Source organism: Fundulus heteroclitus, chromosome 23 (assembly GCF_011125445.2).
Source record: "Fundulus heteroclitus isolate FHET01 chromosome 23, MU-UCD_Fhet_4.1, whole genome shotgun sequence".
NCBI lineage: Eukaryota > Metazoa > Chordata > Actinopteri > Cyprinodontiformes > Fundulidae > Fundulus > Fundulus heteroclitus.
The window spans coordinates 28,001,906-28,146,084 of record NC_046383.1 but is presented as its reverse complement, the minus strand read 5'-3'; the positions used below and the strand labels follow the sequence as shown (position 1 = coordinate 28,146,084).

The following is a 144,179-nucleotide window of genomic DNA, read 5'->3' as shown; positions in this document are numbered from 1 at the left end:
ATGGTCTGCAGAAGACATGAGAAGATACACCTACACAGAAAACAGACCATGGAAGTGATGCACGAGTTCTGATTGGTGGTCTCGGCAGTGATCTGGAGTAAAGAGACCTGTGATGAGTGAAGCTGAGAATGGAAACGCCGTCAATCGGCAGCGACGGACACACAGCCAGAAAGGAAAGGAGTGCATCCAAGGCAAAGTAAAATCAGCGATGAAACCTGTGACCAGTGAGTGACACTAAGGATACCTTCAGTTGTGTCTTTCACCTTCAGTGAAAGACACAACTGACTGCAGTCAGTCCACAATGTTTAGGGCATTTAAATGAGTAGGAACACATCTGGGCTGACATACTGTGCCACTGCGAACTTTTCACACCGAAGACCCAAACGTTACGAGGAAGACATTCTCTAACTGTATGTAAGCCTTTAATTAAAACAGGAAATAAATTCATGAATAATTTGATAAGCTTGTAACAGATTTAGTGCGTCGTTGTTCATTTTACCGAGAGCAAACATCTTTTCATCTGTGCTGTATTTATTGAATTTATTTCCTCAAAGAGGGGGTTCATTTTGATGCCAGTTCATTCCTCTGATCTTTTTGCAGAAAAAACATGAGCCCTCCCCTGTGTTGGAGGAGAGTAACAGAGAAGATGTAGATCGTTTGGACCCAACAGAGACTGCCATCACGCCATCACAGTTCTGCTCTCGGACTCTGGTTATTCCCCCTGACCATCCTGCCTGTCTCTGCCATCACGGTATTGATCCTGTGCCTGTCCTTTGACCAATCGATTACCTGCCGTCTCCATGAGTTACATCCTTCAAGCTGCCCTGATCGGACACTGGATCACATTGGGCTTCACCAGCAACGTCTCCCGCCAGCAGGAGCCTTGACTCACCTCCCCAGCCTGTTTCTGGATTGTGAGAAGCGGTTCCTGTCCCAGACTCTGGTGATTCATCCTCAATCTGCAGCAGCATACGTCACAATAAATTCTTTATTGCCGTGTCTTCCTATAGCAATATCTTCCAATTGAGTTATTCATTTAAGACAATGCGACAACAGTAACCAATGTGGTTATGGAGATTGTCCAACGGACAGTTTTTTTCAGCAACACGTTTGCTCGACTGTGGTGCAAAAGAAATAACTGCGGAAGATGAAAAAAAAACAGTATAATGTGTATTTAGATTATTAGAAATCCAACTGAAGGTTTGCCACGAGCCATTCAGGGGACACCACAAGCATCTGAGATTAGGTTTTCAGGTCACATGAGACCAAAATGGAAATTGTGCAAAAGAAAAACTTTGAGTGATACAATAAAATAGAATTTCTACAGTCATGGCTCCAATATATGAAATTAAGCTGTTGCTGCTTTTAGCTATTGTAGCTGCGCTTTCAAATGATCGACACAATAATATCCAAAAGGCCAACTATCTTAAAAAATAAAAATAAACTATACGATAGAATGCTTAAACATTGTCCATACAATATATTTAGATTGGTAAAGGTGCCGAAGAGGACAATCAAGACACAATTAATACAATTCCTTCCTTGAAAACTAAGAGTGCGCTTCACACTAAACACCCTATCTCCACCATGATTCTGCTGACAGGGAGCCTAGCCAGAGACACGGGGAGATGAACGCCGCTGAACACACAGCAGCACTGAAAGAAAATAAATTAGAGGCTCTGAAAGACTTGAGAAGAGTTTCAATTTGCAGCGCGACAACGACGGTAAACAGACAGCCCGGCGTTACAACAGATATACTCTGACCGAAGTGTTCTCCTGGACTGAGTCTGGAGCTGAATGGAACCGAGGCGCCACAAAAAAACAAAAATAAATCTAAAATGCATAAAAATCGAGAAAAGGTGGGCGTTCGGTAACAGGCCGCATCAAATTAAACCGCACACAAGGAAAAAAAAAATATGTAAATTGATCCGGAGACGAAACAGCCAGGCGAGGAAACAGCGGCAAACAACAATTTCCAACAAATGAAATAAATGAAATGGATTGAAGGGGGCGACCCGGCAGCAGACGGACGGAGATGGAGATTAGAATGCAGATAGGTGAGGTGACGCAGTCCTCCGAATGCCTCCTAAATCTCTCCGCTATGCTGACATCACCGCTGAGGCAATACTTATGCATGAGACCCCCTAACTCACACATGAAACATTCATTTTATTCCCCTTCAGGTGCTTCACAAATGTCTCCATCTGTTGCTATATCTTTGAGAAGCCACGTGCGCTCCGGTGAATTCAAACCGGACCTTGTTCAGCACGCCGCGCACCGGTGTGAAAACACTAAACGGTCGCTTTGTAATGCTGTTTCGTTAAAGGTATACAGCAGAACAAATACGGACAGGTAGCACGACGTCTTGTCAGTGTCCGTATATTTGCACAGCGAGAAACAGCGGGAGGTGCAAGCACCCGGAGTGAGATCCCATCATGCATGAAATTCATACAAAAGAAAAAAACATACAGTAGGGCTTTCTTTGCATATGCTGGAGCTTCTGCCAGTGACACTCCAAAGGTCAGGCTGTTATTGCAGTTGATGCTCAGCCATGGAGCCACGGGAGGGCGAGGAACTCATAAAGATTAATGACACGTTCTCAGCCGTGCTGGAGATCTGTCACCATCATCAGCATTAAGAATTTCAGGATGTGCGTGATCGTCGTCGGAAACATCGGAGGCAAAATGACACCAAATGTGCAATCGGCTGGCAAAGAGCAGACGTCCTACGACGAGGAAATCTAGCAGAAGTCTTTTCTCAGCCGCGTGGGTACTTTCTGGAAGTGCAGACGACGAGTGAAAGAAAAAGGAAGTCTAATTCAGATAATGACACTGATGCAAGGCAACATGCATCAGAGGTGAGGGTGGCGAGGGCACGGGGGAATAAGACAGAGGAGGGCTGGGGAGCCTTTGAGGAGTGGTGGTGTCAGGGTAGATAGGAGGAGGTGGGTAGTGATTCGCTGCCAGGGGGAGGAAGGATGAATGGGGAAAGGGAGTCGCTTGAGTGAATCAAACAAGGTTTTATTTGTGTGTCGAGTGTGTTTACTTGTTCGACTGCTGTTTTTAATGAGAAATAAGGACCATTGGTTGGATCAAACCACTTCCAAAGGCTTTTTTTTCTTTCTTTTTTTGCTACTTAACCCTTTAAAGTCTGAAATGAGAAAAGTTAGTCGGTAAAGCACATTTTCAAATCTTAAAATGCATAAATATCAAAGCAAAACAAAATAAACTGATATCACTGGCAAATATCCCTTTTTTATAAATCATAACTGATACATTAGGTATTAATAGCCATGTGATGTTCCAGTTTTATTGGAACATCATAATGGATGCAATAAGCAGTTATGGTCATGTGTGATTTCAAATTTTTGGTCTCTAGTAATGAACCCTTTACAATGCAAAAAATCTATATTAGCCAATGATCATAGCTTCCCAACTAAAAGCTTGCCAATTGTATGCCTTAAAAAAACATGGCAGGAGTTCACAGATACAAACTGTAAATAAATAAATACCAGCTGATGCTCTGAACCATAAAATTAACTGAATACCTAAATTGTAATGATTGATAGAATCATTTTTCCAAAGTCATTTTCTGTTGTATTCATTGATTCAAAACAATCCATAGTTTACATTTTATTTCTCATAAAAATGTATAAATAGGATCTTTAAACTCCATGAAAGCTCTGTGTTTAGCCATCTTGGACCCAGAGGTCGGATGACAAGTATAGGATTTGATATGTTGGTCCGTTCGTCCGTCTTCTTCCGCTTATCCGAGGTCGGATCGCGGGGGCAGCAGCTTCAGTATGGAGGCTCAGACGTCCCTCTCCCCAGGCAACTTGGGCCAGCTCCTCAGGAGGAATCCCAAGGCGTTCCCAGGCCAGCTGAGAAACATAGTCCCTCCAGCGTGTTCTGGGTATTCCCCTGGGCCTCCTCCCAGTGGGACGTGCCCGGAACACCTCACCAGGGAGGCGTCCAGGAGGCATCCTGACCAGATGCCCGAGCCACCTCAACTTGCTCCTCTCGACGTGGAGGAGCAGCGGCTCTACTCTGAGTCCTCCCCGGATGACTGAGCTCCTCACCCTATCTCTAAGGGAGAGCCCAGACACACTACGGAGAAAACTCATTTCAGCCGCTTGTATCCGGGATCTCGTTCTTTCGGTCATGACCCAAAACTCGTGACCATAGATGAGGGTAGGAACGTAGATCAACCGGTAAATCGAGAGCTTCGCCTTTTGGCTCAGCTCTCTCTCACCACAACGGATCGGTACAGCGCCCGCTTCACAGCAGACGCTGCACCAATCCGCCTGTCGATCTCCCGCTCCATCCTCCCCTCATTCGTGAACAAGACCCCAAGATACTTGAACTCCTCCACTAGGGGCAGCACATCCTCCCCAACCCGGAGAAGGCACTCTACCATTTTCCAGTTCAAGACCACGGTCTCAGATTTGGAGGCACTGATTTTCATCCCGGCCGCTTCGCACTCGGCTGCGAACCGCTCCAGTGAGAGCTGTAGATCACGCCCTGATGAAGCCAATAGGACCACGTCATCCGCGAATAGCAGAGACGCAATCCTAAGGCCACCAAAACTGATCCCCTCAACACCTTGGCTGCGCCTAGAAGTTCTGTCCATAAAAGTTATGAACAGAATCGGTGACAAAGGGCAACCTTGGCGGAGTCCAACTCTCACCGGAAACGAGTCCGACTTACTGCTGGCAATGCGGACCAGACTCTGACACCGGTCGTACAGAGACCTGACAGCCCTTATTAAAGGTTCCGGTACTCCATACTCCCGGAGTACCCCCCACAGGATCCCTCGGGGGACACGGTCGAACGCCTTCTCCAGATGCACAAAGCACATGTAGAGTGGTTGGGCAAACTCCCATGCCCCCTCAAGAATCCTGCTGAGGGTGTAGAGCTGGTCCAGTGTTCCACGGCCAGGACGAAAACCACACTGCTCTTCCTGAATCTGAGATTTGACTATCTGACGAACCCTCCTTTCCAGAACCCCTGAATAGACCTTACCAGGGAGGCTTAAGAGTGTGATTCCTCTGCAGTTGGAACACACCCTCCGGTCCCCCTTTTTAAATAGGGGGACCACCACCCCAGTCTGCCAATCCAGGGGAACTGCCCCCGATGTCCACGCAATGCTGCAGATGATATGTTGGACATTTGAAAAAAAAAAGTACTAACTTCATTGAAGCGGTACTACAGGTCTCGCAAGGAACTTGTAAAATGGTGAGATTTGTTTTTCCTTTATTTAACCAGATGAAAACCCCTTTGAGATCAAGATCCCATTTGCAAGGGGGACCTGGTTTCATTGTGTTAAGTGAAAATGTTTATGATGTGCCCCTTTTTCTTCAATGGAAGTAGGGTAGATTGTCGGGCTGTGGGATGCCCTCACATGGAAGTGCGATGCAAATTATCAAATGTGAAGGGAAGAGGGAGTGAAAGAAGCAGCAGCTGAGGAGAAATGAGCTGCTGAGGAGAGTAAAGTGGAAGAGGGATGAGGAATGGGAGATGGAGGGAGGGGTGTATCCACATAGGGCTCAGTAGGCAGACGCATGCGGCTGTAAAGAGAGGTGGTGGGAGTTGCACAAACGCTAAAACAACCAGCCGCGGCTCGCGCGTCAGGATACGGGAGGCAGCTGTGATTTCCTGAAGAAATGCTGGGATTAAATTGGAAATAACTGAGAGGGGAGAACGCTCTTAGCGCTGGGTAACTTGTGGGATATAGAGAGGTAGGAGACTAGAGTGGAAACAAAGGATAAAGCTGCAGAGGAGGTAGAGAGGAAGAAGAAAAGCCACAGGATAAGGTGGGCAAACATCAGAGCAGGTAAGGAAAACTTCTAAATGAGAAATAAAGCTGTATTGATATTTTTTTTTTTAAAGGATGAAACATGAAGATACCTAATAATTTGGAGGCGCATGGCCAACAAATTGTAGGATAATATAGCAATGCAGTTTGAACATTAGTCTTGATGGAAAGACCTAATCAAGATTTAAAAAAAACAACACACAAAATAAGGAAGTTTACGCTAATTCCTTCTGATTTCTATCACCCTTAAAGCTTAAATCTGGCCAACGACGACAACGATCACTTGTTTCCGTGTGTGCATGGTCAATTAGCACATTTGCACAATGCAACTTATCCATAAAATGTTTGCCTTGGGTACAGAAACACAAAGACACGCGTGACGGATTTGCACAATTTTGAAAGAAAAAAAAACAGCAGGACGTGAGAGTCCTGAATTCTATTAGTGGCAGCCAGATTAATCTGCAGGGGGGGGGGGGGGGGGGGGGGGGCTTTCCAAGCAGTGACAACAAAGGACTCCTCAGTGAGTTAGTGGTGTGATTAGTTATCGGCAAGGCTGTGAATAAGCCATGAGGATGTGACAGCATAAATCTCCAGACCACAGTGCATTCTTTCATGTAGAAACAGAAACTAAAGCACATAATTGTACACACGGACTCATATCCTGACCTTCTCTGAGATCTACGTGTTATTAAGTGTGCAAATGAGTGTGTGGCAGCAAAGGGGAGCAGCTACTGACACGTTAATGTTGGCCCGGAGGTTGGGATCGATACGAGATTCCTGCTTATTTGAAGGCGGGGGCCAGGCTCTGTTTCATAAGCTCAGAGGGATCAGGATGGCTCTTGTGCTGCAGATTTCCCCCGAGGTGCACGTCCACATCCCTGTCAGACGCTGCCATCCAATGGCGAAGCTCTGCGATCCTGCGCGGAGGAGAAAGGCCAGGGATGTTACACTCCCGTCACCAGACACGGCGGTGGCTCCATCATGCCGTGGGGATGCTTCAGAAGGGAAACGGATGAAATTGTGGCAAAAAACTGGTTCTACAAAGTACTGACTCAGGGGTGCTGAAACGAAATGAATGGCAAACCTTTCAGATTTTCGTCTGTCTTTTGTTTTTCCTCCCTCTTCCTGATTACTGACTGTTTTATGTTGATCTAGCACTGAAGCTCCAAGTCAAATACTTTGACATTTGTGGTTGGGACACGATATGAAAGCCTTTCTATGGCACATTAGAAAGAGGATTGTGTGTTTATGCTTTCTCTCTTTTTTTTAACTTTATCCGAGCAGCGCTGTCGACCTCTGCCTGCGGTGAAGCGATGACTGTCCAGCTGAGCGAGCTTCTCTTCATCTACCTCACCATCACGCAGGGGTGAGTGAAAGGAGGTCGGCGATTAAACCCAGATTTATCCTCCATTTCTCATTCCTTTTCCTTACTTTTATCAGCGGCTGTACGTTCCCCAACAACCACTGGGGTGAATGGAACGACTCTCAGCTCCAGCCCACCATCCAGAGACTCATGAAGGGATACAACCGCTACCTTAGACCCAATTTCAACGGTAACTAATTGACAGAGTATGCTTTCAAATTTTTACCGGCAGGGTAATTGCTTTTTTTTTAGTGTCTACTGAATGGAATCTGACCAAATGCCTTGTCTTTGTTGACAACAGAAGGTCCCGTGGAAATTGGTATGAGTCTAGATATCGCCAGCATTGATGCCATCTCTGAAATAAACATGGTATACCCAACTCCCTGTCCTCCGTCTTGTATAATCGGGATGAATGAGTGAAGTGGTGGAAACAAAAGCAAACTAAAGCCCCATTGATGCGACTCTTCCAGGACTACACAGCAACCATTTTCCTCCGTCAGCGGTGGCGCGATTCCAGGCTGGTGTTTCCCGGCAACGAGAGCGTGAGTGTGGACGGCCGGCTGGTGTCGCTGCTCTGGATCCCGGACACCTTTATCCCGGACTCTAAGCGCTCCTTCCTGCACGATGTGACAGTGGAGAACCGTCTCATACGAATATTCAGCAACGGCACCGTGCTTTACGCCCTACGGTACGTTGCTCCTTTTCTCATTCCCAGGGATCCGTTGTAATCAGCCATGTTGTCCTCGGGTTCTAGGAAGGAATCAGTGATGCATCATCATCATCCAGTCACGTAACTAAAGGGAGTGACACTTGATTTCCGGATGCTTTGTATCCCTCGAACCGTTTTGATTTGTCATGTCCACTGCGTCTACGAAAATGCGTCTTGACATTCAAACCTGTTTCGTCATCCTGCCACAGAAGCATATTTTGACTCTGAAGCTTAATTGAAGAAGGAAAGAGCCGCTTTGCTCTACGGTTAGATTCATCCCTCCTCTGGCCAAATTAAGGCAGACACTGATTCATGAACGTGTCCACATGGATGGTGGCAACTCAATTTGAACGTGAGTCAGGAGGCTGCCCTCATTTATGCAGGATGACAATGAACTGGGTCACTTTAAGATCTTTAATCTTTAAGATCACAGATTATCACTGGAGTTTAACAAGTGGGAGAGTTAAAGATGAATTATGCATCAGATAGCAAACCTTTGATGCTGAGGCATCAAATATGCCTCTCTGTTCCATGTGTTGTTGCTCAGATAGCTCTTTGCTTTCACCAGTCACTTGTTACCAATCATTTGTTCATGCAGGTAGACTACGTAGTAGCACTGGACGCAATTAGTTGCAATGGATATTATTTACAAGTACAGGGGCAAGAGGGTTAAATACGTCCATGCCAGCCTTTTCCGATTCAACACATTTTATGTGTGATTTTTTTTTTTTTTTTTTTAATTTTTGTTGGTCAGCGGTAATGGAGCTTAATACAGGACTATCATAGACGAAGCCCCGTTTAGATGAAGCAGCAGACCAGAAATTGGAGCTAAGGTTCATATTCAACCTGGATATCAGCCCAGATCATAGAATCAGAGCTAACGTGAAATAGTTTCGATCAAGAAAAACAAAATCCATATCTTTGGATCCAAATGAGCGTCTGTGAGAGGACTACACGATTGATATTCATAGAATGTTCCACGTTCAGTTAAACTGAGCCTGAGCTATTTTGTAAAGAAGAATGGGTAAAGTTTCAGTCTCTAGATGCGCCAAGCTGGTAGAGACATGTCCATAAAGACCTCCGGCAGTAAATATGGAGAAAAGGTTGATGTAAGAAGTGTTGATTTATGTGGGTAAAAGCCAAAGAAAAGCTGAAAACCAGGTACATGGCACGCTTTTCAGACTGTAGCCTTATTTTTAATACTTTATTTGCAACACATGGTGGCAGCAACATAAACAATGATTGAACTAGATCATGTGATGTTATTGGAGAACTTCAAATCCCATTTGTATCATTAAGGGATGGACAAAAAAAAGTGAAGACGACATGGGTAAATGGGCTGCGGTCCCGGCGCTCACATGACTATTCCAGAAACAAACTGTATTTACAACAGAGGTCCTTTTCCATGGGACATTGTGACATTATTTACATATTTATAATCAGCAAACATAACCAAAGGGGCAGAGAAATGATCATGGTCTCATCCCAACCCTTGTCTCACGCTATGATAGCTTCACCTAGCTTACCTCACCTGCCAATAGTTACAGCTCATGTTTTGTTTTTATTTTTCAGTGACAAAATGCATATTTCCATTACAAATACACAAAAGCAATAAAAAAAAGTTAACTAATAAAAGAGCAGAAGCAAAAGCTTATATGCCCAACTCTAAAATTTGCAGTACTTTGCAAGATGCCTTTGATATTAAAGAAAACAAAACACTAAGAGAAAAAAAAGTTAAAAAAAGAAAAAGTCATGTTTGACCTTCTTTCAAAATAAATATTCATTGGGTCATATAACTGGGTAATATATATTCTAACATTTTCTTTTTAAATAGACAAAAATGAATTATACATTTTCATATTTATGCTAACATAATTCCATAGCTGAGCTCCAAGAACAGACAGACATTTCTGTTTTAACACCTTTTTAGCTTTTGGCACAATGAACTCAGTCATCTTTTAGGTTGTATTGTGTTTTGCAGTACAGTAATATTTCTGAATACGCTATAGCAAGGTCTTTAATTTAGCTGTAAACGTTATTTGGATTATTTGATAATAAGTAATATCTGTACATTTTATAACTTTAGATTTTAAAAATAATGTATTTGTGTGATCCAGGTCCCCTGCCTTATAAGACACATGACTCATTTTTGTAATAAAACTATAACATTGGACATTGTTTTAAAGTGGTCCCCCACAGTTCTACATAATATGTCATATACGTAAGGATCAGGGTACAATAAGTTGTAAACAAAGCGTGGTAAGTAAAGCAAATAATCTGTTTTGTACAAAATACTGAGTATTTTTGAAATATTTACCTTTATGTAGTTGATATGCTGTCTCCATATTAGCCAGCTATGAACTATGATCCATACAAACTTTGTGTCAAAAACTCTCTCAATGTCAGTACATTGTTCATTGTGACTCAGGGGGAAAAGGGTTCTTTATTCTTACTATTCATTTGTTACATCAAAAATAGTTTCTGACACGTTCACTTTGAAAACCCGACAGCATCACGGCTACGATTGCCTGCAACATGGATCTGACCAAATACCCCATGGACAAACAGGTGTGCACCCTGCAGCTGGAGAGCTGTGAGTACTTCCCCTTCACAGACCCTCCATCAAGTGTGTGATTGGCCAGAGATCATCATCTTCCTTCCATTATCTCCGTCGTTTTTTTTTTTTTTCATATCTTTATCATCGTCATCAATGCAGTGAGTCTCAAACTGTATGGGCTTTCGGTTGCTGGGCAGATTTGAGGCTACAACTGGTAATAAAAGTATGTGTGCTTCATTGTCAGGGGGCTATAACATACAGGACGTAGTGTTCTACTGGACAAGAGGCAATGATTCCGTGAAGGGTTTGGACACCCTGCGGCTGGCTCAGTACAGCGTGGAGAGCTACTATACCTCCGTGTCGGAGGCCGTGTACGAAACAGGTAGAGCCATGCGAAGCAGCGACGTTGTGCATCATGAACGTAATCAATCATCTTCATGTGCTTAGAGAGCTTTGTTGTTTTCTGTCGCTACACAGGTCATTACCCCAAGCTGGTGCTGCATTTCTCCCTCCGCAGAAATGTCTTGTTCTTTATCTTGGAGACATATGTTCCCTCCACTCTGCTCGTGGTTCTCTCCTGGGTGTCTTTCTGGATAAGCCAGTCGTCCGTGCCGGCTCGAACGTGCATTGGTCAGTATTTTGACTTCATTATGATTCTGGGACACCATGCACCGGCCAGAGACCAGCTCGTTTCTAATTATGTACAAATTAAAATGAGAACTTTTGTTGTGTTGCATGAAAAGAACCATGCACGACTGAAAAACCTGGCGACATTTTGCTTGCATGATGAGTTTGTGCAAGTATTTACTCACCAAATTAAAAGTTAAATATGTGCTGGTCTGCAGTAATTGTGTCTTTTAAAGTCTTCTGCTTTGAAGCACTGCGACGTTGTTGTCCGGTCCCCATGCAATTTTGCTCCGGCCTTATTACAGTCAATTGGTTGTGCTGGCGAGAAGCAATATCATAGTCTTTGAAACAGCTCAAAATGAAACAACTCAAAACCAAGAAATGCTATGAATAACCACAGATTGCCCTGTGATGGACCCGCGACATGTCCAGGTCATACTCCGCCTCCCGCCACACACCACACCACCCACACGTGGCTGCATGGACAGGGTGGTATAGACAGTGAACGAATGGATGGATTAAAGATTTACACTTTTTTTAAAAGAACAATGCCAGTCTTCTATCTGCTTTCTTCACCAAACAGCATCGTTGATGCTATGCTGCTGCAGAATCAGTCTGCCTGATTCACAGGAAGCACAGGAAAGTATGTATTCAATGCCACTGCCCAAACAGCCTGAAGTTCAATCTAAAACTCTTGGTGCATTGATTGGGGACAGACGAGTTGCAGTTGATGAGGTGGATCCATACTGCGGGAAGCTTCAATCATTATAATTTTGTCGAGTAACAAACTGGCGAAGAAAACAATCCTAACAACATTTTTTCTCAAAATGTTTAATATTCGCTAACCACCTAAAGATATGGAATTCCCAAAAGGCTTTTGTTTGTCCTGAAATGTGTTTGTGATACCAGGAAAGGATGTTTCTACCCTGGTTATTCATCTATAGAACAGACAGACACTTTGGTTTTTGCTTTATTCTGTTATATTTTTATTTGTTGCTGTTCTTTTGCCTTCTGCATCTCTCATATTTTTTCCATTGTTGTAAAAACTATTTAAAAATGCAATAAATTAAAAGTTGTTTGGACGCATCGGCTGCTAACATTTCCCAATCGACTACTTTGACTACAGTTCACGGAAAGGAATAGCTTTAGAATTTAGAGTCTTATACTTGCTGAAAGTAAAAGCAGAAGTCTGAACTATATTAAGAAATCCTAGTCCATATGTGTGGATTGTTAAAATCTTCTTCAACAGTGCAAACAACAGAACAGGAAGGATAGCGTGAGCTGGCTCTGAACTAGGCAGTAATGGCTCCGTGTAAGCACAGCACTGCTGACCGGATCTTGTTAGCTGAGTCCGAGGCACCAAACATAGAAGTGCTCATCAAAAGCACACATGCAGATCTGGCTGGTTGGAGCAGCAGCAGAAATGGATTGAAGATTTGTCAGCTGGGCAGTGTAGTTCATTACTTTGAATGAAAAAAAAAAAGTGTGCTCCCGATTTAAAAACAAATTGCACATTTAATAGAACTTCTAGAGCCAAAGTCGTTGCTTTATCATCGATAGAGGCTGTTAAAAACAAAAAAGCACCTGGAAACAGAGAATGTTCTATTCTTGTTAAACCCAATGGCCTGCGGATTGACTGAACTGCTATTCTACTCAAAACCACACCTTGATTGTCTCTGCAGGGGTGACGACCGTCTTGACCATGACCACTCTCATGATGGGTGCCCGCACATCCCTGCCCAACGCGAACTGCTTCATAAAGGCCATAGATGTTTACCTGGGCATCTGTTTCACCTTCATCTTCGGTGCACTGCTGGAATATGCTTGCGCTCATTTTTACACAATGCAGCATCAAACCATAGTGGATTTACACAGGGTAAGAAACACGCACCAGAACGTGAGACTCTGTGTCATAGACATTGAAAAGCTTCCAATCATCAATGCATGAATGTTTGTGTGTCCATCAGGAGCTTTTGAGGGAGTTTGCCGAGTCTAACGGAAATGGCGTGGTCCCGATTGTCAGCTCCAGCCAACCCACCCAGTCCGTGGATGTGGGCTCCACCGCAGAGGAGCCGACCGAGGGGCCGGCGAACAGCGACGTTAAGAACCACGCCGCATCAACAGAAAAAGCGCCGAGTCAGGGCTGCGGCTTGTCATCCGTGAAAGATGCCTCGCGCAGAGCCGCCGCGGTCTTCGTCGTGGAGAACCCACACAACATCGACAGCCATGCCCGCACCGTTTTCCCTGCAGCGTTTCTCTTTGTCAACATCCTGTACTGGCTCTATTATCTCTTCCTCTGAGTGCCGATCACATTTCATTCCACCGTTCCTACCTCCTCATTGTTGGTGTCAGCACCAGTTGCCAGTGGCTGGACCTGGATATATATATATGATAAAACATATTTTGTAGCACGCAGAAATAAACTGTTTTAGGGAAACGCATAGACGAGAGGCAGTCAGTCAGGACTGTGCTCTCTGCTGAAAAATGGCGTTAATCATGTTAACTGCTCTTCCAGTGTTAGTATAGAGGGATGGGATGACAAATATAATTTCTTTTGTCTGTGCCTTCTAAAGAATTCATACTCACTGAATTTTTCCACATCTGAGGTTACAATCACAAACCTCAATGCGTTTTAGTGCGTTTCAAAATAAGTGCATATCTGAGAAGTGGGGGAAACATAGATACTTTTTAATTTTTTTTTTTGCCAAAACAGATTGGATGAAGAGCTCCATCTTTTTTTCTTTCTTGACAACCGTCTTTATCTTTGCGCTCCATAATAAATGTATGACTTTGTGTTGGTCTGTGACATACACTCCTGCATTGATGTTTGTGAATGGACTGACAAAACAGAGTAAAGTTCAAGGGGTATGAATCCTTTTACAAGGCACCGCAACGGCAGGCTGCTGTAATCCATCACAGTCTGCTGTGCTGCATTGAAATGCCTTTAATAAACAAATAATATAGATGTGCTTTTCTTCTTGCTTTGGCTGTATGAGACTATTTAACTTTGACATGTGCAATTAAACTGAAAAACGATTACTGTTGGTGGATTTTAATTGTTTTATGACAAGTAAAGAAATGAACAGCTTGTACAGTGAGAAGCAAATTTATTAGTCCCTCATCCAGGTTTATGTAAAGTGCAAAAGTTGACAGAAGGTATTTAAATGAAAAAAAAAATATCTTAATTGGGAAAAAAAATTATCACAGAGTAGCACCACTATGTTAGTTATTTAATTACTTACAAAAAGGATCAAGATAAATGTAGGATGCTGCACATTCAGCAAAGGCTTTCAGTTCGGGGTAGTGTCTGAATCTGAGCGGAGAAGCTGCTAAATATGTGAATTATCCTCCAAGTGACATGTCTGGAAAAGTAACATGCAAATGTTTCAGAAGCTATAGCTGGGTGTAAAGCTTTGACAGCACAAAAAAAGAAGAAAAAAGGAAAAATCTTTAGACGTATTCATGAATTAGGGTCAGATTCAGCCTTCAGATGGAGGCAGGAGCCTAAATCTTGACGAGGTACCTTGGAAAACTCTTCAGGCCTATGACTTTAACAGAACAATAAAAATCTAATAACCAACTTGTAGTGTCTAAAACCTTTTTTTTTTTTGTCTTTGGCACAATGTTGTATGTTGCACAATGCTGTTGGCAAATCGAAGACCGATGCAGAATAAAACAGAAGCAGTAGTCGTTATTCAATATGTAAATGAACAAATCAAATAAAAAAAACGTTTCAACTGCATAAAAAAAAGCACCTCATAGTAAAACTCTTCCCCTCTCTCCAAAACATCACATTAGTCAGGTTTGGCCTGCGCGTCGTTACACTTTCTCATCCGTGTTGCTAAAAAAAAAAAAGGCCTTTTCAACACTAGATTTTATGCACTTCCTCGGCTTTCGGTACACGTCTCTTGTGCCTTTGTCTCCCTTTCTTTTCCTCAACCCATTCAGTGCCACCAAGACAAGAAAAATGCATGATACAGAATGTGAAGTCCAGGTATAGTCCTGTGGTCCTTTCCGGGGCACCAAAGAGCAAATATTTAGTGGAAATATATCTCCACCTTGTGGTTGATTTAAGTATTGCTTTTTTTTTTACATATGTCCTCTTGACTTCAGAATAGAAAGTCAGGGCTCTTGGATAAATTAGGTAGATGATCCTGATGAAGAACGAAGGTGGAAAAGGCCACACCCTGGTATCCATTTCTACTTGAGTCCTTTCCATCAAAAACTCCTCCTAGGTTCTTTTCTTTAACTCCCATTCCTGCAGAAAAACGACATGAAGTGGAAGGAGTTATAAAAACGATTTTTGCATAAAAGGATAGAAACATCTCTTACAACGTACTGAAATACAGCTGCATTTAATAAAAGCTAATTATCAGATTTGTTAAGTAATCTCTTTAGTCTGTAATATTGCTCTGATGAGATAAAGTAGCTATTTGATTGACATTTATCAAATACAGCATTTCTAGTGACTAAAGCACTTTTTCTGGAAATTCAATATGTAGCTGTCACACTGTTACTTATCTTCTACACCACCTGGCCAAAAAAAAAGAAGTTGTTTCCTGGATTTAACTAAACAAATAGGTACGAGCCTCCCATTGGATGATTACTGCATGGGCGATGTTTCAGCTGGCAACAAGTTACTTAACCCCAACTGGTGCAATGAGTTGCGTCTCATTTCCTAAACAACCATGCGGAACGACACATCCCGTGGTCGTGGAAAAGATGTCAGTCTGTTTCAGAAGGGTCAAATCATTGGCATGCATCAAGCAGAGAAAACATCAAAGGAGATTACTACCAAAATCGTCTTAAGAACTGTCCAACGCATTGAAACCTGGAACAGATGTTGGGGACCCATTGTTTTAGAGGAAATGTGGAAATGTGGCCAAAAAACAATCCTGGATGATCGTGATTGCGATCACTTAAACGTTTGGTCAAATCAAATTGAAGAAAAAACAACTGTAGAACGTCCGGCTATGTTTAAAAGTGAAAAGTAAGAGCATGCCTAGTGCCTACTGTACAAGCCTGTGGGATCAGTGCTCTGATCTGGGGTTGCTGCAGTTTGTCAGGCCTAGGTTCAGCAACATCATGAGCCCAAAGAAAGAGGTCAGCTGACTAACTGAATATGACCAGGTTATTCCATCAATGGATTATTTTCTTTCCTGATGGCACGGGCATATTCCAAGATGACAATGGCAGGATTCATCGGACTCACATTGTGAAAGAGTGGTTCAGGGAGTTTGAGGCATGATTTTCACACATGGATCGGTCACCAAAGAGTCCAGACCTTGACCCATTGAGAATCGTTGGGATGTGCTAAAGTAGGCTTTGCACAGCAGACAGACTCTACCAGCATCCATGCATCATTGGTGAAAAATTAATGCAACACTGATGGAAATAAATTTTGGGACATTGCAGAAGCTTATCGAAAAACAATACCATACAATACAACACCTAATCAAAGCTAAAGGTGGTCTGGTGAAATATTAGAATGTATGACCTTTTTTGAGTTTTATTTGGCCAGGCAGTGTATGTTAGGGTATTTAACATCAAAATGAAAAAGAGCTAAAAAGTGACAAAGCTGAAATAGTTGTTGCATCCTCGTTTTCAAGTGCGTGTGAGTTGGGACGGAGGTGCAAATAGTACCAATAATAGGTGCATCAGGACAGGTTATGTTTTTGTTTTGTTTTTTACTGGATACATTTTTTCTCACATGTATTTATCTTCTGACCATCTAGGGCTGAAGGGTCCATGTTCTGTATGCAATCCAAGTGTCTCCAAGTGATTGAGTATTTATTAGCTGAATTATTCAGAAAGTAGGTTGAGCTGCAGTTGGAGCCACGGTTGGAGCCAGAGGTTAGGATAGTTAAGTGAATGAATGAATTTGAATGAATCTTTATTGTCATTGTAATGTAATTGCTCCCCAATCAAAAATAAATAAATAAATGGTTGCACCAACCTTGCTAGCAGCAGCAGCCATCAAGTGTTTGCAACAACTGGCACTGAGTGATTTTTTTGTAGGACTCTTCTTAAGAGAATTGTTTTTATTCAGCAACACTGGCGTGTTTTTGAGCATGAACGACCATTTCAAGGTAATGCCACAGCCACATCACGTTTCAGTCCAGACTTCAAGGCGTGGTCTCCAGATCAAAAAACGATGGGTGGAAAATGTGTCAAGCACAGATCTGACTCTGGAGCCTTAAAATGCCTTTGTAATCCTTTCTGGGCTGTTAGAGTCAACCACTTGGTCTTCTACTCTTGAATTTGGTTTAAATTGGGGAAGGATGTGTTCACTTTTGAGGTCTTTCAGCCGATTTCCTGTCATCAGACCGGTTTATTTAAGCGACATTGATTACGTCTTTGTGTAACGATGTAGTTGAGGGGGGGGGGGGACTAATGCACATGGCGTGGTAGGGGGCAAGAAATTAAGTTTTGATAAAGGGAAGGTGTGGAGAACGACGTGGGCTACAGGTTTGAGCTACCGGCTGGGAATGAGGAAGAGCTGAGACTACTGAAGACAGATAAGCTGAGGGGAGGAGTGCAATGAAAAGGAACCGAATGGAGAAGAAGCCAGGGCAGAAAGCTAGAGCAACTAGAGATTAGAAACAGAGAAGAAACAGAAACAAAGACACTCAAGAACTCAACGACCTCAGGACCTTGACGCTTTCAGTAATTAGAGCCTGGTTTGTTCAGTGAAACGTGGGAGACAATTACTTTTTTTTTTTTTACAAAGGGCCACATAGGATTAAGTTGATTGTCTTTTTTGCCTTACAATGAACAATATGAAGGCACAGCACTGTACCTAGGGCAGTACATGTCCTTACACCCCTGATATGAAAATATGCAATGAGTGGCTAAATAACGGTAGAGTATATTAGTGAACTATGAACTATTTGCCTTTCATTCATTTAAGTGTATGCGATAGCTGACCAGGATCAATTGTTTATCAAGCTTGTGCGTGACGGTGCGTCTTAGACTCGGTCGACATCGTCACCTTGGCTTTCTGCATGACCGTCCCGGCAGGCGAGGCACAAATCGACGGAGGTCTCTTCCTCATCTCCGCGGCGCAGTTCACTGGTCTAGAATCGCTGTAGGCCTGCTGAGTCTTTCTGCCCGACTCCTGCAGAGAGTTGAGACGCAGATGAAAATAAAAAAGAGAGAACGCAAGTGGAAAGAGCTCCGTCCTCCCACGCAGACTGACAAATTTACCTTGACAAGTAGCTTGGCCTCGTCAGGCGCGCCCAGCGCTCCGCCTGCCAGGCTCTTCTTCAGGTTTTCTTTGACCTGCGTCAGTCTGAGTTCGAGGTCCACCCTCTCGGCCTCTTTGCCCCTGCAAGCCTCGTCCAGCTGGGCCACGCGCTTCGTCAGGAAGGATTTCCTCCTATCTGCTCCACAAAGACAAGGTGGGGGAATTGTCGTTGTGACAAACTAGATGCACCCTTTGACTTTTATGTCCTCTTGCTCATTGTGTCGGCCTCAAAAGCCGAAGCTGCTTCCACAGAAAACGTCTAAGAGACCGAATTAGTTCTAAGACGGGATGGTACTTTTTATTGCATTTCATGCATTTTCACAGTACTCTTCCAGTGAACACATCTGAATGCTCCCTCTCTCTGCCAGGGGTAGCAGCATACCACTGGAATCACAGGAAATTAGCAAATTAAACATGGGAGCCATTTTCCGAACCAAGTTGTTGTTTTTTCATAACATTAATAGATGTATTGGTCTCGCTGGGGGAATTTTCCTTTCACATGACCCTCAGATAATAGTCAGAAACTGGGATCAGAAACACAGAGGAGCTACGAAGCTGCTATCGGCATCCTTGAAAAAAAGATGTCAAAGAAGCTTTAAGTAAACTCAAGACGGAAAAACGTTCCAGAGTTTTCAAAAACATGTTCACCAAAATCCCCGATGCCACAAATATCGCTCGCCATTTAATGCTCTATGAAATAAATGCCACTGGAGCATTTCCTTTGCCATATTAAATTACGCAACCTGACAGGATTACTTAAACTAATAATCCATGACCTCTTATTTATCTTGGCTACAAATAAGACGTGCCACAGATTTTGCCTCTCTTCAACATGGAAAAGACAAAATGTCTGTCCACACGTCCGATGTGTCTTCCTAAGTCTGAACACGTCTACAAGATGAAACCTACTCGCCTAAACTTGCTGTAACTACAATCGAAACATGACTAGAAAAAAAATTAAGACGGCTAGAACGTACAGTGAGCAGTAAAAAGGGGGTCCCCAAGTTCTCAGAACAACCATAAGATGCAAACTGATTTATTCTGGGAAGCTATATAGCAGATAAAAGCCTTTTCTGCCCTACCTTCACAACTGAGGTCGAATTTGCAGAAAGCCTCCTGGACTTTAAGACTAAGAATGAACTTCTCCACAAGAAAAGCTTAAACAGCTATGTTTACATGGATAAAGGTAATCGGAATAAAGGGCCAATCAGAATAAAAATGAGTCTTTTGAACCAGCCAATTGGAATATTGTGATCGGATTAAGCTCAATCAAAATTAAATTGTACTCCGAATGAGAGGGGTGGTTTATGGCGATCGATAATCGGATCAACATGCATGGAAACGCTTGTCAGGATCGAGTTACTCTGAATGCGGCAAATTGACCTGAGTGTTCATGTGCGCGCAATGTAAACGTGATTTATCTCCGCATTGTTCAGTGGTAGAAATACATCAGAAAGCAAAACCGTCTGTGCTCCTGATACGACCTTTCTATTTGAAACATTAAAAGAGCTCCTAGTTGTTCAGTAACATTTCAGCCATAATTATAAGTGGGTGCAAGTCCAGCCTGAGCGCTCAGAAGACAAACAAACTCGTACACTACGGCTTTGTTTACTATTTTTTTTGCTCAGCAAAGATGGAAATCCTACTTCTATGTTTTTTTGGGGGGAAATTTGACAACTACACATGTCAGCGTGGTTGTATTCTGAATAAAGCCAGGTGCATATAAACTCAAATTATGACTGGATTAATTGATCATGTGACCACATAAATGGTACAATCCCATTATTTTTTGTTTCTTAATCCGAGTACATTTCCATCCAATCGTGACATTTTGTGCATGTAATCAAAGCTAATGTGAATTTCACAACAACAAAAAAGGATGTATATGTGGCAAAGCACCTGGTGTCTATTGTTATGTATGGTGGATGATCTGTGATGTTGTGGGTTTTCTTTATAGTTACAGAAGCTCCAGAAGGTTTTTGTTCATCACATTATGAACTCTTGGAAATGGTAGAAAAATCTAAAATACAAATCTAAAGCATTTTGGCCAGAAACAAAGTAAACACACTTTTGTAGCTTACCTGACTCCGCCAGATAGATTTGCTCCGCATATCCATCTGGAAACCTTCCGTTGAAGTAATTTTGGGAAGGGGCGAAAATACTGGTTAGCTGATTGGCCTATGTTGGTGATAGACGGGCCAAATGAACCAATCAGATTCGTCGTCGCTCTGTTACGAGCGACGACGAAAACACAACCACAAGCCAAGCTACTCTTGCTGCTGCAGGTAAAGGCTCGTTAGCGCAGCAAAGAAATACTCTGTAATTCCAATAAAACTTGCTCGATAGCCACGCTAACGCTAGTTTCATCGGCTGAAGCCGCCATGTTGTTTAGACTGAACTGTCGCACTTCCCGTTGCGTCACACCTCAACCCGCCTCAAAGCCAACGCTGATTGGACGTTCGTTTGGTGAACGGCTCCAAATTTTCTTCAACGGAGGGTATCCAGACTGATCTGCGAGTGAAACCTTGAAAACTCGCGAGATCAGGATGGTCTCACGAGGCTATTTTGTAGCCGCCTCAAACCTAAATCCTATGGGGGGGGGAACTGAGGGTGTGTTGAGGAAAAGAGAGCATATGCAAAGACTCAGAACTTTGAATGATTAAAACAGATTGTGCAAAGAGGAATGGTTGAAGAGCCTCGTCTCTCTGTTTACTCCAGTTTTGTGAAATATTACAGGAAAAAAGAGGGTGCCATCTTGTTTACAAAAGAGGGTTCCACAAATTATTATTGGCGGGGGGTTTTGGAAAATCTTCTACATCATTTCTGATAACAAAAAGGGCATTTTTAATCAGATATTTTTTATCTCCACAGAATAAATGTAGCCATACTTAAGGCATTTTTTTACCCAAAAGATATTATTTATTTAGCTTTTTGCATGTCACAATCACGGGTGCCAATAGAGGTGTAGAACACTGCATGTTCTTATCTAATAAATCTAATAAATAGTTCTTATCTGACAAATCTTAGCTAATTTGTATTCCTGCTTTGTTTTTTTGTGTTTTTTTTTTTTTCATTTTCTTACCTGAGGCCACCTTAAGCTCTTCCTTCAGATCTTTTTTCTGCTGTCGGAGTGTCACCAGTGCGTTTCGGATTCCGTCCCGCTCCGCTTCCAGCTCCTCTTTTTCTCTGAGGTAACGCTTGGCATCTTCCTCCGCTCGTGTTTTCCCATACCTTCCATATGGGTTGGTATCTGGGCGGGAGCAAAAGGTGAGGGGGTCAGACGTGCAGGGGTTGTGGGAAAGACGCAAAATGACCTGACAGTGATGTACCTTCCTGCCCCCCCACCCCCACCCCCACTGGTTTTAAATGGACTAAACTTCTGAGTTTCCACTTTCAATCTTATGAAGATTTCGTGTGGGGAAGGGATAAAGTAGATGATGCGTGAAGAAAAGATAACACACACACACACCAAAAAAAAAAAAAAAAAAAAAAACTCATACAGGATGAGAGGTCAGGAGGTGAGACAGCACATCTAATGCGAGGGTCCAATAAATCTCCGGTTACATCCTAAAGCTCTCTGCCATGAAACGCGCCGGGCTCTTTTTTTGTCTCCGTAAACCAGTGACGCTAATCTGCTCCCACTTGCAAACCTAACGACACGTCGTTTGGGAGAGGGCGAGAGAAAAGGGAGATCACTGACGGAAAAGGAGTAAAAAGGGATCAACAGGGAAATAAGAGACGTTGAGGCAGATCGGGGCTGTCAGCAAGTTGGCTCGCCGCTAGAAGGAGAGCGCAGAGAGCGTCAGCTCCAACGCGTCACACAAATGGAACCTCTGACTCCAATGAGAGATGTAACTACAACATGCTAACAGGAAACATCTGCATTACTTCGTTTTAATTCGTTTTATGCTCTCTGGAGTGACACATGGAAAGGGTGGGTGGGTATGAAGCTGACAAAACACTGGGAAATCTAATTTCTGCGCTGCACAAAGAGCCGTAAAAAGTCAAGTTCATGCCTTTTTGTGTTTCCTGGTTGATCAGAATTGTTGGTTTATCCACCATTTGGATCAAAAACCAAAAGAGTTTCAACCACAACCTTGTTATTTCTCCAACAACACTCTGCACGGTTGAATAATTCACAACTGGGGGATCAAGGTGAAAGAACATGAAGAAATGCAACCAGATAGATTACTCACATCTAATCATCAAGTTTTAATTTAATGAGCCACAGCTACAATAAGGCTCACATAAAATAAATGTTGTTTTTATTATTTCAGTTTTATGAAGGAAAACTTTAAATGAGCACTGTGAAGGCTGTGGTCCTGCCCCCGTTTTCGGACCTCAGCACACATTAAACAAACCTGCAGAATCTTGGGCTGGGTGATTTGCTTCAGTTGTGAAAACTACGGCGATGTGAGGGTTTCATTATCTTATTACCTTTAGATATTAAGCCCTCAAGCTTGTTTTATCAACAATTTTGTTGCAACAATTACATTAAGTCCTTATTGGAAGATGACAGTTCCCTTGTTTTTTGGATATATTGGATTTTCAGTTGTTTGTAGCAGTAATGTAATCATATCAGAATCAGAATCAAAACCAGCTTTGTGCACACAAACAGGGGACTTATGTTCCACTTTACTCAAAACAAAGAACACAGAAGGCCTTTTCGAAAAATTACAGGTATATTATTTTGTCACCTTGAGACACAGACACCCTTTGCTTGCTTTATTGTGTTTCAACACCTTCATTCACAAGTATCATCTTGATTTATCGTCATGGGATAAAGGGACCTTAAGCTCATTCTTTGTGATTACAGTTTCAATTGCACAATATCTTTGAGATAAAGTTCATCATCGCTATATGTGAAGACAAGATAAATTAATTTATTGCTGTAATAATCACAGTGGTAATAATTGTTTAGTTGTCACATTATCTGATGACCTCAAACCATGGGTTGTTAGGATAACAGGTTCATATATACAGTCATATTTAATAAATAAAATAAAAACATTGTGTTCCGATGAGACTCACTTATCTGATTAAAAGCACCTTTTAAGAATAACAACCTTTAAGCAAGTTTTGAACACAGTTTTGATTAAGCCCACAGTTCTGTATTTAGATTGTTTTTTATGATATAACATTTTAATCTTAAATATGGTGCTTCTTTAGCTCTAGGTGGATAATAGTAATCATTTCCAGTCAGACAGTAAAACATTAGCCGCTATCTAATTAATCTATATAATGTGTTTTACCAAATGAATTGGGTGACTAAAATAACCTAACCTTTCAATACCATCCTAATTTATAGACACTAAGTGTATTTATTTTAATCCAGAAATCAGTGATACTGGCTTCTTGTTCAAACTGAAATCATGCATTGCTAGAAAAAAAGGATCCCCGAGTGTCACGAATGTGAGTGTGACACAAAGCTACTCATTTTGCTGTTATCTCAAAACTGAGGTTTGTTTCTCCAAATAATGAGACAGTTGACTAATGTGTAGTTATCCAGGCTAAGGAAATGACTAAAGCATTTTTTCTTATTTCCAAGAACGCGTATGGAGCCTTAAACTCCCTTCCACCTAATAAACAAAGCTCTCTCTCTAGGGCGCAACGGCCCAAACACACTTACTTGAGCCCGTCCTCTTCAGGGAAACTAATGACTTGGCTTGGTCAAAGTCGTTGTGGGAGAAAGTCGAGCGTCGGTTCCCTGATTTCTCTCTTGACTGGGTGGAGCAGAGACGAGAAGGGGTGGAAAGCATGTGGGGAGTGAGGATGAGTTATTTTAGAATAATAGACCTGGCAACAAAATAATAATCAAATACTGATAAACAAAATGCTGGGTATACAGCACAAAGTATTCATACCCCTCACAATTTTTCCACATTGTGTCACATTACAACAAACATCAACATGTTTTATTGGAATCCTGCGTGAAAGACCAACACAAAGTGGTATGTAATTGTGGAGTACAAAGAAAATTATATGTGATCAAAAAAGGTTTTACAAATAGAAAAATTGAAAAGTGCGGTGAGCAAAAGTTTTCTCTGGGTGCAACCAATTGCCTTCAGAAGTTGCCAATGACCCAACGGAGGCAACCTGTGGTGTGGAGAATCTGTGGCAAGATCTGAAAACTGCTGTTCACAAACTCTCTCCATCTAACCTGACTGAGCTTCTGCTGTTCTGCAAAGAAGAATGGGCATATATTTCTGTCACTTGATGTGTAAAGCACGTAGAGACATACCCTAAATGACTTGCAGCTAGAATTGCAGCAAAAGTGGTTCCACAAAGTATTGCCTCAAAAGAGGCTAAATACTTTTGCTCAATGACCTTTCCAGGGTTTTTTTTTTTGTAAAAAGATAATCATGTATGATTTTCTTTCTACTTCACACTTGTATACCACACTGTGTTGGTCTTTCGCACAAGATTCCGATAAAATATATTTATGTTTGTGATTTGGCAATGTGTGGAAATGTCCAGGGGGTACGAACATTTTTGCCAGCCACTGTATGCATGTAATCAGCCAGAGGTGGTGGTGGGTATGTATTGCATTCCATCTCAGTGAGGTTAAGAGAAGAGTTTATGGTCTGTAAAACTGCAGTGACCTCTTTCCTTCCTGTCAGTAGTCTGAGAAGTCATTTTTTTTCTAACGCTGACTTCTTAAAAGGCATGAAACGGAGCACTGTCTATTTATTTAAGTCCCTTTCATTCAGACAGAGATGGTCCACAACAGCTGCACACACACACACACACACACACACACACACACACACACACACACACACACACACACACACCCTCTACGATCTGGTCACATCAAAGGAAAACATTCACGCATAAGCTTCTGTTAAACTCGGAAAGAACGGATGTGCATTTCAGCACGTGAGCCCCACCTGCGTGTCCTCAACAGGGACCTCGTCGTATGTCCTGGAATCTGTGGAGGTGCTGCTGGAGGAGGTAGCCCACCTAGGATCAGGATCAGGGCGGAAGAGGAAAAAAAAAGACAAAAAATAAATAAATTAGCCAGAGTGAGGTCAAAACACCGGCGCTCTGCTCTGAACTTGGCCGGACAATCCCAAACCCGATCCCCGCGCCACTCACAGGAAGGAATTTCGAGCGGCGTCCCGAATGTGTGCGATGGTTTCCACGTCGACATAGTCATAATGCAGGGACTCGGGGTCCGTGGCAGAGCCCGTTTCCGCCAGGATGACGCCGAGCCACCTTCCTAATTCATCAGAGCCGCTCGCCTAGAAAAACACAGGGTTGTTTCTCAGGTTTGAGCGACTTTAATAACTTAGAGTTCACTAAGTTCTTAATTTCTTCAGGGAGGAGTGGGACGAGCTGTCAAAAAAAAAATTAATAAGTGCATTTTTTTAATAAAAAGCTGGTCTATTTATCCTTTTGGTAGCCAAATAATTAGTTTTTCTAACATCGGTTTGGACTCCACCCACTCCGCCCTAACATGCTGCTCATAAGAAGATTGTTTATTTGAGTTGATCAGGGCTGTTTAAGTGACACCATCTGTCTGGTGTCGGCCAACCTGAGATTGACAAGAGGATACGCATGAACTGAGAGATCAAATATCACGTTTCTAGGCAACAGTTTTCTGCGCAGTTGTCTGTTTTTAGTAGAACATGTTTCTACCATCTATAAAGCACTCATTCGTGCAGTATGTTTTAGAGAAAACAAACTGCGTTTCACCTCCAGAGCTACCACTTCAGCGCTGTCTCTGAGGATGCGGAAGGCAAAGGGGTGTTTGGGCCCAAGCCCAGGGACCACCTCGCAGCCGTTCAGCGGGAGGGACGGCAGGGAGGCCCGCGGGTCCCCCCTGTCGTGGTAGAAGTGCAGGGCGCCCCGGTACACACAACACCAGTGCTCTCGCCACATCTGGTTCACCAGCACCAACAGGTAGCCTGCGTTGGACAGAACGGGGCAAAGGAAAAATAAATGGTCCGGATTGTTTGAGCGATCCCAGCCGTCCGGGGGCAGATGGAGTCGTTACCTTGCCGTGGGTCGCCGTGGGCGGTCCGGGAGTCGCCCGACCGAGATGACTTCTTCTTGGAGAAGCTGATGATGCGCGTGATCTTCCGTCCTGCGGCGAAGGCTCCCCGTTTCACCTTAACTGAATCAGAGCATGAACTTGGGGATAGTTCAAAGCAGGGTTTGGTAACAATAATATGTAGGCACACCAAAATGGAGAGATGATGGCACAGCAGCAAACCTCTCAAAACATGAGCATCCACCTACAGTGACCTAAGCATTAATCAGGGAAGTCAGGAGATTCTCGGGTCACTGTGGAGGAGTTGCAGATTCATAGACAAAAAGGTGGCAGAAGATCACTGATCAGATAGGCCACACAGTAAATGCGTTACTCTATCTGTAATGGTAACGTACACTGAATTGTAGATAAAAAAAATCTAAAAGCAAAACTACGACATACATTTGGGTTCAACGCCCCTAGAATCAATTCTTTGGAGAACCACATTTAGCTGCATTTTGGCAGCTCCATGAACTCTGCACATCTGGATGCTGAAATGATTGATCTCTGTAGTGAATCTCAGTCAGGTTGACAGACATCGGTCTCATTCATCAAGTCTCTTCAGGTTTGTATAAACCATTCCACTGTGGCTTTGGCTGTGTTATGGGGACCGTTTTCCTGCAGGTTGGTGAACCTGCGCCCCAGTCAAGCATTTTGGAACCTCTAGGAGGTGCTTTTTACCAAGGATTGTCCTGAATTTAGCTCCATCCGTCTTCCCATGAACTTGGACATTCCTGTTGAGGAAAGGTCTCTCCCCAGCATGGTTGGGATGATGTGCACATTGTGTGTAGTGGTAGTTTTCCACCGAACATAACATTTTGCATGTAGCCCTGAAAGTTTCATTATGGTGCCATCTGACCCGGGTCCTTTCTCCCACGTTTGCTCTGTCCCCCGTGAGGCTTGTGCCGAATGGCAAATGTGACTTCTTCTTCCAGCGATAGGGTTCTTCTCCATAAAGGCTAGATTTGTGAAGCGCCTGACTAATAGCTCTCATTGTCAACAGATTCTCCCGTATTTCAGCAATGCAACCTTGCAACTCCTTCAGAGTTACCAATAGCCTATGAGCTTCTCTCATGAATGCCCTATTTGCTTGGCCTTGTCAATTTAGGGAGTTGGCCGTTTCATGGTAGAGTCGCAGTGTTGCCACATCCTTCCTATTTTTAGAAGTTGGACTAAACATTGCTCTGTAAAGTTTTTGTTAAGACCAGGTATCCTTTGTCTGTCACCTTTACAATTGTGAGGTATGTTGTGTTGAACCATCACATGAAGTCTCAATAAAACCCTTCGAAGTTTGCGGTTCTGACTGGACAAAGGCGTTCACGGAGTGCGAACGCCTTTGCGAGATGCTGTTGAAACGGAGCAGCAGGAGAAGAAAGTTCTCACCATTCTCTTTGCCGTTCTCTCCTGCTGAAACTCCCACGCTGTCTGAATCAGATGTGTTTCTGTCCACAGACAACCTCTGCGGAGGAACAATACAATCACAGTTTTAGACTTTCACCAACAACCTCCGAGTGTCCCGCCCCGGGTCACCTCGGTGCGGTTCATAAGACACAGAAACCAGTCGACATGTGTTTAAATAGAGACCTTAGGTTCCCTGTACTTGTAGTCAGCACATGTATTCGCCCACTGGCTTCTTTCAGAAGCAAAGTTATAGTCATAAAGGCACAGAGAAGAAGAAAAAAACGACCCATAATCTTTCCCCCCCCCTCCCTCCGACCACGTCTCTTCTCTGTTTCTGTGTCAGAAGGCTTCTGCGGTTTATGTTCAAACAATTCGCAGCGAGCTTCAGAGGATGCTCCAAGGCTGACTCACCGCCGTCTCTGTCATTGTTGCATTAACGCTTAATTATGTTACGGATCTCCCCTTCTTTCAAACACAGTCATCGCTGCGCTAAGCCAAACAACTGTTTAGGAAAATGGATGGTGACAGCGCAATTGCTACTTAGATCAAACTTTTCCTCACCTCGGCTGTATAATTACATCTCGGGGGGAATAGAAATGACAGGGGAAGCGCGAGCACCAACATCCTCACCTTGTCAAGCTCATTTTTCCTCTGAGTGACGGGAGACGCAGCTTCCTCTGCCGCTCCGCTTTGACCGCTCGCCTCTCTGACGACCTGCGGGGAGTTTTCACACCACGGTGGATTCAAACCGTGCCTTCAGCGACGAGGAGGAAGCTGAATGCTCAGTCTGCATACGCCACGAAAAGAGGTAGCACTCACCTTCAGCCACTTGTGAGCCTGCTCCCTGCTTTGAACTGCCAGCACCAGTCCATCTCCGTTAGCTAAGGTGAACCTCAGCTCATGGTGCTTCTTTTTGCTGTCTTTAGGTACGTAGACGACCGAGCACTGGGACAACGGGAAGTCCACATAGGGACACGTGTCTTTGGAGTTCTTATAGCACTGCAGGAAAGAGGACAAGTGTAGTTCTCAGCAAAGGCGTTCGGAGTCTTCATCATAGTCTCTGTCACATTGCAACCAGCTTCTGCCCCCTGTTTTACGACTAGGATTGTTGTGCATCTTGTAAAGTTAGAAGATATTGGTGTCCGTTTGACAAATAAGACAATTTTTTAACACATCAGCATCAAATTATTAGCATCAGGACTTTGAAACGATTGTGCAAACGACTCTGTGACTTTATCCTCGTGACTTTCTGACCTTGTTCTCATAATATTATGACTTTATTGTCAAAATCTTCACAAAAAAGTTAATTACGGCCATTGTAGATCAAAGAAAATAAATGACTTGCCATAGAGGTGTAAATTCCGACTCATATGCACATATTTGTCATTACAAATGTTGTAAATGTCTAAGAAAAAAAAGTTTTACATGCTTAAAAGGCATACAATTGCTATATTTAAATAGTGAATCTCTGACATTGTGAAGTAAAAAAAATTTGGATCATCACTTGGATCAGCTCGTGACCCCCAGGGGGTTCCATACCACCGCTTTTGGAGCCTTTGTGATAGACCAAGACAAAGTAGCACATACTTGAGGAGTAGAAGGAAAAATAATGCAACATTTTCTTTCAAAAGTATAAATCTGAAAATGAAGTGTGGGTTCGTGTTCAGTTCGCTTAGTCGGCACTTTGTAAAACCACGTCTCACTGCAATTACAGCTGCAAAAAATATGTAGCTCAGTCAGATCGTACGGAGAGAGTTTCTGTTGCTGTTTAAATCCATCTCTCTACCCATCTAAACAGCATTCCCACAGCAAAAAGCAACTTTTTGCATCCGAACGCATTTACTGTGTGGCCTATCTGATCAGTGATCTTCTGCCACCTTTTTGTCTATGAATCTGCAACTCCTCCACAGTGACCCGAGAATCTCCTGACTTCCCTGATTAATGCTTAGGTCACTGTAGGTGGATGCTCATGTTTTGAGAGGTTTGCTGCTGTGCCATCATCTCTCCATTTTGGTGTGCCTACATATTATTGTTACCTAACCCTGCTTTGAACTATCCCCAAACGTTTTCCCTGACCTGTCGGCTGTATTCCTTGATGATGCCGTTTGCTCACCAGTGTCCTTTGAGAAATCTCTGTATAAATCCAGCTTTCCTGTGAAGGACTCAGAGTTTAAAAAGAACAAAGGCACATTGTCTCAGGGTAAAGGGCGCTTCACACCAATGCACACAACACTTTTTCTGATCTGTATTCCCAAAAAAAAAAGATATTTAATACTTTTATCCTTCATCCTGCCACAAGTATATGTGCTGGCTTGTGCCGGTCTATTGCCTCAAGTCTTAACAAATCACGCTGAAGTTTGTGGTTTTAAGGTGACAACGTTTTTGAAAATTTCAAGGAGATTGAATACTTTTGCGAGACACTGGCTGAAACGGACGCGTTACAGGGTCTCAGTCTCGAACCTCTCACCTGTAGTCTGTTCTCCCGGATGACAGTGAACTGCTTGGCCCACTGGCCAAAGCGTTTCTTGCGCAGCAGGAAAGCGCAGATGCGACAGTCTCTGACGGGAGGTATGTTGCTCTCCTCTGACGGCCACTGGTGAGTGACGCCGGGGCTCCTCTCCTCTTCGTCCTCCTCGTACGACTCATAGGAACTGCTCAGAGCGTCGGAGTCGTTGTCTGAAAGAGCAACGGAGGCGATCAAGGACACCTCACCGGGACGAAAAAAAGAAGCGAAAGAGACCGGGATGTCTCAGGGGGGTTCAGCTCACAAGAGTTTTTGCGGCGCAGGCTGATGGATGTAGCCGGGTAGTGGTTGTCGGTGTCTTCATAGACGTCGTCTATAGAGTTGGGAGGGCTCGGCCTGTCTGAAAAACAGAAGGTACAAGATCTGGCTTACTCACTGCCTCGTTATCCTCATATCTATTTTGTGCATTTTAACTATGATAGCAACAATGTGACATAAGAGTTTCAGTTCTGAGTTGGAGGTTTTCTGTGGAAACCTGCAGAAAAAAAAAGTTCACCAAGTTCAGCTTTAAGCATGCTGACCTCGTGTGATTATGTACTCCGTAGCCATGCCAGGACTGAGGGGCACGGCCTCCTCGTAGTACTCCTCAGGAGGAGGCGTCGTGGGCAGCGGGGGAGGCAAATCTGTGCAGCTCTGCAAAAGCAGACGCATAAATACAAACAGTCATGTTTCTTTCATTGCCAAGTTTCTTCTTTTTTTTTTTTTTTTTTTTCAAAGCCACCGAGTTACAGGATATAAACCTCTGCGGTAAACGATTTCCATAAATTAGACACATGGGTGGACCTCTTAATCCTCGGTTTTCCAACATCATGCAGATTGATGAGTGTGCGAACATGGGGAAATCCCACATACATCCTGTAGAATCCCTATGATATTTCCCTCCTTTGCATTTACAAGTCATTGCAAGGAGCCGTGATATTTATTTACAGTCAGAACTAGAGGCTAAGTCTGGCAGAGACACACAAAACTCATCAAACACGCTTTGAGTGATGTAACCTTGAAGCGGACACATCTGTAACTCATGAGAAACGGCAATGAGTTTATTATTTTTTGGGGTGGGTTCGCTTGCCTGCTTTAAAGTGCCATCTTGTGTTTTCTTGTCATCTTTTAGATAATCTGTAACATCCTTCAGGTCTCCGAGCTCGCAGTCTGGAAAATAGCAAAAAAAAAAAAAAAAGGTACATTCAAACTCAAAAGCCTACCAAACATCAGCAGCATCTCAAAAGCACGGACGTGTAAATGTCGCATCTCCATGTTGGTGCTCAGACCCACCAAATTTCTCAAACAGAGACTCCACAAAACTCGTCCCGTTTTTGTACACAGAGGAGTTGACGTAGATGTAGTCTGGTCCTGATTCTAGAGGATAGGAGCAACAAACAGATCAGAAGAAGCTTCAGAAAACAATGACTGCAGAGACACCAATCCCTGATGTGTTTCAGCTATCTGACTTGACCCCCATACTGGAAAAGAGCAAATTGAAAAATAAATAAATGAAAGTCAAGTTTCATTGTAATTCAGTGCAGCAATACTAGTTCCAACTGTTTTATTTTCAGCGTTGTCGGTAGCATCACAAGGGTGCTGTTGTGAACACTCTGCGGCCTTTACGTGTCTACAGATTTCTCCAGATTATTGAGTCTTTAGAAAATTTCATATAAAATAACCGATGAAAGGGACCAATTCTTAAGACGGTACTTTAGGAAAATGTACGCTGTAAAGCTACATCTCACTTGGAAACACTAATATTTATAAATGGGGATAATTTTCTTTTTCTGTTAGATTTATATCTGCTTTTATGAAACCCTGAGCTATCTCCACTGCTAACAATGCATTTGTGTGAGTTTAGAAATTTGCCCGAATCAGACAAACCTAAAAACAGTAAAAACTGATTAATCCTTAACAAGAAAAGCTACATTTTGTGAGAGTTGGTCAACCTGTAATGGCAGCATTGCTCAACTCTGTCGTTTGCCAACTTCTCAAACTGGTGGCTGATATATCGATACTTTTATCGCTTTAACTCTTTTGCTGCTCTTGGTTTCATGAGATAATTAACAAATGCTGCATTTGCATTTGAAAATATGATTGCAGACAGTTACCCATGCACTGCTGACAGTACAGCTACACTACTGAACATACCTATAGTGGTGAAATATTATTTTATAATAACGGGTCATTTTGATGTTTAAAGCTACATTTGATTTTTGTTGGGTTCTGGTCATATGAAGCGCTAGATTTTTTTTTTTTTTTTTTTCTGAAAAGACGGTGGATGATCTTTGGGTCATTTTTACTGTATCACAAAATATTGTGATACAAATGTATTGAAGTATATATAGTTTATGTAATTCTGCTATTATTTATACTGTATATTCTAATAATTTTAGACATTTATTAACAATTTCTGAGCATATTTAATAAAAGTTGATCCCATCTCATAACGTGGATCAACAAGGTTTAAAATCTGATTTGGTTCTGGCTCATTCGTAAATTACTATATTAAAATTGACCCCGTTCCTCTGTGTCTACCCTTCTCTGACCTGTCGTCTGGATCTGCTGTAAGAGGTTCCACACTGAGGTTTTCTTCTCCTGGGTGGACTTGCTGAGGTTCTCTTGGTCCAGCATCTTCAGCAGCAGGCCCAGCTCCTTCACCAGCACCTCCACTGCTGCACAAGGAGGGAGAGAAGGGAGAGAAGGGGGGGGGGGGGGGGGGGGCATGGCATCATTTTATAAGCAGAGAGGGCAAAGATCAGATGGACAAGTCTAAACCAGCCCAAATATTCCTTTAGAGGTTTTCTCTCCTCATTAGTTTTATGTCACATTGCTTCACATATCTATCAGCAGTCTCAGCACAGAGACTTTCGCAAAGTCCGACCAGACTAAACAGACAGGAGGCCTCTGACACAGGAAACGATCTTAATTGGTGATTAGCTCAATGAGCAGATCTTAGGTTGTCTGAACCATGATATGCAAAGATATTTCCCTCCAGAGAGGAAATATGAGGATTTTCAACGTAATGTCAATAGATTCTAAGCATTTAGAACTTAGTCCACTGTGGATTAACCCCATACTATATTAATTTTGTATACAACCACAGTTGAAGCCAAAGCTAACAGCGATTAGAAAGAGCCAACACTTAAGAGGACTTTTACCGTCCAGTCTGAAAGAGGTCAGAATGATTTATTTATATACTGTTTTATAAACTGTGATCCATACTCATTTATGGATTGGATACTGGGAAAACAGGGATTATTTACACAGAAATGGAGGTAGGTGCCAGTATGCACCCATTGATACCCCAATGTGAGACACGTACTGAACGATGTGCAAAGCGTTATCAGCAAAAATATCTGTACAGTAAAAAAATGATGGCACTATAAAATTAAGAAAATTACTTCTATTTAAGCCCGTGAAGTATTTTTGCGTTACTTTTTCTCCAATGCTTTACATTTACATTGAGATCGGAAATGTCCAGGAATGTATACTCTGCCTGGAAGGGCTCTGTTCTAGTAGGTGTTTATTACAGGAAGAGCAGTGGTGGTGCAACACCTCCTACCTTTGTTTCCTGTTTCAGTAATCCGTAGCTCCTCTCTAAATAACCACCGCCATAAAAAGGGTTATAACAGTGAAAAGGTCCATGAAATACAAATCCCACGTTATGGTTTTCATGAAAATTAAGAGTTGTTTTCCAAGACAATGAAAGGCCGTTTGGTCTTGATGCCTCTCAAACTTGCTGGTGATTTGGCCGTCTTGGTCCAAATAAACTGGATTTTTACAAAGTGCGGTGACATAAAAACTGCCTGACAGCCTTTTAACAGGACCTCACTTCAAAAAATCCTGAAATATACTTTTAAAAAGCGTTTAGAAAGGACACGCTACAACCAAGAATCAAATGACAAGAGATCAAATTAACCATTTTTAAAATCAGACAATTTTGAGATCTGGACATAAACATCAGAATCTGATGTGTAGATTGATGAAAGGACAGCCAGATATCACTAACAAAAACAATTACTGTCCTCTTTTGTTCAAAAAGCTAATATTCTTTCGCGCTAACCCTGTAGGGTTCTGTAACCCTTGAAGACTCAGATTAAAGGGATGCATGATTCACGTCAGTTGTTGACCCAAAAGCTGGGGCTGGTCCCCTCTCTGTTTTTCGGACTAAAACTTAAATAAACTGCCTCCCTAACCCTGCTGGATGTTTCCGAGAAAATGTTTTGCAACCTGCTCCATGTGGCTCACATTCTTCTCATCTTAAACCACAAGGAAGCGCCACCAGGAAAAACCTTCGGATCGTCTCCTGTGTACGTTTCGCCAGAAGCTGCGTTCCCTTAGATCTGTTTTTTGCAGCTTTTTATTCCTGAAATCCAAGGCCTGAGCCGTTGCTTGTCTGCCACACCGACTCCCAGCTCCCTCCGTCTCCATCCCTCGCTCACGACTCAAAACGGGCTAATTTTCACAGTCCGGCTGAGTTAGGCCCACTGAAGCGTGCGTCTCGCCGGGGTCAGACACGGGACAGCCGCTGAGCCTTTGTTCAATGGGGCGGTCATACGCCAACAAGTGATGTTGTGCTGAGCACACACGAACGTGCGCATACACTGACGCACACACACAGATAGAAGAAGAAAAAACACACAGGCAGGCTTGAGTTGTGTATTTAGTAAGGTGTGTCAGTGTGATCTTTGGTCTGCAACTTTAGGAAAGGCATTCCTGTCCCTGTTTTGTGTGTGTGTGTGTGTGTGTGTGTGTGTGTGTGTGTGTGTGTGTGTGTGTGTGTGTGTGTGTGTGTGTGTATGTGTGTGTGTGTGTGTGTGTGTGTGTGTGTGTGTGTGTGTGTGTGTGTGTGTGTGTGTGTGTAGGCTTGATGGAGATAAATAAATATGCTCTGGCAGAATTTTGGATCCTCAGATCCTCAGAGTGATGCTGTGGGTAATCGCCGCTGACAGGCTGCCCATCTTCATGAGTCGGGAGACATATTTACTGTTTGGCAGCGATCTATGTCCTTCGTGTCAAAGTCCCACTCCCTAAAAACAGGCATAGTTTCCTGAGGCGGGTCTTCCTATGGACTTAACAATGCTCTGCCATGGCTACAGTCGACATCTAACAGCCGGCATGTGTTTGTCTGTTTCTGTTTAAAGACGCCGCTTTCCACCTTTAGACCGGTTTCCTTCCATTGTAATAAACGCTCCAAGAATCGGGCATGAGGAATTAATTCACGCAGGGACGTGGAATGTCTCCTCATTAAGATCCCATTCACCCTGGGGAAATAAGGAAGTGGAGTTTGTGGAGGGAAAAGGAAGCCGGCTTGGAGTGGGATGTCTTGGCCTGGTGAATGTTGTCCCCCTGCCAGCTGCTCCAGCTGTTTCGATCCTGGCTTCGGCTCAGCACTGGACTTCCCCTAACTGGGCGAAAGACAAAACCTCTTCCATAGCATGACTCATTCGCTGCGCGGAGAAACTGAAATATACACCGCTCAGCACTAAATCAAACATAACACATGAATCAAAGCGGTGCTTTTCAGGGAGCTGGCATGAAACTGGAGCTCGCACTCATAAATCAATTTCCCTATTTCATTTGGACCCGCGCTTTAGAAAGCTGATTATCCAATTTGAGGATTAGGGAGCCCATGCAATGTTGCCACAATGAGCAAAAGAGGAATTATTTTGGCAAGCGGGGTGCTTAAGACCACCATTAAAACGCTGGTTATGTCATAAGAATCAAGCCAATAACCTTTACACAGGTTAGAGCATATCTAAACCATTACACAATCCTTTAAACCTACACCGCAACCATTTACTGGTGTGAAATCTCCACTTTTGCTGTATTTAATTTACTTTGAAAGTCAGAACTCGGATCTGAGAGTTAATCCTGATCTAGGTGGAAGTGGGAAAACTGCTGTCACGCAAAATGCTCTGGTCAAATTGGGATGCTGTCAAGTTTCAGCAGCAAGCCTAATTCAAACGCCTTCATGCATAGCACTGCAGGGTTCCTGATAGAGTAGAAAAAGTCATTTGTTTAGGTAAAATGCTTTCAGCTCACGATCAATACATAATGGGTTTACAAGAATGAGTTTAAATTTTAGCAAAGTTCATAGGACAAAGCAAACTAGCTTTTCTGTTTTTACAAATGGATTAAAGTGCAATGCACACCGGTGGATTGAGGCACACATTCAAAAATATTCCCCTGCTAGTTCCAATTTAAAATCTGCAAAGTTACAAAGCACAGCGTCCATTAAACTGGTTTGAGCGTGTTCGAGAAATTTGGTGAAGAACAAATTCTTCAGATAAAACTAATCAGGCCCGAAGTCCAATTCAAGATTCAAGAATCCATCCATCTATCTTCTAACACGTCTATCCCTTGTGGGGTCGCGAGGGGTTGCTGGTGCCTATCTCCAGCAGTCAATGGGCGAGAGGCCGGGTACATCCTGGACAGGTCACCAGTCTATCACAGGCAAGATTCAAGAATCAATAACCCTTTAATTCAATTATGTGTTACCATAATAACACTTTTGATGATGCACATACCAGCTCAGAATGCACATAATTACACATAAACACCATTTGATTGCATTGGCCAGCAACACTCCCTGAATGGCTTAAGCAGACAAATAGTCTTTAGCATCTAATGAACTGAAATGTTCATGCGATCATAAACCTGTGTAACCAGCAGTGTGTTTGTAACATTTAGCAGATTATGAACTGGGCTGACGGTTTGTTGATTTTCTGCAGGGGGGTGATAGCCCTTACAGCTTTGGAAAAGAAGCTGTTTTTAGGTCTGTTAGTTTTTGATTTATTGTTCCTGAATCGTTTCCCTGATGGAAGTGCGACAAACAGTGCATTGCCTGGGAGGGTGACGTCCGTGGCACTACCTCCGGCACTTTTCAGGACCACCGCAGCATAAGTCGTGTTTCCATCCAATTTCTCATGTAAATTTTGAGCGAACTTTCTAAATGTCACAAAAAAGAAAATGCGAATCAGACGTCTACCATCTACTGGTTTGTAGCGAATTAACGAGGCGATGCAAAGCGTAATGTCCTCATACATTGATGTTACACTATAATAAACAGGAAGTAGCAAACCAGCATGGTAGCCTCGTGAGACCATCCTGATCTCGCGAGCTTTCAAGGTTTCACTCGCAGATCAGTCTGGCTACTCTCCGTTAAAGAAAATTTGGAGCCGTTCACCAAACGAACGTCCAATCAGCGTTGGCTTTGAGGCGGGTTGAGGTGTGACGCAACGGGAAGCGCGACAGTTCAGTCTAAAGAACATGGCGGCTTCAGCCGATGAAACTAGCGTTAGCGTGGCTATCGAGCAAGTTTTATTGGAATTACAGAGTATTTCTCTGCTGAGCTAACGAGCCTTTACCTGCAGCAGCAAGAGTAGCTTGGCTTGTGGTTGTGTTTTCGTCGTCGCTCGTAACAGAGCGACGACGAATCTGATTGGTTTATTTGGCCCTAGGCCACATAGGCCAATCAGCTAACCAGTATTTTCGCCCCTTCCCAAAATTACTTCAACGGAAGGTTTCCAGATGGATATGCGGAGCAAATCTATCTGGCGGAGTCAGGTAACCAGCATGGACCACGGAGCAGTAATGGAGCGAGGTTTCAGTGAATGTGCTGTTATTCTTTCCGGCAGACACAGCTGACCAGTCATCTAAGGTAAATGTTCGACAAATGTGTACCCTCTCCTCTTTAGCACACTTATTATTTCAAAATGTCAAACACAACCTCAAGCGAGCGTTAAAAAGACAAATTTAGTAAGTTGATTCGGATTTTACCGTTTCCATTAACTCTTTCAAATGACATTGACGGAAACATGACTAGACTGTGTCTAGATCCTATAATTATCGGACGTGTTAAGGGCCGTCACAGCTGGATACATTTAATGTGTGTTAAAGGCGACAAGGACACGATTATCTGAGGAGCTCCTGTTGTGTATTACATTTTAAAGTTTCACAAATCCCAACCTGTGTTTTGGAGAACCTGTCTCTGGTGTGGAATATTCTCACCTTGGTTGGAGTAGTCAAGTCTATGTTTTCCTTGCTTGTATATTTCTGAAGGGCACTAATGCCAAAAGAAAGCACCGTAAATACCCCCGTTTGATGCTGCCACGAATCGATTACTAGATTAGAGTCATAAATCTAAAATTAGGTTTTATACCACATTGGTTTAGCGTAGAACAAAACCGTTTCAGATCTGGCCAGTCAAAGTCCTTTAGATTTTGTGATCATCAAATACAATCCAAAACAACAAATAAACTGTGAAACAGCCCTTTTGTGCCAGCAGGAAGCTAACGCTTACAATTACTTCACTTCCAGCAACTCTCTTTGTCACCGTTTCTTTGTTCCACTGAGTACCCAAAACCTCTAAGCAATGGCAAAAAGGTGGTGGGGCGTCCTCAATACCTTTGTAACTGAGTGTGGTCACCCAGCTTGAGAGGAAGTCATTGTTTGTTAAACTCTGTCAATAATAAATAATAGTGTCGGGCAAAGATTCAGGGTCTGAAGACCATACCAAATAATTACTTACTTCAATATAACACACAAAGGTCATCAACTGGACACCGCTTTGCAAAACAGAATTCACTTTAACAGAGAATACTGTTCCGTTTTAATATAGAAGATTTTCTACAACCCAACAAAAAATACTGTCAAAAAAATTGGAAACCAACATATTTTGTATATGTTACGCAATTAAAGACATAAAGGATAATGGACTGAATGTACATTGTGCTTTCTACTGGTCAGAGAAAGGCAGTACAGTGCTATGTACTCTATTGAATAAGTAAACAAAGCAGTTTATTTCTACAACTTTACAGGTCTTTTATATGTACAGCATGCGTATGAAAATTAAAATCTGGGTTAGTTGAGGATCTCCGACTCTATATTAAAATTCCAACTTTGAAGGGCTTTTCATTTGAATTTATCAACTTGGAACTCCAACATCCTAACTTGCGAGTACAAATGAAAAGCAGCGTTATAAAGTCAGACAAAACTAAAACTGACCTCAACACCTGAGTCACAGACTCACAGAAGCTTTTAGGGTATTATAAAAATTAGACATTTAGCTTTTACAGTTCCACAAAGACACTTTGGTGGTTTAAGCTTTAAAACGGTAATGCATGAGTTTACAAAGCTCCGCGCACGTTCAGATTTACAGCTGTTTGCGCTTACCCTACAGCGGCTGTAAAGCACCAGTAACATTCCTCACCTTGTTAACAGAGTAAGAGTCTACATTGTGCATTTGTGTTGGTGAGTGTGTGCATGCATTTGCAAGTCAGAGAGAATGGTTTGTTATAACACTGCAGACCCAGGCCGTTAAAAGGATCTACCAGTTGAAGCTTTTACCTTCTTCTTTTTTTTTTTTTTAACTCTGCAGGGGACAGAGGGTGGGGTGGGGTGCAATGCAAGTTCAGCACCTGTGCTAACATGTCCCACAAACTCTGAATAGAACAATAAAGTGACCTCAACTGGGTGCGCGCAGATATGTATATATTTTCCTCCCATGTTATGCCAAAAGACTTTCCCTCCTGCGGAGACGACCTTCCGTGCCATGCGATGCAAAGACAAACATCGTCACAGCGAGTCAAAAGTCACACATTTCTGTGATTTAGCGTCGGCTCTGTTTCCCAACATCACCGCCTGCATCCCATCCAGCGGATCAGTTCACACCCACACAGAGACTTCGGGAGATTAAAACAGCAACGTTTCACCACCTGGCTGTGGTGCCATATGGCTCATTCACCTTATGGGTATTCAAGCTAGGTGATTTTTTTTTTTTAAGACATTAAGTTCACACAGCAGGATTCCGGAGGTGAAACATCGTCTTAACTTCTATCTGAGATTCTGGTACTTCACTGTAGATACCTGCCGTGGTAATCACCAGCCAGATGGACCGTGTAAGCAAAACTTACCCTCAACAGCAATGGATGAGAGTCCCACCATTCTGCAAGGTTAGGAAGGAAGCAAACTAGCTCCTTCACACCCAAAATAGCTTTAAGAAAAAATATATATATTCCACCGTCAAAGCTTCCCAGCCTCCCTCAGTCCTGCGAAGCCTTTGTACAGGAGGTTAGCTGCAGTCGGCTGAATTCACACTCCTTTTACCTCTCCCTTCCTCCATCTGATCTGTTATCTCCCTCCACCTCCCTCTGTCTACCCTCCTCTTTTTCCTTTTGGGGGGTAGGGAGATGGTGGAGCGGTGTGTGTGTGTGTGTGTGTGTGTGTGTGTGTGTGTGTGTGTGTTGCATTGCCCTCCACTGTAATCCCGGGGATTGTATGGCACCTGGGAAAGGCTTGCTGTGTAAACACACATGCCGACTAATAGCTAACCCACATTCTTTATTCGTTCACATTCTTTCACCTGAGACTAAAGTATCACCGTCCAACCATCCAGACAAGCTGCCCACCACCCAGTAAAGTAAAAAAAAAAGAAAGCCCTCCAATACCCTGGTTACTGCCGTTGTATAATTAAAAAACTGTAAATGTTCTCTTTCAAGCTGTTGTACTTATCACAATTGAAGAGATATATATATATATATATATATATATATATATATATATATATATATATATATATATATATATATATATATATATATATATATATAGAGAGAGAGAGAGAGAGAGAGAGAGAGAGAGAGAGAGAGAGAGAGAGAGAGAGAGAGAGAGAGAAAAAAAATAAGCTTAAACATGACAGGGTTTAGTGTTTTCTGTAGAGTGGAGGTTGAGGTGAACGGAGACCTTTAAGAGTTCCACGTGAATGACTTGCTACCCTCAGGCAGATTCAAGTGCCCCGAACATGACGAAGCATGCTGCCCTCAATCCCTCACTGCACAAACAACCCTCAAGCCCGCACAGTCCAACACACAGCACACCACAAAAAAAAAGTAACATAGTTAAATCACTCTCCTGCAGGACCGCCTTTACTGTCCAAAGCCTGGTGTACATGAGGTCTCAAAACTAACATAGCGGCATTGAACATGCAGGATGTTCTGTTAGCTTCAATCCAAGTTTAGCCTTTTATAACTTGCTTTGATCCTTTTTTAAATAAAGTTTTATTAAAGTAATACAACAAGGGAAATTGGGTAATTAACTCTGTAAGGGTTGCAAGGGCAGAGAAACGGCACAAAGATTGATATAAATCAAAGCTGAACCATGGCTAGACAGGGTATGCCACAGTAACCTCTGACAAAACTGGGCTGATCTCCAGTGAAAACTTCTTCAGATGGAGTAGAGAGAAATTAGCTTAAACTGCCAGTAATTGTGAAACCTTAAAAGTAAATCCAATTGTCTTTAATTTTTATTTTATTTTATTTTTTTACAGGCGTGGTTGTACAAACTACACCTAAAACATGCACAGAAAAATCTACCTCTGACCGGAATCAGATGATGGTCAGATTGATCTGGCCTGTACGGTCAGTCATAAACTCAAAGTTCCCAAGTTACCAAACACATCATACCTGAGCACTACCAGGTTGTGCTGAGAATGACTCTCTTCTGTGTGGAAGCAGTTACTGTGGCAAGAAGACTATATTTAGTAGAATAGAAAAAGAAAATAAAGCTGCAGATTTGATAAATGATATCCAAGACTTCATTGAGCTAGACCTTTGTGGGCATTGTTGTTTTGGCTCCTTCAACCATTTTGTACTTTTGGCACCTCTTTGTAGCCTACTTTTAACGTACCAGGAGGTGCTGTCTTCCACAAGAAGTCAGTTAGCTTACAACCAGGATTTGGAAATGTTAGCGGCCATTTAGCTATAATAAAATATGGGCCTACGTTTGGAATTGCGCACAGATGTTTACATTTACAAATAAAATCCGTGCTGACTGTGCAAATCACTAATGTAAGATGCCAAAGTTCAACGTTAAATAGCAAATCACTGCTGCTTTAAATCTAAATAGTTAGTAGAAAACCCTGATCGTAAACTGACCACAGATTTTGATCAGTACATCTCTAGAACTGACTGAATGACCAGAGGTACTGACACTCACAACAAATATATAAAACAAGCTTGAGTGGTTACCTGAATAAAAAGTCAATATTTTAGGTGACAAACCTATAAGGAACCTTGACCAGAAACTATGGTCTCTCCTAAGTCCAACAGATGTGTCAAAGATATTGGTGACAAACCTACTTAGTTTGCAGTTTTCTTCAACTTCTCTCAATAGTCTAAATGCCTAAATTTCCCCCTAAATATAAATATATTTTTCTTAAAAACAGAATGTTTCCATTCACCCCCCTGGGTCTTTTTGTAGGTCTGCTGTTAAAAGACCTCCTCGCTGCAAAGCATTTATAGATAACTTAAATAAAAAAAAGACAAATTTGATAAAAGTATTTGTCCTTTATCTTTCTTTTTGGATCAATGTGGGAGTTGCACATTTTGAGCGATGCTGGCCCGTTTCCAAAAGTCAAACTGCACAAAAGCCAGAACTTCCCAGAGGCATATAGTGTTTCCCAACTTCTTTAAAAATCTGCCCTGGCTGTGACAAATCCAGCAGGCACACCCTGCAAACGCTTGGTCATGGCCCGCCAAGCCACTGCTCACTGTGACTAAACGTGAACTCTGACCTCCCATGTTGGAACCGTGACCCCACGTTAGCCAACGGGACAGCGGGAGGACTGCAGTTTACACTCGTCTGGGAGATTCGCACCTCTTTATCACAAGAGGCTTGAGGCGACCTCAAAGGTTTTTCTTGACTACATTCAGGATTAAAGATCGATAGTGAATGAATTTGAAGCACCGCAAGTACATCAAAAACATAAAAAGGTAGAACTATAGGCTCTCAGAAGAAAGCTGCTGTGGGAACCTTAAAAGATCTGCGATTTGACAAGAATGTAAGGAAAACTACAAAGTCTCTGGTGACGACACCGCCTCCTTTCCTATTGTCTTTGGACGTGCTGTATAGACAAGCACTTCCAAGCCTGATACGGCGTGAAAGAACCCAGCAGGTTGACGATCTTGAGGTGTCCAGAAACAATGCGTGGGAGCCTCTTTGTCAGCTGAAAGACATTATCCTGCTACTTCTTCTCTTTTTTTTTTTTTCCCCCGTGAGCAAGCACAATATTATCACAACTTAAGTGAGTCATGGGAGAGATTTTTCAGTAAAAGAGACAGCGCAGCTTGAAAACTGTGTGAGAGGTTTTACCAAATACCCCCCGTCCAGCTGGGCTATGTACAGTGCCTTGCAAAAATTTTAAACACTCCTCCAGGTTTTTGCGCATGTTGTCAAGTGACGACCACGGACTTCTATTTTATGGAGGTGTGTTTGTTTTTGTGAAACTGCAAAACTGAGAAGTTGAAAAGAAACATAAGAATGTATTTAACACAAACTAGCATACATAGTACAAAATAATTTGAAACTGACAAAATTAATAAACAATTAAAATTTACTGAAAATTGAGCAACGGAAACGAGGCATTGCTCTTGAATTTGAATACAACCGAATCCTTTAAAGAAATAAGCTATCGATGTACCCGGAACTGTCAATGACATCTCTGCACCCGTCGGCGGGTATTTCAGCCCAGTCTTTGTGAGCGAACTACTCCAGTTGTCTGTATGAGCTTTTGAAGGCTGCCTTCTCCAGACGGCATGTTTCAGCTCTTTCTACAGACGTTCAATAGAATTTAGATCAGGGATCATAGTTCGTTCAGGTCTTTTCATTTGTTTTTTTTTTTTTGTTTTTTATGTTAAACCAGAATTCAAAAGCAAGTTCTGATTTTTATTGGTTCATTTTCCTTTGATCAACAGAGGGGTGCCGACCGTTTTGTTGTCATGACTGCATCAAACCAAATAACAGTGTGGTCTGAATCGATATTCAGCTCCCATGTTTAAGGTGGTAGAACCGATATTTGCAAGTGTTTTGAGCTATATCACCACCCGGTTTGGCATTTTTTTCCCCTCATTCCTTTCTTTAAAATCTTTAAGCTCAGTCAGATTGGATGGGGAACATCTGTCAACATCAACTTTCATGTTTTGTCATGAACACTCAATTAGGTTTATATGTGGGTCATTCTAACACACAAACATGCTTTAGTATGAAGCATCGTAGCTCTGTTTGTATGTTTCGGGCCGTTTTCCTGCTGGGGTCTTTTGCTGCCGCTAACAGGTTTTCTTCCAGGACTGTCCCAGATTTAGTTCCATCCATCATGCACCCAACTTTGATTAGATTCCCAGTCCCTGCTAAAGAAAGCCAACCCCACAACACCATGCTGTCATCACCATTTTTCACTCATAGCGTATATTTTCTGTCGCACACGCTGACTTGAAAAAAGTATTCACCCACTTGTCCTTCAACCCATTTTGTTACACTTCAACCTGGAATTTAAATGTATTTTCTATCTAATTCTATAGGTGATGGATTTGCACAAAATAGTGCAAGTTGGTGAAGAGAGAAGAGATACGCACATATAGAAAAAGAATGAAAAAAAAAACCTGAAAATGTGCATCTTCAATGGGGGGGATGGATAGATATCCACAACCCCCTGTGCTATGAAGCCCTTAAAATGTCCTGGTGCATTCAGGTACCTTCAAAAGTCACATGATTAGTGAAACTGGAAATCACTTCTGGACATCTGGCCTAAAGACGGTTCATCTATTGTTTATGGTCGCTAGTGCCCATCTCCAGTGGTCGCTGGGCACATGCACAGGTAGAACATGCAAACTCCTCTTTGCTGCAAGGCAACAGTGATAACAACTGTGCCACTATGCCGCCATCATCGTAAACAGATTAGGGAAATTAATGTAGACACTATCCAAAGAAAAGTGAGGTAAACCAGATGCACTTGAAGTTTTTAATTGCATTAAAGACATGTGCCAATCATGTCTCTCCTAAATAACTTTTCTTCTAACATGAAGAAATGCCCTCCTAGTGTACTCCTTAGATTCCAGGCATTTCCCAAGGGTGACGTTTCTCCTCTCATCCGCCTGCTGTCAGCATGTCTGGGCATTCACAGAACTGATAACTCCAGGGCCCACAACAAGTAAACAGTGCTGCTTCATTGGAAAGATAATGCATATCAATCTAACGACTGCAACTATGACTAGACGGACATTTTCTGGCAATATACGTCATCAGCAGAGGAGAAGCAGATCTGCAGATATGGAGGTTGTATTTATTATGACTTTATTCTGCACATTTTAAAAAAAATGTATCATGCAGTCAGATGAGAAACTGCATGCATAGCTTGTGTGTGATCTGAGCTTTACAGCTCTGAAAAGAAAATTATTCTTGCATGTAATATCTCTGATAGTTTCTAGTCCCAACCCCGCTTTTCTTCTAAAACATTTAAAGTGTCTCTGTAGACTACAGGCAAATGAATGTGAAGGAAAACATTGACTCTTATTTTTGTAGGAAAAACAAAAAAAATGAAACAATCTAATAAGACAAGAAAATAACCCCACATTGCGAGAATGAACTCAAATTCCAATCCTCCGCTTATGCCATAATTCAACCCTTTCATTTCCAGCATTGTGCAAGTTCAGTTGCAGATTTCTGTTCACACAGCCAAAAGCTGAGATATTTCATGTTAATATTTCAACACTGAGAAATTTTCAACCACAGTCATACTCCGAGAGTGAACTATTTCCCACTCGTATATTTTTTTTCCGCCTTCGTGACATAATGGCTTCCAAAACTGGCTGACAATTACTGGTGCGTAACATCTTGGGGTAATCAGCATATTCATTGCTGCATTGCATAACACTTGCCTTCTGTTTTTCATCCTTCACGTTTTTCTTTTTTTTTTGCATCCGTTTGTCTCTTCTTGTTTCCTATATTTTTTTATGTACCTTATAACAGCCAAATTCAAAATGGAAAAAAAAAAGTTGAAATTGTGATAGAAATACATTCTTACCTTGGTCACTTTGAAAGTCTTGTGATAACATCTGAATCAGACTGTAAGGTTGGACTGTGTCAGACTGACCTGGGTTGGTTGGAGCTGAATTCACACTAGAGCTGCACAACATACAGGATCCCATTCGTCCTGGCTAATTCCGCATTTGTAATTACTGCAATCAGCCAGGACTGTTTGGATGCAATATTTGATCCCATCCCATCTGCTCACATCAAATCAGTTTGGCGAAAGGAGGGACATTCAGCAGAAATGAATTTCTCCATTGTGAGATCAATAAAGACTATCTTAAATTTCCGAGCTGATTGGGCGAAGCAGCACCAAGTGCCCGGCTACCGAAGTTTTGGTTTTAGCCAATATGGTTCAAATGAAAATGTCAAGGCAGTTCTTGCTGTTCTTCTTTCAAAGAAGAAATCGTTTTCTTCTTTTCGTTTGTTTGTGAGCGCAGAAATACTGTGAGAATTCAGCTAGCAGGCAAGGTTAATATGTATACTGTATTTTTAGAACTGAATTAATTGAATTGAACACCATAGGTGTAGTGTTTTAGGCATCAGTGGATACAATACCTAAATATATTTATAGTTTCAGTTACCCTTTCAAAAAAGTTATTAAGGCCAGTCTGAATGACATTGTTAATAGTTTCTTATTGCTAAAATGCCTCCTAACTGTTTAAAGTATAATGATGGTACTTATTTTACTTGGGGGTCCATTTTGTTTTAGAAAACACCGGGTGGATGAACATCGGAAGTCCTAATATATGATAAAGAAAAATATATACGTTTATTTATTAGATGTTTGTCCTACATGTAGAAGGAAATAAATGGTTAAGGCCAGTCTGAATTACATTGTTATTGGTTTCTTACTGCTAAAATGTTATCTGTTTAAAGCATAATAATTATTTTTAGTTGGGGTCTATTCTGTTTTAGATATTACAATGTGGATGAACATTGGAAGTCATAATATGTGACAGAAACCAAAAGGAAAAGCAAAAACTTTATGTTTATTTATTAGAGGTTTGTCCAACATGTGGAAGAAAAGAAACTGTTAAGCTCTTTGTTGCTCTGACATTGACAGAAGAATTTTTGAAAAGGACTCATTCTGTTTGCTGCCAACAAAATGATTTTCTTCTCCTCCATCAGTCAACCTTAGGGGGTTGCCCCGTGTGCCCCCTATAGAGATGCACTTCCTGCTTCTGCAGATGACATCACCTATCACCTCCGGCCTTCTGTTTCCTCGTCCTGTCAGCTGACCCAATGCCACTTTTACTTTACCGTCTCTGGTGACCCCGTTCCTATTGCGCTACTAAGATCTTACCGTAAGATAGCATTGAGTGTGTTTTGGTTAGAGCCGTCTCTCAAAGAAAGGACGTTATAATGGAGCTCCGTTTTCACAGATCAAATGCAGATTGATCCCTCAAGGGTGAAAACTACTTTTTCATACTATTTCAGGTATGTTCACCATGTGGCCAGGACTCTTGGACAAACCTGTTAAGATATACGTACTACACAAAATGCAGACCAGAAATCTGGTCCAGGGACAGGACAGCATGTGGAAAAGCTTATTTAGTCTGGAGGAGTTGTAAAGGAGAACAACAAATCTCCCCCCCCCCCCCCCCCCACTGTTTTTATTGAGCTCAGGAAGATGCTTCAGGATATTATAAAATATAGCAAAGACCCCATACAAGTGTACAAACACACAAAATGCTGTCATGTTGGAAGATGACCAAGAATTTAGTCTGAGTTACTCCAGTCTGGATGTTTTGGGTTTAAAAAACATGAGCAGGCAGCTGCTTTGCACAAACATAAAAAACTGACAATTCAGCAGATTTCCTACTTCTAAATGCCTTTTTAGAATCCGCCATTTATCAAGATCATGCATGCAAAAGCCTGCATTCCCTTGCACAATTACTTGCTAGCCGTATCATGGTTTTAATCTGTTAGAGGTAAAACAAGGCTTAGACTCACATCGACTCATCATTGCAAAATAGTTACAGATTAAATTCACACAATTATTTGCAGTCACTTTCTATGGCAACGTTTTGGCTTCATACACATCATTCTCTCAATCTTGAATTGGAAAACTCTGAGGAGCGCATCCCAGAGACATAAACCTTCAAAAAGTTGTCTCCAATAGCTGATAGAGGAGCTTCTGGTGATGATGTGGGAGAATTATGGGCTTGGAGCCTCACCTGCTTAGCCATTAACTTTCTATGGAAAGACAGACATTAGACACACAAGCTTTTGATGTTGAACACACACACACACACACACACACACAGCTAATTATGGTCTCAGTGTAGCAGTCTGTGAAGCATTCAGAGAGCTTATCTGAGAGCCTTGGTTACAAGGCCGGCTAGTGAACTATTGCTGCTCATTTTCCTTCTGCACTTGTGGAGTGTTTTTTTTTTTTTTTTTTTCCAGGGGCTATTATACTTAGTTTCTAGGAAGCTTTAGTCTGAGGTTGGATTACAATTACAGCACCTTTTAATTGGCAGAGTTTCAATAATTACAATGCCAGTCTACCTAAATGTTTTTGGAGTTTTTTTATTCTCTGTGATGGTAGGAACTTCAAACACCAGCTTGCTGAAAAGCTGATGCAAACCTTTTAATCCTATTTTTGAGGTATGCTTGCCCTCATGGCAGCTTTGTCCTCATAAATGTGAACGACTAACATGCTTACTCTCTGTTTTGAGGCGCATGATATTTTGGCTTAAGACGAAATGCAGCAGTTCCAGTTAATCTTGTGCAGGAAAATAAATAAGAAAAGTTGGTCTCTTGCTTCAAAACTTTTGATTTAATCATTGTTAAATCTAATGCTTAGTGTTTTAGCTGCACTCTGAATTACAGTATATTGCTAAAAGTATTCACTTACCTCCCTTGACTTGCAAATTGACTTCAAGCAGCACTGTGAAACGTTTAGCCACAAGTGGCACTAGACCTATAACTTCCAGGTTTGGTGTCCCTGAAGGCTACTGACACTGTGTTGTCGCAAAATTAAACGGTCTCCCTCCATGTTTTGGATTCTGATAGCAGACCACTTTAGACCAGCGTGGTGAGAAGTCATGTAGTTACTCGTGAAGGCTACATTCACCCCTCTAGATAAAGTCCTACATCAGAGAACCAGAAATATGTCTGATCAGGTAAGTGTCATATCTGTTTTGTTGCCTATTAACAAGTTTTAGTTGCTAAAAAAAGAAAAATATAGACTCGCACATATTCTGTATGCAACAGGTAAAAAGATAACTTACTAGTCTAACGATAACGATGCAAAATGAGAATGGGTCTTGCATCCTGATAGCTTTTTCATTAAACACAGGCAAGCATATAAACATGATTAAAGAGTCCCGCTTCTGCTGTTGTGCTACAGAAAGCATGAACAGGCCTGCTGAAATATCCCTCCATGTAGACACATCCTCCTTAGAGGAGAGAGAGAGAGAGAGACGAAAAACGAGCTGTTTCTACCGGGAGGACAGAGTTGTTGCTCTGATTTTAACATAATGTCAAAATAAACTTCACTGTTATATTGAATTAACTTACCTTTCCAGCAGAGAGGCTGCAACCACTGTTTTTTTTAATTCCCCGCTGCCTCATGAATTATCTCCAGCCCATAATAATAGCCGATATAGACTTACGTTTTCTCCCGGTTATTACCTCTTTTTCTTATCTTGTTTACTCTCTCTTTCCTCTAACTGGGCAATATGGCTGGTCCTCCATTTCAACCGAAAACCGCAAATAAAATTATCGTCTTCGCATGTTTTCCACTCCTCCCCCACCGACAATCCCATCCTCATATATTAAAGACAGATAGGGAAAACGTATAAGGGTGACAAGTTTGTCCCCTTTCGGCTACTGAAATCAGAGGGAGCGACGCAACATGGCACATCCCAGTGGGCGCACCAACACCTATGTATTTATAAACTTCTAATTCTAAGTTATAGGAACGCTACCATTTCTGATGTTATGTTATTAGACTTTGCCAGAATATGTACTTATAAAAGCAATACTTGATTGTGGCCAATTAAATGCCAAATTAGTTACATACTGTCCCTTTAAGTGCCATCCCGCTTTGTGTTTGAACATGATGTTGGTCTACCTTTGCAGCTTTATCAGCTTGGACTCTTCTGGAAAGGCTGTCCAAAAGGTTTTGGAGTGTGTTAACAGGAAATTTTGACCAGTCTTTCAGAAGCACAATTAGCGAGGTCAGACACTGATGTTGGACGAGAAGGCCTGGCTCCCAGTCTCTGCTTCAATTTATCCCAAAGGTGTTCCATCGGGTTGAGGTCAGGACTCTGTGCAGGCCAGTCAATGTTGTCCACACCAAACTCTCACATACATGTCTTTATGAACCTTGCTTTGTAGGCTGGTGGACCGTCATGTTGGAAAAGGAAGGGGTCTTCTCTAAGCTGTTTCCCCAAAATAGGGAAGAGGAAGCTGCCAAAAATCTTTTGGTATGCTGAAGCATCCAGAGGTCTTCTCACTGGAGCTAAAGGGCTAAAGCCAGCTCCTAAGAAGACAACATTAAAAGACAAGTACCATTCTCCTGGCAACCGCTAAACCCAGATTTGTCCATCAGATTGCCAGACAGAGAAGCGTGATTTGTCACTCCAGAGAACATGCTTCCAGTACTTTAGAATCCAGTGGTGGCCTGCTTTACATCACTGCATCCAACGCTTTGCATTGCGCTTTGTGATGCATGGCTTGGATGCAGCTGCTCTGCCGTGGAAACCCAATTCCATGAAGCTCTCTAGTCACTGTTCTTGATCTAATCCGTAGACCACGTGAAGTTTAGGGGTCTGTAACAATTGACTTTTTTTTTTTCTGGCCACTCCGACATAAAACTCAACTTAATGGAGTGTGTATGGCTTAATGTGGTCCTATGGACAGAAACTCAAGTTTCTGCTGAGGAGCTCTGCAGCTCCTTCAGAGTCACCTTTGGTCTCTGTGCTGCCTCTGAATAATGCCCTCTTTGCATTGTTTGAAATGTGAGTTTTGGTGGATGGACCCCCTATGGCAGGGTTGTTGTGGTACTGCATGGTTTCCATTTGAACATGATGGATTTGATTGTGTTCCAGTGGAACATCAAAGACTTGGATCTTTTTTATGCCAGCCTGCATTTTACTTCCTAATAACATTGGGAATGACTTGTTTGGTGAGCTGTCTGGTCTTCATGGTGTGATGCCTCTTGCTTAGTGGCGCTGCAGCCTCCGGGGCCTTTCAGAAAAGTTGTGTTTATTACTGGCAGATCATGTGACACTTAAGATTGCCCATGGGTGGACTTCATTTCACTAGTTATCTGAATTTTGATGGTAAATGATTGCACCAGAAATTGTTAGGGGCCTCAAAGCTAAAGGGGTGGTTACATATGTGCAAATCAGCTTTATTTTGTGTTTGACTTCACCAGCTTAGACTATGTTGTGCAGTTTAATGACTTAAAATAAGATATGTATTGGAAAGAAACAGCCTAGAATGTAAAAAAACAGCTAAAAAGCCAAGGGAGGTGAATACTTTTGCAAGTCATTGTAAATTTACAGCTAATGTTGCATAAATGTCAGAAACTCCTTGAAAGCAGATGAGGCGAAACAGGGTAGGTGCAGACGTTTACAAAAATGGTCTTCCTTTAAAACTATTTTAATTCGTATTTTCTGAGCAGTCATGTCTGCTGTTTTAGTGAAAAACTGCTGCGAGTGTGGCACGTCTCATTGGCAATTAGAAAGTGAACTGCAGATATGTTTATACCACCACGATAAACCCTGTGGTATAATCTTGTTTTAAGATTGCATACAAACCAACGCTTGTCCAGTTTATTTTAATAGTTAAAAGACAAAATACCGACACCAACACAATACGGTCACATTGGATTGGGGATGGGGGCCCATAGCACTAGTTAAATACTAGTTAAATAAAACCTGCTTCTACTTCCTGCGCGATAATCTGCACTAACTCACTTTTTCATCAAGCTGGAAGGCACAAAACACCACAACATGGCAAAGCCGAAGCATTCTTGTCGTTTTGCTGTTTAAAACTATGTGAAAGCGCAACGTTAGCTAGAAAATACCTCACTCCTTGTCTAACATACAATATCAAATATGAAATGTCTGATGAAATGACAGAAATCCACAGCTGAATATTAAGCATGTCTGTCTTTGTGTCACTATAGTGACCTAGTAAAAAAATAAAAAACATCCAGGGAAATTCCCTCTTTGGTCTCAATGTTGAAAAGGAGACGAAAGGACAGATGGTTCAAAGTAGCCTGATCGCAGAATAGTGTCACTGAGCAGGTGGCGATAATTGCATCTTGGCATTTTCTCAATATGGCTAAAGGTCAAAGGTCAGCAGGCTGATCAATATGAGGGGATCTCTGTCTGGTACAGCCCCCATTCACTCCCTCAGCCTTGGCCTCATTTTTCATTTTTTCACTATGATTTATTCAAGTCTGGGATGGCATAGGGGGCTTGAGTCAGCCTGCCGCCAGACAAAGGCTCAACAGAGGAGTCAGTATAATTCAGATCCCGTATCTGCCCTGAGTGTGATGACATCACCACAATAGCATGTCTCCAAGACAGAAAAGTCTTCACATACTGAGAGAGATGCTATTTTGCAAGTGGAAACCCAGCTTCACTGATGTTGAACAGACAAGGGTAAAATACGCAGAACACAGCGACACACACACAGCGACGCAGCCAAAGCGGGAGAGAAAGGCGGCTTTGTCTTCATTTTGGATTTTGCAAAGTTAATGAACTATATTCAGTCTTCTAGCTTAAAAGTGGAACATATGATCCCTTCCGTCATTTAGAACTAGACTTTGTCTTGTTTGTCTTGAGTACCTGGGAACAATTTACATACTCAGGAAAACTGTCAAAAGATTAAACAACAAGGTGTTCTTGAACCATGTTATTGTGGTTTTATAGAGCTGAAGGATATGAGGTTTGCTTATGCATAGTTAACCTATAATTCAGTCTTTAGAACTAATTCTTAAATACTGTCAGATAATATCCTTTCAAAAGGGTTGTTCCCATTGTTTTGGGTTCGTAGGTGAATCCTGCTTCATTATCATATTTAAATTAAGGAAAAAGTCTGCAAATGTCATATAATGTAACACATATTTAAACCTGTGTGACTATGTGTGTCAACAATATCTACATTATTTCCTGCTTGAAATTAGCACTTAGTCAAAGAGTTGTCGTCCTGTTTGATGAGTACTGTCTCACTATTAAAATGCTGATTGTAAGAAGCTTTCAACAGTCATGTCCCAACCGTTTAAGCTGCAGGCATACCTGGAATGGTAAGAGCAGGCACTTGAGATAATTGCTGCGTTGCATCATACAGATAAATGGAAAAAGATCCTTTCACAGTCGTTTTGTTTAGTTTACATATAAGCAAGGATTCAGAAATTCATCAGAAACTAAATTACCATCAAAAAGCATGAAAAAAATAAGTAAGGGAGTGTGTTATTTAAATACAAGTCTTGTACTGAAACAAATACCCAACCTGTTGTAAACTCTGAAGTCTTAAGCTGAAGGTGGATACGACATAACCTTTTAAGCATATACACGTTCCAAATAAACATTTAACAGGAACTGAGACAACTTTTGGAGATCTTCCATCCTACTTCCTACAATATTTTATTCTGTTTTATTTTCAAATATTTTTAATTATGTAAAGCACTTTGCATTGTCTCTGTACTGAATTGTGCTATACAAATAAATGTGCCTTGCCTTACCTCACAAGGATGGAGATGATGGTGATGATGATCATCTCTGGTGACATTTCTAAACTTTCCCCAAAGATGTCACATGGTTAAAGAAAACTAGAAATACATAGACACTATCTTTAAAGTTTCTGTGTGCCAGTTCTTTTCCCCAGAACTGCCTTTGCCACAGGCATAGAGCCCTAAGGATCCGCGTCCACCTCCAACACATCAACACAAATCTTATTAAATCAAGGCTGGTGCCAAGCGACATTCATGAACCCTCCAACTGATAACAGGTTAGGCAGGTCCATTTCTGCCAAGTTCAGTAAATCCGAACGCTTTTTCTGTATCGCTTGTATGAGTGTGCACGCACGCCCCGGGCAGACCCACCTCACCCACTGCAACAGAACACTCCCGGGTTTTAAGGACCCTCTGCAGCGGCGCGGTGTGCAGCAGTATATCTCCATAGAAACCCTACGTAAACAGCCATGCAGACGGCGACCGCTGCCTTTACACAATGCACATGTGCACTCCCACATGAGCGACATCACAGAGCTGCCCTGCACACATCCCGGCCACATGAATTACAGCGAGCTCCTACTCTTCCTAAAGAGGGGAATTCCACTTTGTATACCACTGCACTACAATAATCCGCGATGTACAGCTTAAGCATGACGGGGCATGCATGTGTAGAGCTCTGAACGCGATGTGTTACTCTCCCATCTTGTTAAAGAAGAGTCAGCACAGCTTTTCATGTCAAAGAGCTGTTGATCATGTCTGATAAGGCTCGGAAATCAAAGAACTATATGGGCTCTCAGAGTCTCAAAGGAGGGAAATTCCCTCTGTTTGCATTTCAGACCGTATTGCATTTAGGCAAATTTAAACAATGCACGGTTAGAGCTGCTTTCATGCAGTCAAAAAAAAACAGTTGGTGCGTAAGGATTTATTTATTTAATCAGTCTTTATCAGTCACTGGTCTGGTTAAATTGAGGCATTTCAAACAGAAGGGTCAAGCGGAACAACAGACTGAAACAAAAATATACAAAAGAGTGTTATTTTGGGATTATGAAAGGGCCTCGGCCCATCTGAAGGAAACTGGACACCGAGCAACATCTCAACGATGAAACAACCGGGGTTCTTTATAGCCAGCTCCGAGAAGAACACCCTGCGTTTTGAAATATGCGCATCATTTATTCTGTAACAATATTTGACTCGGTTTAGATGTAAAGCACAGCTTCAACTGAGAGGCAATGCAGGTTACAGGGTAATTCGGCACAAACGGCTACACTGTGAGGGCCCTCACTCGGGCAGGGTGACGGCAGCGGACTGCATTTAAATTGTGCTCTCTTGCCCCGCTAACTGGAGTCACCAAAGTTGAAATTAGGTTAGCTGCATCCAGTCCCTTTGTCTTTTGTCTTGCAAGATAAAGACACGGCTATAAGTTGCAAAAAAAAAAAAAAAAAAAAAAAAGGAATTTCATTGCAAGCTCACAGGTTCTCTGTTCATGTATTTGTCAGTGGGTGTGAGGAGCACTCCAACCATGTGAGCAGAAAGGCATGGCTGGATGGAGAGAGCATCTCATATGCATACTGCTCACTCGTGCATGGAGGGATAATACCATTAAAAAAAAATTTACATAAAAATGGCAAATGTTTTTGCCAGAACATTCCTTTGCATACAATGAAATGTACAATGTGATGATAGTTACAGATGACCACATCAGCTGGAGGAAATCGCAGACAATCCCATTACTGCAATGCATCTCTGAGGAGACAGCCTCTCCCCTGCTACACCCACTCGACACTGGTTTATAAAGCGGAACGTGAGGCAACTAATAAAATCAGCCGGATTTGGCAGCTCATCTTTAATTAGGAAACAGAAAAAATGGAATACCGCTGCTTGGACTTTGTTCCTGATAAAATAGAAACCAGTGCAAAAAAAAAACAAATGAAAACTGCATTTTACTATAGTCCATCAACAGTATGATGGAACAACAAATAAAAGCGTCCTAGTGTGACCAGCTGGCGACACACAGACATTTAAAAAGAATCTAAATGTGATATTTAAGAATGCAGGGAGATTAAAAAGATTTTAATCAGACACAATGATGGTTAAGTGTGTCTGTGCAAGACAAACATGTGTGCATGTCTTTGTTAAAGACGGTCTTAATAGAGTGGTTTAAGCAAAAACCCTAATGCCGATGTATCTCCACAAACTCAGCGCATAAGAGTTTATTCCGCTTGCAATATAAGACCATTCCTGATAATTTGGGAAAACATAGAATCTAGATTTTCTTTATTTCCATTAACAGGGTAACTACTTCCCAAATTAATCTTAAAGGATCTAAAAAAATATCAGTAAAGATTATGCTTTTCATCCAGGTTTGACTAGTTTGACAGGGTGTTTACACTCATAAAATACTAAAGAGTGTTTTTAAAGAATATCCGTTCACTGTAGCATTATCCAGTTCAACGTCGATTTGTCTCAGCCTTTCGTATTTTAACATTGAGATGATGCATTAAGGAAACGCCTGTGAACTAAACTTTTACGTTTTTATTTTTAAACTGCTGCCCCACAAACGATTTCCATATTTTACAGGAATAAGAAAGACTTTCATAACTTACTATGGTCGTATAATCGTTAGATATGATTTTTTTTTTCAACATTTAGCAAGATACTCCCAATCAACACCCTACTACATCAGTTCTGTAACTGAGCAGAAAGCGGTACGGTGGGCAATGTTTGTTTTTATATTTCTAAGCTTATGGCGCACCACAGAAATACGCCTATGCGACAGCCCTGCTTACACAGTGAGCCAGTACCGTCCGCTTTAACTTGTAGAGCAGAACACTAGTGGCTGGCAAAACATACTGAGATGGCACTACCAACAATTTGGTGTGAACCAGAAATGCATACTTTAGTGCACACGAGCCCGGTTAATTATTTATTAGTGGACTCTAGTCATACAAAAGGGCAATTCAAAAACTTTTTCCTTTCTTACCTCAAAATTTAATTCTCAAACACAGAAACATGGTAACTGATACCTAGTGCACACATCTTCTTATCCAAGACTCACAACAATAGTTTACACTTCCTTTTGCCTATACCTACTGGTTATAGCCTTGCTTTTGATGCAGCCTAACCGTTGCTGTTGAAGAGAACTGATGGACTAAATAAAAAACAATGTCTTTAAAACTTCTCCGTTTTACATTTAGAGATGTTGGTATGACTGTCAAGAAGGGTAGGCAAGCGTTCTACTCAACACGCACGTTCAAGGAATGTTTCATGACAGGCAGACAGAAGATTAGCAGCACTGATGCCCACTAAATGTCGATATTATCTGTAATGTGCACCGTTTCACTTCAGATCAACCTGTGAGTATCGATAACTGTTTTTTTCTTTTTATTTGTATGCTCCTGATACGCGGCTCTTTTCAAAAGGTGTTTCCCTTGCTTTTCGCCTCTTTAATAAATGTTCTGTTTTAATATTGTAGTGTTGATTTTTTTTAAATTAGTTTTATCCATTCTGTAGGAAAAAAAAACATTAAAATTACTGTAGCTTTCTCTTTGCAATTGTTTTAAAAAAATTTATATATATATATATATATATATATATATATATATATATCACGCTAAAAACGTTGATACAAATCACTCACTGTTATTTGCATTCACACAATGGAAGCAATCTGAAAGCAACGCCTTGGGCAATTTAAAAAACACACTGTTCTGGTATTTGGAGCAAATCAAGTAAAAGTAATCTAGTCATCACCAGAGGCCAATCGGGGGACTTAAAGACAACATAAACAGTGGGCTGATCCACTGAGACCACAGTGTGTTGTAGGTCTTGTGGTGTTTGCTGAACCACACGTTTCAGCTAGTTGAGTTGCATTCCTGTGTGTGTGTGTGTGTGTGTGTGTGTGTGTGTGTGTGTGTGTGTGTGTGTGTGTGTGTGTGTGTGTGTGTGTAAAGACAGATAGGAATGACTGATGGGGATTGTACACACCCTGGAGAACACCTAAAGACTTCCTTCCTCAGATACTTTGTCTACACACCAAACACATTAGAAGCAATAACATCCCTGTAATCCTTATGCTCTGATGAATTTAGGGAGGATAAATTAGGGGGGACAAGTGACAAATGTCGTTGGAAATGTTTGTTTGTTTTTGCGCTTGCTGGCTACAGATAAATGATCACATGTGCCGTTTGTCCCACTTCCTTTCAGCTCCAGTCAGTTGAGGAAAAATGTTCATTAGATGGAATATAATCACCTCCACATGTCGGCTTGCAGCAAGACTCTTTACGAGTATTGAGAAAGATCAGCTGAAGCGCCAAAACAAACGTAAACAAACCCAACAGAAATCATGAAAGGACATTTATAAGGGCAGCATCAGGTCGCACCTTGCCCTATCAATACATCATCTAAACCTCAGACAGGGAGGAAGTGGATTTTTTTTTTGTATGCTCAGGAGGTATAATGATTTCCACCCTAAAAAAAATGATAAAAAAAAAAATAAAAACAGTGTTGAAATACATGGTATTTCAAGCTATTTCAACACAAAAGGGACTGAAAATCTGCAAGACATTCACTGCTGGTGAATTCAAAATGAAATAATAAATAATCTTTCCTGCATGCCCTCTTCCAGGCTCATCACTTGACGTTTTGTTTGACTGCCAACTTGAAATTGCACAATTATTTGAACAAACATTAAGAAATGATTCTATGATCATCTAGGAAAATTGCAAGTCAAAAGAACATTGAAAAGTACATATCATTAAGTTAGGCAGCAACAATAGCAGAACAGAGGAGAATTAGACATTTCACTGAATATTAAACAGGATTAAAACAGAAAAGTTTGCATTAGGCCGCAATCTTCTTATTTAAAGAACTGTCATCAAGTCAAAGTGCAAGAAGAGGGAAGCACAAATTTGCATCTTGACTCTATTCTTCAACAGAGTTTAGGAAGAGGAGCCGGCTACCCGGCACTCACATGAGGTCTCGTTTGGGTCCATGGTCCAGCTGATGCTCTCCCTGTGAGAACTGCAGAAATCAATGCGGGCCCATAGTAGTCTGAGCGTGTGAGGGCGTGCGAAGGGAAGGAGAGCTCCAGCCGCTGACAGAGGATCAGCAGGCCGGGAAAACCTCCCCGCTGGGTCCTAAAGTCTGCATGATAGCCTCCTTCCAAAAAACAGCCTTCTCTGACTTTAAAGGTGACCTACATTCAGTGGCGTAGCCAGAAACTGTTTTTCGGCTGGGCCAAATAAAAAGAAAAAAAAAAAATGGGGGGGCCAAATAATTACAGTTGAAAGTAAGTTTATTTGTAAGTAGCACGTTTGTATGTTTACTATGGAGAAGATACGAGCCGAGGAGGAGGAGAAAACACCTTCTCTGTTTATCTGTACATCCCTGAATTGACAGAATATAATCAGGACCCATCACCTGAAAGATGATTTAGAGCTACAAACACAGCAGAGTAACTACTGGATAATTTAAACTGCAACAGCCTGTCAAAAGTCATTATTTCCATTTTTGAACACAATGTCACTCAGAAACAGCTACTGTCACATCATCGATCCAGAGGCCAAGGACACACGAAACTGTTTTTGTAATGAATGGAAAACTGCTTTTTTTCTTTTCTTTTATTAAACACAATATTACAGTTAACAGTTAAAAATAGGGACAATACAGTTGGTTTGCCAGGAAACTATTAGTCAAAATATTAGAGTTGACTATAAAGGCAGGACCTGAATAATCAGTGGTCAGTCATTCTTGCCCTCTGCTGCGGCATTTGAAGCAAGCAGCGCTTGTGAAGCTGTGTCATGATGCATGATCCAGCTGCTCGGTTTGGTGCTCCTGCTCTTGTAGATTGTTACATTTCATAACCTTGGTCGTCACCCTTCACAGCGACACGTTTCTCATCTCAACCTCCACCCTGACCAGACATTATTTCCCCTGTATTTGCGAACAGTGCCTCTAAGTGCGTAATTACGTGTGCCAAAGGCTGAGTTTGAAGCTGTTCTCCAAGCAGATGTTTCGTGTTTGTGCTCCAAGCGGACCCAGTGAGGCATGGACTCCTGCGTCGCCTTTAACCCACCAGCATTAGTCTTAAGCCTGCAGGAAATAACAATATAGGAAATAGCACTTTTATGTTGTATCCCCAAATTCTATGAGTCTTTTAAGTTCTCCACTTCACTGCGTCTCACTTTTCTACACAGCCTAGATGGCTATAGAAAAAAACAATAGGCTATATGGGAACTGATTGTCTGGTCCCAACATAATTTATGTTCAATGATACCCAGTTGAGACATTGAGGGGTGATATTTTTTTTTTTTTCAGTTCTGCGCCCCCTTTTTAAAGAGAGAGGTATAGAATGAGGGTTCTGTGCTGAAGCTCCCAATGATACAAGACCCTAAAAATGTCCCTTAAAAGTACGCACTGACATTACTGTGTGACTAAATTGAGTATGTGCACCTGAATTCAAGTGCAAGGTGAAGCAACAGCCCCACAGCGAGCCGACCCCCCAAAAAAAGAATCGGGTCTTCTTTTTCTCGGATATAGTCATGTGTGCCAGACGGGACCTTCCTCTTAGGGGGCACCAACACCACCTTCACATGCTGACGGTTTCTCAACAAATGTGATGTTTCCAGCATGTCCTTGCATTTGGCTTTTTACAGTCCCGTAGCTCTCAGACCCATGACTTTCTCTCAATTTTATTCTGCTTCATTTTATTTTATGATCTCATTTTTATGATGACTGTAACACCCATAAAAAAAAAAAAAAAAAAAAAATTAAAGGAAGGGAAAGCCACTTGATTGGGTGGGCCCTGATACAAAGTGGGTGGGCCCAGGCCCATCCAGGCCCACCCATTGGTACGCACCTGCCTATAACGCTTCCTTTTAAACACTTAAGATCGGTGTATAAAAAACATGTTCATTGCATGTTTTGAACAAAATATTCTCAGATATTGAGATTTCATCTCCTCGGTACTGCCTTTTTTGAGCTCTTTTCGGAATTAGCTGTTTTTAGGGCTCAGTCACTTTTATGCAAATAAGCTATTATTGGCCCTGCCCTCAAATTTAAGGTTCAAGCTAGTACTTTAAACACATGAATACAGATGCACCGTGGTACAACAGTACACCTTTGATCTCGAGTCAGACCCAGAAGCTAATGAAGTGGAGAATAAGCAAAGAATCATCAAGTGGTTTCTGAACTGTAAGTAGTCTATTCCTACAGGGCTACCTTGGAGAGAGATCCAGAGCTACGATGAAAGCCATTTTATATCTTCTCAACCGCGTAGAAACATAAGTATGTCAGTGTTGTGTTTTTATAAAGTGTTGGTTTATGAAAGATAATTCTAGGAGGCATTTAGATTGTTTTAAGTCAGAGGAATTTGAGAGAAAATAAGATGCTAATAGTGCTAGCATCGTTATAGCATTTTCAGTGCAAATTAGCATCATGCTAAGTGTTAGTTGTCTGTGTCTTTTCAGCTGTAGTTAAGTGTAAGGGAATGCTTTTTTTCATGAATTAAGGTCAATGTTAAGTTGTGAATATCATGTATTAACTTCAGCGTAAGCTGTGGTATAAAGGTGCCGTGTTCACGTCTTGTATTACAGTTTTACTTTGCTTGGTGAGGGAATGGGCTAGGATCATCTGGAGTTGCTAGGTTAAGGGCAGTGGAGCCAGGTTTTTGAAATGGCTCTTTTTCTAGACACCAATAAGACATTTGCTTATTGCCAATATACACCTGGATATGTGTTTATTTTATTGTTATTTTTTAGCTCTGGGACTGTTTCTAGGAGCAGTAAAGACCCAATTGGTAGTACAAAAACGTGCAAAAAGTGTTTGGGTCTTTTTCACATTCCCCTTTAAGATTTTTTATTGTGAGGACTCCCCTGAGCTGACTGAAAATACAGTGTAACAGTGTGACATTTCTGTCTGCTATCTGGCAGCACTGTTACAGTTATTTCACTCTCATGAAATTATATAACAGTAACCACCTCCAATTCTTGAGGGGAAATAGGTTGTAAAACAAGATGAAACAGGTACTAATGCTGCACAAAGGCAAAGCCAACTCACTATTCTAGCTCCTAAAAAAAGCAATGACATTGTCAAACACCCTCAAAACCAACAACAACATTATACATGTTTTTGTAAAGTCGATGTTATTGGATCGATATCATTTGACAAGAAATGAGTGAGCCAATCATCATTATGCTAAACTAAATGCTGCTGTTAAAATTGAGAGATTTTAGATTTTGTTGATCCGATGTTCTCTTGTGAAGCAAACATCTTACCTACATGCACTAATCAAACTTTTAATTTGCGTAATCAATATTGATTACGCAAATGTGTGCGTGTTAGCGAGTGCGAGTGGGTGAATGTGGCCATAGTGTAAAGCGCTTTGAGTGGTCAGTATCAAGGGTGATATAAGTTTAGTGCATTTACCATTTCACTGACCAATATGTCCCCATCTTAACTTGAATCCTCTATAAGTCTGTAAGGTTCCCTCGTGTTTCAAAAGCTCCGCCATCAACCTGGTACCCGAGAAACACACCATCAGGAAGTTAAATGACCACAGGCCTGTAGCGTTGACGTCTGTGGTTATGAAATCCTTTGAGCAACTGCTGTTGTAGTATTTGAAAGAAATCACAGGACCCCAGCTGGACCCCCTCTAGTTTGCTTACCGGGCAAAAAGGTTGGCAGATAATGCAGTTACCTTGAAACCCTTAGAACATACGCCAGGATCCTCTTTGTGGACTTCAGCTAGGTCTTCAACACTATCAACTCAGATTCACTCCTCTACCTACTGTGCATAAATGACTGCGCCTCAACAGACCAGCCTATGAAACTCCTGAAGTCTGTGGACGACACCACTTTCATAGATTTAATCCGGGATGGCAGTGAGTCTGTATTCAGACAGGAGGTGGGTTGGCTGATCTACTGGTGCGGTTAAAACCACTAGGAGCCTCACCTACTCAAGACAGTGGAGATGATGGTAGATTTCTGGAGAACAGCCCCGACTCTGACTCTCCTCTGGCTTCGGAAGAAGGCCCAGCAGAGACTCCGACTCAGACTTACTTTAATCATCCCAGGGGGAAATTACTTAAGAGAGACTGTACAGAGACTGTACTTCCTGCAACAACTCAAGAAGTACAACCTTCCCCGAGGTAATGGTCATCTTCTAGACTGCTATTATTCAGTCTGTTGTGTTCATCCATCACTGTGTGGTTTGGCTCATCCTCAAAACGGGACAGGTCTAGACTGCAAACAACAATTAGGTCTGCAGAGAAGATTGTAATGGCTGAGCTTCCCTCCATCAAGGATATGCCTTTTTGTATTTTGAAAAATGTATTAATTTTTACAAGAAAAATATTCTTATATGCCTTTTTTGTATATTGTTCTTAAGATGTGTACACTGAGAGCAAAGTGGAACCAAAGTCTTAGTAGCAACTTGGCAATTAAACGCTGTTCTGGTCTGTGTTACTCTACTAAATTCAGGTTGCCTGAAGCTGCTGGCTCTTTCAATACGCCCAGTCAGCTGTATCTCATCCCTCCTCCCCTACTCCTACCTCCTCCAAATGGTGGAGGAACGGGGTTGTGGAGGTTAATTATCTAGATAAGCTAGCTAGTCTCTATTCATAATCAAATAGATTTTCTTACACAACTTTAACCATAATAATTAAGAATAGACGTGGTCTATAATAGACTCCCCTGTCCTTCTGAAAAGGTCACCTCTGTAGCAAGCTGTATTCAAATGAACATTTGATTTTGTGTCAACGCTCCAATTCACATTGTCTTCTGTCACAATATGGAAGTTGAGAAAAGTTTGTATTTTTTTGTGGACAAATGTGTTAAAAATGTCCTTTCTTGTTTTCTTGAAAATACTTAAATGGAGTCAAATAAACAATGTTCTTCATTATATGAACAGTATATTCAAGAAAACCGATAAGCATTAATGTGTGGCCACTGTCATAAAGGAATTCCCAGTAGTCCTGATGGGGTCACTGTAGTCTTTAAACATTTCTAGAAAATAATGTCTCAAAGTAAAATTTCACAATGTTTCACCAGAACAATGGGAAAAGCATCTCACTGCCTCCTGAGCTGTTTTCTTCCTCACAGTGTATCCTGTTGCCATGTCAGCCATAAGAAGTAATGTTTTGTAGAATTTCTGCAAGTCTTATATTTTTTAACCCCCAAAGAAACATGATATAATATAGAAAATAGTAAGAAATTACAGTTACAGCAACTTGAGGCAACATGGAAATCAACACTGTTCTATATATGTTGTTTTTGGATAAATTTTTGGATTAATTTTGATGATCATTTGATTAAATAATAAATTTTTCACTTTGCTGAATCTAATTAGCAAAATTTCACAGGCATCAGAAAATAGTGTGTTATTAATGAAAGAACAGAGACTTGTTTTGAGTTGCAGTTTAATTTTAGTGTCAAAATCATAAAAAAAAGGTATTCAAAAAAAGTTTTTACCAACCCTGGGTCTTTGTTTGGGAAAATACCTTGCTGAGTGCTTCCTGGTGTGGGAATATAATCTCTGGAGCTACAAAATTAGTGGATTATCCCTCTAAAACAATATAAACAGTGGTGAGTTTAAATGTAGAAACAATGCAACCTAAACTATGGTTATCATTCTATTACAATGAGTAAATAACGGGAGGACAGAGTTGTTCCTTGTGAACACAAACTTCAATTCCAGAATAGTTTATGATTTCATAAAAGACAAAAACATAGCTTTTGTTTAAATCAGTAATAAAGAGGCACAAGTACAAAGTGAACAATTTGCGGTCTAGTTTTGCTAGTTTTAGAAATTAAGAACAGTTGCACCACCAAGAAGAGCCTATAGGGGGCAACAGGTACCCTATAAATTTGCTACCTCTCCTTTTAAATTCCTGTTTTTGTTCAAATTTAACTTTAAATTTAAGTTTCAACTTTGATGAGTTGCCACATTTATTTATACCTAAGCCCCTTTGTTGTTCTTCATGTTATTTAATGCCTTTATTACAGTTTTATTCAACCAATCACATATATTGATTTTATTTTGAAGAACAATACTTTTTATCTTCATTTTGGCCCTTTAGACCATCAAAAATAAAGATGCTGAGGAATATTCCCTTTGTATTTGTGTTTTTAATTACGGTTTAAAAAAACTAACGGAAATATTTCCATTAGAAGTATGAAAACGGCAAACTTTTCTGGAAATGGGGCTTGCGCCGACTCTCAGAAATTGCACATTCGTCGGTTCCCACACATCTGCACAGTGAGCTAAAACTATTGGTGACCTTTAGTTATTCAACCAGCATCGCACAGAAGTACTCTTCTAAGCTAACGATTTCCATCCCCATGCTGGTTTTTAGTTTCACACAACTCAAAGCAGGTCACAGAAACTGGTTTGGCCCACCTGCAGGTGTATTTTTTTATTCTTTTTTCTGTAAAAAAGTCAACTGAAGAACTTCTGTTTCATGTGAAAAATCAAAAAAGGTTAACATATTAAGAAAATGCACCCTGAACCAAAATGAAGCGACATCGTGTCTGCTCACACTCACTCATCCTTTGAATCATTCCCCACAGATATAAAGTGTCATAAATGATATACTGTAACTACATTCTACTCCTTCAGATTGCTGGTGCGGCACGGTCATAACTAAAAGAACATACCAAGTAAGGCAAAGCCAAAATCTCCCCATCATGTTTTAGTACTGCAGCTCTGGTCACAGACACGGTCCTGTGTCTGCATGGGGAGCACTGTCACAGCTTGAAAAAAAAAAACACAACACTACAGCATGACAGTCTCTATTGCTTACATTTCACTCTAGCACACAGCCACAGCTGTAATGGCAAACATGTACCAGTCCATCTCTGGACGATGCCTCTGTGGCCATTCTACCAGTATCCCAAACGTCCACGCTGCTGTGAACAGAATTCAGTTTGTCACGTGAGGAGATCCAAAAGCAGGCTCTCGGACGTGGCAGTGGAACTGAGAAGAAGTCTGTCTGTCTCATGGTCCCATCTACAGTCAGTGTCCGGCTCCGCTCGTGGCAGTCATTTAGCACACGTCCAGCTTTGACTAGAACAGCCGAGCCTGTTTCTTCAGCTCGTTCCTCTTCCACAGAGCCAACCGGTCGAAATCCTCCACGGTCATGCCGAACACTTGGCCAAACTCCTCTGGGGACAGGTGACGCTGGCACAGCAGAAACAAAATCACTGTTTGGCATCTGTAATTCCTTGCATATTTAACAGGCTACATCTAAACTGCAATCTATATGCCATGCCTTGAACAAGTGATCGCACCCCCTTGAACTTTTTCAGGATTTTGTCAAGTAGTAACCACAGACTTTAATGTATATTACAGGGATTTTATAAATTAGACCAACAGAAAAGTGGTTGTGAAGCGGATGCAAAAAGGGACATGATTCTAGAAATGTTTGGCCAATACAAATCTTACATGGATGATGTGCATATGTACTCAGTTAACCTCCTAACGCCCCTAAATAAGATCCTGTGCCACCAACTGCCTTCAGAAGACCTCCTCATTAGAAATTCATTGGTGAGTGACGTAATCCCAGTAAAATACAGCTGTTCTAAGAAGCCCCAAAGGGTTTTTTAGAGATCGTTAGTTAGTAAACAGACTCATGAAGATCTAAGGAAACAGACACGTGAAGAAGGGTAGAGCAGCTTGTTCACGTTATTTAACATTTTTTAAAATGTATACGCTAGTAACTCACTCTGGTTGCATACAACGTTTTTCTGAAAGATTATGTCCTGCTGGTGTAGTATTTTTCAGTTATTTTTGTCTTTTAAGCTTTGTTTTTGCTCAGTTTATTAGTAACTATAGTATTTTCTGTGTATATTTACTATTACAACATTATGTGACCAGGGTTATGTCACTGTGCACGCGTACAATTTGCCAACAAGCCAAAGCTGTAATTTTCCTGGGTTTTGTGGAAGGAGGCTCATGGGAAGACTCACTGGAACTTGAAATAGGAGTGGGTCGGGTTGGTCGTCGAACACGCCAAGCGGTCGGTTTTCCGCGAGGCATCAGCTCGGTCGGGACCTATTTAGTAGCTGTGTTAATGGCGACCATCTGGCTTTCTGATAGTTCTGCGGTACTGCCGGTAGATGGTGCCACGTCTGTATATGTCAGCTCATCGCGCCCATTGCTGGGGTTTTATTCAGGCTTTGAAAGGACTGTCAAAACACTATCTGGATGGACTGGAGTATATAGCCTTATTGTATCATAATCTACTGGATTTTGGTCTTTTTGGTATAGGCATATAACCTGGCTATATACCTTTTTAAGTTTATGAAACATTTATCCTACAGAGATGTGGTCATGCAACTTAAATCGATAAGAAAAGGGTATTTATCAGAGAAGTGTCCCTTTGGGAGGAAGTACCGATATCCAGAGCACAGCTGGGAGAATCTGTATAACTTCACAAGTTTGTCCGTTAAGGAGGAATGGTAAGAATTAAGATTTTGTTGGAAGGAAACCTAATCGGAGCTTGCCATGCGGACATACATCAACTACGAAAAAGAAAATGTTGTGTTTTTGGCATACATGCCACTATTTCTGGAGAAAACTAACACTGCACCTTGAACACACAACCCCCCATCAGACATAGTGATGGGGGAACGATTGTCTTCAGAAACGACAAGGAAGCTGGTCAGAATTGATGGGAGGATGAATGGAGCTAAATGCTGGGCAATGGAGGATGAAAACCTGCAAGAGCCTGCAATTGACTGGAACAAAGGTTCACCGTCCAGCAGGACAACAACCCTAGACATGAAGTGAAAACACCATGAAGTGGATTGGGTCAAAGCGTGTTTTAGAAAAGCTCAGTCAAAGTTCACATGCAAATTCAATTAGGAATCTGAAACACGATTTTAGGAGGGAATGGAGGTCTTGTTACAGTAAGACACTTGCATCCTTGAAAGGGTGCACATTCCCTGATATTTTTTGTTTTTTTTAATGAGCACTTTAATTAGGTCAGCAATTTCCCAAATCTGTTTAAATCCCATATACCACTCTGGGTCCCTAGACCCAGAATGCTCCTTGGGTGGCACACAGTGGTAGCCAAATGCTCCCTAAGGGATGCCTTAAATACAAAAAACTAATTTCACTGGATGTTACAATGACAAATAAAGATTATTATTATTATTATTATTATTATTATTATTATTATTATTATTATTATTATAAAAATGTATGTTCACAGATGCTCTTCATCAAATCTGAAGATTTTTTTCTTTTACAGATCTATTCTTTCCAAAATTATGGATTATTTGTTTAGTTTAATCAAATACAATTCCAATTAAACACATACTTTTATGTGGTTGCTATGTGATAAAATGTGAAAAAGTTTAAAGGGTGTCAATCATTTTGGTTATTTAACATTCAAAAAGGGCACTATCCCTCGCCAAGTGTAAAAATAAAACACAAATCCAGGGACAAATGCATTACAGATCAGTCAGTTAATTTTCCTGCAGGCTTTAAACTGTTCATTTGGGTTCTACTGGCTCAGCTTCATCTTCCATGCGTTACTTACTTCCAGCCTCGCTCTGTCAACGTCTTTAGGCAGCTTATTCCGCCCCCTGGTGGTGACAATGAGTGATTCATATGGATAAACCTGCAGGGAAGGAGAGGCACTCCTGCTTTTACATTTTCAGGCATTTGGGCAAATAATGTTTGTATTTATGGAAGAAAATCGAAAAAAAATCAAACTTTACCTTATATTCAGCTGAAAGGAAAAAGAAATAGTTAAATAGAAGAGCTTTGTGAGATTGGGTTAATTGAGCCAATCTAACAAAAGGGTAGGCGTAAGAAAGTCCAATTAAAATTACCTCGACTTCCCCAGTTGACCTCGCTGCCGGCGTCATACTGATACTGGTAGCAATCTGCGCTCTGAGGCTGCAGGTGCAAGGAAGGAAAATTGTGATTAAGAAAAGTAATTGCTTTGGGGAATACCTATGAAAAAACGCCTCATTAATGTAAAAGGGTGACATTCGGAAAATTAAGTTTATAGTACACTGTGATCTCACCCGCTGAATACCATTGCGCCCATATCCTGGTAGCGATGCTGACTTGCAACCAAAATCTAAAAAAAATAAATAAATAAATAGTAAAAAAAAATACAGAATTAATTAACAAAAACAGACACATTTATATTGTGTCGCACATATAAAAAATACTGGATGAGGCCAGGAGATGGCAGTCAACACCAATACAAAAATAACCACATTTCAGACGGTAGATCTGAGGCTTGGATGATGCACTACGAACACATTATTTATGACCTAAGATAAGCCAAACAGCTAAAAGATAAATGCACTTTATACAGAGCAATGAAGAGAACACAAGCACCTTTTCAATATGTCACAGCAGAGTTTTGTAGTTACTGAAGAGATTTTGACAGGACGAATATAAACTCACCACTGTCAGTGCTGTACTGAGATCTTGGTGCTGTGGGATAAAGAAATCACATAATTACATTATATGCTAGCTATTCCAAAATAATAAAATAAACCCCAAACCCTAACAGAATGAGTGTAGGCATGAAAAGTGTCTCTTTAGTCAGAGGATCAGAAAATGTCTCTTTTTCCATGAAATGAAGCTTGTTAGGAATTCATTGAGTAATGGAAAGAACACACACATGCATGCACAATAAATGTATAAATCCCTGAACATTTTTTTTTCGACCTCGGCATCTTTTTGCTGCCGCTGGTTTGGTTAACCGCGCTCCGTTCAGCGAGGTTCCCTCCCGAAAGGGGAAAAGGCTTTAATGAGAGATCTTAGTGCCCATAAATAAAACAGGAAATGAGATGGCAGCTGTGAAAACAAGACGGCGCGATAAACACAAAAATAGAGTATGGAAAGAGTAGTCCACGGAGAGCAAATGTGCTTGTGTGAAACGGCGGGACAGAGTGAGGAAAGGCTTTGGTGTCAGAATGTGAGAAGCCAAAATAAGAAAGAAAGAAGAATCCCTGAAGCCTGGGTTGGAATCTAAAAAGAAACTGCTACAGATCTCCCATCAGTGAATATTTTAAGGGGGTATAGATCATCATTTTAGTGAATTTATTTTCCATTTAGCTCTTGTAGCTCACAACCGTTTTAATAAAAGTCATTTTCATGACAAAATCCAGAAAAAATTTAAAAAGCGCGAGGAAAAAATGCGACATAAGTTGCTCAAAAGGGAATATGTTACACAAGTAGCCCAAAACATGAGTACTGACGCAAAATGCAGTGAAGAATGCACAAAGATGAAAGTTGCTTGAATTTTTGTCCTTAAATGTTTTTGTTTATATGATGATTAATCATGTAAGGAGGAGGAAGTCATTTAAAATGTTGTCTAAGTGAAGTAGCTCAGAGAACCAACAAAAAAAGCGCTCTTTGGTGAGGACAGCCTAGCGGTAATTCCACGCAGCTGGAAAAAACCACCTGTGACAAAAGCTAGAGTTCGTAACAGTAAAAATCAGGTACCACTCTGACATCCTTTGCAAATCTCTTCCAGACGAGACCAGCGTTTTTACTCTAACGCCCAGGGGGGATGAGCACAGCTTTCTCGCCACGACTGTCTCTAGAATACTTCTTCATATTAGCAAACAATGCAGTCATTGTGCGATTTTACTTTGCTCCACATAAACAGCCCCGTGTTTCACTTGTGGCTCAGCCGCTCTCCAGTCACGTGGCTGTCAAAATGTTTTTTTTTTTTTTTTAAAGAAGCCATCAAGCTACTCAAACCCGTCATGTCTTACAGCCGTTGATGGTGTTGTTGTAGGCCGTTGTGCCGTAGCCTGTCGTGTTCAGTGTTTCCTTGCTCCCGCAACGAGAATTCCTTGCGCTGCCCCAGGGGTCGTTGTCATAGGAACCAGATCTCGCTTTCATCTCCTCCTTGAGGATCATCCGTCCGATGCCACTCCCAATCTTAAAAGAAAGAGAGCCGAGAAGCGGAGGGGGGGAAAGGAGCAGGAGGAAACGAGAAGGCAAGGAGGACTTTTAACTCTGTGGCCTGCAAAGGTAGAAAAAGTGACTTTTGGTGCAATAAAAATGCTCTTTTTTGTTCCTTACAGAGAAGAACTGTCACTTTAATCTGTTTCTGAAGAAAGGGAGATAGAAAATAGTGATGCTCTTACTCTTTGAAGACCCTGACTCCAACTCTCTTCATCTCCTCCCGTCGAGAAGCGTCGCCTTGGCGCCCAATAGGCTGCAAGAAAAACGGCATGAAAGAGATTTCCCTCGCATGAAAAACAGAGCTCAGAGTAAAGAAACACAGCTACAACAACGTGAGCGAGTGAAGAAGACAAAAACAAATAAGCAAGCAGATAAAAAGCACCTAACTCCCCTTTTAATCGACAACGTTCCTTACCTCTCGGGGAGCTGGTGTATGGGTAATAGTCTGACTCTGACTGCGTATATGGCTCTGGAGAGTAGGTGGACAGGCTGGAGGATCGGAGGATATCCTCACTTGTTCTGCTTTTAGTGGCTGTTTCCATATGATTGTCTGCGAAAAAGAAAAGAAAGAAAGAGGTAAAGAGAGAATTATGTGTGTAACTAAAAATCTAACACTAAATACCATCAAACGCTGTGATCATTGATAACGGTATCTGCCTTGCGGGACTGTGACGATAAACATTGTGATGAAAAGCAATGGGGCAATCTCTCATTGCAATTTTCAGTAAGATCTAACCTTTGGTTATACATAAACACTTGTATAATATACTAATATACAAAGCCCACAGGCTCACAGATCCTCTGCAGTACTTAACAACTGCCATGATGTCCTCTTCCACATATTTACACTTTGCTTTGTGTCACACCCAAAAGGATTTTTTTTTAACCTGAAAGATTGAATCTTAGTCTCAACTGACCAATGAACACGGTTGCAGTTAAAGTCCTTTTCGTGGTTGGCCTACCCTGCACCTTCCATTTGTGACCATATAGACAGAAAAGCCTTTCGGTCTAGTGAGCAGCAGCTCAACCAAATGGTGCTCTAACTGTGTTAGAGGGATACAATAAGTCACTAATTACTGAATAACAGTTAAGGACATTATGACAGTTTTAAAAAACAACTACAAATAAACTTAAAAAAAAACTGTTTTGCAACTTACAGTATATTACTTTTTTAGGCTTTCCAATTTGGGTGGTACCGGCGACTTTGTAAATAGAAAATGTAACATTGTTTCCATACTGCATACATGTATCTAAATTAAAGACCGATTATTTTTCAAACTTTTGAGAGTGAGATTATGCTTCTGCAAAATGAAGCGCTTTGCACATTTTTACCAGGGGTGCCAATAAGACTGGCTGTTTTCCCTGTACCGGCAGCATACGGAGCCGCGAGAACTGTCTGCATTAAAGACAAAGTTATATTCATCTGAGCAACTTGCTCTAAGTCTAAACAGGTTTTTCGAGCATTCTAATGTAAACCACTTTTAAACGGCTCCTTCTAGTGAACCAGGGTAAACTTGTGATAAATATGACACAGATATACGTTGTTAGACTTAGACTTAGACTTAGACAACTTTATTTGTCATTCGGTATGCACAAAGTGCGTACAGAACGAAATTTCGTTTCGTACAGCTTTTGTAAATCGCAGTAGAAGTTAAATTACAGTTTTAGGTGCGGCAGAGATTTAGAAGTAAACAGTAGATTTTAAATATACAGTATACAAACAATTGAAACGTAACAAAAAAGAGACATTATTTATGTACAGATTGGATTGTGCAAGGGCATTTGTGCATGAATGCATTTGTTTGTGCAATTTTAAGACTAGGAGTCCAATAGCATTTTTAATGCTATATGAGCTGCAATGATGCAAAAATGTGCACCTTTGCACCACATATTCCCGGTCATCATATCCACTGCTCTCTGTCAGTGAAGATCAATATTTTCAGCCAACGGCAGGAAAATAACTTGGATTAAAGTGGGTTCGGTTACATCTTAGCCTGAGGCACCTGGACCTTTTTACAAGCATTAGAACCACCATGACACCGATGCCGCTCTGCGCTCCAGCACAGTCGATGGATGTAAATGGCAGATAACACATGCACTGTAATGTCACATAGATCACTCTTCATCCCTGCCAGCCATTAGCCATACCAGCCCGGATCTATAATCCATCGAACACCTTTGCACGTGACAAACAACGCCACGCTCTTCCTCACGACACACATTCAGTACGTTCAGCTCAACTAAACGCTAACGCACACGACGACAGAGAGAGGCACACATAAAAACCATCCATCCACTGAGACCGAGTTAAACAGCGAGAGGAGGAGGGGGGGGGGGTACTTACAGTGGCAAGGTCACCGCGTAAAGTGGAGCAGCGGGTGGAGGGAAGTGCATAAAAAGTGATTGGATGCAATGAAGAAAAAGAAGGCAAAAAGAATAGGGAAACATTATTGGAGCATTCCTGAGGGAGATGTGAGAATGTGACAGCTTTGCTAGGACGATTACAAAGCCGGAGAGATCTCTCCATACTGAGCTTTTTCATGTGAAGCAAACTAGCTCAATGATTCATTCATTACTGGCCTTGACTTCAAAAAAAAAAAAAAGAAAAAAAAAGAAAGAAAATTTAGTTCAAGATTTACATCTGAAGCTAAAGTAGAAATCATGAACAGCAGTTAAGGAGGGCATATAAGATAATCGGGGCCGAGGATGTGAGTTAATTGTCAGATTTCAACGCCTAAACCTCTGTAATCTTTCTATGGGCAGCATACTACTCCTTGAAAAAGTGTTCCTTCCATCATGAACTTTTCACATTTTGTCCCACTACAACCTCAAATGTTCTTTTATTGGGATTTTATTTGATACACCAACACCGATTAGTAGCTCATTATGAAGTGGAAGGAAAAGGGTACGTAGTTCACCACTGTTTTCACAAACATTAATCCGGAAAGTGAGGCGTGCATGTGTTAAGCCAAATTTAGTTTTATACCTCTTGATAAATTGCACCGACTGACTTCAGAAGCCATCCCATTACTAAGCCGACCCTGTTTGTACTTTAATCTCAGTATAAATATAGCTTTTCTGTCAAGCCCTCAGAGATTTGTTAGAGGACATTAATATACAAACAGCCTCATGAAGAAAAGGAAGCAAGAAGGCTAAAGTTGTATATATATATATATATATATATATATATATATATATATATATATATATATATATATATATATATATATATATATATATATATATATATATATATATATATATGTATCCCAAGGTTGGCTATGGTAACTCTGGAGGAGCTGCATAGATGTGTCGCAGAAACACTACAAGTCAACTTGCACGCAACTTTTCCACCATAAATATACGGTGCTTGCAGAATTCCTCAGCAGGGACGAAAAAAAAGATCGTAATAGCCGACGGAAACATGGATGGAGCTAAACACGTGGCGCTAAACTGTTAGAGGCTGGAGGCAGAAGTTCCCCTTCCAGCAAGAAAGCAACTATGAACAGAGTCAGTCAGAGCGACAATGCAGCGGTTTAGATTGAAGCCTATTCATGTTTTAGAAAGGCTCTTACAAAGTCTAGACCAAATTCCATTAGGGAATATGTGGCAAGAAGAATGGACAAAAGACTAAGACTGCAGAAATGCAGAGCTGCACAAAACTTGCAGCAGCCACTGTAGTGATAGGGGGCTCTACAAAGCATTGGCTCAGAGGTCTGAATACAAATGCATTCCAATGTTTTAAGATTTTAATGAATATACTCAATTTTCCTTCCATTTTACAATTAAGCCCTACTCTGTGTTGATCTAACACACATTTCAAGGTGTGCTTTTTATGTGGCAAAATCTTGAAACGTCCAATCATGAACACTTTTCTAGAGCACGCTGCTTCCTGTTTCACAGTGATGCACAATCAATTAATTCAAAAGATTGGATTAGAAGCTTTTTTCTGCCATCTATGAGTCAGTGTTAGGTCAAATTATGCCTAATTGCTCCGATTTACACACACCTAAAATATACATTTATATCTACTGTATGTGTCGTATCTGAAATAACATCTGGTAAATACATCATGTGCTTGACAGCTGAACAAATAAGGTAGTTTACAATTGTAAATAAATTCAAGCAGTAAGGGATCAAACATAAAAAAAGGGTTTCTTTACATGGAAACATCTTGACCAGTGATGAAACAATCTTTTAAGCTGAGAAAATTAGAAGGCACAGATCGTCCACACACGGGTCGACACACTGGATAACCCACACGGCACAGACGAGCATGCACGACAAGGAATGAGATAAACTAGTCGACGGATCTTATGACTCTCAGCTGAAAAGCCTTTTTGGAGTGCAGTGTGACGAGAGGACTGCGAATCTTTTGATTATGCACTGAAGCATGTTATACAGATGGCTGAATAGCGTTTGAGTTTAATGATTTGTGAAAAATGGCTAAAAAGCATCTTGCGTTAACTGTGCCTCTGTGCCAGTTGGATAGACGACAACACAAATGCACAGTTAAGGACGGCCAACGTCGCTTTCAGCTGGGAGACGCAACAAATGCACTCTAAAGCATACTATCTCAGCAGCAAAAACAAGTTGCTGTTATAATGCAGTTTTCAGTTTCCTGCTTTGCTCTATCCTTTTCTCAGAGGGCTGCGCACTTAACTAGTTGTCATGCCTGAGCAAACCCTCCCTTCATTCATGGCCATTCCCCGCTTCAACTTCCTTGTCAAGAACCTGTCATGGACTGTGTGCGGCAGCGGGTTGGTAAGGCTTTTTGGCATGCACATGAATCGCCAGTCTTCCACATTTAGCTACTGACACAAATGCAAATGATCTCACTGCTCTTTTTTTCCCCTTGTTCTCAAATAAACTCAGCAAGCGCCTTTGCATGTTTTGATTTTCTCGCTGCAAAGCAGGGAAATACTGGATGATGATTATGCCGAGGAGCCGTCAGGGAAGCTGGAGAGCATGACCATGGCACGACTAAACTGATAGGACGGGGGCAGGCCGAGGCGAGGCTAACTGAACTGTACCGGTTCTCTTATAAATGGGCGGCTTCCGGTAGATGTTGGGATCCCCTGTGGCTGAGGAGAGAAACAGGAGACGAAAAGAGGTGAAACGTGGAAGAGAAAATAAAGGGAGAGGCTGTGAATTTCTGCTGGGGTTATGGGACAGATGACAGAGGGAGGGGGGGAGGGGGGGGGGGGTAAGAAAGTAGAGTTGTGCTGTAAAGAAACACAACTGAGTCATGTTTTAGCACCCGCAAAACATACACTTTCAGAATAATTCGGCATTAGAAAACTGCGGCTGATGGGTTCCGCTCGAAAACAGAACAAAAGTCGAGGCCGGTGGAAGCTACAGTGGGGGAGATGTGAAGGCCTACCTGGAACATGAAAATGTTTAGGGGGCTGGTTTGTGGTGGGTGTGCTTGATCGCCCCTCTTGGCCATAATAGGGGGAACTCCTGCCACTCTCAGAGCCTGCAGCCAGCCACAGCCAATCAGAGTAAAGGAGACATGAGCATGAGCAAAAGGTGTTGACACATGCAAATGAAATGTGCTCTGATTTTTGTTAACATTAGCAAATGAACCAGAATAACTTTTCCACTTGTGTAATGTAAAAGACCATTTGGGCTGTTTATGGAATAGTTTTCCCAATTGCACGACTGACAGTTTCACTGCACAAGTGTAAGAGTAACATGAAATGTCTGCAAAGGAGCAAATCCAGCAGATGAAGCAGCCAAACAAGTATAGCAACATTCTGCCCTAAGGAGGTGAAGCTATACTGTTCTTAGTAACCTTATTTAGGTCTTTTGTAACTACTGAATAGGCCTGTTGATGGAAAAGTTATGCAAATAAGGAGCACGTATTAACAACCACACAGTGCCTTAAAAAATATTCATAACCTTGAATTTTTCTTGTTTTATCAGTTTCCAACCACAAACATCAATGTATTTTATAGGGATCTCTTTATGATTCATGTTTTTGCCATGCCATATTTGTGTTTTATTTATGTTTTCATGTCACCATGTCTTACCCGCCTACTCTCTGTGGTCTAAACAGCTTTCCTCATCCCACCTGGGCTATACCTGATTGTCTCTCTGTCTCACCTGTACGTTGCATTACAAAGTTCTCCCCAGTCATAGAAATCCAGCATTCTTTCCCTGTTTTCGTTTGTCTCCTAGTTATGAAGGAAGTTAATGTCCTTAGATTACTCTTTCCTTGCCTTGCCCATGATGGATCTCTACTACCTATTTCATATCCGGACACTGACCTCCACTTCAGCTTCTGACAACCAATTATTGCCTTAACGTCTAAGTATGACAACATTTGCCTTTGTTATAATGATAACTGCCTGTTTGCCAACTACATCTAAGGATGTTGTCAAAGATCTCAGATTTATTGACCCCATTTTATCTGGGAGGGAGGCATCTTGGGGTGTGTTGAAGCAGGTGGAGACTCACTGAAACTATAATAGGTTACCACACTCTTTCTGCTGAGAGCAATTGGAAAGGTGAGGCATTATGTGACGCATTTCATCAGGGTCTCAACGTGGATATTAAATACAAGCTCACCGCCCATGATGCTCCCAAGAACCTGGATGTAGACAGAGTCTTCATAAACAAAGGCTGGAGAAGGAGTCCACTTTGAACCCCAACGAATATGGGACGGGATCGCATTACTGTTCCGCTACGCAATTCCCTGTGACCCCAACCCCTTTAACAGATTCTGTGGAACCTATGGAGATTGGTCAGACCCACCTAACACCACAAGAAAGAGAGTGTAGGTTTAAGAAAGGGTTTTGCTTTTATTGTGAAAGAGGGGGTTGTCAGCTACAGCAGTGCCTGTTAAAAGGCCAGGCTCAGTAGGAGGAGAGAGGCTCCTACTGATTCAGAAGATGACATATCCTCTGACAAATTCTGGCTAATGGTCTTTCTTTGTCGGTTCGGAGGCTGACCCTGAATTCATGGGCATTGAACTAACCAATGCTCTTAACATTGAGTCACAACCAACCTCCAAGAAACAAGATGTTTGAGTGATTGATGGTTACTTAGCACATCCAATAACCCAAGAGACAGTTCCTGTCAAATTAGTTGTTGGTGTAGACCACCAAGAGTTAATTTATTTAAGGATCCTCAGTTCCCTGGAAATCCTGGGTGTCTCCTGGTTGAAGAGGCACAACCCACACATTGACTGCGGTAGAGGCGAGATCCTAAGCTAGTCATGTGACTGTTATCCTTCATGCTTTCTGATAGCCAATTCTTAACATTATTTGTCTGTTGAAAGCTAAAAAAAACAAAAAAAAAACTGTCAATGACCTTTTCAAAGTCCCCTCAGAATATCATGACCAAAAAGGGGTATTAATAAGCACCAGACTACCCTGTTTATGGTTGCTCCATTGACTTTCTGCCCTGCACTTTTCTCCCCCAAGGGTTGTTTATACTTGGAACTGGAACTAAAAACCAAGCCATGAAGGAGTATATTGAAGGAGTCCCGAAGGAAGGAATTATATGCCCCTCATGATCTTACAATTGAGATAGGTTCCTATTTGTGGGTAAAAAGGACAAATCCTTCAGACACTGCATCAACTAAGAGGGTGTAATGAAACAACTATGAATAACCATTACCCTCTCCTCCTCATGAATAATGCCAGTAAGCTTATTCAAGGATCCACTGTGTTTTTCAAGATCAATCTCAGGAACGACTATCATCTTCTCCACATCAAGGAAGGGGACTAATGGAAGATGGCATTTAATACCACTGCAGGGCATTAGGAATGCTGCCTGATGCCCATCAGCTTGATCAATGCTCCATTTGTTTTTCAAGCTTCTGTTAATGATGTCCTCAGGGACATGACTGGTCACTCATTTTATTTGTATGTACTGTACTTAGATGATCAACATTTTATCTATAGACCTTCCTACTCACCAAGAACATACCCTTGCTGTGGACTTTTTAGACACAGCAGAGCTTTCTGGGCTATCTAAAATTTTAGCTTCATATAAACCATCCATTTGTATGTTAGACTTTTAATTTGATTAATGTCCCCATTTTAGACATGATTAATTTATCCATAGTAAATGGATATGTACCACAGGCTTTTAAAGTAGCTGTTATTAAACCTTTGCTTAAGAAACCCTCACTTGACTTAATAAATTGTAGACCAATATCTAATCTTCTTTTCTAGTCTAAAATTATTGGGAAGTAGTTGCTTATCAAGTATGTGAACATTTACAAAGTAATGACCTATTTGAACAGCTTCAGTCAGGCTTTAGAACTCATCATAGCATCAAACAGCTCTGGTGAAGGTCACTAATGATATTCTCAGGTAATAAACTTGTGTCTATACTTCTGTGGTTAGATCTCAGTGCTCCATTTGATACAGTTGATCACAATATTATCATAGAAAGACTTGGAACATACTGTAAGGATTAAGGGAAAAGGATGTTTAAATCGTGTCTGTCTGACAGATTCGAGTTTTTTCATGTTAATAATAAATCTTCTTCAAACTCTGTGGTTACTTGTGGAGTACCACAGGGTTCAGTCCTTGGGCCAGTTCATTTTACGATGTATATGTTTCTGATTGGTAAAATTAACAGTAAGCATGGGATTCATTTCCACTGTTATGCTGATGACACTCAGCTATATTTATCCATAAATCCTGATGGATCCAATAAATTACTTCAACTGCAGGCATGTCTTGATGACATCGAAACCTGGATGACTTTAAATTTTCTGCTTTTAAATTCTGACAGAAGACAGAAGTTGTCATCTTTGGACCAGATTCCTTAAAACATGAATTTCTTAATCTGAATTAAAGTTGCGGATTCGAAAGGCTGGAGCTGTTTACAACTATGGAGAAAACGCCAGAGGCATCTGGGTTACGCCAACTTCTACCCAAGATGTACTGGAAACTATAGTTAATTTGAGTCACCTTTAAATATTTTTATGTCTTCCAAGAATCAGTTCATCTGGAATAAGCCGGCTGATCAAGCGATTGGCTACAGTTAGCCTCCAGTGTTCATTCTTGAACAAAAGGACAGCCAAAGTCCCCTCTGCCCACTTTGCCACCCTGAGATTTCAGCAAGTATGAAGACGAGCCCACATGGCTATACCACAAAAAAAAACTAGTTGATTTCTGCTAATTGATGGAGAATTCCCCCAACCCACACACCAGGAGGGGCAGAAGGTATGGTTCTCCACTAAGAACATCCTTCTTTATGTTGAGAGCAGTAATTTCGGCCCCTGCTTCATTGGTCCTTTTCTGGTCTCCAAGGTAATGAATCCAGTGGCTGTCCGCCTCCCCAGAACCCTCAGGATCTGGCCCACCTTTCATGTGCCCCAGGTCAAGACTGTGTTCATGTCATCTTTTGTATCCTCATTCACACCCCATCCGACTCCCCGGTTCATTGTTGGGGGACCTGGTTCATTGTGAGACACCTCCTTCTGTCCAGTAAATAGGGCCGCGGTTTGCACTGTCTGGTTGACAGGGAGGGAGACATGCTGGAGGAGTACACTTGGGTTTTGGCCTGGCACAATTTGTATAAACCTTTAATCTGGGAATTTCATTGCTCTAATCAGGACCAACTTTATGGTTTATGATGAGCTGGACCATGAAGAGGGCTTACCTTTAAAATGCACCTTTTTGCCATACACATCACCATATTATTCCTGCCAAGTATCTCTGGTCTAATCAGTCTTATTCAACACACCTGTACCATGCACGGTTGTCTCCCTGTCTCACCTGTGCATTGCACTACCAAGCTCTCTGCTTCACTTTCAGATTACTGATAGCATTTTGCCAGCAGGAATCCAGGGTTCTTTTCCTGCTCTCGTCTGTCTTGTAGCATCCATTGCAGAAAATCCAAATAAATTTCATTGATGTTTCTGCTTGAAACTTGAAAAACTACTTTTGTAAGGTACTGTAAAAGAGCAATAAACAATCTGAATCGATCATTACTTTGCTTACCAGGATAACAAAAGTGCTGTGGAGAGCGAGGCATGATGGGTGACATGTCTTGACGACTGTATGTTGGGGAGTCAATATAACCTGGAATGGAGCACCGGTGCTTTTTTGCATCCGGATTGTCATAGTCCTAGAGTGACAAATTACATTATTTATACGTAGAATGCGCTTGTAGTGGTAAAAAGACCAACATTTTGACACGCACATCTAACAACAGTTTACTTCTTGGAAATAGCTCTGCCCCTTGGATTCAAACCAAAAATGCTTACCTGAGAATACGGCGAGAGAGTCCCAAGAGACTGCAGAACCAATGGAGACAGACAATGACATTTTTGACTTAAATGGAAATAAAATCAGCATCAAGATGTGTGTGTCAAGTATTCACATTGCTACAAGTCAAGGCTAAATATACTGTATATTGCAAGTGTGGAAACAAGTCAGTAAAAGAAGTGTACTACCTTTTCTAAATAAATTCACGTTTTTTTTACTCAGACAATAACATTGATGGTGGAAAAGCGACCGCATTCGCTACTGCAGCTCATATTGCATCTGTGCTGAGACATTCCCAGATATCCAGATAACAATGCAAAAGCAGAGACATTAGTCAGTAAATTTCAAGACAACCAAACTAAAGATGACAAAGAAGGAAAACACATTTTTCAGAGTTAGGTTCATACATTATTAACCAGAACTGTACTAAAATATGTTACAGGAAGAATTATCAACAAGTCATATCAAAACAAAGAGGAAAAATGCTGATGGTAGTCTAACTTCTCAGCAAACTTTTTTTCATGACACAATCAGATGGACTATGAAGAAGTCATTTATGAGGAAGTGAAGTCATATGTGCGACTCTCAGAGTGAGAGGTTATTGTGACATGAAACAATTAGACCATCATAAAGCATTTTAAGACTTTTTCCAACTTTACTGTGGTATGTATCCGGTACAAGTCAATTAAAAAAGAACAATATTCATCAGCTGAAACAAATCGAACAAAAATCATAGCCCTGATACCCGGGTTCTTAAGCTTATAATTTGTTGCGTAATTTTTACTATTATTATTATGCCACACCGTTTTAGAGACAGTTTTTACCCGACAGCAATAACAAAACTAAATGCAACCAAAAATAACCATTAATTATCATGGATGATGTGTGTGAGAATGTGCTATATTAAATTTTTTTGTTGTTTTTATCAGTTATTTGTTATTTATTTCTTATATTGTGTGTAAATTGATGGACAGAGATTTATTTATTATTTATTTATTATTGTTGTTGTTTTTTTAAACATATGCACGGATCGATGGCACTTTTTAAATTTCGTTGTTCTTGTGACAATGACAATAAAGTTTTCATTCATTCATTCATTCATTCATTCATTCACATCTTTACTTGAAAGGAAAGGATCTTTAAATATTTCTGTGAGGACATTACTGGTCCACAACCCTCTTCAGGTAACTATACATAATTTTCATCAAATCTTTTTTAAATCAGTGTTTTATTTATTTATTTATTTTAGCCAAACAGATATTGTAAGTTTTGGGATCATGGACCAAAAATATAGCTCCATTAGGCCATAACACATTTTACCAAAACCTTTTTAAAATATTTTAGTCAAGCCTGGATGTTTTCTCTGAAAGAAAAGGCCTATTCAGTTAATCCAGACATAAAATAGCCTATGACAGATTGTTGTCACATGCAGCATCAAAGCAGTACAAAAATATCTGCTACTCCATCATAGTTGCTCTTGGTTTGTTGTTTTCGTCTTATCTTTTCATCACTTTTGGAGAAATGTTCAGTCTGATGACTTTTTGTACCCTTGTTCTGACCTACTTTTCTACAGAGAGATCCTGTTCATAATTTGAACTGCTTAAGGAAGGCTACACATGAGCAAATGTCAGAAGAATCCATGTTGGGCAGCTGACATTTATTTCAGGTTAATCAGATCGGTTATAATTGTGGTCCGGTGTGTGTCCAAAAAGACAAAGTATTTGTCAAATATACAATCAATTTATTCCAGCTTTTTTAACACATTTTTTTCAGTTGTGTTTTACAGGATATACTGTATGTCCAGTGACACCATTTGTCATTGTCTTAATGCATATATCTTGAAAAATAAATGATAAATCTAAGTTTCTTTCAGAAAGCATCTGGCAATCACAATACCAAAGTAGACTATGTAATACTGATGAAATGTAGTCTTTTTTTTTTCCCACGGCATTGTAAAGCTATCCTGTTTTTAAGCATATACATACTTTTGATTTCAATGAAGTATCGGATTGGGACACAGTATTGGTACATGCTATTGGCTAAACTTAAACAACTTGGATCGGCATTGGGAACAGAATTATGGACTGGGCCATCTCTGATATCCACCACTAAATAGTTTGCCCCAATTACCTAAATAGAAAAAAATAATAATAGACCCAGTGTTTAAAAGTCATAGTAATTGCTGAAGCATTGTTTTGTTGTGGTTATTAATTAGTTATTAAGTTAATTACTAGGGTTGGGAATTGAAAAGATTTTCACGATTCCGATTTCCTTATCGATTCTGTGAAACGATTCGATTCCTTTTCAATTCTCTTTTCGATTCCAATTTAGGGAAAAAAAGGAGAACAAACAGTTTGATGATGAGCATCAACTTTTTTTTACTTAACTATCACACGACCTTACAAACTAACAAGGTCAAGATGTCCACAGCAAATGTGCAACTGGAGTAACATTTATATTTGTTTAAATAAAAAAAGGAATATAAGAACAAACTTAAATACAATAGATGAGTTGTTTAGAACAGAGGTCTGCAACATGTGGCTCTGGAGCCGCAAGTGGCTCTTTTGACCTTCCACAGTGTCTCTTGATAAGTTTGGCTACAAATTACACTTTTATTATGGTATTTAAATGTAATAATGATAAATAATGCAGGTTATAGCAGGTTTTTCTTGGAATAATTGCTTTTAATTTTCACAACAGAATGATGCTAAAAGTGCCAGTAATATTTACTGTTGAAGCAATATTTTTTCATTATGTGGGAAACTATGATTCTTTTCTTACATCATTATCCACAAATATCAACATCCTATCCATCCTCTTTTTTTAAACCTCAAAATAGACATAAAAGGGCATTTCTTTAACAATGACAACATATTTCCTACAGTAGATCTTTATCACAAATTATAACTTTTCTTTTTTCAAAAGGCCAGGCAACATTTGCGACTCTGAACGAGTTTAATTCAAGTGGACTGTAGGCAAAATGGCTCTTTATACTGTAAAGGTTGCTGGTCCCTGAGCTAGAATCCTGTAAGAATTCTAGCTACCAGTAGTTCTAATTAAACATGCTACCAATGAAGGGCTGGATTAATGAGAAAGGCACACTTCCTTAATAACCCCAAAGAGAACTGGTTTATTTCCAGAAATGGCATATGATTTACTAGGAACCAGCCAGTGATGTAAAACTAGCTACTTACCACCAGAGCTGCCTTCCATGCTGGTCGTAACTTTAGCTTCTGTCCGGTAAGAATCAAAAACACGACATTTGTTAAAATGTATGCCATGTTGTGTGCGCAGGTGTTTCTGCCTGATGGATCTATTTCCTCCCGCGGATGTATATGTCATTTTGCCAATGATTGCAAAGCGCCTCATTGCCATCTTTCTCTTCCTTAAAATGAAGCTAAACTTTCCCGTTTACCCGATGGGGCGCCACTTTTTTTTTGTTTTGCTTTAAGCCTGGTCACGTCGTGCGCAAGTTACGCACACGTGCTTACTGAACTCTGTGTGCGTAATTTGCGTATAAAACGTGATGTAACTTGCGTAAAAAAAAAAACGTTGTGCTGCTCAGAGACGCGGCACGACGGAATCGAAAAGAGAATCGTTTAGCGAGCTGACAAACGGTGCCACGGAATTGAAAAACACGGAACCGGTTCTGAACAGGAACCGGTTTTCGATTCCCATCCCTATTAATTACGGTACATAAAAGTTGTTTTGAACACATTTTTAAAGCCTTGTTCCCATCATAATTTCCAGGTCCCCCGTTTTGCCTAATCAAAACAGATCTAAACAGGTTTTAGAAAGGTTTACTGTTCCAAAACTTAAAACTGACAAATGATGGGAACAACGCGATGGTTTATCAGACAAAGAGTGTGTGGCAGCAGTACCTCCCCATAGCTGAAAGTGTCTAGCCTTTCATCAGAGCTGTATCTGGGGAACGGCTGGTATGAGGAGGATATGAGATCTGGCTGTTGGACTTCATATATGGCTTTGACCTTGGGCAGGGCTGCAAGGTCCTTATAATCAAAGATCTCATTCTCCACTCTGGCCTGGAGAGAGGACACACACCCAGCGACCAAAGACAAGAAACAACAGCAACAAGACAAGACATCAACCACATGGACAATGAATGGTGACGTGTCACAAAAGCTGACCAAGCATGCATGATAAAACAAGCCAGACACATGCACAAAGCAGAGCTGGACATGGCTGTGAGCTGTTGACCTTCAGGAGCCCAGCGTTTGTGGGACAGAAGGCAGGGGAAGCACAGACAGTCACAGGCAGAAAGCAGGGGAGGGAGACGAGACGGCACGCTTGCTTACACTGCATTCCTCCATCATCCATCACCTTAAACAGAAAGGTCATTGATTATGTGAGAGGAGCAGAGCAAGGAAGGGCAGAGAGCAGCGGGTCTGGCATGCTCGCAGACGAGCGCCGACATGCAAATGCAACCAGCATATGGAGCGACACCCAGCAGAGTGCAAAGCTGCAGACGGAGAGGACCGTTAAAATGACGGATCTGATGCAACTCGGCATTGCATGCAGGGACAACTGTTACATCCAGTGTCTTCTGCGCATAGATAAGCTAGATTTGTTCAGCCATTTATTAAAGACGCTGAACTGGATTCACACTGGTGAATATACACATTTAAAATACTGCTTTAGTGGCAGTGACAGTCCTAACTGCATTTTACTAGCTAACGCCACTTAACTTCAAACACGTGATTGTTTTCTACACTCCAGGGAGTTTGACGGTGCATTTCCAAAGTCCTTAACTTGACGGTGCATTTTAGTTCTTTACTTATGTTACAAGCAGAAATTCCAATTATTAGGGTTTAATGTGATAAACCAACAGGAAATAGTGTATAAATGGGATGTAGGAGGAAAAAGGTGTTGAGATGTTTAAAGTAATGTTTTGTTATAAAATGATATCCCAAGCTCTGCACATCTTGAGGAGCACTAGTCATACCATTCTGTGAATATGGAGGAGGTATGGAAAAACTGCAAACCCACCAAGACATGGTAGGCTTCCTAAAACTGGCTGTCAGATAACGACAGCATGAATCCAACAAGCAGCTAGGAGGTCAGATTGGTTTTGGTTTGCCACAAGCCGTGGGGAGGACACGGTAAACCTGTGCAAAATTGCGACCTGGTTCACACGAGACTCAAAATAATTTTTTGATGAGCAAAATATTACTTGTGGAGGAACACCATCCTGAACGCACCGCTGTGAACAAAAGGTGGCGGCGGCATCATGCTGTGGGGGAGGCTCCTATGCGGTCTGACAGAGTTAAGCTCAACTCAAATTTTCACAATTCTCACAAAGAAAGAGAAAGCTTTTTTGGAGAAAACGTAACCCCAGAACACTGCACTGTCTCAGCAATGCCTCCTGCGAGAACTGGGAATGTGAATATGTTCAACTCGATGATCTGGAACCAAACAGTGGCTCATCTGAAAGACTACCTGCTCACAATCTTAAATGCATTGAATAAAATAAAAGAATCGTTGAACTGCTGTTTAGACGTAAACATCCCAGAACACCTTGACAATTCCCAAGTATTTGCTTTCTGATGACAAAAGTAACAAACATGATAAAAAAGGGGTTTCATTTCCTCTTGCTGTCCCCACTGTAACAAAATGCTGCTTGACCGGACACTTAGTGCCATATATAAAGTGAGGTAGACACAGGACAGGTGAACAGGCCAAGAGAGCAAAGGACCTTGTGTTTTAGCGCTTAACTATCCAACTTTCAGTGTGTGTGTGCTTCAGGGGTAAGAAATGAGCTTAAAGTGGAAGATGTGTGCCAGAGTGCCTAGAAAAAAACGCAAAATCATCGGCTGCTTACACATATGACTCTGCTGGGAGAACCTATGGATGATCCCGGCGGTGAGATGGAGGTCTCAGACAGCCGTCTGGACTGCAAGGGAACACATCAGAGAGAGAAAGCTGAAGATGCGACTGAGAGTCAGATTTATATTCACGTGAACTCTCTTCGACTCAAACACCCAGCTCACCCTGAGTCTTCTCTCGGCCCTTGCCGCCTGCTTGCATAACGGGTGCCACACCTCACAGCCTTGACGACGAGGAAGAAAGAAACACGGGTGTGAACACGCGCCACGCGGTCGTCTGGGTGTGCTGGCGCAGCGGGAGACTCACCTGTCAGGTACATTTCTTCCCCTTCTTTGAACATGGTGTTGCAGCGCGTGCACCGGGCGCACGTCGGGTGGTAGTGCTTCCCTCCTGCCTGAGAAAACAGAGGTGCGACTGAGCATAAATCATCATAAGACAGAACCTCACGGCTGAGGGGGTCAATCTGCAGAACGTGGAGCCGTCTCGGGATGGACGCTGTCTCCGTATGTTTTCCCCGAAATGTACGGGATCCCCTGACCCCAAGTGACCTGGTTGTGTTGAGACATTGCTGGAAAAGCCCTTTGCTGTGTTATGCAGCAGTCACACCCCAGGAGCACATTGCATTCCCTCCAGGTCATTCACAACAGTGATAAAGGAATGTTTAATTAAAATACCTTGTAAAACAATGTCCTTCCCTTGAACATGTTCGCATTTTGTCACGTTACAGCCACTCATTTTAGCATATTTTATGTGATAGACCGACACAAAGTAGCGCCAAGAGTACCCAGTCGGTACTCCATAGAACAAGCTAGAACAATTTTTAAAATAACTCTCCTCCATTTAGTTCGGTCCACCTTTGACCAGCTTTACTGTCCCAGGGATGCTGTGTTCATGGTGATGTTTGGAGTCGGTTTGCTGCTGCGGATGGTCTTTAAGTTTTAGTCCCATGGGACCAGAGCATCTTCTTGTCCATGTTTTCTTTCTACCATGTAAGAAGATTAAATTACACACAAAGGAATTATGTCCACCGTGAATCTGACTTTCTGATGTCAGTTGGTTGTACTGGATTTTAATGAGAATGTTACAGTAAATAGAGAGTGAATAAAAATGTGTATGTGCTCCAGTTTCTGTATTTGGGAAAAACTTTCACACTACTTTGTTTCTGTCTGTGATAAAAAAGCAAAACAAAACAAAATAACACCAACATAAACTTAAAACTACGGAAGAGGATTAGGGCCATTAAAAAAAAAAAAAAGTCTATTCAATCTGACTTTATTCTCAGAATTCTGACTTTAATCTCAGAATTCTGACTTTATTCTCAGAATTCTGACTTTTTTTCTCAGAATTCTGAGATTAAAGTCATAATTCTGACTTTAATCTCAGAATTATTTTTTCTCAGAATTCTGACTTTATTCTCAGAATTCTGAGAAAAATGTCAAAAAGTCAGAATTCTGACTTTAATCTCAGAATTCTTTTTTCTCAGAATTCTGACTTTATTCTCAGAATTCTGAGAAAAATGTCAAAAAGTCAGAATTCTGACTTTTTTCTCAGAATTCTGAGCAAAAAGTCAGAATTCTGAGATTAAAGTCAGAATTTAATAGACTTTTATTTTTATTTTTTGAATGGCCTTAATCCTCTGCCGTAGAAGTCTGTGGTCGTAACAAGACAAAATGTGTTGAATGAATATATTTGCAGCGCAAACCTACGTTGGTTAAAAGCACCGTACTACCTCACTGCCTTTATCTGTGACTTTCCTAAACTCTAAAAAAAAAGGTAACCCTTGTTCAGTGCATGTTTGTTTTTCAGTTTCTTTGCCTTCATTAATGTGATGAAGGCAAATGTGATGTAATGTGAACTGTACTGTGAACCGGAGTAGCTCAACAGTGTGAAAAAGTACCCCCCAATGAGGCGACACAGACGTACTGTATATGCACATGTAGGAGGTGAAACCATAAAGTGGTGGGAGTTCCTGGGCCAGATGTGCCTCTGCAGTGCCGATGACGGAGGCGAGGCCCTGTCATGTCACCTCGCTCTCCCTTCACACGGCATTCGAGCTCTTCTATTTATAGGAGGATGGCTGAAATACAGACCTGATCCACGCCAAGCTAGTCGACGTGTGTGTGCCGGGACTATCGTTTTATGTAATTTTATCCCGCACTGATTCTCTCCCCATCCTCCAGCTTATAATAGAGGAGATAGTTTACGTGATCCGCAGGAACAGCGTCTCCCTGGTTTCCCAGTCGTGTCTAAGTTGTGTCTCGGATAGAAGCGGGGCTGCAGCCGTGTTGGGCGCTCAGGTTACTACGAAAGGAAGAAGCCAGGGGAGCACACATGTTTTTAGAGCAGCAGAGTGTTTACCGTCATCGGTGAAACTGTGTCAGTTCAAGCTATTTCTAATGAAGCGCCCATTCTCAGCGGCGGCATTAATAGGATGCTAAATTTATTGAGGGATGAGGGTGTATAATGATCCCTAGCTCACTCTCTTCAAGCCCGGAATTTCTTCCAAACTGCTCATTAGATTAATGGCATCTGGTTCTGGATAGTTGGACTCAGTATGAGGTCAATATTTTGTGGATGAAGCTTAATCATTAATATGCAGTAATTAGTCTGGGTCTATGGGATTGCAGGAGGAAAGAAAAGAATGCATAATTACAGGGGCTGGGCAAATTTGAAATAAATAGGAAAACATTACTAAAATTAATGATGCAACCATATTTGTTTTTTTGTATTGTTGCTCTGTTTTCCTATAGCCCAGCATATGCGCATGAACCATCTTAACTTCGAAGTGTTTTACAGCCTCTAACAGCACCGTGCACTTCCTATCAACTCTGACCAGCTTCTATACCCATTCTGAAGAAAATCATGCTCACAGTAGGATGCTGTTGCCACAATTTTATTACCGTATGGGTGGAGTGCTCAGGGTGAGCAACAGCGTTTGTTTTCCTCCACACAGAATATTTTCCATGGACCCCGAAAATTCAGTTTTGTTCTTTTCTGACTGCAAACACCTCCTTCCACATGTTTCCATGTTCTCGCCCCCAGATGCATGGACAACTGCAAAACTGGAGTTCTTATGACTGTCTTTCAACAATTGCTCTCCAACTGTCCTCTTCCTTAAGGAGCAGATTTGTGGCGTACATGACAGCACCTGCAGCTCCTCTGGAGTTTAACCCAAGTTTAATTGGGTTAAACTTGGGTTTAGCCGAGTTTAACCCAAATTTGGTGAGTTTTGAAGAAAATTGGTTGCACTTGATTTTATTCAAGGGTACCAATAAAAGAAGGCACACCCCGGTTTACAGATTTGTTTATTTGCATGAAAATGTATTGTATGTGTATGTTTATCACGTAAATTCACAGCGGACGTTTGTGGTTTCAAAGTAGGAAAATACGAAAAAAGTTCAAGGGGTGTTCATACTTTTGCAAGGGTAGATGAAAAAGGAAAAAACGGAGACTTGCGGATAAAAGCAGACATGTCCTCGTGTCTATAAATAGCCCAGGGAGGCTGGCCGTCAGGAACAAAGCACTTCACACCAGCAGTTCTGACAAGGAAAGGACCACCGGGACGAGCAGGTCCAGTGTGTGTATGTGTTTGTATGTCTGTGTCCGACAGTTTTTTTTTTTTTTTTTAACCACACGTCCTCACAAGAGACAGAAAAAAAGAACCTCCAGAGAATCCTCCAAAAAACATTTAATTAGCCTCTGTGCATAATAACTTTAATCGTTTTTTGCCTCCGCTATTGTACTAGTTTCTCCTTTACTTTTTTTTCTTCCTAAAGCCGTCTTATTCGGTTCGCTCTCAGTTCTTTTTCCTCTGCAGCCCTCCTTTCAACTGCTGACTGCTTTGGTATAAAAGCATAAATGTGGATTTTTTTTTTCCCCCTTCTTAACAGCACAACTAGCTCTCTACGTCTGTCTTGCCTTCTGCCATCCTCTCCACTGCCTTTTCCTCCTGAAATCTTTTTATAGCTTCCAATTTTCCTCTTCACTTCTTACAGAATTCAGTGTAATCTCTCCCTACCCCCCCCCCCCCCCCCCTTCCTGCTTATGCAGGTAGACCCGTTATCTGCTGAAGAGTTCAAGTGGAAACAATGACAAAGGGGAATACACTTTCGTGTCAGACCAGGCTGATGCTTTTGAACTGAATTTGATTTGATTTTAAACTATTTATCGCCTCTCGAACTAACACCCCCCCCCCCCCTTACTTCCCTGAAGCACAGCAGAGCTTAGTCCAAGCCCAGAATGAAACGCCGCTGCTCAACTCTGATAATGCTGATTGCACCAAGCTAATACCTTTCAACTCCCTGTCTGGATTCGAATTCCCTTTTTTGCATCCCATCATGCCTGAACTCTCACCTCCAGAACCCGTCCGCTGATGTATCTGCTGCACGTCTCGCATTTCACGCCGTACTGGGCGTGGTAATCTGCCTCACAGTACGGCACGCCGTCCCTACGACACAAGACAGAGAGGAGACTGCTTTACCGGGGCCCCCCCGACGCGCAGCCCGTCCTGCTCGAACCTGAGAGGGCAGCTGGATATGAGGAAAGAGGCGAGGACAGCGGAAAAGATGGTGTCTCCCCCGTCTCTACGCACTCACTTGCTGATGTACTCCCCGGTGAGAACCATGTTGCACGTCCGGCATCGGAAGCAGCTGACGTGCCACTGTTTCTCCAGCGCCAGGAGAGACTGACCCTGTTTGATCTCCGCTCCGCATCCAGCGCAGTCTGGGTAAGAGGTAGAAGAAAGAGGGGGGGGGGGGGGGGGGGGGGGGGAGGAAAAAAAAAAAGATGAGCGGAGACAAAAACAAAGGCAGATGCCTACTAACTGGATGAGGAGGCGGGTGAGATTCAGCTGTAAATGCAACTTTCCACGTCTACTGTGCGCCTACTGTCTACTTTCTCTCTACATTTGCAGAAAAAACACGTTCACAACAAAGTGTTTCTAAGCATAATTGTTCATTTAATTGCCCAGAGGATTTTGCCCATGCAGGTGTGAACATTACAGACTTGTTCAAGAGGGAGGTATAGACGGGGATGGCTCAGAGCTCGCGAGTGATGCATGGCTGCACGGTTAAAAACTGAAACAGGGTCAGTGCTTCCAATTTGTTTCTATTTGGGAGGCACTTTGCTTGGCTTAACCTTCTCTGACCCAGTCCACGGCTTCAGAAGTCCCCGTATCACCAGGGACTGCTCCACGCTGCCTTCAGCCGACGGTTTTCCAGCCACACCTTAAAGTTTACTTAGTCAGGCTTCTACCTTTAACAAAAATTTTTTTTTACTGTCATTTGGTGGAACTGTAGCTGTTAGATTTTTCATGTAGGAACTATTCATGTTCTGCATTCACAATTAAATTAAAGACTGCAGGCTGGTAATGGAGAGTTGGATCTAGAAATGTTGATGATTTTCAGCCTGACTGACCCTGACCAGAGACTAAGTGGCCGTGTGGACAGAAACATTTCCTGGTCTGGACGTCTTGAACAGAGTCAGAGGTTTGAAATGGAGTCAGATGAAGCTCAGAGATGTCAACACACGGATGAGGCTCGCTGTAGCCTTAAGAGAACAAGAGAGAGCAGGTCATAGGAAGGCTAAACGTGTGTATACTAAAAAGTTGGTGTTTTATCCTTTTAAGCATTCAACCTGCCATGTTGGTGGCCTTTTGGTGTCCACGTTTTTTTAAATGAATGTACACAAAGAATATCAGATGCTAAACCCAGTTACCCTCTGCCCAATTAAGATTCTGTCCACTCTGTTTAAAAATGTTAAAACCAAATTTTTTAAAATTGACATTTAATCTGCATCTGCTATACATTATTGACAACAAGAAAGCCAAAAAATAAAGAAAATCAATGCTATCCTCAAATACTCCTATACTGTCAATCTTCCTAGAAGACTGGCTACTAATTAGTAGTTCAAAGTTCTCATTTGTGCTCTACATCCTTTTTTGCATGAGCACATTTGATAGTTGAAGAGCTATGAGTAAAAATACTACTGTTTTACCACACGACTTCCAACCTGCAGGGGTAAGAGCAAGAACAAACCGTATTCTAACCAACAGCTGTGGCAGTACATAAATAAAGCGCCGCCTCATCCGTCAATCATTGTGACTCTTCTATTATCACACTGGGATGAATGCTGTACAGGGGTGCCCTGACATTTATTGCTGATTTACTGCATCTGCTAAGTTAAAGGCAGGGCAAACGTTCAATTTACAGGACTTAGTCAGGAAAGAATATACGGAGGGAAAAATTAGAAGGACATACAAAGGTCCCCAATAGGCCAGGGACATTGATCTACTTCAGGATAGACTATGTGGGTATAATCACCTGGCATGCCATCAAATGGACCTTCTTTTTAACCTTTATACTTAGTATGAAATAGAAAATGAAGATTCCCTAGCCACAGAAACCTTTTGGTCATGTCCCTATCCTTAAAAGTGAGATGAAACAAGCCATTGATGCCATTGATGCCATTGACTTTACAAAGTCAATCCAACCAAATGATACAGACAGATTGGTTAAGACGTTTTCTATCTACCAGCAGATTGCATCGATTCACTGACTTGCAGCGTTCCCTCTTCCTGGATGAGCTTGTATTGACAACGGACCGTCACTTGCATGTGATGCTGACTTTTAGCAATCCCTCCTACCCAGCATACACCTTCCATGGAAGATATACTTAGCCCAGGGATTCTGTGCTTAGCGTTGTCTCTTTCCTTGACTACGCCACTGAAGGAACTATTGGTGCCATTAACTTTATGTTTATTCCCCCCCAGTAGAAGCAACTGTCTGCTAAAGGTTGCAGTGTTTTCTTCCTGATAGAAAGTACTACCTGCTCAGTGTTTGTGGTTTTAGCATTTTAGCTGTGTTTCGCTCCTGGGTGAATCCATTAAAGAAGGGGGCAATAGCTGCAGGTCTCATCAGCATGATCTCCGGAGGAAGATTTGTTCCTGTCCACTGCCACCACAGTCAAGTCAACGACTGGAAACAATCAGTTTCTTCAGTTGAATCACTTTCTCTCTTTTTTTTTCGCAAACTGTCTTTAAACCATGGACTGAACTGGATCATATATCAATTGCTCCTGAGTTTGGCTACATTACTGGATTCTTATGGGACAAATTAGAATGATCCGAAATTAATTTGGACCAAACTAGTTTCAGAATGACTGGGTAAAACATCAGACCTGCTTGTCTTTCTAACGTACATTAGAAACACATTTGTTGTGATTGGTGCGGTTTTAAAAAACTAGTCAAAACCATTTATTGAATTTTATTCTCCTAAACCAGTTACATTTGAAAAACTGTGCTTTGTTCGTAATTGTGTCTTTAACCTTGTTCTGTCCTGTAAAGTATCAACTAACTACAGCAGAGGAATTGTTTATTTTATGTATTGAAAAAATTATGACCAGACAGCAATTACTTTGAGTGACGTTTTCCAGAAATAATTACTTTGCATTCGCAAATTGTAGTCAAACAACTGCGGTGCCCTATAACTTGTTTTAGGCTATCTGTTCCATAAATGTCTAATATGTAAAAAGTGTTAGTTTTTTTATCTATTGTTTGCACTCCTTGCTCAGTGATAAACTCTATACCTGGGGAGCTGTTTGGCTTCCATTCAACTTAATGGAGCAATCTGGGAGACACTGTTATTCATTGCTATTTCACCATCTGTTTAAACTGCAGAAACAGTGAGAGGCAGCGTGCCGTCCGTCTGCCACATTTAAACACTTCATTATCAGCGACTGTCACTCCGTTGCATGACGAGAAACAGTCCCCCTCCTACTTTATGCTTAACAAGGGAAGCTGCAAGCCTCTCCTAACGCGAAGGCGTGGCAGAGAACAAGTCCCGACTCTGCACAGCGCACGGGCAGCGGAAAGACGATGTAAACTCCTCTGCTTGCTAAGTGTCGACGACGCTGAATAAATGTTGAACTTGGCTCTGTCGGATGATTACAAGCCGCCGGATCAAAAGGAGAGGCCCGACAAGTGATCCGACAGCCACTCCATACGCTAAATTAGCCCGAAAAAGGAGCCCCTCGAACCTTAGCGTGTTTGGATAAGGCCTGGTGGGCCCAAACAGAACAGACAGAGCAAGGCGGACGCTCAACTCACGGCTGGGCCCGTGGATCTTGATGGGTTCATTTGACTTGACAAGTGTGTGGGAGCACTGCTGGCACACGCAGTCCTTTCCGCTGAACGTCACCCTGTCTCCGATTGGGAAGGGTTTGCTGATGGGAAAAGAAAAAAACGACACAAAATAGAGATCAGAGGCGTATATAAAAAAACAAAACACAGCAGATAACATGCTTGGAGATATTACAAAGCGACATCACAGCGGACGGCATGTATGGAAACAAACGAGCGCCACGCCGGAGCGGGGCTGCTGACAGAAAGGCCGGAAGCCGCCGCTGACGCCGGCTGAAAGCACGTCTGACGTCTTTCGCCGCGCTTGGAAAAAAAAGGCGTTTGCAAACAGTCGCGACGACGGGTTAATAGGAGGTTGATTGTGACAGGAGCACCTGGCTCCTCAGTGATTAGAGAGGCGATAATGTGCCGCTGCCACAGGCTTCTGAAAAGGGGAGAGCTGGCTCTCTCGCTGAGAATGAAACTTATTAGGGAGGGCATGCGTGGAGAGCATGCTGATATCAAACGCCCGCTTCTCGCACGGCCTACAGTAGCTGTCCGCTTTACCCCGCCCTACGCGCTCCCTGCACATCTGCTCCCACTATAGGTCTGTTTGCTCCCTGGCAATGAGCTGCCCTCCACTAAATCAGCGTAAAGAGACGCACGTGTGTGTACGGGCTAACGCCATGACAGCATGACGACGTCCATTAAATCCCCTTTTTTCTACCGCATGTTTCAACTCCCTTTCTTCTCCTGCACAAGGAGACACGTTTCTTTGATTTCTTTATGGACTGGATAGGATGAAAGAATGAATGGGGAGCTAAAAGGCTTAGAGCGGACTGTTTAAAAGAGAGACGACAGTAATCCTTTTACTTCCCTGCCGAGTCCTGGAGCCAAAGCCAAGGCCCCCGAAGGAAGGCTTGAGTCTCTAGCAGGGCATGGAGACATGTTCGCAGGGAAGTCTGGTAAAAGTAATCCATCCAGAGTACATAGTAGGTATGTTTCTCTCCCCCACCACCCCCTCCCAACTTCTTCACGTTAGTCTTGATTTGCTCCTTCGTGTGTTGTATTTATTTTAAAATGGGCAACTTTCATGCATAAAACAGAAAGGGAACAAGCGAGTGACGGGAGCAGATGAGCCAGCAGGGATGTTCCAGCACACGAATTATTCAACAAAGACCTCGGTAAACACTGAAAAACGCTCAAGCCCAAACTTTTTTTAGTTGTTCCAATCTCAAGGTTAAGCAGAAGTTATAAAAGTAGGATTTAAACAAACTGAGGCACTTTTTGCCCGTTTTTTTTTCCCTCACAGAAAGAGTTTAAGATTAGTCGGTTTGGATAAAATGCGTCTCTGAGAGCAATTGTTTAAGTCTTGTCACAGAGATTCTCATTGGGATTTACATTACATGTTGTTGCCTTATATTTAGCTCTTTTCATCTTCCCATAAAATCTAACAAGCTTCCCACTGGCTGCTGGAGAAAAGCATCCCCGCAGCATGATGCCGCCGCCACCACTGTCAATCACCATGGTGGTGGTGGTGTGTTCAGGGGCATGCAAAGTGTTTTCTGCCACACAATGTTTTGCACTTACAGTAGGTCAAGAAGTTCAGTTTAGCCTCCTTGTTCCACATTTCTGTCCATTGCATTAAACTTTCTTCAATTGTGTTTCAGAATCAAACCGACAAGTTGAAAGAAACTCCAACCATCTGATTTTTATTCCTAAGACCTCTTTTTGGGGCTTCTATTATGATCTTGGTTCAACGCAGTCTGCTAGACTGTCTGCCAGTTTAACCAAAGCCGTCACATTATCTAGTCCATAAGAAGTGAAACTGCTGTGATGCCTTAAAAAGTCGGTCTTTGACCTCGTCCTTACCTGTGTTATGTTCACTCCCTCAAGACACTCTTGCCTTGTCAGTCTTTCTCAGCACTTTAAAAATGTACTCTTTTTACATATTTAATGCACGGTACATTTTTTTTTTTCTCCTGACCACAAAAACGGGGAAGTTATTTCTGTCTTTTTTTATGATAAGCCTGGCGGCTTTGATCACTGGCTCTTTTAAAAAAAAAAAAAAAACATGAGCGCTGAAAAGTGAGCAGCTTCTGTTAAGGCTGACTTTGCCATGACAAAAAGAAAGTGGCACAGCAGTGAAGGTACACGGCGGCAATTTTTAGTGCAGCGAGGGTTGAGAGCCAGAACGTCATGATAGGAATACTTGGAATGATGAAAAAGAGTGAGAGGAAAAGGGAGGAAAGTGAGCGACAGAGAAAAACTCGAACCCGGCGGCTTCTAGTTGTCTCTTCCAGTTCCCTGTTCTAATTTACAACACAAACACACCCTGTCACCACCAGGACTGCTCCGCTGACTGTCGCTAGTCTCTTGGTGTTGGATTGTCCTTTTTTTTTTTTTTTCCTCCTCTCTCTTCTGACCACAGCTGGCGGGCTTGAGCGCCAATGTCAAACAGATCCCAGACAAGAGAAAAAAACAAAACACGCCTGGAGGGAGGAAACTGAAGATCACCTCGTCCAAGACGTATTACACTTCAAAGCAGACGGAGAAGGTTTGAGGTGCACGGGGGTTTTAGAAAGACAGGCAGCTGTGCGTCCGCGCTGACCCAACCTTTAATGGACGTTTATGTGAAATGGCACGCGGCCCCCGAGCCTGGTGATGACCGTTTGTTGGAAGGGGACGCTGCGTGTGAACGTGATTGGCAAAGAGAGGACGGAGTTGTCTTGTTTTGGGTTCATCTAACTGCACGAAACAACTGATTTGATCTGAATCGTGTAAAAAAAATAAAGAAAAATAACCTACTTTCTACATCTCCTCGTTAGATAGAATTAGATATTTATAAAACAGCCTACTTTAATGATTATATCCTCCAAAATTAGTCATCCTGTGGTTACTGCCTGATTTCCAAAAGGACTTGGTGGTCATGAGATTTAAGGAAAAAAACAGATAAAGACACTGACTCATGGCAGAAGGGAAAAAAAACAGTTCTTATTCAATGCCTCAATAATATGTTCCCTGTTCTTCAATCAGGCTATAATCACTCAGGGAGATGATGAACGTCCACAGAACAGACAGTGAACTCCAAAGAAGGCAAGTGATGAGCACATGATGCACCTTTTCACTACCCCCTTAAACAATCTTGAAAACGTATTCATATCATCTACTTTTCTCACACTGTTTCGTGTTACAATCACAAACGGCTAGGCATGTTATATGTAGGTGCTACGGGATAGACCATCAGACACACGCGTGTTTCATTCTGCAGGGTGAGAAAACAATCTTTTAAAAATAAAAAGGCTGAATTCTGTAGTGTTCATTTTTCCCCCAGTGCCCTTAAACGTGAAAACAAAGTCCCTGACTCTGAACGTCTCACGGGGCACAGGCCATCATATGAAATATAGAGTACAGCACACCTGCAAACCAACCAAACATGCTTTTCCTACTAATCTGAAAGACCAGGAAGCAGCCAAGTGGTTCTTGGTAACTCTGGAGGAGTTTCAGAGATCCACAGCTCACGTGGGAAAAGCACATAAACCTCATCTTTATGGCGGAGTGGCAGGAAGAAAGCAACTGCTCTGAGAAAGCAATAGGAGTTTGTTTAAGGTTTGCCATTAGCCATGCTGGGCCCAGAGCAGACATGTGCAGGAAGGCGCTCTGGTCAGATGAGACTAAAGTTGTATTTTTGGTCCTCTTTAATGCAAAGCACTTAGTGTGATATAAAAAAAAATAATCACAATGCACATCACCCATAACCCCTCATCCAAACTTTGAAACATGGTGGTGACAGAATCATACTGTGGCTACGCTTCTCCTTCAGGAGGGAGAGGGAAACTGGACAGAGTTGATGGGAAGACGGATGGAGCAAAACAAAGGGACAAAGTAAGTCTCCAACATTAACCATAGACTTTTGTATCTTGGACATTTTTTTAAACTTACAAATGTGTCGGGGCCAAACGATCAAACAAAGTTACAAATAAAGTTAGATTTGGATCTAAACGCTGTATTTCTAGGTTGTTCTTCCTGGGTTACTTCCCCCCCCCCCCCCCCCCCCCCCCCAATTACTTGAAATGTTTTGAGATTAATTAATAAAATTGTGTAAGGTTTTATACATTTTTATTGTCTTGACCAAGGAGCTCCAATTATAGATGTGTGGGATTATGAGTTTAATTACTTTATAGACGACACAGTGTAACAGAATGTGCGGTGCCCCCTTGCTGAATGTCAGCCCAACACATAAAAAAAAAACCTAACTCAGTGGAAAATGTGAGAGAAAAAAATCATTCAGGCTCAGAATAATAGCTCCAGCAGTTCAGAAATAAAGTTTCTCTTAATCAGCCAAGGTATTAGGCCCTTTAAACGGGAGGGCATGTCTGATTTGGGTGTGCGGTGAACGGTGACCTGCATACCTGCAGATGCTGCAGACGAAGCACTTGGGGTGGTACGTGCGTCCCAGAGCGGAGACCACCTCGCCTGTGATGAAGCTGTCGCAGCGGTCGCAGCGCGTGCCGTACAGCCGCTGGTAGTCGGCCGTGCAAATGTACTCGCCCTTCTTCTGGAAGAAGCCAGATCGTGCCAGGTCACAGTTACACACTGAGGAGGGGGAGAAGAGTCGAGAGACAGTCAGACACCCAAAGCTGCAGAAAACACAGGGAGAAATATGGAAATGAGCTGTTCTATTTTTAGCATTCCACTGTTTGTCTGATGCCTTCGGTCCTGTGTGCGTGCTTATCTTTACACCTGGCTGCTAAGGAAGTTATTCCATTCCAGGGAGCAATGAGCCAATTTGTTCTGATGGGAAAATAATGATATAATCAGTGGGAAAGTAATTTGGGTTCAGAACGACGCAAGGAACAGTAAACATCGACTGGAAACGCGTTGAACGCCGCTGAGAAAAAACAAAGAAAACACCGGGGACACGAAGGGTGAACGCTCAGTTCAATGTGTGCATATATTACATTAGATATTCAGAGCCGACAATATGAGTTAAGATTCCTTTGCTTTGAAACTGAGAGCGTCTTCAAGTGGGTGTGACTGTACAGCTCGGAGGCATTTTCACAGATTAGTGTTTGCCGGTATCATTTTCACCACAAGTGCGGTTTACCACCCCGAAGAAAAACACAGCACTGGTGTGAATGAGGCTGGATGTATCTGTTTGAAATAATAATAAAAATAAAAACCATCACTTTGTCTCAGTGATTTGAGGATTTTGTCTTGGACTTGGGAATTATAGGTGTGACCTTGCAGTGGCCCTATAATTATCTCACAGCTACAATTATCATGCAGCTTGGAACCTCATGGAACAGCTCTGCTGGTTCAGTGGTTCAGTTGGCACGCCCACAGACTACTCCTGTCAAAATAGTGGAAAGAAAGTGATAAAGAATGGTTCAATATGTTTGGGATTAAAAAAAATCAATAATATTTAACCAACAATTGGTTAGTTTAATGCAAATTAGCATTTAAATGTTCGAACAATTAACTCACAAACAGAAAGCATTAATCACTGCGGCATTGGGCATCTTGCCACAATGCTGCCCATGACAAAAATAAATAAAAACATGACTTTTGAGATTTTAGAGATGTTTTTTTCTTTTATTTGCTATCTACTGATATGGTTCTAAATCCTAGGTGTTGCCCTGCTGCCACACACCTGATTTAAAGGAATCAGTGATGGATCTGCCGCACTTAATGCCAAGCTGAGGAAATGCAATCCGGCATGTCTAAAGGACGTAGAATATTGGGTCCTGGGGGCCAAGCTTTAAAACAACCAGAAATGAAACTGATGGAGAGCAGCAGTGAAAAAATCGTACGTATAGAAAACAAAATGCTCATGAAAAGACACAAAAAGGTTAACTAATTTAAAAAGCTTCCAAACTTTCCAGATCCCAAATCGATCTTATTAGTAAAAGATGACCTGGTATGGAACCTATGCAACATTGTACTGCTACCATTGCTAGAAACACCCCCCCCCCCCCCCAAACTGGTTGGCAACTGGTCGGAAAGTCAAAAACCTAGTGTATATAAATCATATGCAAGTGCTGCTAGGTTGTGCTGACAACGTTCTTCAGTATGACTGCTATAGGCAAAGAAGACCCAAGGTTAGCTATGGTTAACCTCTGTGCAGTATTTCAAAAAGTCATGGAAAGAGTTTCAAGAAACTCCTTTTTGTGCAACATTTCAAGACAAGTCTGGACTTCATTCAAGCTGTGAGAGAGAAAGACCTAAAATGGGTTAGTCTTAGATTGCATTATATTTTCCTTTTTTCTGATTTATACACATACTTTCCTTTTGAATAGAGCAACCCATGATAGAAAAAGCACAGACTTTATGTAGTTATTGTTTCACTTCTAAATGTTATAAGGATAAGCAGCTAGTAGGCAAATGATAATAATCAGTTCAAACATTTATTAAAATAATTCATACAATTGGACATCCTTAATAAATGAAACTATAGCATACAAGTAAGGATAGCATGTTTAACAACAATTTATGTGCGACAAAAAGTCATGTAGGGAATAGTCCATCCAGAGAGAATAGAGAAGATTTGCTCTTAAAGATCAATAAACATTTGATGTTGTTGGCATGCCCACACTTTGATCCCTCTTTTACTTCGACTTTTTCATGTTTGGGAGTCCTGGGTTGGAAAAATAGAAAACAAAATATCTGTAGGTTAGAAATGTGTCACAGATTTTAGTTTTGACCCTAGATAGCCATAGCCAAATGACCTGCACTGTATTTCCATTGTATATTTTTTATCCAGATTATCTGTGGTTTTATCTATATCTTTCAATATTCTGACATCAGAGCCCACATCATGATAACCAATTTCCGCTTCTTGTGTAAATATAAACCTGATTCAACTGAATGGGCTTTTAAAGTAACAATATTAAATGGTAAAATGATTTATAAAGACTAACTTATACTCACTCCCACTTCATGGCAGCACCCAGATGTTGTGGAGAACGGAGTGGCTGTAGCATTCACTCCCTAAGAGCCAGCTGTTTTTTAGTGGCTGTTAGCAGGCAGAGATTTCTCTCTCACACACACACACACAAACACACACACACGCACGCACATAAAACCTTCAAAGGGGTTGCATTTAATCTTAAACTCTTTGAGTGGATCATATTGGCTTAATGGTGTAATAAAAGATCAGTGGGGCACTTGCTTAAAAACAAAACAGTTTCATCTCTCTCAAGAGAACAGAAACACATAAATCCGTCTGTGATTAGATGGGACCGCGCAGATGCAGGGTCGGGATGATAAAAAGGGACACAAGGTACCGAGCGAGGTACCCTTTTTTTCTAACCAGTCTTCAGATTGAGGAACGGTAGCTACAGAAATGCAGAGGACTATGATTGAGAAGAAGTGTGCGGAGGAGCAGAGCTGAATCAGTCTATAAAAATGTATGCGTGTGCATGCGGCGACCACATTTCCAAAACCACTGAACAATGGCACATAGCTTCAAAAAAGTGCCTGCGCGGCATCTGGAGCCAGACCAACTAAGGCTCTCACCAAGAACCAAAATCATAGGCTTCCCAGGAAATGGTATGAGTGCGTAAATATTTCCACATCTATAAAGCTCTTCACAATCTGTTGCGTCCTGAGAAGACATCTGGCATAGAGAGTGCTACTTTTCATTCTGTTATCTTGTCCTCTCTTTACTTACTCTCTCCTCGGTCTCTCAAAACAATTGGATTTTCAATTTACCCCCAAATTGGTTTTGAAATGGGTAGCATAAGCTCAATTAGCATAATGCATTGACGGCATTAGCATACGGAGGCCCGGCCAAATCCCATCTGGCTGTCTCAACCTGTTCAATTTGGATTGGAGGAGCTGAATGGAGGGCTCACCTGTTGGCTAATCACCCTGTCTCCTTCTAAACGGATGATTGGCTGGATGCATCGGAAGGGACATCCCCTCTGCTCGGTTGCCAGGAGGTTGTAAACCTTCCACGGTTACCCTAGAGACAGCTGTGTCCCGGTCTGACTGATGGTGGGCGGCACATTTAAAGGGGCTGGGGCTGAATCAGAGGCGGCAAAGGCCAAAGTCTTGTCTCTGATTAGAAGCTAGAACAATCTCTTAATCTCTTTATATCTATCTATCTATCTATCTATCTATCTATCTATCTGTCTGTCTGTCTGTCTGTCTGTCTGTCTGTCTATCTGTGTGTATATATAATATATAATAGATATATATATATATAGATATATATAATATATATATATAATATACTACACACTATATATATATATATATATATATAATATATATAATATATATACACTATATATATAATAACACTATATATAGATAGATTAATGATATATATATATATATATATATATATATATACACACACTATCATATATATATACACACTATATAGATATAATACTACTATAGATAGATAGATAGATATATAGATATATATATAGTATATATAGATATTATATATATATATATATATATATATATATATATATATAGAAGGTACTGACAGACTTGGAAAAACAGACTTTTCTACAAACTCTCATTGCACTTTTTTTTAACTACCATCCAAAAAAATAAATGTTTGAACTAAATTGCTAAATTTCACTACCCCTCCCTCCTTCGCCCCAGATTCTGGCCGATCACCGAATAAAAGTAATTCAGTCTCAAAGGGATCTCTTAAGTCATGCAGTTTTCTGCCATGTAGGTGTAGGTACACGTATCAGTCAGATTTTCAGTCGTATAACAGGGTTGTATCTTTCTCAGTCGGCATAAATCAGAGAAGATGCAGTGGAGAACTTTTTTTATGGTATTGCAGTTGCCTACAAGTGGCTCAGCTCAAGGGCAACAGCCAACAGCAGCGACATGCAAACAGCAGCAGGTGTCTGTTGGTTCTCATGAATGACAGAAACAGCATCTCTGGGACTGTTTAAGAACTAAATCCAGCCGTGAACTCTCTCAATTGTCCTTTTATTTTGAGCTAGATGTGAACTAGGGATCTTTGGCTCAATCAGCGTCGCTAGACCCACAAAAGCTGTGCTTGCCATGGTGTGTATGAGTAGTTCCCACTATCCACGAGGTTATTATGAGCTGTGAGACGTGAAAAGCGCTAATTCATTTTAAATGGACTGAATTTTACAGTGCTTTCCTGGACCTATTGACCACTCAAAGCACTTTCCACTAGAGCCACATTCACACTCACGAATGCATTCATGCATCCAGCATTCATTCACAGTCACTTATCTCTCATTTTTCTTTGATTCTTATTTTCCCTGTGTTGTTGTTGTTGTTTTTTGTTAATAACACATATTGCTTTTTTGGGATTTTTTTGTTGCAATGGAGGTCCTTTTATTGGAAGTAGGCTGACAGGAAAAGGCGACTGAGAGAGGGGGAAGCCATGCCCCATAGGACAGCAGGCCAGAGTCAAACCTGGGTCAGCCGCGTCGAGAGCTAAGGCCTCCATGCAGCGGCTGCACGCACATAACCTCTTTGTTTTGAGGTGATGCAACATTATTGACTCAATATAACTGATAATATGCAACAGATTTGATTATTCACAATTTTCTTACCGTTACACGTTCAGTGACATCGAGCTCCTTTTTGTTGCAATAAAAGTTTCATTAGCTTATAATAATAATATTTCCTATTTCAGTAGAATTTATTTTTTATATGATAAATCATCTAAATTTGTCAAGGCAGCATTTTCTCATGAAGTGAGAGCTTATTCATCTAATTATGTCAAGAAATTGAGACCTCCACCTTATTTTGCTGTGAAAACAGTTACATTTATACAAGCAAAAAAAAACAGTAATTGCATATTGTCATATTATTTCCAGAATAGATCTCCAACTCATTTTATCAAAGTAATGTGGTAACAATTTCCTTTCATTACCGAATCAAGATTAAATGACTCGAGCTCATTTGTTGCCATTAGACCTTCATTGGTCTCAGGCTAGTTTTTGTTGCAACATTTGCATTGCCATCTCATTATCTTGAGACAACAAGACTCCAAGAATTGAGAAACTGTGTTAGAATTACTATTTTTTTTTTTTTTTTTTTTTTTTTGCATTGCTCCAGTCTGTTAAAGCAGCAGCCAGAAACAGGAATGACCAATAAAGCAGCAGCCAGAAACAGGAATGACCAAAGTCTGAAGGGGGCATTATATCCCTCCTGGTGACCCATCTGGTGAGCCAGTCATACTGGGACAACTCCAGTGACCCATTCTCATCCCGCCTCTGCCCACACTAATACAGCGCCGGCCGAGGCCAGCATGATTCTCAGCAGGTACAGCTCTCCTGAACTGGAATGGAAAAAAAAAAAAAAACGTCACCAATGCAGAAATGCTATTCTGTGTTGTCGATGTAAATCTTTATGTTAAATATAACAGCCTTACATTAAAAAAAGTCATTACTCTGAAATTGAAAACCAAATAAAGAATACGCAGCAGACAATTTGTGGTACTATAAACCTCTCATGTATTTGGTGTTTGTTTTTTTCAGCAAATGTATGACTGCAGGGCACAGTGATTTTTAAATATAATGTATTGGACTTTTTTTCATTGCTATATCCCTTTTTATATTTATTTTTTTATATAACCCAACCATTTTATTTCTTTTGGAAGAGGAACAGCACATTTGTTTTTTTACATGACTACCTGGAAGCTTGTGTCTTTTAAATAATGTAAGAGTGGTTCAAAGCACAGAGGAGTCTGGCTGAGCGCATACAGGCTGACGACAACTCGCCCGATGCGACGGCAGTAACTTTCTGCTCTCCTCTGCTATGAAGTTGCTGTAAGTCTACAACACTCAAACAAGACACCATATAAAAGAACAAATTAGTCTGTGTTCAGTCGTGTCACTAATTCATCTATTATCTTCTCTTGTGCGTATTTATTTTGTTTCATGTGGACACGTACCATGATGTAATGTGACTTACATATAATCAAAGTAACAAATAATGATAGCTATAAAAAATAAACTCCCTGAGGTATAATTAAAGTTGAGGAGAAAGGTTTAGCTTGTCCTTCCAGATTAGAGAAATGCGTTATTCTATAGCAAACAGGCTCAAATCAGAGGCCCACCGGGCTTTCTCTCAGTTCGTTCCGGTCGCCTCCGATTTAAGCCTGTTTGCCGTTGCGATGACCCGGACAACTGAGAATCTGCACAGGCGGACTTTGTTCTATGCATTACAGCTTAGAACGGAAGAACCTCCAACACGTTCTTACATATGTAAGACCCAAAATAAACACACATTGGATGGAAAAAAAAAACAGGAAAAGAAAAATGGGTTGATAGACTCCTTCTGGTGGAGTCTGGTCAAGACAACTGATTCTAACAGGGTGGAGCTATGGATGGATGGATGGATGGATAGATGGGTGGATGGATGGATAGATGGGTGGATGGGTGGATGGATGGTTGTTGGGATGGATGGATGGATGGATTTCGGAGATTGTGCTGGAAAATTAAGCTGAAAGACAAATAATTACACCACAGTAGATAATTAGATGGTGCACAGGTTTGTGGGGCATATGCTGTGTGAGCCAGATGTGCTTTACATACAACTTTTACATCTTCTGAAAAGCATCATAGTTTTACTAAAGCTCTCTAGAAGGGCCTCCCCATTTTGAAAAGCCCTTTTCTTTTGACATTCTCTGACTTCATTCATAACCGTCAAGCGGAGGTTCTAATATGTATCCCTCCAGCATCTGCGGCTGGAACAGGCACTGGGTCTGGCGTTCCTTGCTGCTGCAGGGCTGTGGGTTTGCCTGGCTCCTTGAAGAAAGGGTTTGGTTACAACCACACAACCGGCACCACATGCCGTGGACAGCGCCCCGTAAAAACAGCAGCCCGTATTAGAGCCAGTCAGATCTTTATTATCGTCTCGTTAATATTATTTACCCTCTGGCTACTTAAGGAATGGCCATCAAAGCCGCTGTCAGAGCATCATGATTTAGGAGTCTTCCATAAATATGCGTCACTGCAATGGGAAAAGTGGGATTTTCTCTTCTTGTTTTTATACAGCTTTGCAGAACTAGACTACATCAAAGAGCTAATTTAATCTAAATTGCTCTTTTTTTTTTGTTTGTGGCAGTCCAGGAAGTTACAACCTAGAGATCATAAATCTGCTGATTAGAAGTTAGCACGTACATGGCCGTGGTCATTAGAACCACGCTGATTAGGCATCCACAGGGGGTCCGCCTGATTGGGTATTTATCTCCAGCCAACAGACGCAATTAAAATTCTCCTCTCTAAGTCGGCCCGGGCCGGAACCCCAAAATAGTCCCACACCTCCGGTCACTGCCCTCCCCTTCTCTTTCTGTCTTTTTTTTTCCGTTTCAAGACAGCTTCCAAAACCTTTGAGGCTCTGAACACAAGGTATCTCTCTATCCGCGCCAATGCAAGGCTGCAGCTCAATGCAACCTTTTAGCGGCACCCCTCTTTCCTCGAGCCTCCTCAACTCTCTGTGCGACACTTAATGGACATGCTTTTTAACGGCCCATAAAGGAAACCCTGCCCTCTATTCTCGCCGTGATGAAGCTCCGGGGAATACGCTTACTTCCCGAAGCTTTTGATCAGCGTAAGACAGACAACCTGAAACAATTCATTAAAGGGCCGTGCAGCCTACGCAGCTGGGGGGTGTCGGCAAGTTACAGAGGAGAAAGCACTCGCCTATTCACCTCCGCATTTGTGCTACAAAGGCCGACGCTCATGCAACCTCTTTCTGTGCCCCGCATCCTAGCCTCGGTGACAGGAGGAAACACTTCAAGAGTAAATAACGTGTTTGCTCAAGTTGTGCCAAGCTGTGGGGTGAAGAAGTGGTCACAGCTAGGGAGAACAGAGAAAGAAAAAAAATCCACAGCCCAACTGTAGTTGCTCGTTGAGGACAGAATGCATGCAAACTTGCTGAACTTTACAGCACAATTTGTCTTTTCTTTTTTTTTTGCAGTGTTGGCCGTTCGGTTAAAAAGGGTTGGCGAGTTAATGAGGTTGACAGGGACGGAAACTTGCCTAACTTTGGTTCCTATCGCTGTTCCAAGTTTCTAAAGTCACATATAGAGTTGCATGATATTAGGAAAGCATTACATTGTGAAATTATTATTGAACATGTTGAACATGATGCTGACTACATTTAACCCACATTTCCTTCGCTCTTTTCCACCATCACAATATCTACAGCACTCCTCTTGAGCTTTAGGATTTTGTTCATAAAGATTTAGAACACACGTTGTCTGGATTGTGGATGCAACAGGTCCAGGAGTGATGTCAGGGTTCCCCTTCTGGTTCTGTTGGGTCCGGATCCCGATCTCAAATAAGCAAAAGACGATGGATGGATGGATGGATGGATGGATGGATGGATGGATGGATGGATGGATGAATTTTTGTGATTTAGATAGAAAATTAAGTTGAAAGAACAATTAATATATTAAATTGGATTATTTCAGTTTGCTAAAGTTTGTAGGGCATATACTGTGTGAGTCAGCTGTGTTGTAAAGGCTGGATGGATGGATGGATGGATGGATGGATGGATGGATGGATGGATGGATGGATGGATGGATGGATGGATGAATTTTTGTGATTTAGATAGAAAATTAAGTTGAAAGAACAATTAATATATTAAATTGGATTATTTCAGTTTGCTAAAGTTTGTAGGGCATATACTGTGTGAGTCAGCTGTGTTGTAAAGGCTGGATGGATGGATGGATGGATGGATGGATGGATGGATGGATGGATGGATGGATGGATGGATGGATGGATGGATGGATGGATGGATGGATGGATGGATGGATGGATGGATGGATGGCAATCTACATCAGATATCCATAAAAGGCAGGGAAAGTGCAATCAATGGGCCAAACATATTGAGAGTGTGACTGCATGCCACCTAACGTTTTCCAGCCTACCAAATAGTGCAACTGAGCAGTTCTCAGCACCCACGATATTGGACAGAATTAAATTGCTCTGATGATTGTAATTCAATATTTTCTGCAGCTCCGCCACCAAAAAGCCCGTAGCACAGTGACTAGTTTGTGTAGATGACCGACATGCAACTCAGAAAACAGAGAACCCAGACCTAACCCCGGACCACGAGCAGCAGGTGCAGCAGCATGATTTTAGTGTGTGCACTTTAGCGACTGAGTTCTATTGCTACGTACAGACCTGGCATATTGAAAACAATATTTGGGGTAATTTTGTTGTATGGATGAAGACATTTGTGTAAAAGATACCTTGCTTATGAGGAACTTTTTTTTGCACGAAAACAAAGATAGTTTTGGAAAACTCTATTTTAATATGGAGAAGGCCTAAAAAAACCTTGAAGTGAACTATGAGCCAAAAAGAACCTACAAGCATGAGAGAAATGTGTGTGAGAAGGCCGCCAGAACAGAATGTGGCCCAGGATTCCACATCCATCACAACAACTCAATACTTTCTGTTGCCAGCAGAATACACTGAAATCTGGGATTGCACCAAAATGTGAAAATCTTACAGGACCATTAATATTGATGCACTTTATCTAGCAATGGAGATAAAGATAAAGGTTTAAAGGAACAAGCCTGTTACTTTTAGATATCGTTAAAGGATTTACAATGTAAAAAAAAAACTGGCATTCAAATAGGCTAGAATGGCTACAAACACAACAATTAGTGGAACAGAGAGTGGTTGTCAAACTGAAATTTTAAGTGAAATTTAGCTACAAACTTAAAAAAAAAAAATTATGGATAACAGGCAGCTTTCCCCCATTTATTTGGCAGCTATGATCGCTGGAGACAGATGGTTGCCCTGTGGAGTAACCTCCTATGAGCAAACCACGCTTGCTGTCGAGGCCTTCAGCGTTTAACCTTCATAGGGCTGATAAGATAGTCGGCTGAGGGGAAAACAGAGATAACCCCACTGCTGGAGCCGGGTGTTTTTGAAAAAAAAAAAAAAAGGCAACGATGATGCTTTCACTTGCTGCGCGCAAGCCATTTAGAGAAAAGGAATGCATTTGTTTGTCTAACACAACAGGGGATTGCCACATTATAATTGCCTCTGTTATTCAGAAATCACTTTCTCCACGAGCCAGACTCTCTCACCCAAGCTCCTCCAACTGATCTCTGCGTAATAGACGCAAACGCACACCTCCAGGCAATTTGTAGGACTTCGGCGTGCAAAAAAAAAAAAAAAAAAAAAACCTTTGTGGACGGGGGGACGCCTGGGAGACAACGAGCAGAGAAATAATCCCTGTCATCTCTACCCAATCCAAGGGAGTCGTCGGGGAAAGGAGCCGCTTCCAGTCGCGCTCCCTTTCCCCCCTCTGCCGGAATCTCTCCCTAGCAACGACGCTTCGCTGCTGCTGATTGGACCAGTGCACCAGCGGTTGCTATAGCTACAGGAAGCTCCCCTTCCCAGTAACCCCCCATGTTTTCTTCTCTCCTGTGCCTCTCTGTCTGCTTCTCCGTTATTTTATCTTTATTCTCCCATAGTTTTGTTACTCCTGTGTGTTTTTTTGTTGTTGTTGTTTTTTTTTCCAGAAGAGAGCGAAAGTAGTACATTAAAGCAGGCTAACGGCAAAAACAGGCAGGTCAAAAGGCGGGGGGGCTAATGCATCCGAGGAGAGACTTGACAGACTAAAAAAAGAAAAAGTATGTAGAGAAAGTGTTAAAAAAATAACGATTTTATGTGAGCGGTTGTGAGAAATGGAGCATTCTCCAACCTGTATGTAAATCTACAATTCCCTATTGCACGTTTTCAGAAAATAAATAATTTATCTTTCCATCCTTTATCAACAAACGGCTAAATGGAGCAGGCTTCCAGTTTATGTGCAAACAAAGTAGTGTTTCCCGTGTCTCTGCCTCTTTCTTTCCACCTTTTCTTTTTTTTTCCCCCCAGCAGGCCACAACAAAGCAAACGTACACCTATTTTATCTGTTGCGATGAGATTTATGTGCGAGCAAGCTCCGCGCTCATGGCCAAAAACCAGGACCCGCTGTGTTCGCTGGAATCCAAGAGTGCCAATTATGCTTTGAAGGCGGGCTGAAATGTGGTCACTATGTCATTGGAGCACTATGCACGAGTCAGCCAACACGCTTGTAATACAACACCACACTGTCCATACTCCAGAGCCCGCTGCTACACTCACAGTTGCGGGATCTACATCATCCACATATACACCCCCACTGCCTTCCCTTTGTTTGGTAGCGGATGCATCCTTCGATATGAGCTGGCTACCACACTTACTTTCTTGAGCTGATTGCACCGGCCGCCTCTCTGTGCTATAATCAGCTACAAAGTAATGGGTTCAATGAGGTTAAATGCACGTGATTGGCGAAATGCTCCTGCGGTGACTGATGCATAACAGAGGGATTATGATCATGTGGCTGGTGGACAATGACATGGCTTCATAGAAGGAGGATAAAACTATGGATGCCATGGGTGTTTGTCTTGTTACACTGTGAGAATGTGCGTTGGAAGCGTCTATGGAAAGTGTCTACCAGTTTAAGACACAATGAGCACGGATTTTTTTCGCTTTTTCAGGGTGGCAAAGTCCGCCTCGTCTGTAAAAAAAAAAAAAAAAGTACAGTATGAAGAACAAAAGGAAAGATCAGATTGCAAAGGGAAAATAAGACTTTGTGTCATGTTTAATTTGCTGCCCCTGGTTTCAGATAATTTGTTAAAGATGCTTTAGAATGCCTAATCTATAATAATTTTGTCTCATTATCAAATGGTAAATTCCTGCTTTTTGGCGCCTGCTCTCTCTCTCTCTCTCTCTCTCTCTCTCTCTCTCTCTCACACACAGAGTGAGGTCGCTCACTCTGCTCCTAATAGAAATATTTTATGAGCCTTAATGGCAGAAAAATAATGCTTTTATTACTGTTTTTCTTTTACCTTTTATTCTGTAGCTCTAAAAGAGAATTCATACTTGGCTAAAATTTGTATTAGGACGAGCTCAAAGCTTTGCAAAAGTACAGAATGAACCACAAAATTCGGACACATTTACATTCTACATCCCTCGCATCTGGCAGAGTTTAGCCATTAGTTTCCTGATCACACATGCCACATACTGATATCACCCGATCCCATAATACGTTCTTAAATCCAATCGTAATCCATGCAAGTATTGACAATTGGCAGAAAAGGGCAAAAAAAAAAAAAAAGAGGACAAATATTTAGTAAATTAGCTACAGAGAAATGGTGGTGGTGTGTGTGTGTGGGGGGGGGGGGGGGGGGTTGACTAGAAAAAAAGGTTCCATCATTCACATAGAAAACCTGGAAGGAACCAATCGAAATTTGACAAAACAAGGCCATACATCAGGGAATAAACAAACTTCCTGAACTTCAAAGAAACTGTGCAACATGTTTGTGTGTGACAGGCTTTCACCTGCTTAACAATGGAAGCCATAGAAAACTGCTGCCTGTGCAGGAGCCCCTGCCAGAGGGGAAATTACGGCAGAGGACGTGGCAGATTCTGGCTGCACTACAGCACGCGATCGTTGCCTCTGGAGCACGACAGGGGAGCTGTCTGATGGCTTTACTGATCTAAAATACCCAGTCAGTTGTCTGAGGCAGCACAACTACTAATAATCTGAAAAACAGAATATTAGACTATGGTATACTGGTGATGTAATGTCTGAGTCCCCCCCACCCCCCCACATCCCTCCAGTTTTGGCGCTCCCCCTTTCTTCTCCGGGGGTACAAAATAAAGCTTTCCGATTGGTTAATGGCACCTTAGAGATACTGAGAATATCCACCAACCAGGGCCCAGGTGTCGCTTCAAATGGTTACCACAGCAACCTCTCACAGCCACAGAGAGCGTGTACACACGTATGAACGCGCACACTTGGATACACGAGTTCAAATGCGTGTGTTGTCACGCGGAGCTCACATGTTTTTTTTTTTGGTGTGTGGAACAGATAGAAAAGAGGGAGAAATAAACAACAAGCCTCCGATGAATAGGCCTTTGTGACTTCATGAACCACAGAACATACGAGGGCAGGACAATGCTGTTACTGTCCAGCTCTTACTATTATGCTTTAAAAAGACTGACCAGTAAAATGCCTCAATCTGCTTGCAAAAACTTGATTGAATGCAAACATGCTAATAGACACTATAAAGGCTATAATGATCTGAAAATGCTGTATTTTTTACCCTAAAATGTTGGTACAACATAATTTGCTTGTGCCCACCATAGGAAATACTATCCAGTTATGTGCAATTAAATTCTTACTTTCTTGCTATTTTATGTATGCTGTTGTTGTTTTTTTGTTTTTTTTTTCAACAAAACCTAAAAAATGCATTTCCCTTCATTTTCTTCAAAAAAGCATGTGAATGCATTTCTTGTCACAATGGTTTACTTTTACAATATTAGAAAAGTGCTGCCTGTCTGGTGCTCTTTGTTATTTTTATTTTTTTTTGTGAAGCTACATCTTTGTATGATAGTCAGCACAGTTTCACCAAGCTGTACATCTGCATGACAAACAGCCGTCCCCCTTCTCCATTCCTAATGTACACTAATACTTTACCGTCAAATATTTTTTAAACTTTAAAGTCTTACTTTTTTTTTTTTTTTGGCCCATGCCAAAAATAAGAAAAAAAAAAAGTCAAAACAGAGCATTTTGTAAAAAAAAAAAAAAAAAAAAAAGAAACTGCTGCCCTAATACGATATCAGTTTCCTCTAGTGTGAAATGCCGTCAAAGAGAAACTTTCCCCTTAAATAAAAACAAAACATTCAACCAAGAAATCTATTAACAAAACTACAAAAAGTTCAACTTTTATGTATGGATATCTACAATAAATGGCTATTAAACAAATGGAACTCTCTTAAGGTGCGCTCACGCTGAACGCAAAATAGATCTCCTATGATAAATAATAATTATTAAAGCAATAATAATCAATAATATAACTAAACTATTTTGGCTGCAATACTATTGTTACACAATTGCTTTTGTCATGTTGTAGATTTTTAAGTACTTACTTGACTTTTTCCCCACCTTTTAAAACTATGAAACGGTGACATTTTTGCTCGAGACTAAATATGCCTCGATCATCTCATGATCATTCCTGTCAAGTAAACATTTCACAAAACGCTGGAGTTGCCTCTAAGTGATTTCCTTAAACTCTAAATGTAGCTGCACAATGACAGCTACATAGGCTTTGTCTTGCACAGGACAGGAGTAGCCGTTCTGTAATCGGATGTCCGGTTATGTCACTACTGTATCTATTCCAGATCACCTGCATCAGCTTGGAGAGCAGCGTTGCAAATCCAGTTACATATGTGCCATTAAGCCAATGTGTACAAGCAAAGGTAAAGCCTCTCCAGGTGGCCTGGACAAGAACCAGCTATCTTACCAGGAGCCGGTCTGCTCTACAAGGACTCTCTGATATATTTCAACCCCCCGCTGTGGGCTAATAGCAGCACCCAGCATGTTCCCTAGGAGTAGGAGTGCTTACTGTGCGTCTGTCAAAGTATGCGTGCGTTTGATGTGGCCAAAGAAAAACATGTTGTCTCTGAACAGAAAATAAAACCGCTGTCTAATAAAATGCTGCTTAAAGGGATATTTATTGCTTCTAAGTGAGGGCACTGTGTGAAACAATTTGAACAATCACTACAAACATTATTTTTTTTCTGCTTTAATAATCATTGTGCTGCGTTGTGGTATTTAAAGTATCCATTTCTTACCGGTGCAGGTGAAGCACTTGACGTGAAAGTGAGTGTCTTGGACCCGAACCACTTCCCCTTTGCACACTTCTCGACACCGCTGGCACCGGATTGGTTCAGAGCCCCGCTCACTGCGTGTCGAGACCTGCTGATGAGCTGGGGAACATAAAAAAACATCTTAAATGTAGCATCCCAAAGAATCAGAGCAGATTTTATTACACTGTACTAGTGCGGGTTTGGTTCGTCATCTTAGCTCGATTTCATGCCATCCTAAACTTTGAGAGTGAGATATAAGTTAAAATGTCATCTTATGTGTGTTTTGAACAAGCATTGTGAGTCCACTTGATGTAAACTAGGCCAGCTACTGGATCAACGGGAAACCGACAAATGAAAGTCATTGCAGTCAAAGGACTTCAGAAATCCCGTAATTGGTCAATAAAATTAACCGGTTTGTAATTTAGTTTCAATATATTTACAGCTGTTCTGTGAAAGCCTCAGGGTTTTATTTGAGAGAACATTAGAGAGAAAGTAGTCACAAAGACCATGGGTCAGCAGACAGGACACACAATATCTGCTTTACAGGACAACTATTAGTTATGTATTCTACAAATCTGGGCTTGTGCAGAATTAAACTAACACTCCACATCACCTTGAATACAGCGTCCTATAGTTAAAAATGGTGGTGAAAGCATCACACTATAGATACGCTTTTAGTTTGCAGGAACGTGGAAATTTCTCAGAGGAAGATGAATGGAGGACAACACAGGACAACGCTTGAAGAAAACCTCATAGAGGCTGCAGAATACTCGTGACTGACACCGAGGTTCACCTTCCAGAAAAAAAGACAACCCATGCAGACCTACAATGCGATGGTTTAGAGCAAAGGATATTGATGTGTTAGAATTTACAAGGAAGAGTGGTTCTACGGTGCATTGACTAAGGGGCAGAAAACAAATGCTCACTAACGTTTTTTTGGGATTTTCAAAAGAACTCTTACATTAATTTATCCTTTTCAATCCACTTCACAATTTGGTGCTAATATATGTTGGTTTATCACGTAAAATCCCAATAAAACCAATATTAGTCAGTGGTTATAATGGGGGGGGAAATGTGAAAAGCTTCAAGGGTCATTGCAGAAAAAAAATATATATAAAAAAATACTAAAAACTACAAAAAAGTGCAAGTTAGACAATGTGGCGAACGGCTAGAGCTCTCCATTGCACAAACCAAAGCATGTAAAGGCCCATACATCTGCATGTGTCACACACAGTACACGTGTAGCAATACTGTCACTGTTAATAGTACTAGTGTCACTCTAACCCTACCTGGCATCGCTTCACTCCACCCATGATGGTTCTAATGACATTTTCATACATTTCCTTAAGGTGGGCTGTGCTTATATGTCATGTCACACAAAAGATTGTGGGATTCCATGTGGCAACTTAGCACCAGTGAGGGATATCACAAGCTCCCTGTGCTAAAGGAACTATGATAGGAAGCATACAGGTTTCTTTTCCTACCTCCTTCCTCACTGACTTCACTATTTGGACAGCACTTATCACGGCGAACGCTCGCTGACACACTTCCGCTTTGGCTAAAGAGTCCTTACCAATTAGACCTTTTCAAACGCAGCCGTGTTTTGAAGCTGTGATTTCTGACACCTGGGTGATTTACAGGCTTTCTCTCCCACTGCTTATATTTTTCATACATTCATACTTCCCCGCCACTTGACTGAACAGATTGATCTCCTTACCTCATACCGCTTTAGCTAACATATATGACACAAACATAGATTCCCCACAAATTTCCCTCGAGAAAGTTAGACTAACATACCCCCATTGCAAAGAAACCTCAAACTATGTTTATTTGATTTTAAACACGTGTCACGCAATAGTGTAAAGCAAGGCCCAACGGTTTTACTTAAAAAAGGAAATAAAAAAAAAAACGGCACAAGAATAACACAAGAAAACAGGCTGAAGGGGAAAGGTTGGTGATCTGACCAAGAGCTGAGTAACATATGTAAGTTGGAGAGATGATTACTGAAAAAAGAAGCAGGGGGTTGATTGGAAACAGGGAGCAGCTGTAAGGGAAGGCTGATATAGAACTGGGGAAACAGGGAAAATGACTGATAGAACACACGGAGCAGAATATGAATATATATGATTGACCAAAGTCACAAAGATTATTACAAGTGTTTAAAGTTATTTTTGCCTCCTTTAGGCCAAGTCAGTCTTGTGATCTGAGATAGTAACATATTTTTTGACTTTCACAAGACTTTGAATTTTGATTTAAAACATCTGGGTTCCTCTTGATTGGTCTCCTAGAAGGGAAATGCAGTGGTTGAAATCTGATAAAGAAGAGTGACGGCAGAGTAACAGGGTGGCCTGACAGTTTAAACAACTAAGTGAAGGACTTTTGGTTTTCCGGCTAGAGCAAGATGAGCATGTGCTGACACAACAGAGCGGCCGATTCCATTTCAGTGGTTGAATCCTGAAGGGCTCGCAACACTTAAAAGGTCAAAGCTGATGCACCGCTTGCATTTATTCAGCTTCTTAGAAGTATTTGTATTTAAACCTGTTCTGTACCCAGACTGTCAAATTCTATAGTTTTGATGAAAGCTGTTTCTACGTGTTGTTTTTTGATCAGTGTATCAAATAGTAGTCATAATCAACCAGCTGCAAACTGTCTAACAGCATTTTTATTTGCCTGCCAGTGATTTAACAAACTGCAGGGCTAAAGACTAGTGTTTTTTTTATATATCTGAGTATAATGTTGCTACCTATTTTAATAATGTACAAGCTTTAGAAAACTTTTACAGTTTCTGGAAATCTGTAGCAAGTTGCAATGTCTAGTTTTCTCAAACACTTGAAAGTAAAAATATAACTTTCTCCATTTTTCTTGAAGTTTGTCCTGTCTGTCTCTCTGTTGCCCTGGTGACCTGTCCAGGGTGTACCCCGCCTCTCGCCCATTGATAGCTGGAAATAGGCACCAGCCTCGGTTTTGAACCCTTGAAGGTTTTGTCACATCTCAAAATCTAACAGAGCAACACAGAATTTCACGATTGGATTAACATATATTTGGATTACATATTCAGATTGTGCCATTTATATGGGCACACAATCAATTAATCCAATCATAATGTGCATGTCTATGCACTTGGCTTTATTCAGAATATAACCACTCTGGTATGCGCAGTTTTCAAATTCACCTAAAAAAAAAAAAAAGCAGAGCATCCATCTTTGCTAAATAACAAAGGTTTGTTGTTTAGGGGTTGTCGACCTTTATGCCGTTGTGATGACCCGGATAACTGAGAATTTACACAGGCATGAACAAAAACTAGTATCAAGGCAGTAGTAGTACAAGTTTGTTTGTCTTACAAGTACCCTGGATGGACTTACACGAGGTTCTAATTACGGTTGAATTGTTACTGAGTAAACAATTTTATTTTTTCGAACAGAAAGGTTGTATCTGGAACCCCGACAGTTTTGCTTCCCAACGTATTTCCGGCACTCACATTTATGCTGGGTGCACATGGGCACTCGGGTCAGTTTGACACATTCAGAATAACTCCAGCCTGAGAAGCGTTTATATGCACACTTATCGGATTATTAATCGGCATACAGCCCTCGTCTCATTCGGATTAAAAAAAAATTCCGAGTGAGCTTAATCCGATCACAGTATTCTGATTGGCTTGTTTACATGACGCTTTTTTATTCCGATCAGCCCTTTATTCCGATTACTTTTGTCCATGTTAACATAGCTAGTGTTAACTGTGGTATTAAAACCTGGGGGTGTAAGGAGATTAATTGATTGATTGTGATTTATCTCAACAGTGTCATTCGTCCCAGTGAAGTCTGTCTCCTGAAATGATTTCTTGTCATTGTCAGCACAAATCTTTGACTGGTGAAACATTTGTAAGTTATTATTATGAAGTTGGAAAGGAAGTAGTGTTTGAATGGCCCTAGGTTTTATGGTTTCTAGAGGTAGCTAATAAAGAATGCTCCCTTGGGACTTCTGCTGATTGACAATCTTCTGTTACAAAAACATGGATGAAATCCAGACTACTCAGCACTTATAAAAATGAAACGGAGGTAGAGGGGCAGTTGCAAGAGGACTTTGACTGGCTGACTGTTTGTCACAATCACAGCTAAAATTTGTATCTGCTTCATTGTTTCTTATCATTGCCATACTAAAGCACTATATATATATATATATATATATATATATATATATATATATATATATATATATATATATATATATATATATATATATATATATATATATAAATCAGAACAGTATTCAGCAATCCCTAATTCAAAATCTGACGCTTTAGTTACTCTGAATTTGAGTTATGCTTTCTTTAAGTTCACAATCTGACACAGGGGCGCTCCAGGAATATCTTCATCCTGAACGCCAGCAAGTCATGTACTACAGGAGGTCCAGGAAGACTAAACATGCTCCTCTCTGCATACATAGGGAGGTGGTGGAGCATGTGGACAACATAAAGTTACTGGGCATTCACATTTCCTCTGACCTCTCCTGGACTGTGAACACCTCCCACCAGGGGTCCGTTCTTCGTACGTCGCTAACTCAGTTAGCAGGATTTCATTGTTGACGATTTGGCATGATCTTGGATCGTTTGGTTCTTCGAAAGACTTCCTGCACTTGTTGTCATAGCAACATGTGCGCCAGCTTAAGCCTGCTCCAGAGCAGGCTTATTTCATGTAAACAAGATTAGATCACGGCTGTATAAGCGGAGGAGATAGGGAAGTCTGCCGTAGCCATGTCCATTTTTACGACTGCAACCTGTTGCGGAAGGTGCAAGAATAATTTCAGAGTTTTTCGAATTAATTGCGTATTGCGCAATAGACAGGATCCTTTAGCGCAGCGGGACAGTGTAATTGTTGAGAGATTTTCTTGGTGGTTGTTATAAACAGACAAACACATCATTTAACAGTGGCTTTTAAAGAGGAAAAAGTGGTGTTAGAGCCATAAATCTAAAATATTTAAGTTATTTGTATGATGGTTTGCTTTTTATTTTTATCATATTCAGTAAGAAGATTTGTTCGGGCCATTTTATTGTGAAGTTTAGTTTACTTTGAAAGGCTTGCTTCCTGTCGAGCCGTATATATTGTATTAGAAAAAACTATGGATGGATTATCTAGACACGGAGCAATACAGTTTTACCGTGTAAACTGTGGATGACTTGGAAAAGGAAGATTTTTATTTTTTATGGATAAAGATTTTTTTTTTTTATTAAAATTCCCAGTTTGCACGCATCCTTTACTTCCCGTGCCTAAGGAATGACACCGAAATGTGGATCTCTTGACATAACAAGTGCCTTTTTTAAATAAAGTATAATAATTAAAGGCTACCATTTTGTAGAATTTTCTTGTATTTCACTTTTACTTGTCCCCATGTTCTAGTGGGTCCCGTGGAGGCTCTGATATCAAAGAACAAAGTAAATATGAAATTATTAAAATGCAAAAATTCATACTGTAGAAAGTGATAGAAACATCTACCATGGACAGTATTTAAGCATTAATTTGTCTGCTGCTTTTTGCCAGCCCTCTCTCCTGGCTTTAACAGATTTTGAGGTGTTTTAATTAATGACTCAAATTCGGCATAACCTTCCATTAAAAGCCCTTGTTCTGCTTGGGAGAAAAACTGTGGGCGTTCTTTGGCCATGCTGAACAGCCAATAGCAGCGTTGCTGATCAATGTTTCTACTATCGATACATTTCCCCTTTTAAACAAACGCATGAACGCGCAGTTGTCTCAGATAACTCAATCCAGCCATACTAATCATAAACAACAGGTGTGTTCCAAGAACCCAGTTAGCCGGATCATGATTAGCCGGATGAAATCATCTTGGATGTCTCATTTGATCTTGGATGTTTTAAGCAACGTACGAAGAACGGACCCCAGGTAAAGAAGGCTCAGCAATAGCTCTTCTTCCTCAGGAAACTGAAACGGACTGGACGTTTCTACTCAGCTGCTCATAAACTATTATAGCTACCCAACTAAAAGAATCCTATGTCTCAGTGTAACTGTGGTGTAGGGGCTGCACAGTACAGGAGAGGAACGATCCAGCACTGGTAGTGAGGTTAGCACAGGGGATTGTGGGTTGCCCATACAAGCTCTTGTGTTTATGCTACACAAGTCCAGAAAAGAGGCAGATGTATTGCCACAGATCCACCAGGTAAACAAGTCAGAAACATCAATTTAAAAACTAATAGACTTTAAAACAGCTTATTTCCCAAAACTATGAAGACAGTTGTCCCCTGCTGAGAATCATTTAAACCAACCCAGTTCACATGTTTAAAAACACTACTGGTTCCACAGGTTCTTGATCCGATTAAGAATTATTTACACTCTGCCTTGCTAATGTCTATTTGCACACTTTAGCTTCTCAGGGAGTGTTTGTTTGGACATCTATGCAAATGACACAGTTCTTTGACCTGAACATTTAAAGTTTTGCTAATGCGTATTTGCACATTATATCTGGTACGTTCATGTAAATTACATTTTGCTGTAATCTGTCTTTTTAGACTTGAACATTTAAATCTTATCACATGCTAAGGACTACTTCCACACTTTTAGCTTCTCATGAGGTGTTGGTGGATTCATCTTGAACATTTTTCTTTGATTTGTGTCAGTTATGTGTGACTTCTAAGCCAGTGTATCACAACGGTTACGTAATGACAATAAATAAAGGCAGAGTCCCAGGTGAGACAGATGCTGGATAATGAGCACAGCACAGGTGGATTAAATGAGGTAAATTGACTGGGGCTATGGTGGAGAGTGACAGACTGAAATAAACATGAATGGAGCTGAAAAGTAATGATGCACATTTTCTCATAGTGAGAAAAATCTAGAAAATTACTATGAGTCATCACCTGTCAAAGAGGGAAAACCTAAAAATTAATGTTTCTATAAAAAACAGGCAAAAAAAACACAGCACAAGTACAAAAGGTACCAAAATGACCCGAAGCCACCATTCACAAACTACTCATCACAATCCTACAGATTAAATATTCTGAATCATGGATTCAGTGACAGGTGACTTCTTTCAATGTTTTTTGGACATGAAAAGACAACATCTGAAGAAAAAAAAATTATGAGAGGCAGCTGAAACTAACTTAAAGTGTAACTCACACCCATGTAAAAACATAAACCCGCTCTCAGACAAATTTGAAAAATTCCACCAAAGAGGGCGGGGATATGCGGGAAAAAGCTGGGTGGGATGGGGGGTGGAGGCAGCAGCTTGCTTTATTTGCCACATCGACTCATGGAGAGTGAGCAGAGTGATGCTGGAAGTCACGCTGCGGTTCGGTCTTTTGAGTTGGAGGATTTTTCACCCCCCTCGTCCCCGGAGGTGGAGGGAGTCTTTGTGGAGCCCAGAGGGCCAGAACCTCATCAGTTTGAGCCACTGGCTCAGGGAGCTGACAAAGCAATGCCTGAAGCTGGTGCTGCCGAGTCAGTGGAGGACAGGATCGGTCCAATTATATGTTATCTTATTTACTTCTCCCTTTATAATCCAGAACGGGGTCACTGACAGCTTTGCAAATGCAAAATTAATTTTCAATGAATGTGGTTGATCTCCTCTCTGCTCTCTTTGCTCTGACTGCAGGTGGGTTTCAGGACGAGCTAGAAAATGCTTCCTGTGAGACAGCACTAAGGGAAGAGGCTCACGGCAGCTCTTGCTGCTGCCTCAAAACAGTTTACTGCAAAACAATTGGTGCGTTCACATGAAGTTGACCATGAAACATAAAAAGTCACTAGATTTGTTTATTGTCACTTTTTTGAAGAAAAAGAAGTCACTAGAGGGGTCTGAAGAGTGCAACCGCACTCCCTACAGAGGCACAAGATGGAGCGGTATGGGTTTTTGTTCTGTTTTTGTTAAGACGCTGCTGCTTTTATACCACCCAGCAGCAGAGCTATGTCAATTTTTTCCCAAAAAAAAGTCACTATAACCTTTGAATCAATAGCAACTGAGATTCGAAATTCAATGCAAGACCACCGTTTAACCCTAGGAGGGAGCCACACTGATGTTTTAGACACAAAAGCAGAATTTAAACAAATATGCACACATTTTTACAATAATGATCAGAATAAGTAGACAGTACTATAAAGCAACCATGTTAACAGTTTATTGGCAAAATAAGTTGATTTTGGGGTGAGTTACCGTTTAAATAAACTTGCCTTTTTAGAAGAAAAGACAATCAAGACAATTTTGAACTTCTCATATAAAAGATATGCTTTCACATAGGGAGTCTTTAAAATGCATCTAATGATCTGCACTCTACTCTTCAGTATACAACCAATCAGTGCATTCATAGTTTCACTGTGTTCATGGATTTAATCACCAGTTAGAGGTTTTCATGTGCAGGCTCTTGGCAAGACCAAATTGGTTAGGATCAGAAAGAGTTAACTTGAAACAGATTAAAATATTAATGAAAGCGGGTGCTCTTCGCCAGCTTTTATCTCATTTTATAGAACCAATGAGTCTGACAAAACAGCTACCATGTGACGCTTCTCGAGGGGAAACGAGCAATATTTTCACAGAGTAGGCATAAGGGCATAAATACACAAATCCATGGCAGTGATTGTTTATATTCCTGTGCAGGACGGGAGTGTGAGAGCAAGAAATATGCAGCAACGATTCCCACACCACATCTCCCACAGTGGAGTCTCTGTAAGTTCATTGTTTCTCTCACAATGCTGGCAGCACCCCTGGGAACAACAACCTGGCCTGATAAGTGCCCAGCCACTAATTCCAATGGAAGTTTGAAGGAAGTGTTTTCTTTCTTTCTTGTAAAACCAAATGAACGAGCCTGATCCCGTCAGGTGTGAATGTGAGATATTGAGGACTAATGGAAGCACAAGCCCGACTGACATCATCTACTGAAAACACAGGAGGGCCGTTATTTACCCTGCTGACCTTCTGAAACGGGGCCAGAACAAAGTTCAAGCACAAACTAACATCCTATGCTTCCCATACCAGCCAAGCTCAGATGTACAGAGGATATCACAGACATATTCCAATTAAGCATGGGCCAGGATGAAATTCTCATGGCATGACCACCTAGAGTAAAAATATCATAAGTTGATGGTATTAGTAAAAAAATATTAAAATGAAAATATATAACGTGATCTATTTATTTTTAAAGAAACTGACTATTATTTTACTGCTTCCAAAATCACTTAACATATGAACTTATAGTTATAATAGCGGAATCTAACATTAACACTAACTAGCCAATTTATCAGGTACAATTTAAATGCTTGTTGCACAAAAAACTGATCTACAGTTCAGGCTAGGTGAGGATGAATGTGACTTTGTTGGTAGTTCCAGATGGCCTGATATGAGCACTGCTGATACAACCGTCTCATGGGTTTACAGAGAAGGTCCTGAGATAAAAACGACAGACTGGTTTGAGATGAGGAAAAGGCAACATTAACTAGTAGTGGTAACCACTCTTACCACAAAGGTATGCAGCATTTTACCTCTGAACACACAACATCCTGAACCAGGTTACAGCAGCAGGACACCAAACCAGGTGCCACTTCTGTCAACTAAGAACAGGAAGCTGAGACTATAATTCACACAAGCCATCCAAAATGGGACAGAAACAGATCAAGGGTCAAAACAGCTCAGTTGGTGGCACCCTCTGGATGTGCCTAACCTTTTCTCAGCAATTCCAAGTTGTCCTGGCTGGCCAATAGAAATGGGAAAGGTTTGTTCATGTTGGCCTACTGCAAAAGGATAAGGACACACACTGAGAGCCAGAAATGTAGAAGTACTGTATATCAAAGGTGATCAGATGATCATTAGCAAAACTCTGATGGTCCTCAGCTAGTGTAGATACACAGAGACAGAGTCCTACTCTAAGAAGCCTCGAGACATAGTGTGTGCAATAATACACAGTATGGGTAGGTTTGAATATTATATGGAAAGAGAATTTTTCCTGGTCTGATGACTTTCCATATTAGCTGTGACATTTAGAGGGTGAGGATAGAATTTGCCATAAACTACATAAAAGCATGGCTCGATCCTGCCTTGTTTTGATGGTTCTGGCTGGTGGTAAAGGTGTAATGGTGTGGGGGAATTCTGGGGAAGCGACTTGGACCCACTGAGCATTGTTTAAATGCCACGCTTCTATAGTTTTATAAACAGGGGGAACATGTGAGAGCCTTCTTTCATCCAGTTTATCGGCAGGGCACAGCCATAAATGGGGAGGGGCAGCACTGCATTAATTATAAGTCCAGTCCAGTCTCTTAAATACTTTCCATCGTGTCCATTGTAATAGACTTTAAAGCCAAGGAAAGTTATCATTAAATCACAGATGAGGACGACTCAGAGTACAGACAGTGGATACGGGGCTTTGTAGACTGGTTGCAGCAGAACCATCTCAGCTTAGATTCAAGGAAAACAAAGGAGCTGGTGGTGGACTTTCGCAGTCACAGACCCACTTCATTGATACCAGCTAACATCCAGGGAACTGATGTTGAGATGGTGGACTCTGATAAGTACCCTAATGTTCTCCTGAACAGTAAACTGGACTGGAATCACAACACTGATGCTCTTTTCAGGAATGGTCAGAGCAGACTCTAAATGCTGAGGAGGCTGAGGTCTTCTGTGTCCAAAGAAGACTTTCTATAGTGTGGTTTGTTGGAGCACCAGCTGATCTGTAGCTGAGAGAGATGCAGCGGGATAAAGTCATTAGGAGGGTCAGCTCTGTCCTGGGAGGCCCCCTGGACCCAGTGCAGGTGGTGGGAGTATAAGAAAAATCACATCACTGATGGACAATGTCTCCCGCTCCATGCATGGAGCTGTTGCAAAGCTGGAAAGCTCTTTCATTGACAGACTGATGCATCTCAGATCCTCAAAGGAGCGCTTCTACAGGTCCTTTGTCCCAACTGCTGTAAAAGACTTTATCACTTTGCTGCTCACAGCAGACTCAATAAGTGTTGACAACATGCTAAAGATTGCTTGGTTTCTGATCTGATCATGAATCATTTACACTCTCTCTCAGATGCTGAATTCCATTTGCACACATGTTTAGCTACTTTGGGTGTTGCTTGTACGTACATATTGCACACTTTTCTCACATCGTTGTGTAAATCGGTTGCTGTATTACTTCTGTTCAAGTTGAACATTTCATTTTTATCTGAATATGCCATGTTATCAATAATTGTCCATCACTTACTCTGGTTTTATTGTTGCCTTTCTGATGAGTTCACTCTCTGGTGCTTTAGAACTATAGATTAGATTGGCTCGTTTTTTCATTACTGGTATAGTTTAACTCCGTCTTTGTGTTCTTCCCACTATCACACCCGGGGACAATTAAGACATTTCTAAAGTTATAACTGCTCTTTTCTTTAGCAGTTTTAAAACCTTTTAAAACCATGCTATACCTTTAGAATATTAACCCAACCATGCCTACTTCTAACACGGTATTGGGTGAATATAATGTCCAGTCTAAGGTATCATAGCAAGAAAACCTTGTAGATGCTGTCTGACTTGCCGTGTGTTCAAGGGGAACCAGAAAGCAGACTCCAAGCACACAATCAGCTCAGGAGCTGAGTTGTTACATAACTGTGCCAGTGTGTTCATGTTCATTCTCTGAGACAAAGCTCTCCCATGTCAAAACCTATTAAAGACTTCCATAAAAGAAATCCCTCCATCCTCTTCTACGTCAAGCAGTTGAGTCATACTTCTAATGATAACCAGCAAGACCACAGGTGTAATACACCGACTCCACATCAGCGCATAGCGCCCCAGGAGATTACAGTCTGGAGTATTTACGTGATAACGGCGCTGTGGTCGGATAGGACGACAGCATCCCTGGGGACCGAGAGGTTGCTGCAACTTCTTTCCAGACAACTTGGATGAAGAACATACTGTATGGTCAGTCCCAATGGCTGCTGAATATATGTGAATGGATAAAGCACATTGTTAATTTTTTTTTCCACCAGGGTTCAGCAGCGACTGCGCTTCCTCCGCAGGCCGAGGGCCTTCGACGTCAGACAGACGGTGATGTTGCTCCTTTGCCCTGCCGTAACAGAGAGCGTCACTAGGTCCAACCAGGTCTCAGCCTGATTCAGCAACCCGTCTGTTCAAAATCACCAACTCACGCAGTTCACACAAAGAGCCACGAAGTCGATGGGACTCAATCAGCACCCGTCTCTTCAGACCATCTTTAAGGAGACAATAACCAGACAGGCCCAGAAAATGATCTCAGACCCCACTCACATCCTTCATTCAGAGTATCAGCTTCTTCCCTGAGAGCTGCGCCTCAGATTTCCTGCATGCAGATCGAACCGCTACAATAACTCATTGTTCGCCTCTCCATCAAAGCCTTAAAAAGCATCAAAATACAGTGACTGCAGAATGTACAGGTAATTAGCAGTAAATCTATTAACTGTTTTTACTGTGTCTTATTTATTTTTTATCTTCACCTTTGTACTGTAAGTACCCAGACACTGTGCAATATCCTGCGGGAGAAAGTGCCTATAAATGTGAATGTTATGTGATTTTTATGGATTTTATATTTGTCCAACAGGCAGTGTTTAAATTCAAGACTAATTTCCCTTGGACAATAAAGTTGATCTCAATCTTAAACATTAACGTGCAATCTACGTGAGCAAGACTCTGCGGATGCTGTTTGTCTAAAGGTCTGTAAATGATATCTTCTCAATGATATCGGCAGATGGCACTAACATTTAATTTGCATGCAAGATGTTGGAGTGTAACATTCAGTTATAATGGAATGGAGCGCAACGCCGATGAAAATCCACTGTGAATTTACAGTGCTGCAACATTCATTCAGAGTTGTTCTTGTCAAGGCTAAAAAAAAAATTATTAAAATAAATAAACACAAGCTTTGGGCTCTTCTAAGATAGATACTGCATCCTATCAGAATTCTCTGAGGCGTTAAGAAACAAACAAAAAAAACAAAAAACAGATATTAATCATGACAAAAACTGAAACTGCTCCGCAAGCCTGCCAGAACTGGGTTGGACTGTGGGTAGTAACACACCTAGTAAAGACACCAAGTAACCAGAGGTGGGTAGTAAATAGGTTACATCTACTCAGTTACATTTATTTGAGCAACTTTTAGAAAGAAAAGTGCTTCTGGGTGTGGTTTAGTCCACTGTACTTTTTTTTAGTTTTATTCGTGTAACATTATTTCGATGTAACGGCACTCTTATTCGTATACAATTTCTGGCTACTTCACCCACTTCAGGTTCAGCTCACTTTTCATTGGCAGAGAAAGAGGAGAAGAGAACTGCTCAGCGCTCATAGCCTGGCTTTAACCTGCATGAAAATAATTTTGCTGCGATCAAAAGTCCACGATACTGTACTTTAAAAAAAACGTCCTCCCCGACAGAGATGAATAGCTCTCCCGCTCAGGTAGTATGTGTGTCTGGGGAGGGGCGGAATGACATAGGAAAAATATTTAATGCGCCTTATGATCTGAAAAACATGGTTGATTCTTTAAAACAACACCGACATCAGTCATTTACCGATACGGCGCGATATCCATGATGGCGGCTGTTCTGTTTTGGTTTTCCCTGCATCGCTCCGCTCAGCATCACGGGCTGGTTTTGATGCGAGTGGTTAAAGTAGCACGGACAAGGGGTTTATCCAATCATATGCAAGGATTTTTGATAAGGCCCCTCCTTCTGACATACATCTCCAATGGAGCAATCCTGGATGGATGTGCGGAGCTCTGCGGAGAGAAATCCATCTGGCGAGAGTCAGGTTGGGTGAGTCTTGCGATTGGTTTATTTTCTGCTGGATTCAAAACTACTATTAGTCAAAATCTGAACATGTTATTTGCTTCTTATGCAAATAGCCAAACTAAATAAATACTAAGCTAAAATCAATTTGTACTACTTAATAAAGCAGAACAGCTAAAAAGCTTTCCATTTTGTGTAAAAGCAAGAAACAGTGCAACTTTTTCCTCTTTTTGCTGAAATCAAAATGAAATTAACGATAAATAAATCGTACAGATATCATTGTGATAACTTTAATAATTGATGTGCTATATCATTTATCAGCAGTTTTAATCAATGTAGCTATTTTGTTGAGAATAAAAACACTTAGATCTACATTAGATTTACATTTTTATGTAAATGACATAAAACTGTGGTATTTTTTACTCAGGGTTATCAGACTGTGAGAATCACATGCAAACCCACGCCTGGTCTCAAACTCAAACAGTTGAAAAAGTAATGGATCTCTGTAGCGAAAATACATGTTTTTTATTTCCTTATTTCAAGAGGATGTAACCCTTTGACCTCTCATTTTGTCTAATAAATTTTAAATCCGGTTTGGCACATGTGACAAACTGTATCCATAAAATGCTAGTCACAAAAATAACAAAAATCATTATTAGACTTTCAAAGTACTTATATTTCTGTCGGTGGAGCAATAATTTGCTCTGAAATGGTTGCCACTCTTCATCAAACATCCGAGGAGCATGGCCATCCATCTTCCCTGTCGGTAATTTAATGTAGTCATTGATCAGGGCCCTCTGTCTCTTCCTCCAGCCGCCCCTCTCTTTATCCATCTTCATCTCCATCAGGACCTTGTGCCGAGGCAGCCATCAGAGCGACGCTGGTGTCCAGGGGTAAAACAAACATGCCGATACTCCACAGAGAAAAGAATAAGGGTCAGATTGCTACCCACAGTCTCAACGACCGCTCGGTCCTGGCAGAAGCCAAGGTCACAGAGATAAACAGGAGGAAGCTGTGCTTCAGCAGTCAATTGAATTAGTTCACCACCTAATCTCCTTAAGTGATTTAAGAAAACAAATGATTTTGCTTGAAAAATATAAAAATAAATGAGTTTGAGTGCCTGCAATTTCCCTATTACTCAATGGCTTTTCTCTTGCACAAAAGTCAAACCCCTATATGTGTAGCTGTCATTAAACAACAAAAAAATCTGTCAGATTTGGTATCGGTTGTATGTGACTGTAAATGAATATTCAGCAGCTGCGTCCCAGCATCTGTGTCTGCATCTGTGCGTTCGAGGCTTTCGCCCTCTGTTCTCTGTGATGCTGGTCTAAGGCACCAGGAATTGCACAGTGATGAATGGCATTTGGCTCTGCTTTGGACTGTGCACCAGATGAGGAAGCTGCTCGGCAATCATAAATGATGTGAATTTTCTTCCCATCTAGCCCAGTTTCCAGCTGATTCCCCGCGGCGCAGAAACAATCCATCATTTAATATCGCTGGTCTTATGTAGGTTTACATTTATACACCCCGTCTGTCACTGAGCTATTTATGTACGTCCTTGAGTGACAAATGTGCTCCTCAGCTGTAAAGCTGCCTTTGCTCGGTTCATATTGTATGTGTTACACTAAAGTCTATTTATTTGTCACAATAATTAAAGTATTGCGCAATCTTTTATTTACGGCTGCATAGTGGCGCAGGTGTTTTGTCTCCCAAAAAGAGGTCTTGTCTGCTAGAGGTTAGCACGTTCTCCCTGTGCCCGAACATGCATTGGGTTATTTGTCACACCCAAGTGTCCTTACAAGGTTGCTTGTCCAAACAGCCTAGGCTGGTTAAATCCATCATCATGTAGATTTTAGCCACTAATTATTACTGTTTGCATGCTCTGACCAACTGGTTTTATGAACCACGACATCGCAAAAGTGTTTTATGAACGTTAAATCACAATGCCTGAGCTTAACCAAGAGGTTTTTATTTCCCGGTGTCGAGTCCACATGGTGAAGAAGCCATGTAGCACCTATTCTTCTCCTTCAACATTAAGAGAACTCTGTCATTTGGCATAAGACAAAACTGGAGGTTTTCTAGTGTGTTACACACAGTGAATTTCCAGATGTACAATACCGCTGCGGCCTTGAAAGAGTTAGTTTTGATGTTCCACGTACAAGAGTTTTAGGCCTTGTACATAGCCCGGTCTTTATAAAAACAAACATATCTCCCCTACATCATTTTTTTTAATAATATTGTACAAACGGGATAATTTTCAGAAAAGCTCACATCTATTGGAGCCCAAAGCAATTTTTCTATTGAGCGTTGTTTTAAACATTCCAAAGCCATAGGGGGCGGTGTACCTCAATGCTAAAACCTATGTCAGCCAATCAGAAGCCTTCAAAACAAACATGAGGTCCCTTCGTATTAGAGGGAGAGTTGGTGTAAAACAGCTGAGCTCCAAGCTCTCTTTCTTCATTGTACTTCAACGTATTGGAGCATCTAGGCTTGTAAAAACAGATGAACAAAAAGCGTAAAAATGAGCAAGTCTCTGATAGAGTTAACATTTCCTCCACTGCTTAGCCAAGTCAATAACAACGGACATAAATGGGACATCAGCGCTGCATTATTTGATCCAGAACGTGATGTACAGGACCCTTAAGCGCTGTTTTTATGTACACGCGCACACACAAAAACAGGGTTTCCTCAAATCTCCACTTTGTCTAGAGTTTTTAGTTTTTTGCCAACTTGTGTTTCTCTGTTGCACATTATACATGTTTCAGAATATAAAGTTTTGTCCTGAGATTTACTCAGTGTCTCAGTGAGTTTACCTGTTAATAAAAGCAAAATAGAATTCATTGTTAAATGCAATTGAATTTCCATGTACACTTTTAAGTCAATGATAGTAATGTAAGCAAACTAGAAATAGGACCACAAAAGGAAAACATTTTTTTTTTGCAAGATAGTGTTTTTACTGTTAAAAATAATTACAAGGAGACCAGCAAATCCTGTATAGAAATTTAACAAATACCTAAATATCTAAATACAAGATACATACAGAATTTCTATTCAATGTGTTATGTAGCTCTTTTCTAGGGGGAAAAGTCTTAAAAATGGCAAAAGTCACCAATTAGGCACACTGTCAGTATTGTTAGAATTAAATATTTGAGATCAATCTGTAGTTGGTCAGCTAATAACTTTTGTAACGGTATGAAACCGTTTGACTACATAACAAACGCACGTGAGAGGCCGTGGTAACGTAAAAAGAAATGAGAACGTATTTGGGATTTAAATGAATTAATTGGATCGAAACCAAACGCATTTCCATCTCGCAACAGAACACCGAGTTGTGCCTCAGAGGCAAAAGCAAACGCTTGTAAAAGCATCACTGTCATGACTAATGTAACTGAAACAACTCATCAAACCAGAAAGAAACATGATAAAAATGTTTTCTTTGGCTGTTCTGGTTGTGCAGCTCCTGCTCTACTGTCAGGCTCTGGCAGCTGCAGGGCGCTCCTTCACACCTAACTCGGCCTAAGGTGTAACTTCCCTATAGCCTGATGTGCACAACACCAGAAATGCAACTGAATGCAGCCGTGATACGAGGCTGTAGTGAAAGTAATGGGTCCATTACTGTCTTGCTCAAACATTGCACCTAAAATATATAGGAAACAAATGTGAAACCTAACAGCTTGTAATTCAGTATGATTTGTTCATGAGGCTGGGACACTAACCCGATGTACTCTGCCTGAGGCTATCTCCACATTTTAAAAGCACTGCCAGGCTATGTAAGTAAAAAACAAAGTGCAACGTCTTCTAACGTCTTCTTACTTTTCTGCACCACCCTTGACTTGAGGAAAAGTAACTGTAGTTGAACAACCACAGCAGTGCAGATGTAGCCCATCTACACAATAACTTAAGGGTTTATATGTCATCTGAAAATCCTCGGTGCAACTGGATAATCGTACTAAGAGAAAGTCATTTTGAAATTGCATGTGTTATTTCCCTGTTACGATAATATCTAGTGATACATAAAAGTGTCGAAGTCAGGCAAGATACACCAATCAGGCTTTTCCTGGACTGTACCAATTAATTTATTTTTTTCTTTTAGGAACTTGAACTCGGGGTACCCATCCTTTGTGTAATAAGTAAAAGGAGATACATTTTGGTTATTTATTCATGACTAAACCACTTTCTATTCCTGCAGGAAAATAACAAGACTACACATCAATTTGTGATTCCTGATGTAAGGGTGTTTACAATTTTTTGTTTGTTTTTGTTTTCTAAATATATTTTCAGTCCAAAAGAAAAAGAACGAACAGCAAATTAATCTGCATTTATGCTGCAAAACAAGCTCCCATCTGGATTTTTACCAACCCAACAAAGATAGATAAAAGTAAGCCATTACTGTTGTGTTTATAAACTGAAAAAAACAAAGTTCTTGGGTTTGATGCATTTTGTTAACAGGGAAACCTTTATATATATATATATATATATATATATATATATATATATATATATATATATATATATATATATATATATATATATATATATATATATATATATATATATATATATTTGACCTCCTGATGACTGATCAATGTTATTTAAGGATAAATCTGCTACTCCCGATTGCTGGACGATTTTTATTTATTTTTTATTTTTTGCTGTGAACCTTCACGTCAAAATGATGAAAATATTCAAGCGTTTTCTCACATTGTTCTGCTTCTTGTACACAGTCGGACAAAACCAACTGAAAGTTGTAACATTAAACCTGTATTTTATCTAAAAGACTCTTTTTTGCGGTTATTAACTTAAGTTATTAACTTGTTATTAACTTACAGCAATACAACGGTAGTGTGTGTAGGAATATACAGAATGCCAACAAAAAAACACTGACATTTTGTTGCCATTTCTACTATTTTCAAAGTTCTTACAAATTTCAAAAGATGGGAGTAATTTTAGGAGAATTTGCTTATTTTACTGCCGCAGCCAAACATAAGCGATAACAGAGGATATCAGAGTAGAGATGCACCTAACAGTTTCTTTCTCCACAGTCTCTGTTTCAGTTTTTTTTAACTAATTCTGGTTTATGCAGATAGGTGCAGTAGTTTTATACAAGTTAATTGAAGAATTATAGGAGCATTGCTTTGTCAAACAGTATGTCCCCAAACTTTTACCTTTTGCTAAATCTAAAGTCAAGCTTTTGTGAAAGACATCATGTGATCTCAGCTGATGCATTTAGAGATTGAAAAAAGTAAAATAGTTTTCAGTGTTTGACATGCCGGTCATTAATCAGAAGCGACCAGGGGATGGTTTGCTGAGTTTTTGGTGCATCCCTTTCTCATATGTTGTGCATGATTTGCAGCTTAGAGATCAAAATAAGTCAATGCAAAGATAGCATGTATGAGAATGTATAAAAGTCTCAGCGATACGCCACAGTTTTTAGAGCTTCTGCGTGTGTTTTATGCAAACATTCAAGAACTTTACTCTGCACATCAAACTGAGGGAAGGAGAGAAGTGTCTGTGTTGCATGTGATGAATAGCGCTGCAGAAAGTACCCCCCCCCCCTCACCCCCCCTGCCTCCCTGAACTCAATGATCTGTATATTGATCTACTCGTGTTTTATCACTCCCCTGTGCAGAAACTGAGTGTGCCAAAAGAAAGATCTTAATCTCTTGCACAGATTAACTCTTTTTTTTTTTTTTGCCTCTTCATTTCCAATCATGCGAGGTTCTTGCGGAAAGACATCCATGACCAGTAAAAGAGGTTGAAGCAAAACAGTGGCGGTGATGCGCCAGTGCTCGGAGTTTGTCGATGGCCTCGGGCTAAATAACGCCCGGTGCAGCAGAAAACCGTGCATGCGGCGCACCCTAACAGGCCCCGTCATGCCCAAACCTTATAAGCACCGGAGGCAGACGGCAACATATGTTTGACACTGAAAGGGAGAAGAGAATTATTCTTTTTTTTTTCGGGTCAGGAGCCTTAAGCCAGGAACAGACACATGTCCCACCGACTCTCTGCCAGCTGTGGCCAAGCATGCCGTGCAATGCTGTGTGCACATCACAAGAACGCGTGGGACAGCTCCCCACATGTTTAGCTGCAGGTGCTGCTCCTCCTGTGTGTGTCTGTGTCTGTGTGTGTGTGTGTGTGTCATGTGAGGAAAAAGCAATCAGAGCCCAACAAAAGAATTATTCTAATTTTCTCTGAGAGCAGGAAGCAGCAAACACCCTTCCTAAGAACCAAGGCAACTTTCCCGGCAAGTCAGCGAAGGGCTCAGCTGAGTTTAGAGTACCGGATGAATAATGTAGTGCCACGCAGTGACAGGCTAGATTATGAATGATGCAGAAATACCGGGGGGAGGAGTGGGGGTGTGGGGGCTTAGAGAGAACTGACACCATCAGTTCTCTAAGCACCTGGGGGCAGCCTCTACTTCCACCAGCATGCACAATGAAACACTCATCTGACCCGTGTATCAACTTACGGTGAACTGGACGCACACCAAAGCGGAGGCATTGCAGAATGCGTGGGCAACACGCTCGCCACGAGCTGTAGAGGGGAAAGCCCTGATTCAGCAGACAGAGGATCAGGGTCAGAGTCAGCTGATCCAAGGTCAGCTCAGCATCAGGGTTGTCCCTGAGATCATTCTAGGGTAAGGATGTCAGTGGCCCCCCCGCGAGGCTGCTGGGGTCACTCGTCACATGCTGCCAGGGGGTCAGGTCAGAGACCCCCCCAGGCTACATGGTATACTGATCGTGCAGTGACAGTGTGTGAGAGCAGGTGGGCTTGTTTTTATTTTTTTATCAAGAGGACATGCTGAAAGTGTTTTCCCCGGAAGGAGGTGAAAGAGAGGTGGCAGACCCGGAGTTTAAGCTATTATGCCGGTGAAGGATTCAATAAATGCTTCTGAGTTAAGTTATTTGCTGAGCCTTTTCCAGGTTTGTTGGAAAGCTTTACAGTGGTTTGCTCTATATTTGTTTTTAATTCTGTGTAAATTGCAAAAGAAAACGAGATAAGTGAGAATTTGCACAGGCATGTATAAAGAAAATATGTCTAAGAGTAACACAAACGCAATAGACCAGCAAGTGCAATGTAATATAGCTCCTATAGGTGATTTCCTTTTTATCAACATTGTGCTTTCACTTCAAGCAGAGAGGAGAAGGCGCGCAAGAATGCACTTACCACTGGAACTCATGATGTCCAATGCGTTCTGATCCAAAACAAAACTGCCTCGGCCAACAATAATCCCATAAAGCGCGGAGAGATATTCACATTGTAGTTAATAAAATGATACCCTGCGACCGCTGACTGGGATCGCCGCGCTCGGCAGCGCTGCCCTCAGCCAATTACATGTGAAGGTAGACGCTGGCAGAGAGAGGGACACACTAATATAAACAAAGAATTCTTAGCGAGGATTATTCCCGTAATCAGCTGTAGGATCCAAATAAAGCTGCCGCTCCCGCTGTGCGAAGATCCCCTGTTTTTTTTTCTTTCTTCTTCTTCTTTTTTTTCTTAATTCTAATATTTTTTTTCCCTTCAGTGAAACAGATGATAGACTAGAAAACGACGCTGTTCACTTGGATTCCACCTTCACATTTTTACTCTCGCCTAATACAGTCCCCTCCCTCCTCCTCCTCCTCCTCCTCCTCCAGCTCCGCGGCGCTCCTTTGGCGTGTACCCGTGCGTGGCGTGCGCCTCTCATGCGCTGTCAACACTGGGCCCGGATGTGGTGTGCGCACTGTCCTTTCACAATAAGAGAACAACACACAGCTTCGGATTTTACTTTTAAGTTAGTGTTTTCCATGTTATAGATAGATAGATAGATAGATAGATAGATAGATAGATAGATAGATAGATAGATAGATAGATAGATAGATAGATAGATAGATAGATAGATAGATAGATAGATAGATAGATAGATAGATAGATAGATAGATAGATAGATAGATAGATAGATACTATAGGGTGTTTTCAGCTGACGTCACGCTCACGTGACTACTCAGCGCGTCCGCCATATTGGGTGGCAGTCGTTTCGCACCGTTGACCAGCATTGTATGACGCCTTAGGCAGTATTGGAAGTGAACAATGGGGAAAACGTGTTTAATGGTTGGTTGCACGGCCCGTGGAGGTGGAGATCAACGCTTTCTATCGCCTACCAGCTGTAATAGTGAATCAGTGTGAAAAAAAAAAAACAGCTGTCTGAACAACGCCGTCACCTATGGCTGACACGGATATCCAGGTCCGATTTGGACGGTGTTAAGCTGGAATACGCCAGAGTCTGCGGTGCTCACTTTGTCACAGGTAATTAACTGTTAAGTATTTAAAACATATAAGAAGAATATATTAATAATAGGGCTTGGGCGTTATGACTTATTACTTTCCACGGCTGTCGTGTTGACTGCCTCCGCCGCCTCTACTGCCTATTACTACCGCGTACTGTACTCCCTCTCTCAGCCGTGTTTTAATTTGATTAATTTCACCTTAACTTGATTTCAACCATGGTAAACCGTTGCTGTATTGTGGGCTGTAACAGCGCAACACATGATCGCCATGGGAAAAACATAGAAACAGATTAATTTTCCACCGCTTTCCTGCCTGGAGGCGCAACCACGGAGAACAACTGTTAGCGATAACAAAGAGTCGGCTCGCTTGGATCGCGGCTGTAAGTCGACCGAACATAACTTTCCACAGTATCCCGATGTCAATGAGAGTGTGTTCTAAACGTTTGAAACACATAGCAGCAAGTTAAAAGTACATTACATGCGCGAGTGGTTGTTAGCGCTAACGGTTAGCATGAGCCAGAGCCCGGCTGAGCGCAGCTTACCTTTGAACGAGTTACAGAGATAAAGAGATCGTCGGCTCGCTTGGATCGCGGCTGTAAGACCGAACATAACTTTCCACAGTATCCCGATGTCAATGAGAGTGTGTTCTAAACGTTTGAAACACATAGCAGCAAGTTAAAAGTACATTACATGCGCGAGTGGTTGTTAGCGCTAACGGTTAGCATGTGCTAACCCGTCTGTACGCAGCTTACCTTTGAACGAGTTGCTGTGTTCCCACTGTTTGCTGGCTTTATGATCTGCAGCTCCTACCGGCGCCAATACGGTAAATACAACTTAATTTTGCACTGGTCATTGTTCTGCTTAAATAATTAAAGCCGCGAGCGGCGTCGATCGGCCTTGCAGCCAAGCGCCTTCGCGCACCGCCCGCGTGCAACACATTTGCGTCGGATTGTTTACATTTTTACCATCTTATTAAAACTCACCCGTCCACGTATGATGGCGATTTCCTTGATGTACATAACCAGATGTGAACTGGTTGTGAGCCTCTAGATCCTTGTAAGCTCTTATTTCCTCAAGAGTGTGCAGAGGGTTTTCACCGAACACCAGGTAATGCACTATGTCGCCGTGCTCTACATTTGGCCAATCATCTGGATTACGGCTAAACAAGGCACCGTGGAGGGCATACGGGTCCATATGGTCGATCACGGAACATTTCCTCAGATATACGTCCTTATCTGGTCGCTCTAGCGTGCTGGCGTACTTATCCATTCGCGATACGATAATACGTGTAAGACAACTAGAGATAAGGAAGTGTGCCACCCAATATGGCGGACCGGAAGTTGGCCAGTGACGTCAGTGAAAACACCCTATTCTACCCCACGATTGTGTAGGGCATAACATGGTTGTAGTATAAGATTTCAAATAAAACGGCAACATATATATATATGTATATATATATATATATATATATATATATATATATATATATATATATATATATATATATATATATATATTTTTTTTTTTTTTTTAATTTGGTTTTATATGATATTCAAATTCAGAATTGGCATGTTTTGATTTTGACAATTTGAAATTGCCTTAAACGCAATTCTCTGTAAAGCTTCAATGAACTCTGTAATTGTAAATTAAAAAGCGAAAGCGAAGACACAAAAAAAGGTTTTATTATGACAAACATCTCGGTATTTCCGGTTTACCTCCAGCTCTTGCCCAGGCTTCACTTGTCTCACTTTTCATCCTTGCTTATAGCGACATCACTCTTTGCTTTTGGAAGCGGGAAAAGGACGCATTGTCCTGAAAGTCGTCGAAAGCAGGGGTGGGTCATCAAATGTCTGACTTCAAGTGAGAATGGCAGAGATGACGTCAGTGTCTGCAGAAATCTCAGTGATTGTCCTCGTCAGTCATCCGGCATGTCGGTAAAAATATGCAAATCAATTTTCAAGAATCCAAAGAGGGAAAGCTCCCTGCACTCCTGGCTTTTAAAATCAAGGCGTACAGGGAGCTTTTCTAAAAAAAAAAAATGTCTTGACGTTTTCATCGCGCTCGGCAGGGTCTGCAGTGAAAACTGTTACGACACTGCCCTCTTCTGGAAAACAGACGTAAGGAATTTGACTAATTGGATTGTTTACGGATGAAGTTCTGCTAAAGAAAGGTTAGATTAGCTGACACCATTAACAGAGGTTAACCTCACAACAGAAATGTGCAGCGAGTAAGGCTCTTTTTGGATTATTATTATTTTTTTACTTTTAATTTTTAAATCTAAATTATTTTAGCCAAATAGTTTTTTTTATTTCGTGCCTCAGGCATTCTTTTAAGGACAAGCATTGTACTGGTATTGTCAAGCTAATGCAAAATTCTGCAGAGGAGGTGCTCCTGATTTTAGTTTGTTCCTCTTCTAGTCTAACGACGTTGACTAAAGGCAGACTTGTCATGCACTGATAGCTTTGATTTCTGTTTACTTTAAATGGGTTCATGGGTATCGACGCATAAAGCTCTCCATCTAACAGTGCAACACCCATCCGCTGTGACTATCTCAGCCATCCAACTGGAAGCTGGTCTAATGCAACATCAGCACTGAGAAATTAAACAGCCCCAAGATGGCAGGAGGAAGAGAAATGCAGTTGATTAAACATGAGGTGAACAGCAAATTCTAGTTGGGAACAGGGTAAAAGCACAGTGCCTTGATAAGACGACGAAGCTCCTTTAACTTTTGATTTTGTCTCACCATTAATGAAAACTTCATAGTTGTTTTTTTTATTTTGGAATGTATTGGGACAAAAAAAGCAGTGCATAATAGTGGAGACAAAAAAACATATTGTACCAAATTATATTCTGTCTCTTTTACACGGATAACCTAAAATCAAAAGTTCGCTTCAGAGATCACATAATTAGTAACCAGAGTACACCTTAATGTAATTTAATTTCAGTAGAATTACAGTTGTTTTGCGTGGGTCTCAGAGAATTTTTAAAGAACAAAGAAATCCATCCACAAAAACGGAGATCATTAATCAGAGACGCAGCCAAGAGGTAACACTGGAGGAGCGTCACGGTTGTCATGGGAATATCTGGGAGCAAATCAACCACTAATCAGGCACCTAAACAAATCTGATCTGTGGAAGAGTTGCGATAGATAAGAAAGACATAAGCAAAAGTTTATCCCAGACCAAAGGAAATATTTTGTAGAAAGTGCTCTAGTCAGATGCAACCAAAACGTAAAACTTCGGCCTACATCCAAAGCACTTTGTGTGGTGAGAAACTGCATGTGACACTGAACATGAACACATCTCACGGTGATGCGTGGAGTTGGCAGCATCATGCTTTGTAATTCACTTCTCCAGCAGTGACAGATGGTAAAAATTGATGGGAAGATGTAGGGTAATATTGGGAGAAAACCTGTTAGAGGCAGCAAAAGACCAAAGACCGGGGCAGAGGTCCGCCTTTCAGAAGGATGCCAACCCTGAACTATGGAATGGTTCAAAGCATTAAAGTTTCAAGTGTTTGAAGTCAAAGTCCAGATCTAATTCCAATCCACAATGAGTGCTGAGACTTGCGGCAAACTGCTTGTCACAGATGGTCTTCATCCAACTGAGCTTGAGCTGTTTTGAGAAGAAAGGTTTCAGTATTTCAACGTAGAAGCTGGTAGAGTATTAAAGGTGCATAGCGCAATTTTTAAGTTAAATATGTATTTAAGCAGTTGCCTCTACACTGCAAAAACTGATCTAAATATAAGTAAAATGTTCTTAAAATTAGGGTATTTATCCTTGATTTGAGCAGGTAAATAAGATTATCTGCCAATGGAATGAGTATTTTGACGCCTAAAATAAGATAATTAGACATACTGCACTTGAAATAAGAGGATTGAGATGAATTGTTCCTATTTTAAGTGCAAAATTCTTATTCCATTAGCAAATCATCTTATTTACCTGCTCAAATCAAGGACAAATACACAGATTTTAAGAACATTTTACTTATTTCTAGTTCCGTTTTTGCAGTGTATAGGCTGGATGAGTCAGCTAATGAGAGTGACTCGGGCCGAATCCTCTCGCCGTGCACGTGGGTTTGACGCGCCGCACGCTCTCGTCCACCCTGCTATTTTCTGCCATAATCGACGCATTAGCGAGAAACACGGGCTAACTTTAATCTGTATAGCTTTCTTACCTCAGCAGGCATTACGCCTCTAAACAAAATACGTACCTGTGCCGACGCAACGGCAAATGCTTTTCCTCTTCTCCAATGCACGTGCACAACACAGGTGTCATTTCAACATGTTGCCAGGAGGCAAAAATCCTGGAACTTTTGCTGTGCTCCTTTAATGAGAAGGTGCTTTCAGAAATGTTTTTTTTTTTTTCGCAGGGGTGCAGTATACAAATGCACACCACACATTTCAGATTTCTGTTAGTAAAATATGTTGAAAACCATATATCTGTGAGGTGAACTATCACATAGAATTTCATATAAGACACTGACGTCTGTGGTACGGTACTTTTGCACGGTACCGTATATGATTGGCGTCATTATCAATGGCCAGCTGACCTTTAAAGATCAAGTCGCCTCCGTCGTCTGACCATTAAGTTTTGCATTGTTAAACAGAAAAATCAGGATGTACCTAAACCTACCTGTCACCCGTGCAGGTACGGGTGCAGTTTACGGTCATTTCCTGCCTTGACTACTGCATCTCTCCGAGCACTTCCCTCCATACCTTGTCATTCTATGTATCTTATTGTTAGCGTTGATATTAATTGCATTGTTACATCCTTGATTGAAAGTCGCTTCGGATAAGTACATCTGTCGAATGCATAAACATAAACAGAGGCTGAGTGACAAATTCCCTCCAGATTTGTTCAGTTTTGACTTATCTAAGTGAAGCCACTGTTTATATTTTTATAAACCACCCCAGTTGCCCTCTCTCCATGTCCTGAGGAAGTCCTTGTTCTGGGGGTTTTTCGGAAGCTGGACAATGGCGGGATGTGAGAGGCGCAGTGTTCTCCCTCCGCTGCCCTGTGTGGTCTTACCGTTTAAGGGTCTGGACTCAGAAGTTCCACAAGTCTTCTCCTGCCCTTCAACTGTCTTTTTTTTTTCATTGCAAAGTTTGTTTGCTAGCTTATCATGCACATTCTTGCTCCTGCATACTTGTTTAAAAAGTAACCTTCATTGTTTGCTGGTTTTGCACTGGTCAGGGCTCACGATGCTCGTTGTTGGTAATGATTCACTCAAATGAATGATCTTCAGCGGAAAGCGTGTGGAGTGATATTCATTGTACGACAGTCCTCAAATAGCTGGTTTCTAATTTCGCTTCTGTGTCCCTCCCTCATTGTGCTTTTGTCTACCAAACTGACACGGGCTGCAAAACAGGAAGCAAAGCTTCCTGTTCACGGGAGGCAGAAGAGCAAGAGGCCATCATGTCAACACAACGTTGTCACTGTCTGCAAAGGCGCCAGTCGTCCATCATTGACAATAATTCCTGCCCCTACTGGAATAAACCTTTTGAGATGCCGTCTCGCAGCTTGTCCCTGAGTTTGCCGAGCGGCATAAAACAGCCACAGTCAGCACAAACGATGCTGCTGATCACATGACGGAGCCACAGTCATGTTTCTGTGGCACTCCTAATGTATTGCCCCATTGTTTTTACCCAGTCACTCAGCCAGTGTTTTTCTTTTGGAGGTAAGGTTCCTTTTGTTTGTGAGTCACACCGAAGCGATGTGTCCACTATCAGTGAGCCTGATCGGCAACATGCCGCATTCTTCATCAAGTCTCACAATCCCTAAGCTTTGTTCCTCCACAGAGGAATGTGAACGCAAACACTCACGCACACAAATATAATTCCCAGTGCCCACTGTCATGCTACACTACGATCTCCAGCAATTCCAATTTTTTATTTACTGCTGTTAAATACAGTGACATACACACACACACACAGAATGAGGACCATGCCATGACTTCCATAGACTTCCATTCATTTTAAAGCCTTTCTATGGCCCTAACCCCAACCTTTGCCAGTCTATACCTGACCCTAAACCTAATTGACACCTTAATCCTAAACCAATCCTAGCCCGCCACCAAAAAGTGAAGACTCACTTTACTAGAAAAATTAGCAAAAACTGTTGTCATTCATCTGCAAGTACAAGAACACACACACACAGACCCTAGTTTAAACACTTACTAGGCACCGTTCCCTGACTTCCATTAACTCCCATTCATTTCAACCCTTTCTATGGCCTAACCCTGACCCTGACGCTTAACCAGTAAATGGCTAACCTTAACCTAAACCTATTTGACAACTTAGTCTTAAATCTAATCTCTAGCCCACCCACCCCAAAAAAAACGAGGGCCAAATGAGTTCCACACGTTACATTCAAGTCCTCACTTTACTAGTAAAATGTATAATGTTCTCACTCAGATGTTAGTACAAGTACACACACACACAAACACAGAGGAGAATAAATGGTCCGTGTCCTGCAGCCTCGCATAGCTAATTGGTTGATCACATGTGGACTACATTGCTGAAATATTCAGGGTGACTTTGTTCTGGTGTGCTGGACTCTGGAGGAATATGCACTGTAAAAATGTTTGCTGGTGCCTATCGGTCATTGAGCAAAAGACAAGGTCCACCCTTGATAGGTTACTACTCCATCAAAGTGCGACAGAGAGAAAAGCAACAACAGACACACACTTTTATACGTAAGGGCACTCTAGCATGCTCTTGGGAATGTGGGAAGAAGCTGTAATACCCAGGGAGAACCCACGCATTCATGGTAAGAACATGTGAACTGCCTTCCCAGAGGCTAACAGCCAGGATTAGAACCTGCAGCTGCAAAGGAACGGTGCTGTCAACTGTACCGTCGCCCAACTTTCGTTCAGTCAACCATCATTCTCATTCATACTTCATGGTGTGGAGAGCAACAATGTTGACACCTTTTTATGGGTTGTATTTTGAATGAGTATCTAAAGTCATTAAAAGTTTATTGTCAAAAGACCTTTGGCAAAGAAAGTTTTCGTGTCGAAGAAAGAATCTGGCTTCAGCTAGCTTAGCGGAGGAGCTAAGGCTATAAAAGACATGCCTAGCAAGCTAGCTCTCTCAACCCTGAGGCAGCCAGTTAATGGCCTATTTAGCTGGTGTAGATATGCCTGTTCAGTAAATATTTGTGCACTTATTCTAACAGTTTGTTTTATACATGTAATCACTTGAAGAGCTTTTATTTAACTAAGCTGCATGAAAAGAAAGAACCAAAACAAAAGCAGCATGGGGATAATTACCCAACCTAATAGAGAAAGGCAGGTTTAAAACTCAGTGAGTGAGGAAAAGGTGATTGCTGCTTTTTATTTACCCTGTTTTTTTTTTTTTTTCTTCAGCCATGGAAGCCAAATATAGCACATTTCCTGGCATCAAAGCACACCTAGTAGGATGCCACCTGTGGGCGTGTATGGCAGGTATGTGTAAATGTATTCCGTTCTTGGAACTTCGACGAGTGTTTTCCCAACAACGGTGCATACCAGCTGACTGGCTGTTGCTGCTGTCTACTGTCCTCATACGCACCCCGTGTGAGGACGGGCTGC

The 144,179-nt window shown here is 41.3% G+C and overlaps 3 protein-coding genes across 12 annotated transcripts; 1 reads left to right on the top strand and 2 right to left on the bottom strand.

The window, feature by feature from the left end:
• The first annotated feature begins 5,502 nt into the window (after positions 1-5,502).
• On the top strand, positions 5,503-13,713 carry gabrp (gamma-aminobutyric acid type A receptor subunit pi). Its single transcript, XM_012851776.3, has 10 exons — positions 5,503-5,832; positions 7,099-7,180; positions 7,255-7,367; positions 7,479-7,546; positions 7,648-7,865; positions 10,397-10,479; positions 10,688-10,825; positions 10,921-11,073; positions 12,753-12,946; positions 13,038-13,713. Exons 2-10 carry the CDS (start codon positions 7,128-7,130, stop codon positions 13,368-13,370), a joined length of 1,353 nt encoding a protein of 450 aa, XP_012707230.1. The 5' UTR covers positions 5,503-5,832; positions 7,099-7,127; the 3' UTR covers positions 13,371-13,713.
• A 555-nt stretch (positions 13,714-14,268) lies between these two features.
• afap1l1a (actin filament associated protein 1-like 1a) lies at positions 14,269-58,912 on the bottom strand. 4 transcript variants are annotated; one of them, XM_036127418.1, is made up of 19 exons: positions 58,797-58,912; positions 32,808-32,933; positions 31,549-31,632; positions 31,346-31,425; positions 30,798-30,909; positions 30,521-30,616; positions 30,220-30,428; positions 28,572-28,751; positions 28,383-28,466; positions 27,735-27,810; positions 26,316-26,435; positions 26,015-26,226; positions 25,415-25,560; positions 25,207-25,279; positions 23,946-24,039; positions 21,399-21,566; positions 18,277-18,452; positions 18,062-18,187; positions 14,269-15,328 (listed from the first exon to the last, which is right to left on the bottom strand). In XM_036127418.1, the coding sequence occupies exons 1-19, from the start codon at positions 58,816-58,818 to the stop codon at positions 15,302-15,304; spliced, it is 2,211 nt and encodes a 736-aa protein (XP_035983311.1). In that variant the 5' UTR covers positions 58,819-58,912; the 3' UTR covers positions 14,269-15,301. The 4 variants fall into 4 exon arrangements, with proteins under 4 accessions (XP_035983311.1, XP_035983312.1, XP_035983309.1 ...); XM_036127419.1 differs by having other exon boundaries at positions 32,808-32,930; positions 58,797-58,861; XM_036127416.1 differs by lacking the exon at positions 58,797-58,912 and adding an exon at positions 40,179-40,412.
• A 5,313-nt stretch (positions 58,913-64,225) lies between these two features.
• ablim3 (actin binding LIM protein family, member 3) lies at positions 64,226-135,967 on the bottom strand. Of its 7 annotated transcripts, none has more exons than XM_036127420.1 (23): positions 135,508-135,967; positions 114,611-114,745; positions 99,377-99,560; positions 94,953-95,068; positions 91,444-91,570; positions 91,202-91,295; positions 87,155-87,242; positions 87,013-87,071; positions 86,844-86,915; positions 84,886-85,047; positions 81,004-81,033; positions 80,738-80,864; positions 76,153-76,248; positions 75,803-75,853; positions 71,185-71,319; positions 70,952-71,022; positions 70,574-70,742; positions 69,252-69,281; positions 68,861-68,916; positions 68,663-68,729; positions 68,549-68,559; positions 68,368-68,448; positions 64,226-66,002 (listed from the first exon to the last, which is right to left on the bottom strand). In XM_036127420.1, the coding sequence occupies exons 1-23, from the start codon at positions 135,518-135,520 to the stop codon at positions 65,889-65,891; spliced, it is 2,088 nt and encodes a 695-aa protein (XP_035983313.1). In that variant the 5' UTR covers positions 135,521-135,967; the 3' UTR covers positions 64,226-65,888. The 7 variants fall into 7 exon arrangements, with proteins under 7 accessions (XP_035983313.1, XP_012707236.2, XP_035983314.1 ...); XM_012851782.3 differs by having other exon boundaries at positions 71,185-71,301; XM_036127421.1 differs by lacking the exon at positions 75,803-75,853 and having other exon boundaries at positions 71,185-71,301.
• Between the last annotated feature and the right edge of the window lie 8,212 nt (positions 135,968-144,179).

What these genes read in the sequence shown, in the direction of transcription:
- gabrp (XM_012851776.3), top strand. Translation starts at nt 7,128, where the DNA reads ATGACTGTCCAGCTGAGCGAGCTTCTCTTCATCTACCTCACCATCACG. An exon ending in CCATCTCTGAAATAAACATG is followed by an intron (nt 7,547 to 7,647) that starts GTATACCCAACT and finishes CGACTCTTCCAG; the next exon opens with GACTACACAGCAACCATTTT. An exon ending in CACCCTGCAGCTGGAGAGCT is followed by an intron (nt 10,480 to 10,687) that starts GTGAGTACTTCC and finishes CTTCATTGTCAG; the next exon opens with GGGGCTATAACATACAGGAC.
- ablim3 (XM_036127420.1), bottom strand. An exon ending in CAAGATCCACGGGCCCAGCC is followed by an intron (nt 91,571 to 94,952) that starts GTGAGTTGAGCG and finishes CCTCTTACCCAG; the next exon opens with ACTGCGCTGGATGCGGAGCG. An exon ending in GGAAGAAATGTACCTGACAG is followed by an intron (nt 87,072 to 87,154) that starts GTGAGTCTCCCG and finishes CTCGTCGTCAAG; the next exon opens with GCTGTGAGGTGTGGCACCCG.
- afap1l1a (XM_036127416.1), bottom strand. Translation starts at nt 40,209, where the DNA reads ATGGTGGGACTCTCATCCATTGCTGTTGAGG. An exon ending in AGAGCTTAAGGTGGCCTCAG is followed by an intron (nt 18,453 to 21,398) that starts GTAAGAAAATGA and finishes TTTGTGGAGCAG; the next exon opens with ATAGGAGGAAATCCTTCCTG. An exon ending in AGGCCAAGCTACTTGTCAAG is followed by an intron (nt 18,188 to 18,276) that starts GTAAATTTGTCA and finishes AACTCTCTGCAG; the next exon opens with GAGTCGGGCAGAAAGACTCA.